This window comes from Dendropsophus ebraccatus, chromosome 1 (assembly GCF_027789765.1).
Source record: "Dendropsophus ebraccatus isolate aDenEbr1 chromosome 1, aDenEbr1.pat, whole genome shotgun sequence".
NCBI classification, from domain to species: Eukaryota; Metazoa; Chordata; class Amphibia; order Anura; family Hylidae; genus Dendropsophus; species Dendropsophus ebraccatus.
This window is the reverse complement of record NC_091454.1, coordinates 147,820,607-147,939,258: the sequence shown is the minus strand read 5'-3', so window position 1 is coordinate 147,939,258 and position 118,652 is coordinate 147,820,607. Positions and strand designations below refer to the sequence as shown.

General features: G+C 43.8%; 1 protein-coding gene across 4 annotated transcripts; it reads right to left on the bottom strand.

Annotated features, from left to right (window-relative positions):
- Positions 1-51,186: 51,186 nt before the first annotated feature.
- C1H15orf39 (chromosome 1 C15orf39 homolog) lies at positions 51,187-111,893 on the bottom strand. Of its 4 annotated transcripts, XM_069981762.1 has the most exons (4): positions 111,651-111,893; positions 74,634-78,474; positions 71,155-71,188; positions 53,760-53,842 (listed from the first exon to the last, which is right to left on the bottom strand). In XM_069981762.1, the coding sequence occupies exons 2-4, from the start codon at positions 78,415-78,417 to the stop codon at positions 53,839-53,841; spliced, it is 3,822 nt and encodes a 1,273-aa protein (XP_069837863.1). In that variant the 5' UTR covers positions 78,418-78,474; positions 111,651-111,893; the 3' UTR covers positions 53,760-53,838. The 4 variants fall into 4 exon arrangements, with proteins under 4 accessions (XP_069837838.1, XP_069837855.1, XP_069837849.1 ...); XM_069981737.1 differs by lacking the exon at positions 71,155-71,188 and having other exon boundaries at positions 51,187-53,842; XM_069981754.1 differs by lacking the exons at positions 71,155-71,188; positions 111,651-111,893 and adding an exon at positions 86,485-86,511 and having other exon boundaries at positions 51,187-53,842.
- Between the last annotated feature and the right edge of the window lie 6,759 nt (positions 111,894-118,652).

Genomic DNA, 118,652 nt, shown 5'->3' with positions numbered 1-118,652 from the left:
TAGGCAAAGAACAAACAATACATTTCATTTTTTTATTAAACTCCTCTTCAAATTTGATCAGTATTAGACATGACAAAAGTTGTACAAACATTCAACATAAATCAAAACTGCTTAAAAAAGGAAAAAAGTGAATACCTATGAACATTAGAAAGTTTCTCCCAGTGTGTTGGCTTAAGGAATGAATTTGTCAGTACCATAGCTCCAGAGGATAACTTTATTTTAGTCTTTGCCAGTTCAGAAGGGGGGGAAAAAAAAAAAAAAAAAAAAAAAAAAAAACACACACACAACACACTGAATAAAGGAATGTTCCCTCCTCTTAAAGGCCTCATCATCATGAGGAGGAGCCCAAGCAGAAAGTATCAGTTAAAATACACAAGTCCAGACACCACATTCACCATGTGTAAAGCAGATACAGAGCCAGCTGACACTGCCTGGTAAAAGCACAGCTCCATCTCACTACCACGTCCAGTGAGCATCATGGCTGCTTCTCTCTTTAGTTATCTGAGTGTCCCAGTCCAAAATCACTGGGCAAGTAGTCAACATTAAGACTATGAAGGAAGAGAAAATTATAATTAATGTACAGTATATAGCTTATACAAACTCATTCCCCAAGGCAAAGTAAGCATAAAAATGAGTATACACTACTCATGAAATTTATGGAAAACTGTAGAAAGGAAAGCAAGCAATGTTTTTCTCCTCTTAAAAGTGGTAGTCTCAAACCCTATTAAACTTATTAAAAGAGACTCTGTACCAACAATCTGACCCCCCAAAACTGCTTGCACTGCCAGATAGCCCCCAGGACAGATCCTTTATTAAAAGCAGCTATATGATTGTACCCACAGTCTGCCCCCCACCCCAAACAGCTTGTACTGAGTCGCTTTAAAGCCCTTACTATATGCTGTGCATGATAAAAATCATCAAAGTATACAGATATTTACGTTATGTTCACACATAGTAAGACACTGGCCGTTCCGTGACCCGTTCAGTGACAGCCGTGTCAAAGATGGTAGCGGCCGGATGATCTTCACTGCCGCTAAAATCGGATGTGGGCGCATTAGTGTGCACCTTCATTCGAATTCAGTGAATAGTGGCCACACAAAACTGACATTTTAGTTTTTTTGTAGCGCCGCTAGGGATCCCAGCCAGAGTGTATACTATGTGTATACACTATGGGCGGGATTCCCTCAGATACAGCACTGTGCAAGTACCATAGTAATCACGGCCGTTGTTGCAACTCTCCAACAGCCACGATTACTTCGTTACTAACAGTGTGAACATAGCCTTAGGTTGTGAAATCCACTTACTTGCTCAATGGAGGCTCTAAATGCTCTGTTATCCATCTCAAGATGATGACTCCGTTCATCAACATCATGCCTCCTCTGAATAGTGGCCTTTTTTCTACGGCCAAGCATTCTGGTTTTGTGACACTGGAAGAAAATCAGTTTGTTATGTACACAAACAGGACAAAACCAAAACTTGACCCATCCCATCAAGTATGATAAATATCCAGGTTATCGAGAGGAGTGGTAGAAGACGTACAACAACTTAATATATGAAGCCAGCTAAGTTAGTGTCAACAAAGGACTAGAGGGATCAAGAAAATACAATAGAGAAAAAAGACAAATTGGAGGATGTTAAGCCATTTCTATTTTTACAAGTATCAAAAAGAAAAAAAATATTCCATTGAGCTTTTAAAGGCTGTCTCCCTATTTTACCATCAGGTATATGTGGATCACAAAGTGCTGAAATATGGCCACAGTCTTGGCCATTTTAAAAACAGGGCTAGATAAAAGTAAATTTGGATGAGGTTGTGTGCTACATAGCTGTTAAAGTGGATTTCTATGTACCCATTTTGTTTCTGGCCATGGAGTGAAAGCTGGTCACTGAGCTTTAATAGCAATGCATGAAAGTCTTACATGCAGGCAAGAAAAAAAAATATATATATGACATACCACAAAGAAAATAATGGGGACTATCAGGATGCAGAGTCCACACATCACAATTATTGCTACACCAAATCCAGGGAAATCAATATACTCATAGGAAGGTCCAGGACTGGAATCTAATTGAAACAAGAAACAAAAAAAAAAAAAAAAAAAGAAAAGAAGAGGTTATGTAAAGTTACATATATGAGTGTGACACGCAAGTTATCAGTACATTCACAACAACTTATAAAAAGTCATTTCGCCCAGTGACCAGACGCTACACCAAGGCGGGAGTAGTTGCTGCTGGATTGGGAGATCTTACAGTTTATAGTAAATACTGCAAAAAAATAAAATAAAATTCTCAAATCACACAAGAGTCTAGTTTTGTGTCAAAGCCTAGCTCTATGTTCTTCATTATTGCTACGTTTACACGAAACGATAATTGGCCCGATCGTACGATTAATGATGTTGGAGTAACGATTTTTTTCATAACGATCAGCGTTTAGACGGTACGATATATCATACGGAAAAATTGCTTTGCGATGTTTTAAGATCGCGCACCCGCAGGCCGGCCCCCAAATCATCCGCAGCCACCTGCGCCGGCTCGATCGCCACCCCCGCCGCAAGCATACCTTACCCGCTCTGCGTAGCAGGTGTTCGAAATCCCCGGCTCCCCTCTTCAGTTCATTGATTGGCTGAAAAGGGGAGCTGGGAATTTTCAAACGGCTCCTCTTCAGCCCATCAGTGCTCCTCTTCAGCACTGATTGGCTGAAGAGGAGCAGTTTGAAATTCCCGGGGATTTTGAACACCTGCTACGCAGAGCAGGTAACGTATGCTCATAGCCGGGGAGGCGATTGAGCCGCCGCAGGGGCTGCGGATGAGCGGGGGGCCGGGCTGCCGGACTTTCGCGCGACAAGTGTTTACACGGAACGATCTGCGAATTTTTGACGCACGAGGATTTTAAGAAGTTAAAAAGATCAAAATGAACAATTTCTCGCTCGTTGTTCGATCGTTTGCTGCGTTTACACGTACGATTATCGTTAGAATTCAATCGCTATTGCACGATAATCGTTTCGTGTAAACGCAGCATAAGTTGACCATATTTAAATACATTTGTCTGATACCTCACATAAAAAAGAAAATACTACCAACACCACCAAGCTCTTTGTATCCATTAAGGCAGGGTTCACAGGCCTGTTTTGAAGGGCCTTTTGAGTCTCCCACAATATACATTGTCAATATACCCAAGTATTTTCTCACGTCCATAAATTCCTCCCGCTATCCAATTATGAATTTGGCATCTGTAAATGGAAATACGGCTGCACTACAAACACAACCTTTAAACATGTGACTAATGACATCCTTATTTTATGGAAATACGGATGCCTTTAAGGCTACAACCCGCAGAAAATAGCAGATCCCATAGAAATCAATGAAAGAATCCGCAAAACAATCTGGCTCCACACTAGGTCTTATTTCAGGATTGGTTTGTGTCCTTGTAACCCACTGAACGTGTTAATAGCCCAGTAGACATCAATGTGCACTAGAAGTATGGAAACACGGATCCGTAGATTACAGGATATGTGAATAAGGCATAACAGTTTCACAGTCTTACCTCCTATAGTTACAGATTTAAAATCCACTTTATATGTTGAAGATCCCAAAGTGCCATCAGATCCTAGAGTTTTAAGTAAGAGTCTGAGTACCTCCCCACTACCAGGTGCCGGAAGCTGATACACAAGGTCTCCTCTGCAGATTACAGAGCCACTCCTAAAAAAAAAAAAAGTTAACCTGCATGAAGCATTCCAGAGAAACATTGCAATATTCAGATATATAGGAGCATTAACAAGGAATTTGTCTTCAGAGAGAGGTTAATGAACCATGGGAGAAACTTAAGTAATGTATTTATTGGGTACACGGTTTCAAAGGATAACCCTATTCATTAGACGCAGGTTTGATCTTTGGACCTGACAAAGAGGGATATCCCTTGAAACGCATCGTCTACCCAATACATACATTGTGGTCCCATGGCTCATTGACCTCCCTGAAGCCAAAGTACATCTGATGCTGATCAGAATTCCCATTGCTGCTCAGCGCCTGTGTATCCACATTCCTTCTGGTATTCTACTTCTGTAAACCAATACCTATGATCCGATCCATGGAAGGGCACCAGATGGCAGTTTACCGTTTCATGCAACTGTCTGTGCAGCAGGTGAGCATCACTACACAAGTCATCCCATCTTGAACCCTTGCCTTCTGAATTACATTATATGTTTCATGATTTTTCTAACCTAACCTTATTGTTGAAAGTTTAGAAACTTACTTGAATTCACGCATCACCACCTGAAGAGGACTGCTGTCATATAACACAGCCTGGACCTAAAAACATAAGTTATCCTGTATTAGGATACGATATAGAAAAAAAATCTAGACATGTTTAGACACAGTGATGTGCCAAAATGGTTGGAAAAAGGAGGTGGGAGAAGACAACCAGCAATGTTCTATATCACATGTTCGGACTCACCACGCCTGAGAGGTCTTTACTAAGCAGCTGGGATTCAGACGATGACATATCCAATAGATTTAAAACAAACTGTTTATTAGTAACTCGAAAATTTATGGAATGAACTTTCACTTCATTGCCGACACCTATAAAAGCATAAGACACACAACTGGCCTTTTTTCTCTCCTTTTAAACAAAGCCATAATACACAGTTTAATTCACAATACTAACCATTCACTTGAATGGAGCTAAGGTCCACAGATCTGTTCACAAGGGGCAGTAGCAAGGTCATCAAAGACTGCTCATTTGTATGGACTGTAGACTTCAAATAAAGGTTACCTTTTACTTGTAGATCTCCAAAAATATCCCTGCAAAAAACACCACAAAAAAAACAAACAAAACTAGTAATAACTAGATTTCACTGAAGTAGTACACAAATTAAATCTGATTGGACACAGTCAGCTGCTATTTAGCAGTGTCATCAAAATTGTAGATTCTTGAGTTACTGATTTGAAGTGTATTGTAAAGCACAAAACAGTCAGCAATTTTGGGTGGGAGCGCGAGTGGAGGAGGGGCATGGTCTGCATAGTGTGGTCTACAGCACTGAACTCTGACCCAGGAAGTCTCCCTCACCTTCCAAATCATAGCAGATCCACTTCAGGCTGGGGCTTGCATCAGGTGACAGGACTGTGGAGGTAATCTCTATAGCTGTAACCCCTCTCTCCCCGGACAGTGAGTGCTGCATGTATGTGCCCACATATACCCTGCTCATTCCATCATGCTCCCTGCAGTCTTTCAGCCCTTGTGTTTCCCACCCTCTTCATTACTGTACAGAGTAAGTTATATCACATTCTGAATAACATGTAAAACAGACAAACATTCAGAAACAGCAGAATAATTTATTTTTGGGGTGTGGAACCAATTGTCTGCATTTCTATGCCTCCAGCACTTCACCCCAAGCCCAGCACCCGTGAATAGAACAGCGCCATACTAGGGAACCGGGCCACAATTCAAAAAACATCTTTGCTATTCACTACTGGGCAAAGTTTAGCCAACGAACACCTAATACATTTTTGATGTGCAGCACCCTACATGCGTTGATTTCTTATTCCTTGAGGCTTTGATCAGTAACAGCTTACCGAATGTGAAAAATGGAGACATTGGTGATTGGGAACGATATTTTAATTGCATTAAACACCTGTGGAGGGGGGAAAAAAAAAAAAAAAGAAAATCTGTTTCAGTTTCTCTGTTACTGTCTATTTAAACAGAATAAAAGACAGCGCTCCATAGCATAAAACTGATAGGTAACCTAGGTTCATCAGTATTGGAGGTTCTCACCTAGTAGAGTTGTGCCAACTTCAAGGCACAACTCTTGAGTAAACGTGCAATCAGAACCGCTGCCACTCCCATATAGTCCTCATAGGAACAAGCATACGCCAATTCTCCTCCTCTCAAGAGTATGGGTCAGCGGGGCGCAGGTCCAATGAATAAATGAAATTTTACCATAAGGTAAAATGTTAACCAGATAATGCGTTTCAAGACCGGTCTGGTCTCTTTATCATGTGTCACTTGATAGAGAGACCAGACCAGTCTCGAAACACGGTGTGTCTGGTTAATAAACGTAATTTTACCTTATGGCAAGATTTTTTTTTTATTAACTTATTGGACCTGCGCCCAGCTGACCCATACTCGGGAGAGGAGGAGAATTGGCGTATGACTCTCTTTGGTAGAATTCACGCCAAAGAGGAGACATGAAATATGTTAAAGGACTAAAGGTTCAGGAGGAAGTGTTTAGTAAAAAACTGAGCTCAAGAACAAGAGGAAACAGTGAGAGGTTAGTTGGAAAGATCAGAAGCAACGTAAGAAAATATTACTTTACTGAAAGTAGTAGATACTTGGAACAAACTTCCAGCAGATGTGGTTGGTAAATCTACAATAACTGAATGTAAACTTGTCTGGGATAAACATATCTATCCTAAGATAAGAATGGAAATACTAAAGGGCAGACTAGATGGACCCAGTGGTCTTTTTCTGTCGTCAATCTTCTATGTTTCTAGAAGTATATAGTTTTAACCAGGATTTTGAGTTTTTAGAAGATTATGTAAAATCTTGTAACCTAAAAAGGACCTTGATGCAAAGATCTTTCCTGTGCTGCCATAATTTAATACCACATTGAATATACAAGGTAACAGACCATGCCAATTTGTATGTGACATTCTGGAAGACCCAACCAAATATGGGCTCTTTACAGGTAAAAACACTTAATCAGTGTATGCACATCACTAGTACATCATGTAATGCCACTCAACAGGGTATGTTAACACTACGGAATGGTGACTCGCAGACTCCATCCGTGCCATAGACTATTCTATGGCCGGACAGATTTCCCCGTCCCGCCGAAAGACTTGACATGTCAGTTCTTTAGTCAGAAGGTGGAATCCGCCCGTGCATAGAATGGAGTCTATGGCACGGGCAGAAATGCATGCAGCTGCGAAATCTGCAAAGTGTTTTCCATCGCAATTCCGTAGTGTGCACTTACCCTTACCTAGCACAGGTAAACTACATTTTTAACCTACAGTTTTCATCTCAAATTGTAGCTTTAGGGACTACTATACAAAAACAAGCAGGCAGATTCATTATTATACATGTATTAACAAAAAAAAAAAAAATGCCATTTACAAAATGAGATTCCCACCCTACCCATTTCTGCAGATTGTCCAGGAAACTCTCCTTTTCCTGATTTTTTTGGCTTATTGCAATATACCCAGCACGCAGAACCAGAAGAGAGATTGGCAGAACCTCCAACTCCAAATTAGACTTTGTGTATCCTAAAGGGGGGGGGGGGGGTGGCAAAAACAGACAACTTTGTAATATTTCTAGTTAACCTCTAAGGCAACAGTGTGTGCTTAGTAGAGACCTTGTTCAGTTTTTTGTATGCATTATGGCACATATTAAAGGGAAACAAAAGGCTAGAAGATTCATCAGCTGTTAGGTTCCAATGGCGCATGGACCTGCTGAGAATGAAGGTAATTTTCTTACCCCAGTGTCTGGGACACTGGGGGTGGGGCTACCATCTTCTACGCACCGATCTATCCCACCCCCCATAAATACTAAAGTAGTGCTCTGCAGTGGTATCCGTCCAGGTCTCATCACCGTGCCAATGAATATTCATGATGGCTGGACCAGATCAGTGCACCAATTTGCCCATTAGACTGAAGATTTAGCAAAAACAGCATTGAAGATGAGAAAATTATCTTCATTCTCAGATTCCTGTGCACTTTGGGAACATAACGGGTTAGAATCTTCTAACATGTTTTTCATTTGCCTAATCACCAAAATAAATGCTAGAAAATGTCAATGGGAATACATCAATTGCAGCTTTTTGTGCATTTAAAAAGGGGAACTGCATATAGTACATAAAAGTGATGACAGTTATGAATTATTAAAGTGTCACATTAAATTTTTTTTTGAAGAGATCAATAGTCCAGGCGATTTTAAGAAACTTTGTAATTGGGTTTATTGGGCAAACATGCCATTATCTGCATTTAAGATTTTTCCCAGGTCCCCCCTTCCTCTCCTGTCATCCACTGCTCAGAATCAGGAAATCTACTGTTTTACATCAGTTGGATCCTGACTGAGCTATAGAGAGGGGAGAGGAGGAAGGAGGGAGATTAGTCATCAGCAATAGAGAGCAGAGAAAGGATTACAACACAGGGAGTCGCTGAAAGCTCCTATTTAGGAGGACAGTGCTGATGTCAGAGGAGAGAGCCTGGTCATGCAGCTGTAAATTAACTCTGTTGTACTGTTTTGGTTCCTCATCTCTCCTGTCTCCATAGAGAAAAATGAAGACGGGGGGGGGGGGGGGGGGGAGGTTCAAATTACAAATTTCATGATAAAAATGCATTTTGAGCTAATAAACCCAATTACAAAATTAAATTCTTAAAAATCGCCTGTACTATTGATTTTTGCAAAGACATTTTTTAAAGGACAGTGGCAATTTAAAGAACTGTTTGTACCTATATGTTGCTCTCCTAACACCAGAAGTGTCTGCACTGCTGGTGCCCACCCCACCCCTTTACAGAAAGACTGATGGCCAGCTCATCTTCCAATACATGGAAATCTGCACAGCCAAAGATGAACTGGCTATCAATTTAGTGAGACGGTGGGGCAGAATGGAGACCGAGTGGGCACCAGCAGTGTCAGACACAGCTCTGACAATGAGCCCCAAAAATAAAAAGTTTACAAAAAAAAAAAAAAAAAAAAAAAAAAAAAAAAACACGAAACTGGATCAATATAAAAAGTTAAACAAAAATGTTTATTTATACCCATCACTTATATGTACATATGTGCTGTCAATTTACCTTTAAATACACCAGACATCTTAATTATCCCAGAAATGAGCACTAGAGATGCAGGATAGTCCCATTAAAATAGGTCTATATTACATCTAAAAACTTAGTTCCAAATGTCAAGATACACTGCAGAAATCTGAGGCTATCCACAGTATTTTCCGCAGTATATTTTGCATTCTGCGTTGAGTATTTCCAAGAATGTAACTCAGACATCAGTTTAACAATATCATATGCCTAAAGGTCCCCCCCCCCCCCCATTTCTATTCCATCAAAGCACCAAAGTAACGGCTTTAAATTTGAACAGTGAATAAAACGAATTATAAGCACTGGACATTCAAATGACCCAGGTCAGCTTTGCTGAGAACAAACAGCCTGAAAGACTTTTCTTATTTAAAAAAAGACAACTCCAGGCATGGCAGTGTCTTGTAAAAGTGACGGGGAGGCCAGAAGAAATCACATGCACCCACCTTTGCAGCTTCAGTGCTGATGCCGCATATCGCCACTCTGGCCCCACCACGCGTGACGTCCCTTGACCCCCTGCCTAATCAGGGACCTGGGACATCATGCGTCAGGCGGCCGAGACAGGACCCTGTTAAGGCTGCTGATTGGCTAAGTGAGCCTAACACATCACATACCATGTCCTCTCTCTAACAAGGAAGTGACCAGAGCATCAGTAACAGCGTTGGAGCTGGGTCAGAGAGAACGTTATTTTAGCTTCCCCTGCACTTAATATATATATTAAATCACCCTGCTCAGAATTGTCCTTTAACAACTGCAGATAACAGGTAATTTAAAAATAGCTTCTAAACTAATCTGGCTACAGCAACACTTGACTGCTGAAGCCTTTACCCGGCTCTCCCCAGCAGCTCCATAAAGAACAATGTGCAGCACCAGTCTTTCTATTCAAAACGAGAGTTGGGGGGGGGGGGGGGGGGGGGGGGGACACATGAAGGTTGAACCCCCCTACAATCTTTCTTTTCCCCTATCCTGGGACAAATAGGTATAAATCTGAAAACCCCTTAAAATGCCACTAAAAAAAAAAAAAAAAAAACACAGGCAAAAGTTTTTAAAGAGACATTAGACAAAAAGGAACACATTCAAACAAGGAAGGGTGCGAGCAGCTAAAAACCTTGATGCAGGGTTCATCAATCGAAATACAACAGTCATGATGGCTTCTTACCATTACATTTTAAGTACAAAGCCCACATTTATGGCAAAAACAGTTTGTTAAAGCTAAATTAAATTACACAAACCATTTGATTCCACAGTTGAGCCATTAATAGACCACCCAAAAAAATTTGTTCTTGTTACATCACTCAAGACAGTCCGAACAACATCAGAGCTACTTGGCAAGTTGATTTTGTTCTGAAACACAATATTGCTCTGAACAACAACAGAGCCGTTCCTAAAAAGAGGAAATAGGTGTCAATACAGAATACAAAAGGAAGCCAAAAGGAATATAAAATATTTAAAGCCAAAAGGAATATAAAATATTTAAAGCCAGTCACAACCTTGGTGCCCTGATGAAGTCAAATTATGACGACCATCTGACATTGAGTGTGAGCAACTAATACTCAGACTGCTCAGCCAATCACCCATCCAAGAAGGGCATGTGCTGCCCAAACCTCTCGTCTTGGAAGCTGTGGAAAAAGACAGACCGTAGGGGACCAAAAGGAGCTGTGGGAGAATGAGCCAAAAATACTCCTTTGAAAACAGCAGTTATTTTGTGTGGGCTCCTTCTGCATTTTATGCAGATTGAGGAGTTTCCATAATAGTACATGCATTCCTGGTTGTATTTTTCTATGTGGAACCAGCAAAAACAAAAAACAAATTACATACAAATACAATTTTTTTTATAATCATGAGAGGAAAAAAAAAAAAAAAAAAAAAAAAAAAACACACATGCAGGTCTGTTAGGAAAAAATGGCACCTAATGGACATAACACACCCAAGGCATGCTGCACTTTTAAAACTGACACTGATCTTGCAATCAGTCTGCCTTAGCAATAATGTTTGCAGGAATGGCACACAACCATTGAGGGAAAATAGTCATCATGGCTCCCAGCCTAAAAGCAAACTGGGCAGCCTTCAGTGATACTTCGTTATAGGGAAAAGTGCTGTACTTTGTGCCACTATTAAAATTCACGGCTTTATTGTACATCCATAATGCAGGACGCCATAGCTGTGAAACACTGCAGAACCTGATAGCTATGGTGTCCATTATGAAATGATTTGCCACTTTACCCAGACAGCATAATAGGGGGAAAAAAAGCCACCAGCAGTTTCAGGTTTCATTAACTATAACGGAAAAAAAAAAAAAAAGATTCTCATTTTGGCACATTAACACATCAGCTGGTGAAACAGTGGATCACCACCATTTTTACACTTCCAATCCCCACCTGGCCTGGAGGCTGCTATGGCAGTAAAATAGGAACATATTATACAGTAAATACTAATACATTACTTACAAAAATGCTTTTATTTCGGTGTCAATATAATTAGGATATTTAGCAGAGAATGTTTTGCCCATCTGTAATAAAAAAAAAAAAAAAAAAAGTTAAAATTCACAATTGTTTTTACACGTCAGTGCTGTATTTTATTGCGCAATCCCTCTACAAGGTTATTCATAATTATATTTAACATGGCCTTATAGGACCCCTATGGTACCCCACAAGTAACTGACCCAATCTAAGCATGTTCTGTTACTAACCACACTTCGTTTCCCATCACTGAGCAAGTGGCTAATCCACGTAGTTTAGGCATTGTTGTATCAACCTTTTATATGATAGTATCATATGCGGTATCATATGCGGTGTTTTCTATAGTAAAGTCTACTGAGCAAGATGAGAAGAGACGCACTTCTAATAATCAATGGGGTCAGAACACTTAAACAGCTTTTAGTTACATCAGGTACAGGACAATGTAAGTCAGTGCTGACCAGTCATGTGGGTAGTGCCAATTCCCTTTGCACTGTAATATTGCGTCTCTGGGGAGGATTCCCAGCCCTGGAGGCTACTACAAAATAGGACACCCAGAAAGGTGCAATTACAGCACAGAGAGGGGCTATTACAGCCTGGGAATATGACTAGTTAGAAGAGATAAAGCACACTCTTAGTTAGCCCCGATTTGCATACAGCACATTAATATATAAAACTAAATTTTTGGAGGGATGGAGACAATATATGGTAGGAATCACTGCACCAGAACATTTTACACAATAAATTATGTTGGTTTCCCTTTAAAAGTAGGCGAACATTAAAAATCCAGGGCAGGCGGGAGGGGGTGGTAACATAATAAAGCAACTATACTTACCTGTCTTTGTGCCCCAGCAGTGCAATGACACCACTCACAGACCCCCACTGGCCTCCAGTAATTCCAGAGATCCTGCAACTGACAGTGACCCAGGCAGGACATTTTAGTAACCAAGAGGGGAGTTCCTGACAGGTTTTTGTGACACATGAAGCAAAGAGAAACTGAAGACCAGAGGGTGACAGCGAGTTGGTGACACTATACTACAGGAACAGGTAAGTATAACTTTTTTAATGTGGTATCACCACCCTATTCGCTGCAGGAGAGAGGGTCCAACTATTGTGAAGCCCCACCTAAGTGATACTGTCCACCAATGAAATGAAGCGTAAGGCAAGTGACAGAATCACTTTAATGTTCCTAGAACATTGACATGTGCATAGTCTTTGTGCATATATTATTTATTGCAGGGAAATGATAGAATCCAGGTATTTTATCAAATCCCAGGAAATTATGAAATGACCATGCCGATACATTATTTTTCATTATTTCACTGAAGAAAGACAGGGATTTGATCAAATCCCTTACCTCTTTCAAGGAAATGTTTGTCTGTAATGTAACAGCGTAGTCAGTTGATTAAAATCCTGATAATTTTGCAGGGACATGAAATTTTATAATAAAATGTACACATACCACATTTAATTTAATGAAGTTACTTTGTTATACAAGTTCAATGAAGTAAATAAATCTGAGTGGCAGAAGGGATGACATGGCAGGAGAGGGACCCAAAAATGATGGCTTCAGGGCTGCTAAGCCCTCCAGCTCTTGGACCCCTGACTGCAGATTGCATGAAATATATAATATGTGCCAGCACATTAAATGAAAACACTTACCACTAGCTTTACTTCCCTCTCCAGAGTTCTGTGTTGCATACTTGTACGGTTATTAAGCTGCTCATTAAACACAACACCATCAAGTTGAAAGTTTAAGGGCACGGTTGGCACAGGGACAACCCTGGTTGCTGTGAAAGGCTTGAGAGGCAGATCTGTTGGGGAAATCCATACTTTAGGGGCAGGTGCCACTTTAAAAGCTGAAGTGGTATTTGCCAAAGTAACTTTAATTGACTCTGTTGATGGGGCAGACCCAGACGTAATTACATGTTTCATGGACTTTGTGCTGGAAGCAGTCTGGGTCTTAAAGGGTGTACTAGAAAAGGGACCAATATTCAGTTTAGTATAAGTGTTGGTAACCATGCCTGTGGCAGTTCGTGACTGCTTGGAACTACTTATGACCTGTTGAGCACTCACAGGATCTCTAGTAGAGAGTATTTTGCTGACAAAAGGCTTCTCTGCTGATGGATGGAGAGTGAAGGCCTTTGCTGAAGTAGTTCTTCGTAACGCAGCAGGTATGGTTGTAGGATCATGGGACGACCCTGTGCTAACAGGCAGTGACACATTAAAGAGTTTTTGGAAAGTAGGAGCTTGACGTCCTGTACCATTAACACTTGGAGATACTTTGTTTGCTACTGTGCTTAAAAGGGTGGTTTTAGAGGTCTGAATATTTTGCACAGACTGAACTGTAGAATTGAACTGCTGGGAAGTATTGAATATCCGCAGAGAAGTGACAGGTGTTAAATGCTTATTGACCTGTGTAGAAGATATTGTAGAACGTTTTGTAGTTGTCAGGTTAGAGGTACTTTGGTTTACTTGACCATTTTCATTCATCATATCGTTAAATGCAAAAGGAGGAATTACAGTGCTCTGTAAGTCTAATTCAGCTGTAGATGTACTCTCACTAAGTGTGCTTCCACCATTGGGAGTCTCAGGTGTCAAAGGCTTAGTGACCTGTTTAAAAGACATTGTAGAACTCAACGTACTGGTCAGGTTAAAGGTACCTTGGTATAGGTTATCATTTTCAGTCATATTGGTAGATGAAGTGTTTCCAAAAGAAGGCTTTAAAGTGCTCTGTAAGTCTAATTTAGCAACAGATGTACTCTCAGCAAGCGTGCTTCCACCATTTGGAGACCAGGACGTCGAAGGCTTTTTGAACTGTTTAAAAGATATTGTAGAACTTAACGTACTGGTCAGGTTAAAGGCACTTTGGTTTATTTTATCATTTCCATTTATCATATTGGTAAATGCAAAAGGAGGCATTACAGTGCTCTGTAAGCCTAATTCAGCCATAGATGTACTCTCTGGAAGAGTGATCCCACTATTTGGAGCCCCAGTTGTATCACTTTCATAGCCAATTGTTTTGTATACAGTAGGCAATCTTGAGGTTTCTGATTTAGGGGTTTGAGTGTTTGCGGGGTCATCGATTTGCAGTACACATGCTGTATCTTTTACCTCGTAGGATGATGAAGTAACACTTGAAAGGGTATTAAAGTCTGTTTGACGAGTAGACTCCCGACTGACAGAAAGACTCGCCTCTGCAGTGCTCATGGTTTGAGGTGGCCAAGTGGAGGCAGAAAAGGTTCCCAGTGTATTTCCTTGCCACTTCAAACTCCTGTCATGTTCTGTTTGATTATTTTTTGAGGCAGGCAGAATAGTATTTACTAAAGGAGTGTCATCCACTACAGACGAACTCCACATTCTTTGTGTAGTCATATGGGATGTATTAACATTATCTGTGTTTAATGAAATGTTGGGTTCCAGATTTCTTTTGGTAGAAGAGGAGTCAACAATATCCCAGGTCTGTGGAGTAACGGATGCCAAATCCCAATCATCCTCTTGCTTTAGGAAAAAGGAGTTGAATTCATCTTGTGAATCATAGAATACAGCAGGTAATAAGGGCTCTGAATTTTGGGAATACAGTTGTGCGTTTACAAACTCTGCGGAACCAGTCAAAGCTGAATTTGTTGGGGATATTCTAGTCCCTGGCACAGCACCATGTTGCAGACCCATAATAGAGGTTTCAGGACTAGATATTAACAGGTCAATAAAGGTGGAAGTTTTAGGATTAGGCTGTTTAGTTGTATCTAACAAATTAACGTTTTCAGTGGTTGGCTCATGACTAGCACCATACTGGTTAACAGTTTTCAGATCAGAACTGGGACTTTCAAGTTCATTGTTTGCATAACCCAAACTGTTTAGGACAGATGTACTTGACTGGTAGGAACTGTTTTCATTTAGGACGTTTGTTCTCTCTGTGATTGGGAAAGGACTATCCGTAGAAGGTTCTCCAGTACTGTATGGAAAACCCTGAGTTGTGTGCAGTGTGCTTCCTGACTGAACTGAAATTTTACCATAAGAGGCGGCTGCTGGTTCTTGCTTATTTAATGAGCCAATGGAGGACATATCTTCAGGCTTGTCAAATGTGGTATCCCTTGGGGTTGACAGCATTTGGCCTTCTACTGCAGGAAATGTTTTGGTGTCCAAGGAAGGGTGCATATCTGACACAACATTGTCCAGCTTGACAGGTGGTGATGTCTGTGTCTCAGACAAAGGACCCCAATTAAGAGAGGACATGTGCGTTTTAGGAATAGGGCCCCACTTGGAGACTGATGTCTGTGTTTCAGCCAAAAGACCCCCTTCAGGTAATGTCTGCATCTCAGGCAGTGGACCCCAATTGGAGGGTGGCAGTGGCATCTCAGACAGAGGGCTCCATTTGGGTAGTAATGTTTGTGTCTCAAGCGGAGGGCTCCAATTGTAGAGAGGTGTCTGCATCTCAAGTAGAGGGCTAACATTGGACAGTGGCGTCTCAGTCTCAAGGAGAGAGCTCAACTCAGAGGGTTGTGTCTTTTTAAGCAAATGGCTCCACCTGGGCAATGGCGTCTGCGTCTCAAGAATAGGGCCCCACCCAATGGGTGGTGTCTGCGTCTCAAACACAGGCCCCCATTCGAAGGGTGGTGTCTGTGTCTCAAGCAAAGGGCTTACATTGGGTAGTAATGTTTGCGTCTCAAGCAGAGGGCTCACATTGGACAGTGGCGTCTCAGTCTCAAGGAGAGAGCTCCACTCAGAGGGTTGTGTCTGCTTCTCAAGCAAATGGCTCCACTTGGTCAATGGCGTCTGCGTCTCAAGAATAGGGCCCCATCCAATGGGTGGTGTCTGTGTCCCAAACACAGGGCCCCATTTAAAGGGTGGTGTCTGTGTCTCAAGTAGATCAGGATGCAAAATAGTCTTTGGGTTTGTTAGTAGATTTAAAGTGTCATTTAAAAGACCACTTTTTAAAAGCTCTTCTGGAAAACTTAAACTTCTTGTATTGCTGCTGGCATCAGATTTGGTTTGATGTAGTATTTGTCTAAGCATTTTTGTAACAGTGAGGGCAAATTCTGATAAATTGTCCAAGTCTCTCTTAAATAGCTTACCCTGCTTATAAGGTTTGGGGGACCTTAATGTAATGGTCCGCTCATCCATCATGGCATGTGCCTTTAAGGCCTTTAACACATTTCTCAATACTTCAAGTTTCCAAACAGGCATCTGAGAATGCTGTATTTGATGAGAATGAGATATTTTCTTTAGTACTGGAAAATTAGGTTTTGCACGTAACGATTCAACATGGGTCATGGAGTCAAATACTGGAGACTCTGTTGGCGCACAGGAGCAGTCAAGACAGAAAAGTAGCAAGCTTTGCACCCAAACACACTTTATTGTTGCCCAAGTCCAGGACACACTGCTCCATCCAAAAAGCTCATTTTGCCATTTGCCAGCTTTCTGCTTTGTCTGTCTATTGTAGAAACTCCACATTTCACTGAATTTGCAAAGACACTAAAATAAGAAAAAAAATAGATAGTTAATCCTCTTACACCAATAACAATTCTCTTTATATGCCATTTACTTTGCAGTATAACTGACATGTTATCTTTATTATGCAGGCGAGATCACAGGGATAACCATGCTTTACTGCTTTCAAAAAAAATGTAAGCCTTCTTAAAAATGCTTTCAATTGACATTTTGACCCCTACAACTTATTTATAGGGAATCTGTCAGCTGCTAGCCACATTCTAAACTGCGGATACGGTTAGTTTGCATTTTGGGCCAAGAGACACACAGTACCTTTCATAAATCAGTCTGTGCTTCCACAACATAGAAACATAATCATAGTACAAAGAGTCAAAGGCTTTCCAGAGCTCCTGAAATGCAACAAGCTGTAAGAGCTAATGCAAACTTCTGCAGAAAAGTGTCTGTGCACGTACGTGTTCTGTGGATAGGACCTTGGAGCTCCCAGTATTATGATTAATTATGATGTCGGTACCTCAGACACCGTTATCGTTTCTGAAAAGTAGTGTACTGAGTCGCGCGGCTGTGTCCGTACACTACTGTGAACTTTCAAACAGTATTTGAGCTCCCAAATTCAAAATTAATGATGCTTGGAGCTCTGAGATCCAGTCCACAAAACACGTCTGTGCATGGACAGGTTTCTATGTACATTAGCCCTTACTCCTCCTTAATCCCTCTCCTATACATGAGCCTGCTTGGGACCCAGTTTCCAGGTGTCAATCAAACAGGAAGGAGGAGAGGAGGTTTTCTAGCTTGCAGCAGATCAGGAGCTTGGGAAAGCCTGTGACTATTTATACCACAGAATAAAAGCATTTTCTGCATTCTGATAGCACAGCTGGATATATGAAAGATGTCATGTAGCTCCTTAATCAGTGTAAGCAGTTTGGAATGTGAGTTACAGCGGACCCTTTATGCACAGAGTTTTTCTGAAACGTGACAAAATTCTGGCTGTGTTTTTTATTTTGTTCACCATGCAGGATTAATGACATTTCTTCAAAAGCAAAGGGTATTTATTAAAGCAAAACACTTATTAGCACTCAGTTTGGACCCTTTTATATTGGCACTCCTGCTGCAGCTGTGAACCCAATTCTGCAATTGCCACTGTGCATTAGAGTAACTATCATTCTTTGGTGGCTTTACTGTCAAAATCCTGTATGTCAAAGACTGAACTTTTGATTTATTATGGAACTCTCATGATTATGATGCTGGTACCACCGAAAGTGTGTCCATACTACTGTGTTGACACAGCAGTGCCAGTTCAGGAGCAAAGTAGTTTAGCTGTTTTGGAGAGTTTCATAAGAGATCAAGAGTTCAGCCCCTGAAATATAGTCCGCTTTCAGACTGCGCATCACGGTCTGCAAATTACACTTTAAGGGTATGTTCACACTGAGTAATTGTGGCGGAATTCTGCAGCGTGCGAGCCCTCTCAGACAGGCTATGGCACACTGAGGCAGGCGGAATTCTGCCACATTTACTCAGTGTGAACATAACCCTTACGAGGCAACTAATACAATTGCTGCATTGCTCATGCAGCCCATTCAATGCATAACTGTTACCCACAAATCATCTGTTTACACCGGGCTGAGTGTAGCCAATGATGCTTTTAAAAGACTGAACAGAAAAAAAAAAAAATCCAAGAGGGTTTGCTCATTCAGAGCCAGATTGATCTTTTTACACAGGTACAGTGGTGTAGCTACCATAGAGGCAGGGTAGACAGATGCTATGGGGCCCATGTAGCGGGAGAATGTAAGAGCGTGTGTCCTGCTTAACCCCTTACGTACTGCAGTGTGTAAGTGAAGCAGTGTTTACTGCACTGATAACCCCCGACCTCTTTTCTCCACCTGCCGCGATCAAATAGGAAAGGAAAATGTGCAGAGCTCTGTGCAGAGGTCAGGGGTTCTCCGCGCACGAGCAGTAAAACATCTTGTCTTCTGAACATTGGGTCACTTACACACTGCAGTACATAAGGGGTTAAGCAGAAGGTAGTCTGCTCCTGCACCTATGTAATTATAAGCTCCTAATGGGCAGTTATAGGTAAAAACAGCAGTGGACTGTCATAGCAAGCAGCCATTGGCTCTCTGCTTTGCCAGTCACTTGTGGCTGCAGCCAGGATTCTGCCTCTGGCCACAAGAGATTTTTTTTTTTGGCCACATCACAGAGCATATACTGTATGTGTATATTATATATGCAGTGCTTTGTGTTGTGCGTAGGGGAGGAAGCCCCTTAAAAATTTTTGCCATGGGGCCCCTAGAATCCTAGCTACGCCCCTGCACAGGTAGATTGAGTGTCCTCAATGGTAGAGTTACTAGCAATGCTCAAAACTTTGTAAGAGAAGGGCCATAGTAAAGCCTGTCTGGCTGTAATAGATTTGTCATGGCAGCCTAAGGCTGCATTCCCATGTTCCGTGTTCCTGACGCAACATGGAGTCCCCCCACGCCTGGACAGCATCTGTAATTAGATGCTGGGAGCGGGGGAACTGTATTTATAAGCGCCGTAGTAACAGCACCTCGCGGTTGCTTTGTTACAGCGCGGCGCTTATGAATACTGTTCCCCCGCTCCCAGCATCTAGTTACAGATGCTGTCTGGGCACCGGGGGGGGGGGCGGACTTCGGTACTGGCATTCCACGTCCGTGTTCCATCAGGAACACAGAACGTGGGAATGCAGCCATAGAAACCTCAAATGGCTAGTTCAGCACACAAAAAAAAAAAAAATAAATAAATAATTTATGAACTGGTGTTAGAAAGGGCCAGAGATTTGTAATTTACTTCTGGTATTCTCTGGCACCAGTTGAATTTTTTTAGCTGAACTACCCCTTTAACGAGGTACAGTATTGTGCCCCACATAGACCACAAGGGGCGATTAACACAGTATGCATCACCACTCATCATGAGCACAAGCAAGATTTTTCGACAGTTTTAGGATTTAAAAAAGTAAATAAAAATCTGCATAAAGGACAACACATTACTGCAGTGACTAAACAATCATAATGTTACTAAATATCAATCTTACCACTATACAGGACAAGTAATTGTGCCACATCATAACCAGTACCATTACTACCACACCGTGACAGATGATCAACAAATACTGAATAAAACACAGACCAATAAGCTCCATGGAGTAGTGATCCCAGTCTCCAGACAGCACAAGTAATTACACTGCAGTTACATCAGGTGACCCACCGGGGGGAATCTTCTTGGAGTAAGTGTAATGTTGGCGCTCAATATTTGATATTTTTTAAGGTGATCATCACCATTAGACAAACTAAAATACATATTCACATTATATAAGGGACTAAAATGCATATAGAATAAATAAAAGGGGTTATCCAGGATAACAAGAACATGTCCACTTTCTTTCAGAAACCGAACAACATGTCTCCATATTTGGTATGGTTTGCAAATGAAAGGGGTTGTCCAAGACTTTTCAAAAAGAGGTCAGGCAATAATTTTCCATCACACTCAACCCATGCCGATGGGGGCCCGATAATACCTCTAAACAAGTGCCGATCTGCTAGATCGGGGCTTGTTTACTGGGCCTATTACACAGGCCGATAATCGTTTAACAAGGGCTGTAGGGACATAGTTACCAATGTCCTTGCACCCTTTGTTTTAACTGCATACATACCTATCCAGGTTGCAGGGCTCCTCTTCCTCTGTGCTTCTCCCTGGGTCCCGCGTGCTCCAGCTTCACAGCGGCTTGTCTTAGCTGACAGGCCGCTCAGCCAATCACTGGCCACGGCGGTCCCGGCCTGTGACTGGCTGAGCAGCCTGTCAGCTGAGACAGGTCGCTGTGAAGCCGGAGCGCGGGACCCGGGGAGAAGCTCAGAGAGGAGCCCTGCAACCTGGATAGGTATGTATTCATCTTTGCATATCGTCAGTCGTGCACTGCTATTACACGTAGCGGTGTGCGGTCGGCACCCAATGATTATAGGTCAGAACCTATATCAACGATCAGCTGACGACAACGATCATTGGCTGATTGCTGTCTTTATTACACGGAATAATCGGCCAGATAGGGCAGATTATCGTTCCGTATAGTAGTAACCATATTTTGACTGATCTGTCAGGAGAGCCCCAAACACCCGACTCCACCGTAAGCAACAGGTACGGACAACAAGAGTATAAGGTGTAATGACCTTTAGCCTTTTTTTTTTTTTTTTTTTTTAACACAAGATCCTGCCAGAAAGCACCCAGAGATGTTAAAATGACTTTTCTAGCCTCTGCAAGCTGAACGGGATATATGGGTACATTTTCCTGCATAAAGCAAGATGCCACTAACATGGTGTACTCTTAAACCAACAGCACTGTACATATGATAAGAGGTTAAAGTGACTGTACCACCAGGCCCAAGCTGAAGCACTGGAGGCGGGCCGACCCACCCTTAGTGGGAGGAAACCCTAGCCCCTCTATGATAGGGTTCGGGTTCCATTGATTCTAATGGAGTCACGTCATGGAGGGGCTGGAGTTCCTTCCCACTAAGGGTGAGTTGACCTCCAGTGCTACAGCCTAGGCCTGGTGGTACAGTCACTTTAATATACCTAAAAACATGCAAGCTACTAAAAGGTATACAAAAAAAAAAAAAAAAAAAAAAACTGCTGAGATTAGTGATCCTCCTTATGTATTACACACAGTCACAAGGTCACATGGTGACAACCTTTAAAAATTGTACAAGGAAAAAAAAAACAAAAAAAAAAAAAACGTGACAACTGCTAAGCCAATGTACTCTATAGTAGTCTTCAATCACTTTGCCTCAGACTCTCTGCACCACTAGCCCAGCAATCAGCTGATCACCATAGGACAGGGGAGTTTACCCCTACCCCCAAAAAGAATGTAAGGCTGAATTCTCACGTAATGCCTGTAACAGACTCCCCCCCCCCCCCCCCCCCCACCCAGGCAGCTTCTGTAGTTAGATGCTGGGAGCGGGGGAACTTTACAGATATGAGCCGCGCAGCTCTGTCATTACAGCGCGGTGCATATCTGAACAGTTCCACCGCTCTCAGCATATAATTACAGATGCTGCCACAGCAGGGGAGAGTCCGTTACAGACATTCCACGTCTGTGTTCTGTGAAAAACACGTAATGTGCAAATGCAGCCTAAGGGTAGCTTCGCACATACCGTATCGCTGCATTTTTAACTCTGCGTTTTTTTACATGCAAGTTTTGATTTTCACATGAAAATCATGTGAAAATCAAAACACGCATGTAAAAATCGCACCAAAAATGCAGTGATACGGTACGTGTGAAGGCACCCTAAGGCTGGGTTCACACACATTATATTTCAGGCAGTATTTGGTCCTCATAGCAACCAAAACCAGGAGTGGATTGAAAGCACAGAAAGGATCTGTTCACACAATGTTGTAATCAGGGGGGTAGCTAGGATTCATGGGACCCCATAGCAAAAAAAAAAAAAAAAAAAAAAAAAAAAAAAAAAAAACACTGTATGGGCGCATATATATATATATATATATATATATATATATATATATATATATACACACACATATATACATACACACACACACACACACACACACACTGATGTGGCCCAAAAAAATTTTTCTTGAGGCCTATGGTTATATACATAGGTGCAGGAGCAGACTACCTTTTGCTTAACCCTTTATTTACTGCAGTGTGTAAGTGACCCAGTGTTCTCTAACATGTTGTAACAGAAAAAAGGGTTAATACAGAAGACAATTAGCTCTGCTACTCCTGCACTGATAACCCCTGACCTCAGAGAACAGAGGTTATCAGAGTAGCCAGGCAGAGAGTTATTGTCTTCTGTATTAACCCTTTTTTGTTTTGCAGCATGTTAGAGAACACTGGGTCACTTATACAGTGCAGTAAATAAGGGGTTAAGCAAAAGGACACAGGAGGCTCTTATCTTCCCTGGGCCCCCTCCCTCCATGGGCCCCATAGCAACCGCCTTCCCTGCCTCTATGGTAGCTACGCCACTGGTTGTAATTGAGTGGATGGCCGCCATTTAATGGCAAATATTTGCTGTTATTTTAAAACGGCTGTTATATTGAAATAATGGCAGTTATTTACCGTTATATGGCGGCCATCCACTCAATTTCAACATTGTGTGAACATCGCCTTTGTGTTCTTAATCCACTCCTGGTTTTGGTTGCTGTGAGGACCAAATACTGCCAGAAATATACTCTGTGTGTGAACCCAGCCTAAGGATGAGCACACCAGAGAGCAAGAGGGAATCTGTAGGTGGTGCTTCACCCTGACAAAGTGGATGCAGAGCAAAGGTTCTCATCTCTTCTATGTCCAAACATCCTAATACAGCACATAAACATGGCAAACCTAGACAAGTCTAATATATCATTCCCAGTATACTAAAGTAGAACTAATTGTTAGGCAACTGAAATCCAGAATAATAATAAAAGAAAAAAACAAATCCTTCAAGCCAGAACAATAGGAGGCCAAAATAAATAACCTCTACTGCAAGCAGATAAGTATAGGACATTCATGTATAAATGTGGCAACAAGAAACCAGCATCATGTTCACATACCTTATACCAGTTACATCCAGATGATCTAAACCATTGGGTACTGCTGGCAACAGAGAATAAGAAAGCACCTGACCAGCAAACACTGGCTACCTGTGAAACTAGACTACTTTCTGAAGCAGGGTTTATCTCCACTGCCTGCAGGATGACTTGATAAGATTCAGGTGCAGCTCCACTCAGCTGCTTGATGAGGTGCTGTCGAGACTGCAGGAATTCATTAAAATTGGAAATTGTCTATATTTTTCCTTTTGCCTTAAGGGTACAAACACACACGGCATATACGCTGCGTATTTACTGCTGCGATACGCAGCAAATACGCAGCAGATACGCAGCAGATTAGATCTAAATAACTGAACACAGCATCAAATCTGCACCACCAAATCTGCTGCGTATCTCCTGCGTATCTGCTGTGTGTGTTTGTACCCTTAGAGCTGTTTTTTGCTGTGCCAAATTTATTAAAATGGCGCATGCACCATCATAAATTTGGCGTGGACAAGTAACTGCACCATTTCACATTGACATCATTTTAAGTCATAATTTGCACCATTTTCATTCACATGATACCATGTGAACTGCGCACTTCTAGGAACATTGGGATTCGGGTGCAGCACATTGTGTCTGGGTCACAGGTAGAAATTCTTCTTTTCATTTAGGGTATAAACCCACACACCGTATATGCAGCAGATATGCAACAAATACGCAGCAGATTTGTTGGTACAGATTTGATGCTGTGTTCAGTTATTTAGATCTAATCTGCTGCGATTTTGCTGCGATTTTGCTGCGAGTTTGCTGCGTATCGCAGCAGTAAATACGCTGCATATACGGTGTGTGGGTTTATACCCTTAGGGTACAAACACACACGGCATATACGCTGAGTATTTACTGCTGCGATACGCAGCAAATACACAGCAGATTAGATCTTAATAACTGAACACAGCATAAAATCTGCACCACCAAATCTGCTGCATATCTGCTGCGTGTGTTTGTACCCTCAGATCTTGTTTTTCTGTACCTGGCAGCTTTTCCAGGCACCTGAATGGCTATCCTCCCTAGTAGTGCATACATATAAATATGAAGACTAGCTGTTTAGAAATCTAGGAAGCCTGGGTGGTACTGTACAGCTACCTGCCTAGCAATGCAGTTATACATCATATATATATATATATATATATATATATATATATATATATATATATATCCACTCAGAACCACCCCCGCTACCAGCATGGTGATGTTAGAAATATTAATAACCCACATATATATCATACTAAAATATATCCATAGAATAGCTATGTGCCTATTAAACTTATATGATTGCGACCAACCTAATGGTTGAGAAGCTTATAAAGGCAAGACATGGAATAAATATAATAATTATAGCTATTGAGAAAGTATGTTATAGGTCAAAAGACTACATTTCTTATGGCTGTGTGGTTAAATTGTAAGGGGTAACGAGAGCAGAAATAAAGCCTAGTGCCCGCAAGAGATAAGACTATATAATGTGACAGAAACCTATGTTCTGCGCATTTCATTTTGTCAGAAACTTGAAGTGACTTTGTCGACAAATCAACCTTATCCTTGATTCAGATCATCCATGTCCCATAATTGCTAGATGAAAAAAATTCTGGTGACAGGTGATCTGTCGGGTATCTGCCTCAGCTGGAAAAGTTGGGTGATGTCTTCCCTTAGGGTATGTGCACACAGAGGAATAGGTGAGGAATTGAAGAGGAAAGTTTTCTGCTTGAAATTCTTCGCCTATTCAACTCTGGCACAATTTGAGCAGAATGCTAGTGGATTTTAGGTAGAATTGACTTCTACAGGATTCCTCTAGCAGAATCCGGTAAAAGAATTGACATTAAAAGGGTTATCCAGCACTACAAAAACATGTCCAATTTCCCCCTACTGTTGTCTCCAGTTTGGGTGGGGTTTTGAAACTCAGTTCCAATGAAGTAAATGGAGCTTAGTTGCAAACCACACCTGAACTGGAGACAACAGTAGGGGGGAAAGTGGCCATGTTATTGTAGCGCTGGATAACCCCTTTAAAGGGGTTGTCCAGCAAAAATCCTGTCTCGGCCAGAGATGTCAGCAGAGAGCACTGTGTCAGACTGAAAATAAAACAACATTTCCTGCATGACATACGGCAGCTGATAAGTATGGGAAATCAAATATGCAAAAGAACACTGCAGAGACACCATCACGTCTCGACGTCAGTGAACTAGCCAGACCTTCCCTCCGGGAAGGAACAACCAAGCCAAAGGCGTTCTCCAGTTAAGGAAACCACCTCAGCAAGGTATCCATTCACAGACAGCTGTTTCGGGGGGTTTGCCCCTCATCAGTGTGGAGTAGGTTTCTGGCTAGTGGGAGCAATGACTAGTAAGTGCATGCAAAAGGACGCTGGTTGACCTCAGGCAGACCAACCAAAACACCGCAGAGACACCATCACGTGTCTCAACGTCAGTGTATTCTAGAACATTGCCCCCTGGGAAATCAAATATGCAAAAGAACACAGCAGAGACACCATCACATGTCTCGACGTCAGTGAACTAGCCAGACCTTCCCTCCGGGAAGGAACAACCGAGCCAAAGGCGTTCTCCAGTCAAGGAAACCACCTCAGCAAGGTATCCATCCACAGACAGCTGTTTCGGGGGTTTTGCCCCTCATCAGTGTGAAGTAGGTTTCTGGCTAGTGGGAGCAATGACTAGTAAGTGCATGCAAAAGGACGCTGGTTGACCTAAAAAAAGGATAAAAAAAAACAGACTGCAAAAAATGCAGTGCAGATGTATCAAGGCTCTTGTGTCTAATGATGATTTTTGCGCAACAATCGTGAAATTTTGCGTAGCCCATAAAAACCTCCTCCTGCTCAAAAAAATAGTCCAGATAATGCACTGATGGGACAGCACTATCTACTCTCAGTTCAATGTAAGCTGTACTATATTTCCCAACAAGAGGAAGCAGCTGTGTATCCGAGTATTATTAAAAAAAAAGATCTGCACACTTTTCAACAAATTATAGGGATATAGTCTGGCCTTGACTGTCTTACACCCCCAAATATAGAGTTTATCCCCCTGGGGTATACTGTGGGCTGGGCTAGACTATACCCAGGTTTATTGTATGGCCTAAGCTATATTACACCCATGGATATGAAAATTTATGCCCTGGGGCATACTGTGGCCTTGGTAAGGGGTGAGAAAACCAGTGAGGTAATAATTTTATGGCCTGGAGGGATATAGCTTGGCCTAGGCTGTTTTACACCCCCAGGGATAGAGTTTATCCCCCAGGGTATCCTGTGGCCTGGTTTGACATGGATATATTCTGGCCTGGATGGCTATAGTTTGGCCTAGGCTATTTTCCCCCCTGGGTATATTCTGGCCTGGAGGGGTATAGTTTGGCCTAGGCTATTTTATACCCCAGGGTATACTCTGGCCTTGGTTATTTTATACCCTGAGGTCAGGGCGGGATTAAAGGGAGGGTACCAGGGGCACGTGCCCTAGGGCCTCCACCACTAGGGGGCCTCCACCAGCCCAAACACGGAAGTAGGGTTTTTGGGAAAAAAAAGCAAACAGTAGAGGATACACAACCTCACACAGAGTGTTGTGTATCCTCACTGTTTGCTGCTAACCATGGCTGCAGCAGCCTGTGTGTCCTGTGACTCCTGCTTCTCCCTGTGAGGACTTTAATATGGCTTGGAGACAGGAAACCAGGGCAGCTGCAGGATGGGATACTCTGCTCTGTGTGTGTGTGTGTGTGTGTGTATGTCTGTGTGTGTATGTGTGTGTATGTGTGCACACACCTGCCTGTTACACATACATATCTTTTATTAATGCTCACACACATACAGGTCTGCTACTCTATACATTGCCCCCTTAATGCCCCCCCCCCCAGCTTCCACAACAATGCCCACATTTTGTGGTGAGACCCAATACCCCTTCAGTGGCACAGTGCACAGTATTGCCGTACTGCTGGACAAATAGCCTCTGTCCCCATTACCACATGATGTCTGCCATGTTGCTGTTATATAGCTAGATTATATATCTAGATTAGCCAGGCTGAAGTTGGTTTCTAATTCAGCAGTTTCTTATTCAGAGGATTTTTATTTTTCCTGTTTTAGCCATTATTCTTACAGAAAATGTATACTATTCATTACCTGCTTGTAAGTGAGCTGCCCTGAGGGGATTGGTGATAAATATGGCCAAAAGGAGCCCACGGTTGGCATAAAAATGGGCATCAAAGTAAAAACACAAAATTATGATTTAAAAATAAAATTGACTTTGGACCACTGATCTCACACTGATAATAAACAGAGAGGGGCCCCGCATGAAATTAAATGAAAACTGACGGTTTTCAACATTGAATTAGAAAGAAATGAAACATCTACAAACATTTTCACTGCAATTCATGAAGAGCTCGGTGTCACAGCCGTGTATAATGTTTATGAACATTATAAATACCCCACAGTAAGGCAGCAAATTTGTATGGATGGCTGTATATATATTTTTTTTTTTTGGGGGGGGGGGGGGGGAATGAGAGGCCCCAAACAAAATTGTCGCCCAGGGCCTCCACCAACCTTAATCCGGCCCTGCCTGGGGTATACTCTGGACTAGCCCAAACTATACACGGGTATAATTTGGGTAGGGGTTAATCTGACCTGCTACACTGGTCTATATATTACCGGTCTGTGCTCTGGCTTGCTTCGGGGGCTCCCGGCATCTAGACGTCCTGCTCAGCCAGTGCATTGCCCTGGTATGTACGGGGCTGCAGGGGGTTAAGGGGGCTGCCTTTTACATACTTACAATGGGATGACAATTCCGCTGCAAGTATGTAATTGTATTGAAAGTGACAGTGAAGAGATCCACAGCAGATTTCCCTGCAAACTCGCAGCGTAAAAATCCGCTGCAGATCCATTACGTGAACCCCCGCTTACTGTGAATTGCCGGTTATTGGCTCCACAGTATTCAAATATATTTTTAAAAACATAAAATATTCAGCCAGTAACTACATGGCAACGTTTCAAGACTTTGGGAGGAATTTATCATTTGCACAAATTAAGATAAATGTCATCCTTTCTGTTAAATTGTGTGCATCTTTTTTTCCCATGTATTCCCATAAGGTAAAATCTGCAGCATTTTGTGCACTAACATTCACAGAGGAATATCCTCACATTTTTTTAAAATACTGCCACTGACCCAAAAACATCAAGAGACAGAAAATGCCACAAACAAAAAGCATTGTAGCTAACTGAAGATAACATTTTATATTTGGTCACTGCAAAAGTAACGTAGAAACCATTCTTGTAGTAATAGAAACTTTCCACTAGATGGCTGTTATGCACTTTCAATATATATCATAGCAGTAAATAGTGTGGTGCTGTGCTAGACAGAAAAATCCATGAGATGGCAAATATTCCTGATATACTGTATAACTTCATAATCACTGAGATTTTTTCATGTACATCTTCCAATGTGTTATACATGATATACATTAGCATAAAACAGTCATGTTTTGGCACCAAAATGAAGGACGTCCCACAATCAGCCATGCTGTTAGGGCTGTGATTTATATCTGTCCAGCTCTGCTGACGAACCCCAGACTGCCTGCTCTCTGCAGTTATCAGTGATTCAGCGTTGGACTGCAGACAGTGGCGGAACTACCGCCGTAGCAACAGTAGCCGTTGCTACGGGGCCCACCGCATTTGGGGGCCGGAGGACCGATCTTGTAATAGACTGGACCTGGGCCCCCTGACATCCCTTTCAGTACTCAGTGGCCGAGCAGGCCGCCCGGGTGCTGCTCCTTCACTGTGCGCGCTCCTGGTAAGCTCTTACAGCTGAGATCTACACAGCTCTGGTGGCTATGTAGCGCTGCCGCTGGACCGCAGCTGAAGAAGAGCCACCCTGGGGATCTGGCATTCAAATGCCAGATCCCTGGGCAAGCGTGACCTTTAGCTCTTTGTATGTCTTTAATACACACGCACAGCTAGAGGGAACGTTGCGCACCAGACGCCAGATCACTTCCAGGCGCTGGGAGAGGGCGCCACTGGAAGCTGCTGGGAGCCGGTGAGAGGTGAGTCATTTTTTCTTTAACTTTCACTATGGGGGACAGAGCCTGGACGAGGGAGGGGGGATTTATTACAAAGTGGAGGCTTAATTTCAAAAGGTGTGCTATACTACAGGGGGAGGCTTAATTTCAAAGGGGGGGGGGGTGCTTTACTACAGAGGGGGGGGCTTTATTTCAAAGGGGGTGTGCTATACTACAGGGGGGCTTTATTACAAAGGGGGCTATAGTACAAATGGAGCTCTACAGCACAGAGGGGCTATACTACACAGAGGTTGGACAAGGGGGGGGGCTACACTGCACAGAGGGGCCTACTATATTACAGAGGATGCCCAGAAGGGGGATAAACTACAGAAGCTTGACAGAGGACCTATAGATAGGCTGGTTTGAGTGGTATATAGTACGTTTAGGGACAGATGGGGCCAGCCTTACTATATGGTGACTGCACCCAGGGCCGGCCTTTGGAGTGAGCAACCTGTGCATCACTCCCAGCCAGCTGGGGGGAGCTCAGGCAGAGCGCTCCCCTGGCTGGCCGCCTGGCACCCTCCTCCTGTGGCTGTTCCTCCCGGGCTCCCCCCTGTCTCCTCTCCCCATATGTGCCGCTTACTGTCCTATCAATCTTGTGACCGCTGCTTGCGGTCACAAGATTGATAGGACAGAATGCCTACGGCTGATGCGCCCACCCTGGGGATTTTCCAGCAGAGCACGCATCAGTGACCTCAGCGTCAGCTGGCGGCCTTGTACTTCCGGCACAAGGACATACTGGTGCCGGAAGCCAGGGACAATCTATAAGGGGGGGACAACATAAGGGGGGGCAATCTGTAAGGGGGCAGACAACATAAGGGGGCAATCTATAAGGGGGCAGACAACATAAGGGGGCAATCTATAAGGGGCAGACAACATAAGGGGGGCAATCTATAAGGGGTCAGGCAACATAAGGGGGGCAGACAACATAAGGGGGCAATCTATAAGGGGGCAGACAACATAAGAAGGGCAGACAACATAAGGGGGCAGACAACATAAAGGGGTAGACAACATAAGGGGGCATACAACATAAGTGGGGCAATCTATTAGGGGGAAGACAACATAAGGGGGGCAATCTATAAGGGGGCAGACAACATAAGGGGGGCAATCTATAAGGGGGCAGACAACATAAGGGGGCAATCTATAAGGGGACAGACAACATAAGGGGGCAATCTCTAAGGGGACAGACAACATAAGGGGGAAATCTCTAAGGGGGGACAGCATAAGGGGGCTATCTATAAGGGGGACAATATAAGGGGGAAATCTATAAGGGGGACAACATAAGGGGTCAATCTATAGGGGGGACAACATAAGGGGGCTATCTATAAGAGGGGGCAATCTATAAGGGGGGACAACATAAGCGGGCTATCTATAAGGGGGAAAACATAAGGGGGCCATCCGTAAGGGTGACAATACGGGGGCCATCTATAGGGCAATGGACAACAAGGGGGCCATTTTTAAGGAGGGCAACCCAGGGGGGCCATTTGTAAGAGGGGCAGAGGGGACAACATAGGGAGGCATTTGTAAGAGGGACTACAAAGAGGGGACCATCTATAAGGGAGGGCTACAGAGAGGGGGGCCATATACTATAGGGGGACTACATAGAGGGGAGTTCTCAAAGAGATGCACATGGGGCCGTATATAGGGAAAACTGAACAAGGGGCCATCTATAAGGTGGCTACACAGAGGGGGGCATATACTATAAGGGGGTCACATAGAGTCAGCCTACTCACTAAATGAGGGTGTAAAGGGGCCTATACAGATGTGCAGTTAGTATAGAGATGAGGATGGTGCCGGATTTAGGAGTCTAATATGTTTGTCTGGCAGATTCTGTGGATGCGTGGCTCGAAGAAGTTCTCATAATGTCCCAGGACAGAAGGAATAAGGGAGGGCTACAGAGAGGGGGACTATATACTATAGGGGGACTTCATAGAGGGGAGTTCTCAAGGAGATGCACATGGGGCCATATATAGGGAAAACTGAACAACTCTGATCATAGAAGATGTCCCCTGTGAGTCACTTTATATAACTGCACTGTAATGTATATGGTGTACAGAACCTGTGTAAGGCTTACTCTACCTCTTTATGACTGAATGAGGTGATAGTGATCTCTGTACAGTGGATTTTATTCAGTAGCAGGGGTGGTGTTAGTATGTGGTGGTATTAGTCGGTAGCAGCGATGGTGTTAGTATGTGGTGGTATTAGTCAGTAGCAGCGGTGGTGTTAGTCAGTATATGGTGGTGTTATTTGTTACTTGTTATCTGGTACTGTGTTTTATTGGATTTAGTATACTGAATTTGCTCAGTAACAATATGGTGGTGATAGTAGTGGTTGTGGTGTGGCGGTAATATTTCCCCCTTGTATACTGGTATTATTGGTATATATTGGTCTCAGTATACAGGATTTGGTCAGTAACAGTATAGCGGTAATATGTATGGTGATAATATTTCCTTCTATATTGCGAAGAGGAGAAACAGCTGACCCGCACCACCAAACAATGCTCCAGTGTCTATGGACCCACGGACGTGAGTATGCAGGATACACCGCGATGTACACGGCTGGGCGCCGGGGGTGCAAGACGATGAAGGAGGAATACGCTGTGTGTAAAGTAGATGAAGACAGCACTCACCCGGTATCAGACAGCTCACTTTATTCCATAAATCGCTGGTGGCAGGGAGGGAGAGATGAGGACGCGCACTGGGACGGCCGTTTCGGGGACACGCCCCCTTTGTCGACCAGGTAATGACGCCATGTGGTGGGAGGTGTGCTATATACACAGGTAACGTGCACGTGATCAGGGAAAAAAATGTGTGTTAAACAATAAACAAAGACATTTACACAAATACACTGAAATCGTTCCGCTCGTTGAGACCGAGCGGGCCCGTAGCGTTGAGTCGGGAGATCCAGAGAGACTCTTTTCTCAAAAGTGTCTGATGCTTGTCAGCTCCCTCTGGTACGGAATTTACTCTCTCTAGTCCGAGAAACTTCAAGTTCCTAGTATCGCCTTGATGGGCAGTCCGTACATGTTCTATAAGGCGTGGAACGCCTTTACCTGACCTTACAGAGTAGGCATGTTCTTTAAACCTTACCCATAGGGGTCTTTTGGTTTTACCTATGTAGTATGCCCCACAGCTGCAGACTATTGCATATACTACAAAGGAGGATTTACAAGTGATAAAATCCCTGATCATACATTCATGACCTCCTAAACGAATGAAAGACACGTTTAACAATTGAGTACAATATTTGCATTGACCACATTTTCTGTTGCCTTGGGGCAGTGTTCTAGACAGCCAATCAGCATTTTTTGTATGTGAATTGGGGTTATTTAGGTAGTCAGCTATTGTTTTGTTTTTCCTATAGGAGACACATGGTTTCCTCTCCGCAGTTTCTCTGAGGTCGGGGTCTGACTCCAAAAGGTGCCAGTGTTTTTTAATGGCCTCCTGAATGGCTAAATTGTTAGGGGAATTCTGAAAAATAAAATTAAATCTCCTATCCAGGGATTTTTGTTTAGCTGTATGTGACAGAAGGTTGTCCCTACTCTGTATGCTGGCCCTGTGGCGTGCTTCTTTTACAAGAGTGTCAGGGTATCCTCTTTCAGCAAATCTCTCCATCTCGGCAGCCTGTATATGAAATGAATCATCTGTAGAGTTTACCCTGCGCAGGCGCAGCATCTGACCATAAGCAATTCCATATGGTCAGATGCTGCGCCTGCGCAGGGTAAACTCTACAGATGATTCATTTCATATACAGGCTGCCGAGATGGAGAGGAGATTTGCTGAAAGAGGATACCCTGACACTCTTGTAAAAGAAGCACGCCACAGGGCCAGCATACAGAGTAGGGACAACCTTCTGTCACATACAGCTAAACAAAAATCCCTGGATAGGAGATTTAATTTTATTTTTCAGAATTCCCCTAACAATTTAGCCATTCAGGAGGCCATTAAAAAACACTGGCACCTTTTGGAGTCAGACCCCGACCTCAGAGAAACTGCGGAGAGGAAACCATGTGTCTCCTATAGGAAAAACAAAACAATAGCTGACTACCTAAATAACCCCAATTCACATACAAAAAATGCTGATTGGCTGTCTAGAACACTGCCCCAAGGCAACAGAAAATGTGGTCAATGCAAATATTGTACTCAATTGTTAAACGTGTCTTTCATTCGTTTAGGAGGTCATGAATGTATGATCAGGGATTTTATCACTTGTAAATCCTCCTTTGTAGTATATGCAATAGTCTGCAGCTGTGGGGCATACTACATAGGTAAAACCAAAAGACCCCTATGGGTAAGGTTTAAAGAACATGCCTACTCTGTAAGGTCAGGTAAAGGCGTTCCACGCCTTATAGAACATGTACGGACTGCCCATCAAGGCGATACTAGGAACTTGAAGTTTCTCGGACTAGAGAGAGTAAATTCCGTACCAGAGGGAGCTGACAAGCATCAGACACTTTTGAGAAAAGAGTCTCTCTGGATCTCCCGACTCAACGCTACGGGCCCGCTCGGTCTCAACGAGCGGAACGATTTCAGTGTATTTGTGTAAATGTCTTTGTTTATTGTTTAACACACATTTTTTTCCCTGATCACGTGCACGTTACCTGTGTATATAGCACACCTCCCACCACATGGCGTCATTACCTGGTCGACAAAGGGGGCGTGTCCCCGAAACGGCCGTCCCAGTGCGCGTCCTCATCTCTCCCTCCCTGCCACCAGCGATTTATGGAATAAAGTGAGCTGTCTGATACCGGGTGAGTGCTGTCTTCATCTACTTTACACACAGCGTATTTCCTTCTATATACTGTTATTATTGGTAAAACTGGTCTATCTATCTATCTATATATATACCGCCCCTTCAATAGCATTGCTTGGTCGAGGAAGGGGCCCAGACATCAGCCGCTGTATTATCCACAACCAGCTGCCAGCTAGATGTATGTAAGTATATGTATATAAAATGTACAGTCAATGTGTAGGTGTGTATGTACTGGAGGTTTATATATGCATAATGTGTGTTTAAATATGTGTGACATTGTATTTGTGTGTACTACATAATGTGTATGGGGGGGGGTGCTGTTATATAATGTGTTTGTAGTGTGTGTTCTGTTATATAATGTATATTCAATGTGTAGGTGTGCATATGTGTGAACTGGATACTACTTCCCCCTCGAGCCATACACACAACTACTCCATGGCTGGGGGAGGTAGTAGTTGTGTGTATGGCTGGAGGGGGAAGTAGTAGTTGTTTGTATGGCTGGAGGGGGTAGTAGTATTTGTGTGTATGGCTGCTGGGTGAGTACTTGTGTGTATGGCTGGTGGGGGTAGTAGTTGTGTGTATGGCTGGGAGGGTCAGGTGATGGGTGTTGGATGTCGTCTGGAGGAGTGGAAGGCTGTAGGAGCTTTATGTCACCTTGAGGGTAGTCTTAGCGGAGGGGGCGCCGAAAAAAAGTTTTGCATAGGGCACCATCTACCTTAAGGCCAGCCCTGACTGCATCGAGGGGCCTCTTACTACATGGGAGCTGCACAGGGAGGCCTAACTACTATAGAGATGCCCAGAGAGGGGCTAGACTACTATATAGGGGCACAGAAGAGTCTAACTACTATATGGATGCGCAACTAACCACTATATGAAGGCACAGATGGGGCACTATAAATGTGAAGGATAATGATAGGGCATGCGTGAGGAGCCTAAAATGTTTGTCTGGCAGATCATACGGGGACAACTTGTGACTGAGAGAAGTCCTCATAATGGCCCAGGCCGGATGGAGAGGAAGAGTCAAAGAGAGCAGCTCTGATTGGAGAAGACCCTCCCTGTGAGTCATTGTAGAGCTGATATCTGCTGCTATATGGTCACTGTATGAGGTGATATTGGTCTTTGTACAGTGGATTATATTTAGTAGCAGTGGTGGTATTAGTCAGTATGTGGTGGTAATATTTACTTGTAAATTGGTATTGTTTGTATTATTTGTCTAGGAAGAAAACAGTATAGTACCGTTTTAGCCAGAAAAATCCATTAACATATAATTACTATACATATATATATATCACTTTCACACTGACCAAATCCTGTACACCGAGACCAATATTACTAATAATACCTGTATACAAGGGGAAACTATTACCACCATACTAATACTGACTAAATCCAGTATACTAAGATAAATAATACATATGGTGGTAAATACTTTTGATCAAACTTTTAGGAGTGATACCTTTACTGGCCTACAATTTTTTGGGGGGCCAGTAAAGGTATTACTCCAAAAATAGTTTGATCAAAAGCATTTACCACCATTTGTACAGTATTATTTCTCTCATCTCATCCATTATACTGGATTTGGTCAGTATTAGTATGGTGGTAATGGCAGCTGTCAGGGTGTGGCGGTGATAGTTGTCCCTTGTATACAGGTATTATTAGTAATATCGGTTTCGGTATACAGGATTTGGTCAGTGTGACAGTGATATGTATAGAAATGTTTGCTCCTTATATGTTGGTGCTATAATACTCCTCCTGTTTTTCATAACTATGTAACATAAGTTTAGGACTACACTTGGCGACGGGGGGGGGGGGGGGGGTGGGGGGCGGGTTGTGGGGTTTGGCTGGGCAATCAAAAGTTTGCTATGGGGCCCAGACACTTCTAGTTACGCCCCTGCCTGCAGAAATGCCTAGATGACTAGATGGAGTCTATTAACATAAAGCGCAGAAAGTGGGGTATACCTGACAGGCAGCCATGCTATAGATGTCTGTTTGGAAAGTGTGTTAGGGGTGTATTAGGATGGATTAAGAGCATTAGGGTATGTCCACACTACAGAATCCCAGCGGATCACCTGTCGTGCGCATCTTTGCTGGTCCCCTAGGCTTCATTCTATGGCTTGCCAAATTCTGCCATCTGCCTGAAGAATGAGTAGGTTTGCGGGTGGCGGGGGGTTGGGGGCAAACTGCGGAATGTGCGGCGGGTGATCCGCCGGGATTCCTTAGTGTGGACATACTGTACTCATATAACGTTTTTAGGTGATTTGTTCCCTTTAATTAAAGCATCTGTAGAATCCTAATATATTGTATTGTAAACTGTATTGGAGATTAGTTCTCATGCATAAAAAAAAACCTCTGTAGCAACAAGGTCCATATGAGATTCTTATGCACCCAAACCTATTATGTACAAACTGTACTGAAATAGTGCTAGCCACACAACCTGTGTGCGCCATGGAGGGATTCTACATCACCCTCATATACAGAGCTTCCTTCATTCCATTCTTTCTTCACATGCTTGAGATTTGCAATCCCTGTCTTCCTGAATTAAAGAGGCACTAAGGTGGGAAAAATAAATAAATAAAAAATATATATATAGTTGGGGGATGGCTACCTCCCCTCTCCAACCCACTTACCTACCAATTTTACTGTGCAAGACCCCAAAGCAGGCATTATTAACAATCTGAGGTGTTTTGTAAGGGGAAAGCTGGGAGATGAAAGATTGTTAAGCCTAAAATGTTTGGCTGACAGGTTTTGCAGAGTTAAGGGGTTATCCAGTGTGGTGGCACTTTTTGGGGGGGACCGGGGAGGAGGTGGCTGAAATAAAAGACGTCCACTCACCTCCCCGGTTCCAGCGGCGGGTCACTCATCGCGGTGCTCCGGTCCCCGGTTCCCGGCCGCTTCCTGATGTCTGACGCCGACCGAGACGCTACGTCTCAGGGCCGCTCAGCCACTCAGTGAATGAGGCGGGATCCGTTTTAAGTCCTCTCGGATCCCGCCTCCTTCACTAAATGGCTGAGCGGCCCTGAGACGTAGCGTCTCGGGCGGCGTCAGACACCAGGAAGCGGCCGGGAACCGGGGACCGGGGAGGTGAGTGGACGTCTTTTATTTCAGCCACCTCCTCCCCGGTCCCCCCCAGAAAGTGCCCCCATGCTGGAGCACCCCTTTAGGTTGTGGCTGGAAGAAACCATCTGGGCTGGATGAAGAAGAAAAGGGAAAGTAGGAAACTCTGATCAGAGAAGGTGCCCCCAGTGAGTCACTGGATGTAACTGCACTTTAATTTCTTATAGGGTCTATATGGTCTGTGGTCGTAACAATAGTGGTTGTGGTGTGGAGGTATTATTTAGGCACTATGCAGGGTGTCATTGGTAATATATTTCTGTGTATGGTGGTGATTAGAGATGAGCCCGAGTCCGCCTGAACCATGCAGCATTTCAATAGCGGTGACTAATGAAGTTGGATGCAGTCCAGCAACCTATGGCTGTATTCATGTTTTCTAGGCAGCCTTAGTGCTGCATCCAACTTTTGCAGCCACTGCTAATAAAACTCTGCACACTCAGGTTTGGGTGGGCCCAAGCATGCTCAGGTTACACTAATTTCTAGTGGTAATACTTCATCACTGCAAGTGCTGAAAAGTGTGCCGTTCCTTCTTCATTGTTTATGTAGGGTTTTACCCTGTTGTGTGCACAGGCTTTACTTTTCTCAGCAGCTGTGCTTAAATATTGCAGTTTTGTCCCACTGGGACACAGATAGAAAACCATCACTGACACAGAAAAAATTTAAATGTGTGTAAGTGTATATTATAATGAGTGTCAAGGGACCCAGTGTATATTATAATAAATGTTAGGGGACACAGTGTATATTATAATAAATGTTAGGGGACACAGTGTATATTATAATGAATTTCAGGGGGCACAGTAGGTATCATAATGAATTTCAATCGCTATGATATATAATGTAATGAATTTTAGGGTTTACCATGTGTATTATAATGAATTTCAGCTGGTACAGTGAGAAATATAATGAATGAATATTTAAACCTAAGGCCCCATGCATATCATGAAAATCTATTCAGATTGCCATAAAAATCAGGATAGATTTACAGACCCACATTTTTTTTTATTTTTTTTTTTGTCAAGCACAAATACCTTTTAAGATTTTTCCTGAAGGGTGTCCATGCCTGAAAATAGGTCAGAAAATCATAAGTCCTGTTCTTTTTTTGTCCTGAATTCCATCACAAATGCCCCATAGAACCTTATAGGAGCATCTGGATCTCTGAACTGCTCTGGATGCACATCCCAAATCTGGTTTGAATTCCGGATGCGCAACTAGCCAGCCTGGGCCAGTGTCAGCACTCGGGCAAGTGCCGGCTGGTGCTGCGTCTGGCCCTTTAACTTCATGGACTTCTAATCAGGAACAGCATACAGTTAAATGCTGTGCTTTGTTTGGCTTCCCACCCTGGCATTTACTCTTCTGCCTGTAAGCAGCATTATGCCTCTAGCAAGAAAAGTCGCTCGACCAGACACTGCAATACAGTGGTTCCTAGTTACGCGACCTGGAATCACCATGTAGCCCCAATCTAAGCGTCTGCTGATTATTTGTCAAAGTTTATGTGTAGCTCTGCCATTGTATGCCATTTCACCCACATGTGGACATTCAGGAGTTTAATCTCATTATCATCAATGCTAAAGAAGGAAAATGTGCTGTGCCGAGCTTGTTATTACTTCCAATAGTCTGTGTCCCAATGGGGGAGGGGGGCTCACAACCTAAATTTCAAATTGACCTATACGTGTTTTGTAGTGTAATGAGAAAGCGAAGTGCTCATGCAAAAATTCTTTCAAATTTTCGCTTGGCATGTAATTTATTTATATTGATTCTCTATATTCTGTTGAATTTGAAGTTCACACCATGTTTTTCATCCTGTTAATACGTCCTGTTTTCTGTTCATAAAGTAAAAAAAAAAACACAGACGTCAAACAGACAGAAACAGAATGCAACAGGAACCAGCTGCATCCACACGCCCCGTAAAATTGTCCACGAACACGGACAAGTTTAGAAACCATTCAAGTGAATGCAGCCATTCACACGATCTGTGCTGTGACCCCCACCTCAAAAAAATAAGACATGTCCTAGTGCGGATCGCAGCACCGATTTTGCACCATTACACATTACAGATCTTATGCCAGAAGTGGCATGGACTTCGCTGCCTTCTTCTCCTTGGGGCCAGCACGAACCATCGTAGTCCAAGCCACTTCTGGTGAGTGTGTGTAAGCCGGCCGGCACTGGGGGAGTAGGTGAGTAGTTATCAGATACAATGACAGGAGCGCACATTATGCCCACCTGTCATCTCTGCTGCCGGGTGGGAGCACGTCTATTAAGGGATCCCTGCCGCGATTCTCCTCTGGTCATGGCGGCACGGATTGTGAGAATGAGGTCTTACTAGAGACATACCTAGCCTGATAACAGGCTGTGTACAGAAGATTGCACAGAAGGAAGAGACATCTAGTGGCTAAGGATTGAGAGCTTTTTCTTTCTGGGGTAAGAGGTAATTTCTGGTAAATTTACAGATGTGTTTGCAATGACAGTGGCCATTTTAAAATGCTATTACCAGTGTCAGACCACGGCCGGATTAAAGGGGGGGCACAAGGGGCACGTACCCCTTGGCCTCCACCACTAGGGGGTCCCCACCAGCTGAAACCCGGAAGGGGAGTTCTGGAGCTTTTTTTTTTTTTTTTAAACCCCTCCGCCGCCCCGGGCGGTTTGGGGGGGCAGTGAGTCGGCCGGGGGATCAGGCAGGTACAGAGGCAGGCTGGAAAGGTCTCCCCCATGCAGGGCCGGCGTGAGCTTCCGGTACAGACAGGCCGGAAGCTCACAGTGCAGCCCCGCGATGCCGGAACCTCTCTCCTGTTTGGCAGCGGCGTGATGACGTCACACGCACGCTGCTGAGCAGGGAAGAAGTTCGGGCATCGCGGGGCTGCACTGTGAGCTTCCGGCCTGTCTGTACAGGAAGCTCACGCCGGCCCTGCATGGGGGAGACCTTTCCAGCCTGCCTCTGTACCTGCCGCCCTGCTGATCCCCCGGCTGGTCCCCCTGCCAGCCGGCTAATCCCCCGTACCCCCAGCTGGTCCCCCTTTCACCCAGCTGATCCCTCAGCCCCCCGACCGCTCCCTCTTCCCTCCCTGCCTGTCACCTCAGCTGCCCCCACCCATTCTCTCCCCCTGCCACCCCAGCTTACCCCGATCTTCTCTCCCAGCCCCCCGATCTTCTGCCCCTGCAACCCCAGCCGCCCTCCCATCTTCTCCCCCTGCAACCCCAGCCGCCCCCCCATCTTCTCCCCCTGCAACCCCAGCCGCCCTCCCATCTTCTCCCCCTGCAACCCCAGCCGCCCCCCATCTTCTCCCCCTGCAACCCCAGCCGCCCTCCCATCTTCTCCCCCTGCAACCCCAGCCGCCCCCCATCTTCTCCCCCTGCAACCCCAGCCGCCCCCATCTTCTCCCACTGCAACCCCAGCCGCCCTCCCATCTTCTCCCCCTGCAACCCCAGCTGCCCTACCATCTTCTCCCCCTGCAACCCCAGCCGCCCCCCATCTTCTCCCCCTGCAACCCCAGCCGCCCTCCCATCTTCTCCCCCTGCAACCCCAGCCGCCCCCCATATTCTCCCCCTGCAACCCCAGCCGCCCCCATCTTCTCCCCCTGCAACCCCAGCTGCCCTCCCATCTTCTCCCCCTGCAACCCCAGCTGCCCTCCCATCTTCTCACCCTGCAACCCCAGCCGCCCCCCATCTTCTCCCCCTGCAACCCCAGCCGCCCCCCATCTTCTCCTCCTGCAACCCCAGCTGCCCTCCCATCTTCTCCCCCTGCAACCCCAGCCGCCCTCCCATCTTCTCCCCCTGTCACCCCAGCTTCTCCCCCTCCCCCTGCAACCCCAGCTGCCCTCCCATCTTCTCCCCCTGTCACCCCAGCTGCTCCCCCTGTTCCCCAGGTTCTCCCCCTACCCTGGTTGCCCCAGCTGCTCCCCCTGTTCCCCAGGTTCTCCCCCTCCCCCGCTCGCCCCAGCTGCTCTCCCTGCCCCCCAGCTTCTTCCCCTCCCCCTGTTGCCCCAGCTGCTATCCCTGCCTCCCTTCCCCAGTCACCACCAGCTGCCTCCCTTCCCCAGTCACCCCCAGCTGCCTCCCTTCCCCAGTCACCCCCAGCTGCCCGCTGCAGATGAGTTGTGGTCGGAGAAGTCTTCATGATGGCTGCTCCAGATGGAGAAGAAAGCGAAGTGTGAGCGACGGCAATAGGAGAAGACGTCACCTGTGAGTCATTAGTAACTGCACTATAATCACTTCTATAGTGTGCAGAGCCTGTGTATCATTGGGGTCTTAATGGGTCAGTGTATCGTTTGCGGTAGTGTACTGACACAGCCCTGGGGTCACTACAGTACACTAGCGCAAATTTTTAAACTAGGACCCAACTACAAGAGCTGCAGGCACTACAACTCCCAGCGTATGCTGAGGGCTGCAGACTGTCAGTAAATGCTGGGAGTTGTAGTGCCTGCAGCTGTTGTAGTTGGGTCCTGGGTGCATTATACACTGGATGCTTTGTGGCATATAAGAATACATAGATCTGTGGGGGCTCAGTGCAGGAAAGTGACCCCAGAACATCACTAATAGGGGATAGGGGGAGATGTTTTTGTTCTATCCCCTATTAGTGATGTTCTGGGGTCACTTCCCTACACTGAGCCCCCACAGATCTATGTATTCTGATCTCCCACAACGCCTCCAGGACCCAACTACAACAGCTGCAGGCACTACAACTCCCAGAACAGTCTGCAGCCCTCAGGATATGCTGGGAGTTGTAGTGCCTGCAGCTGCTGTAGTTGGGTCCTAGGTGCATTATACACTGGATGCTTTGTGGCATATAAGTATACATAGATCTGTGGGGGCTCAGTGTAGGGAAGTGACCCTAGAACATCACTAGTAGGGGATAGGGGGAGATGTTTTTGTTCTGTCCCATATTAGTGCTGTTCTGGGGTCACTTCCCTACACTGAGCCCCCACAGATCTATGTATTCTGATCTGCCACAAAGCATCCAGTGTATAGGACCCAACTACAACAGCTGCAGGCACTACAACTCCCAGCATGTACTGACAGTCTGCAGCCCTCAGGATATGCTGGGAGTTGTAGTACAGCAGTACAATCCTCTCATAACTGTAGACAGATGTATTGCTGGAACTTCAGGGCTGATGGTAGTCACCCACAGACTGCAGCCACCAGGACACTCTGCACACAGTGATTTATTCAGAGACTACAACTCCCAGCATACCCTGAGTTTTAGTTCGACTGAAAATGTTATTTACAAGGGATTTGTCACAGATACAGATGAATCCAGGAAAGGAGCGGGTCAGCATGTCACGTTTCACTGGTTCTATACTGGTGGGCCCCAGGTGCCCCAGTCCGACACTGGACAGAAGCGGTCCCCAAATTAAGTCCCTGGCCTCCTTCCTTCCTCCATCACGTCTGTTTGATGAGAAGAGCGGGCATCAAGCAAAGCGGCACCCCAGTACCTAGTACTACTGCCAGGCGGGGGTGGCGCTCAGTAGTACTGGTTGCTGGAGTGCCGGCCTCCAGCACCCAGCACCCAGTATACACCATGCAGGTAACCTGTCAGTGCCGAGGGGAAGGGGGGGGGGCCTCAGCATGCAAAGTGCCTAGGGCAGCATGAACTCTAAATACAGGCCTGGGTGTAGGGTTAACTGTGTGTTGACACATCACCCGCCCGGCAGGCTCCTCAGACTTCCCCCTGATAGAGGCTTCCTGGAAGGTCCCGAACAACACTCTCCTGCTGCGACCCCCCACTCCCCTCTGACCTCACTGAGGAGAGGACAGCGTGCCGACGGGACCTCAAGTGGTAGGAAACCTGATTTCTCCAGCTGCAGCAGGGAGGTGACGTCACAGAGCCTGCTGGACGATCTGTCACAGCGGCTGCCAGGCTGAAGGAACCAGGAGAGAAGAGAGAAGACCCATCCCCCGCCCAGATCAGGTGAGTATGAGTGAATGGGGTATATTTACTATGGAGGACATTACAGCAGGGGTATATATACCATGGGGGACATTACAGCAGTGGTATATATACTATGGAGGACATTACAGCAGGGGTATATATACTATGGAGGACATTACAGCATGGGGTATATACTATGTATGGGGACACATATCAGAGCAGGGGGTATATACTATGTATGGGGACATTACAGCAGGGGGCATATACTGTACTATGTATGGGGTCACATATCAGAGCAGGAGGCATATACTATGGGGGCACATTCGAGAAGGTGGTATATACTATGGGGGCACATTAGAGCAGGGGGTATATACTATGTATGGGGACACATATCAGAGCAGGGGGCATATACTATGTAAGGGGACATTACAGCAGGGGGCATATACTATGGGGGCACATATCAGAGCAGGGGGTATATACTATGTATGGAGACACATATCAGAACAGGGGTATATACTATGTATGGGGACACATATCAGAGCATGGGCCATATACTATGGAGGCACATTAGAGCAGGGGGTATATACTATGGGGGCACATTACAGCAGGGGGCACAGCAGGACTGGACATTATTACTATATGATGGCACAGCAGGGGGCAATATTACTATAGGTGGGCACAACATGAGGACTTTATTACTATATGGAGGCACAACAGGAGATATTATTACTATATGTGGGCTCAGGGGACATTATTACTATACCTACATTCAGTGAGTCACTGAATTACATGTTTCTTTGTTTTTTTGTAGAAAACTATTTGTTAGGGAACCCTGAAGTGAAAAGGGAAATATTGCTCTTTGCCATAATACACACGCTGCTTTTTAATAGCAGCGTTTTACTGTATCAGCTGAAATTGTGGCAAAACTGCATGAAATAATAATTCTGTAGTCTGTGTGCAGCATATGGTATATACTGTATATAGTCTGTGTGCAGTGTATGGTATATACTGTATATAGTCTGTGTGCAGTGTATGGTATATACTGTATATAGTCTGTGTCCAGCATATAGTATATACTGTATATAGTCTGTGTGCAGCATATGGTATATACTGTATATAGTCTGTGTGCAGCATATGGTATATACTGTATACAGTCTGTGTGCAGCATGTGGTATATACTGTATATAGTCTGTGTGCAGCATGTGGTATGTACTGTATATAGTCTGTGTGCAGCATGTGGTATATACTGTATATAGCCTGTGTGCAGCATATGGTATATAGTGTATATAGTCTGTGTGCAGCATATGGTATGTACTGTATATAGCCTGTGTGCAGCATATGGTATATACTGTATATAGTCTGTGTGCAGCATGTGGTATATACTGTATATAGCCTGTGTGCAGCATGTGGTATATACTGTATATAGCCTGTGTGCAGCATATGGTATATACTGTATATAGCCTGTGTGCAGCATATAGTATATACTGTATATAGTCTGTGTGCAGCATATGGTATATACTGTATATAGTTTGTGTGCAGCATATGGTATGTACTGTATATAGTCTGTGTGCAGCATATGGTATATACTGTATATAGTCTGTGTGCAGCATATGGTATATACTGTATATAGTCTGTGTGCAGTGTATGATATATAGCCTGAGAGCAGTGGATGATATATAGTCTGTGTGCAGCATATGATATATAGCCTGAGAGCAGTGTATGAGATATAGCCTGTGTGCAGCATATGGTATATACTGTATATAGTCTGTGTGCAGCATATGACATATAGCCTGTGTGCAGCATATGGTATATACTGTATATAGTCTGTGTGCAGCATATGGTATATACTGTATATATTCTGTGTGCAGTATATGACATATAGCCTGTGTGCAGCACATGGTATATACTGTATATAGTCTGTGTGCAGCATATGATATACAGTATAGCCTGAGAGCAGTGGATAATATATAGCCTGTGTGCAGCATATGATATATAGCCTGAGAGCAGTGTATGGTATATAGCCTGTGTGCAGCATATGGTGTATATCCTATGTATGTCATATGCTGCACACAGGCTATATATGCCATATCATGGGCTGCACACAGCTGTGTATTTTAATCCTTATGGTACGTTCACATGTACCATATCCGCTATATATTCTACACAGCCTTTAAGTACTTTCTGGTTGCTCCTTACTGCTTCAGGTAGTGTACATGGTTGGGAACTGCAGATGGGACTTAGACTTGCAAGTCCAGGTTCCTTCAGCGATTCACATCTGCATATGCTGCTGTGGGGGCTAACACAGGGAGCAAGAGAGCACAGAAAATACTGAAGTGCTGTGTTCTCGCATTGCATTATTAACATAAACACAAAGTGGGAACACACCCCGAGTGGGAATACACCCCTCCCCATCCTGTCTCTAGGGCCTGGCATCTTCCTCTGGACTGCAGCCTGTAGTGACCATCACATGCAAAACAGAGGAGGATGCTGAGCCACACAGCCAGGAGTGAGGAGGGGTAGGTGCTAAGTCTGCTACAGTAAGTAGCCATTTGGAAAAAAAAAAAATGGGGGGGCTCCCAACAAAATTTTTGCCCAGGGCCTCCACCCACCTTAATCCGGCCCTGTGTCAGACTGTTGTTCTTTTTCAATTTTTCTACAACTAATTATTGGTGTACAAACTCTGACAAAACAATTCCTGTGTTTATTGCAGCTTAGGGCATGTAACATTTTTACACATTATGGGACAGTATTATGAGCCAACATGATGTAAAACAAACATCTTGTTTTCTCTCTAGTGTTGTCTTGTATTTTTAGCAACATGTTGTATTCTGTGTTCCTGCTGCCTTAAAAAGATGATTATAGCTGTCCCCCCCCCTTCCCTGTGTTATTGTTCCTCTTAGATAATAATTATACCCTTTAGATTATCTTTGTACTTTATACAATATTTTTAAATTGTACATAAAGTGCCATGGGAAATTGAGGTTGCATCATGAAAACATTTTGTTTGATCTGGCTCATAGACGGCACAGTTATACTTACCTAACAAATATATATTACCAAACCAAATTAAATGAATAGCATTTAATAGTATGGCATAGTGTTGAGCAGATTTGTCAAACTGTTGGGTTCAGCAACATTCTCCGAACCCGAACACTTAGCATTTGATTCCCTGAAGCTACAGGATATCACCCTAGGGAGTCCTGAAAAATATGGCTACAGCCACATATCCATGGTTTCCAGGACTCCCTTGGGCAACATATAACTTCTGCAGTCATGGGGAATCAAATGCCAAATGTTTGGGTTTTAAGAGCATTGCAGAATCCGAACAGTTTGACATGTCCGGGATTTGTGCAAAATTTATAATTTTCAACTTTTTAAAAAGTCGCACAAACTGGTGCAGGCTTACTTCTGGTCAGTACCAGGTAAATATGCCTGTGCAATTTTTTTTGTGAATATTCTATTCATAAATTTATGAGTTTGTTAAATTAGTCCTATTTGGCTGGGTAAAGAACAGATGAATACTCTAAATGTCCCCCAATGTCTAAAGAGTCACATATGGACAAAGAACTTGTGTGTTAAATAAGTAATGTAAAGCAGAACTATATATGAGGGTGAAGTAAACAATTGTAGCAGTAAATTGTTGGAGCAGTTCAAATATAAGTAGTATAAAAGTTTTATTGTCCTGTGATTTTAACAATCTTCTGATGTGTCATAGTGAGTGAGTGGTGTATAGATTTATAATAAAGGCTGTGGTTCTATAAATCCATGCTCATTTGCAGTTGGTGGGAGTCTTAGCACTACCATCAATCAAAACTTCGGACAAATTGGTGGAGGAAAGCTAATAGTACGGGAATATTTATCAAAGTTTGGATTAGACTTTTTAGTGAATGGTAAGGGGTAAGTTATCTACAGGAATACACAGTGCCTGGCAGTGGGGAACCTTTTTGAATCGCTGTGGCTCTGTCATTATAGTGTTGCTGTGATTCAGAGAGTTTCCCCGCTGCTGGCATGATGTTGATACATCATGCCATCTGGCTAAACATTCCAGGACTTGCATTCAATGTCCGTGTTTCACAGACAGAACACGAGACGTGTGAATGCAGCCTAAATGTCAGGACTGGATAAACCTTCATTCCTGTCCGTGTAAACCCTTGTGTCATGGTCAAATTGTAACAGCAGAGTTTCCAGTATTCATTTGGCGCCGATGTGGGTGCCAATGGGTTTCCATGGTAACCTGGGATCTTATGAAGGCCTTCAGATGTGCCAGTGGCTTGAGGAAAAAAAAAGGTCATCAAAAAAAAGTTATAACCAAAAACTGTACTAATAAAAACAAACTTTTCTACCACAAAATAAACCCCAAGCAACTGTATGGGTTTAGGAATGTAGTGAGAGCAATAGCTGATTGGAGTAGTACCAACACACTAGATGTAAACAATGTACAGAGCTGGCTGTATACATCCTTTACATGTAATTTACACACACATATGCGTTTCTTCATTGTCATATCATACCTGAAGTAGGACTCTTTGTACTTTGCAAGCTCGCAATGCCATTGTTTTAATTTTAACCATATCATTGTTTTAGTTTCGTTAGCTAATAAAAGGTATTATATATGCAAGATTGTTTTTTGTTTCTCTCACCGAAATGACCTAGGTTATTTAGGTTCGCAAAACTATTACTTAGGTCAAATAAACCATAATTCATCTGTAGTTCGGTAACTTCCAATTGCCATAGTTTATGTCCAAGTTATTGGTATGTAGCCAAAGTTTTGCATGTAAGAATTTAAATACACTCTAAGATGCCTTTGACACTTGCATTATACATAGCCTGTGATTTGTATCAATACATTGAAGCTGGGTTCACACTACGTATATTTCAGTCAGTATTGTGGTCCTCATATTGCAACCAAAACCAGGAGTGGATTAAAAACACAGAAAAGATCTGTTCACACAATGTTGTAATTGAGTGGATGGCCGTCATTTAATGGCAAATATTTGCTGTTATTTTAAAACAACTGCTGTTATTATATTTGAAATAATGGCCGTTATTTACTGTTATATGGCGGCCATCCACTCAATTTCAACATTGTGTGGACAGAGCCTTTCTGTGTTTTTAATCCACTCCCGGTTTTGGTTGCAATACGAGGACCACAATACTGACTGAAATATACGTAGTGTGAACCCAGCCTCAATCATTATCAATTATATACAAAAGCAACCAATATTTGGTATCAGATCCTCACAGAGCCCTCGTCCTCTTATCCCAGACTTGTTCTTAAGAGTTCCAGTTCATTTATACTTGGGCTCTACTCACGAGGGCCTCGATTCCTTGGCATTTAGCACCGTATTCACATTGCACCTGACAAGTGCTGAGAGGCTGAACCATCATTGCATCTTTGGGTCTCCCACTGAGATTCCATTGACTTCCCAAGGTATAATTATTTAAAAATTGGCACAAGGGGAATGAGGGCAAGACACAATAATGCTAAGCTGAACCAGCTCTGCATCTTTGTGTCTTCCACTGATATGACAAAGGGCTCCAGGGGCAATCCAGATCTGTGACACGAGAGGGAAAAACAGAAGCCGATTGAGTGTACCCACCAAACCAAAGTCTCTACCCCCAGTCCCGACCATTGAGTGATGTCACAGCCTGGCCACAACTCAAAGCAGAGAGCTGTGGTCGATAAAAGGAACCAATCAGCTCAATCGGACTGATATGGTTTCTCTAGAGCACCGTATAAAGCCGCATTCACACGTTCCGTGTTCTGCACTGAACACGGACGTGGAATGCATGTAATGGAGTCCTACCCCGCCCGGGCAGCATCTGTAATTAGATGCTGGGAGCGGGGGAACTGTATTCATATGCGCCGTACTGTAATGACAGACCCGCACGGCTGCTTCACTACAGCGCAGTGCATAGGCATACAGTTTCCCCGCTCCCAGCATCTGATTACAGATGCTGCCCGGGCAGGGGGAGAACTCTGTTACATGTTACGTGTGAATGCGGCCTAAAGCTCTAAAGCAGCTTGTGGCACGTACCGGCCATGGCTGCAGCAGAAGCTTTATACGGCAGAAAAAGAAGTTTTATTACCTGGGACAGAAGCAGGGAGAGGCGGGGAGGCAGTCATCTGGGCGGCTCCCCGCCCATGTGTAGTCATTGATCTCTTACTGTCAGCGTGCTCAGAGGGGACGATTGACAGGCAGAGAGGCCCGTTATTGGCTTCCTTCCATCAATCATCCGGCTGAGTGCGCTGACAGGCAGAGAGCTGTTCCCTTTAACACCTAAGTGATAATGGTGGGACAACACCTTTAAACTCTGAAATATTCTAAATGTTTGTTAAATTGTAAGGCAATGTTTTCACATAGCTTTTTGCCTGGTTTTTCGGGACATAAACACAGACTTTTAAAAAATAAATAAGAAACAAAAAAGGCAAACAGCCTTTTTAAAGGGGTATTCCCCCCAAGAGCTAAAAAAATGAAATGCTCCCAAACCTAGCTGGTCTTACTCACCAAGTCCCCCTGAGTATTTTGAGACGTCTCCCATCTTTCTAGCTGCTGCCGTTTCTGAGTTACAACTTTTTCTAAAACATGGTCTATATCCAAGATAGGAAACTACATTTCCCATCATGCAATGCTTATGCCTGATGATGGTGAAGTAGCAGAGCTGAAACAATGAAGGAGATGATGACAGTATAGCAGAGCTGAGATGGCTGTGTCGGTGTAGCAAAACTGAGTTGGAAGTGACGTCGTAGCAGAGCTGAGTTGGTGGGGACGCCGGTGTAGCAGAGCTGAGTTGGCGGGGATGCCGGTGTAGCAGAGCTGAGTTGGCGGGGACGCCGGTGTAGCAGAGCTGAATTGGCGGGGACGCCGGTGTAGTAGAGCTGAATTGGCGGGGACGCCGGTGTAGCAGAGCTGAGTTGGCGGGGACGCCGGTGTAGCAGAGCTGAGTTTGCGAGGACGCCGATGTAGCAGAGCTGAGTTGCGGATGCCGGTGTAGCAGAGCTGAGTTGGAGGGGACGCCGGTGTAGCAAAGCTGAGTTTGCGAGGACGCCGATGTAGCTCGTTGGCGGGGACGCCGGTGTAGCAGAGCTGAGTTGGCGGGGACGCCGGTGTAGCAGAGCTGAGTTGGCGGGGACGCCGGTGTAGCAGAGCTGAGTTGGCGGTGATGCGGGCGATTGCGAGGGGTGGAGCATGTCGCGGACGATCGCGGGGGCGGAGCTTGCCGCGGGCGATTGCGGGGGGCGGAGCTAGTCGCGGGCGATTGCGGGGGGCGGAGCTAGTCGCGGGCGATTGTCGGGGGCGGAGCTAGTCGCGGGCGATTGCGGGGGGCGGAGCTTGCCGTGGGCGATCGCGGGGGGCGGAGCTTGCCGCGGGTGAGTACGGAGGCTATGCTGCGGATGAGTGAGGGATGCCACGGGTGATGGGGGGGGGGCTGTGTGCTGCGGGTGAGTGCTGGACTGTGCGCCCGGGAGGCTCTGGACACAGGGGGTGAGCGGGTGGCTGCTGTTAGGGAGTGAGAGTAATCGCTGCGCTGATCACTGTCTCCCTCTGTAACAGCAGCCACCCCATCAGTGTTCTCAGTCACTTCACTGTGCTGGGACTGAGGACACGTGATGCCGACACGGAGGGTGGGGGCCAGGAGCAGGGAGCGTGTCGGTGTGGACTGAGGTCTGATGATTCTCTGCAATCCGTGGGGGTGAATGCAGCTGGATAACAGCAAAACTGTGCAGAATCCATAATAACTTTATATTGGAAAGTTACGGGTGGGCAGCGTATTAATGCAAAAAGTAATTTTGGGAGGGATACCCCTTTAAGTTTTATTAAATAAAACCACAAAACGACCCTTGGTTCACACATAATGGTACATTAACTTTACAGATGTAATTTTACAGCTGTAAAACAATGTGGCATGTGCTTGCTTTGTCACTTTACAAAACAAAAAACAGTTTTTGGTGGGTCAGTATTTCCAGCCTTTACTATAACATCTAGCTTTTTTTAAGATTTTTTTTTTTTAAAGGTTGAAAATACAGCCAGATAAATCCATGTGTAAACACTGTCTCAGAACCCCAAACCTTATGTATAGAAAAGAATAGGAAGCGCAAACTTAATAGTTATGTATTTCTCTTTTAATGTTTTTAACTATTTAAGTCACTTGTTGTTCCCTACAGTATGCATGTAAACCACAAAAACATAATTTACAACAGTTTCACATTACAGACAATACTTAAAAAAAATATCAGCTATCATTTCAAATAAATACAGACAAGGGTAGGTCCAATTTAACTCTTATTTTAATGCAATGTGCACTATTATTTGGCCCTGTGTATAAATACAACTGTATAAAAAAAATAATCCTTAAAACATAAAAACCATCAATGGCCCATAGGAGAATGCAATTATTATTTTTATATCTTATTCTGGTTTGGACACATAGTAATGTTCAGTGGAGAATCTGTGGCAAATTAGTTAGAATATGCATAACTGAGGTAGTGCTTATGGAGGGAAAACTAGTGCAAAGGACATTGGTTGTTCCTTGCAACCAGATAACAAATTCCATTTCTCAAGTACCAAAATGAAAGCCTACCCTGATGAGCCAAACTATCTGCTGACAGATGACCGACATCATACATAATGCTAGAACAATAACCAATAGCATATGCCCATTAAGTAAGCATATACCCATAAAGTTTTTTGTTTTTGTCTATTTTTTAGACTGCTGGCAACATTTACATTTTTGTAAACTGGCCTCTGAATTAACCCTTAAAAGGGGTGTCTGACCTATTTCACAATTTTCTTTTAGCTGGTCATTGTGCTAAAAAAAAAAAAAAATTACATCCCATCTGTTCCCCACCTGACCGCTCGGCTCATATACCTAGGTCACTGCTTAAAGTGGTTATCCAGGGTTATACAAAAACATGGCCACTTTTCCCTCTACTGTTGTCTCCAGTTCAGGAGTGGTTTGCAATTAAGCTCCATTTACTTCAATGGAACGGAGTTTCAAAACCTCACCCAAACTGGAGACAACAGTAGGGGGAAAGTGGCCATGTTTTTGTAGCGCTGAATAGCCCCTTAAATGCAATCACTGGCCCTGTAGAGTATACCGCAGAGGCCACAGATTGGCTGCAATGATGACATAGGTACACAGGCATAACATCACTGCAGTCATGTAAAGAAGGCTGCTAAGAAGGACCAGAGTGGTGGCACAGAAGGCGGCAAGGATTAAAGGGGCCAGTCAGTACAGGAGGTGCACCGCACCTCAGAATCTACACTAGACCCAAAGAGTGTATAAGTCTTAACTGGATGGACTGTTTTGTTAAATCCTCATAAGTAGTTTAGTATCTTTACAAATACTCATTTTGAGTCCTAAGAGGTTTTCTTATCTGAGCGTAACCATAGCTTAATTCAGTAGTCTGTTGGTATCTTCTTACGATAGTGAAATGCATAGTGGAAGCTCAAGTAACAGTGTAAGGGTTGCCAAAATGCAGCCAAACTGTTTTTTGTCCAAAAGATTTTCCACATGACCCCCACTAAAAAAAAAAAATGCACACTCAACTAAACGTTCATGTGTTCTCGGATCAGTGAAGAAATAAGCAGCTGCTGGACAATTCTGATGGCAGCTTATCTCTCTCATGAGATCCAAGGATTAGATTGGGTATGAGGAACATGCTTGATCCTTCTTTTACACGTCATGGAAGAGCGGGAGCACGTCCATACACAATGGATGGTTGATTAGTCCCTCTGAAATCGGCAGGTTGATCAGATGTAATCAAATATATGTAAATCTTCTTACTAGGGCAACCATCAGAATTTTATAAGCAGCTCTGGACATGAATGAAGTAAAACACAAGTAAAAAGCATATATCAAGAGTTACTCCACATTGTATGTACATTTCAATGTGTAATGCTGTTCAAAGGGTAAGCTTTAATACAACTGTATAAACCATTATATTATCTTCTGAAAACATAACCAATGACATACTATCATAATATACGCAGAAATACTAAACAAAAACAAAAAAAGGTGTGTTAAGGCACATGTATATTAAAGGGAAACTTCCTCTTAATACAAAATTTACTATCACAATACATTATAAATCCAGGATACCTGGTTAATAATTTACATAAAAAGTAACCCTTGATCCAGGAAAGGAGGTTACAGATGTAAAACAGGCACAATGGCTTTTTCAGACATTCCTTACAAAATAAGAAATTTCAAAATATTTTAAATAGAAATGTTTAACTATGCTCCAGGCCTGCCTGGGCTACGGTGTGACCACTGTTTTACATGAAGCAGCTCAACAATCCAGTTGCAGCCAGCCTTTCTCATAGTCCTGCAGTAGTTCTAAGAAGTAGCGAGTGCCTGGCTCATCATCATACCACACCTCAAACTGGGTGTCACGGAGGTTACGTGAACGCCGATGCACTCGTAGCACTTTACCAGGGAACCAGGCTTCTTGATCACCATCATCAAACAAGTGCAGGATACGTTTCCCTACTAGATTTGGGAAACGTTTATTTGTACACCGACGCCTTCTTTTTTTGTAGGAAAACACAGTGCGTGCTTTGTGTGGTTTCTTGCGACAAACTGGACTCTTCTGTAATTTGTCCTTCTTCTGAGGAGTCTTTGGATTCTGAGTCTTATAAACATGGATACCAGAGTGTTTGCGAACTCTCTGTAGCTTTAGAATTAATGAACTTTTGACTTTCCTTGGTGAGGCACTGTTTGGTTCCCTCTTCGAGAATTCATCAAGCTCTTCTTTTCTTAGATTTTGTGTACTTTCACCTGTAAAATTAGATATAAAATTAGATCAATGTGAAACATGGAAATGAAACCAAACTAAGAAAAAGAAGGTGTGTGTGTGTGTGTGTGTGTTGGGGGGGGGGGGGGGGGGGGGATCCTGGGGCAAAATTGGGTCTGTTGGGAGTAAAGACTATAATGTTTACAAGATAGGAAGGAAGAGGTTGGTATTAAAGGGGTTATCCAGCGCTACAAAAACATGGCCGCTTTCTTTCAGAGACCGCACCACTCTTCTCTCCAGTTTGAGTGCAGGTTTTGTAACTCGTTTTCATTCAAGTGACTGGAGCTTAATTACAAACCACACCTGAACTGGAGACAAGAATGGTGCTGCCCTGGAAGAAAATGGCCATGTTTTTGTAGCGCTGGATGATGCATATACAAAGACAAGCATAGTCATCTGTCTAGAGGCCCTTTTACTTAGCCAACGATCTGGCAAACAAATGTACCTATGAACCTACAACTTTGCATCATGTGGACGGTTGGAAAAAAATATTCTTTCTAATCCCTCCCAAAAATTAGCCAGTAAAAATAAAAGTTAATGAGCTCCAACAGATGCCATTAATAAGAAATTCATCTTCTAGTGTAAAAGAACCTTTAGAGCTATAATTCTGCCTGAAACCATCCTATCAGCATGCTTCATTGGGCCTGCTGCCCAGTGTGATCTGGTGACCAATGTTATCTCAAGACCTTACTGGGTGGAGGAATCAGATCCAGGACATCCGCAGTCATACACTACAGTATGGCACCCATCCTTAAAGGGGTAGTGCAGCACTAAGAAATTATTCACAAAATAACAAACATTACAAAGTTATACAACTTTGTAATGTATGTTATGTATGTGAATGGCCCCCTTCCCCGTGTTCCCCGACCCCCGCCCGTGGACCCGGAAGTGTAGTTCATTATACATACCTGATACGTGTCGACCCCCGTCCGCCATGTTCTGACAGTGATGTAATCTTCGAGAGGCGGGCCGACCCTCATGCCGGCCCCCCTCTGCCGCGTCATAACTGTGCTCAGCCGCAATTGGCTGAGCACAGTTATGCTCAACCAATCGCGGCTGAGCACAGTTATGACGCGGCAGAGAGGGGCTGGCATGAGGGACGGCAGGAGCGGGTCAGCCAGCCTCCCAAAGATTACATCACTGTCAAAAGACAGGTATGTATAATGCACTACACTTCCGGGTCAATGGGCGGGGGTCGGGAACACGGGGAAGGGGGCCATTCACATACATAACATACATTACAAAGTTGTATAACTTTGTAATGTGTGTTTTTTTGTGAATAATTTCTTAGCGACGCACTACCCCTTTAAAGCCCAAGTGGACGAGTTGTACATGTGTCTCAAAGGGGTTAAATCTATCTAAATGAAAAAATGTCCCTTATTTACTAGAACTTTGGTAAATCCTTTACGGGCACAAGACTGAATAGTAATGGAGGTGTTGTTTTCCACACTTTTGAGCCTTGGTAAAACAAATGTACATGGGGGCTATGACCTAAACAGAGTCACTAGCTTACTGTTTTGGCCACTACAGTAAACATGCACCTGGCTCTCCATGCAGGTATATCTAGGGAGCCAATTTTGCCAGGTTACCAATGTATAGCTGAGGGTCAAATTGCAACAAGAGATATTAAAATCAAGGTAAGGAAATTCTATATTTAAAGAGATAGCATGTCTTGAATAAATGTCTGAAGGTACATGTTTAATTATATCTAATGAACCTTTATAAAATATCCAGTCAGCATTATGGTCAGTATTTTGCATCAAATATTACTATCATTTCAAAGAACACAGACACATTTTGATTGGTGAGGGGCAGGGCGCTCAGACCCCTGCAGATGCCAAAAGGCAGAGACAGGAGTACTAAACTGAGCTCTGTGGTGTGAGCAGTGTATGGGCTCACAGAAAGTCCATGTATCTGTACAAACTTGTCTTTGATGGTGCGTTTACAGAGATTTATCTGACAGATTTTTTAAGCCAAAGCCAGGAGTGGATTTGAAAAGAGAAGAAATCTCAATCTTTCCTTTATGACCTGTTCTCTGTTTATAGTCTGTTCCTGGCTTTGGCTTCAAAAATCTGTGAGAAATCTCTCTGTATAAACGCACCATAAAAGAGATGAGCTGAGCTGATCAAGAAACTAAGGAGCATAGTGCTCAGCTGAGCGCTTTCACCTCACCCCTTGGTTCTGGCAATTTAAGTGCACCTCTGCACTCACACCTCCACTGATCAAAACTTCTAATATATTGTCATGAGAAGTTAAAGGGGTTGTTCTGGAACTGTTAAGTGAAAGGAACCACCAGTATATAGAAAACAATAGCTGAAGCTCTTAGCTTAGCCTCCCCCTCCCTGTAAAATGACCTCTACACATGTCACTGAGGGAAAAAGAATTATACGAAATTATAATCACACCAACTTCAAAATCAATATATCTAAGAGCAAGCTCTAAAGCTGAATGAAATTCACCGGATGAGAAATAATCACTTGTTCGTGTGGCATCCTAACACCTTTAAACACCTGTGGATTCTGGTCCCTGCTGATCCTCAAAATAAATAAATTTAGGGTAGCTTCACATGTATCAGATCCGCAGCGGATTTCACGCTGCGAGTTTGCAGCGAAATCCGCTGCAGATCCTGTAGTGTGAAGCTGAATGCTGCCGTGCACCAATTGGCTGGTTAGGAGTCAGGAGCGTACACAGCCGAGGCGCAGAGCAAGTAATGTATGCTCGGGGCCGAGGCTGCAGGCGTCCGGCGGTTAAAGGGGCCGGGTCCCATACAGGCAGCGGATCTGCTGCGTGTATGGGATCCATTAAGCTTCACACTACAGGATCCGCAGCGGATTTCACTGCAAACTCGCAGCGTGAAATCCGCTGCAGATCCAGTACGTGGGAAGCTACCCTTAATTTGAACTTTCTCCCTCTACTTCAGAGCCTATTTGTCTTGTTTAGACAGAAATGAAAAGGACTTCTTGTGGATAGGTAGAATAAAGTTTTTTTAAATTTTTTATTAAGATGGAAAAGATCTTGAGAACACTTGTGTGGGTGCAACGGCCCCAAGGCCTCGCCAAGTGAAGTCCTAATCAGACATAAGAAATATGGGGGCCTATCCCTCCCCAATTCGCACTATTCCCCAGCCTCCACTTTGACCAGAACCACTAATCTCTTATATCATAAGATAGCTATTAAGGGGGAAATCTGAAATTGCTATCTTGAGCGTTCAACCTCCATAAGTTCTCTGGCTCCATAAACAGGCTCTCCCGTATGTTACTCAAACCCTGACTAAGGTTGCCCTATGTTATCTGCCCAAATTCCACCCCCTTTCTCAGAATGGTCCTCTCACTCTTAGGCTATGTTCACACAACCTCAAAAATATTGAAAAGACGGACAATTTTCATAATTAAAATAACGTCCGTTTTGCCACAATTTAACTGACTGCAATGGCAATGCATTGAAGTCTATGGGAAGAGGGACGTCCAATGCACACAACACATTGAATAACGGACGTTTTTGCCGTGGACATCAAAATAATGAACATGATCATTGATTTCAGACGTCTTTTGCAAACAGCAGACGTTTTTTTATTAGTTCACACACAGTTTTTCTTTTGTCACCGTTCTTTCTCTGTTTTTACTATTAAATTCAATGGACTTTTCAATTAAGTCACACCCAAAGGCCAATTAGTAATCCCAAACTAAAATAATGTGCAAACACCAGTCATTGGGAAGGCCAGACAGCTGAATAACGTCCGTTATTTTAGCCTCAAAATAACGGACATAATTTTAAACAGAGCTGAAAAAACTTTGTGTGAACATTATTCCCCATGAACACCCACCAGATATCTAGAATAACTTCAACCTCAAACACCTCCTTGAACTCCCAAGGACAAGGACAGTCTCTAAATGCACTGCTCCCTACTGCCTTTTGGGACCCAGTGCACATCATCCTTGTCTATCCAGAGACATCCCGATCCTAAGGTCTCAGTGATCTATGTCGAGATGATGTAATCTCTGTCCGCCTGTCGTCCAGGCAAGTATGTTATGTTTACTGGAGAGAAATTCCACAGAATCCCTCTTCCGGCACAATATTTAAAAATGGCTTCAGGCTGGAACTAAAAAACAAAAAAAAACAAAAACCTGCCCAGATTCCTAATTATTTCAAACTATGCCCTCTCCCAACCACTCTTAGCTTCACTGCAGACATTTGGTAAGTTAATTTTTTTGCTCATTAATGTCCACTCTGCACCCCATCTTGACAGAAAAAAAAACAGAAATGTAAATACATTTAGCAAATTTATTAAACAAACAAGATAAACTGAAATATCACATGGTCATAAGTGTTCAGACCCTTTGCTCAGTATTGAGTAGAAGCATCCTTTCGAGCTAGTACAGCCACAGTCTTCTTGGGAATGATGCAACTAGTTTTTCACACCTGGATTTGGGGATCCTCTGCTATTCTTCCTTGCAGATTCTCTCCAGTTCCCTCATGTTGGATGGTGAACGTTGGTGGACGCCATTTTCAAGTCTCTTCAGAGTTGCTCAATTGGGTTTAGGTCAGGGCTCTGGCTGGGCCAGTCAAGAATGGTCTGAGTTGTTCTGAAGCCACTGCTTTGCTATTTTATCTGTGTGCTTAGGGTCATTGTTTTGTTGGAAGATGAACCTTCGGGACCAGTCCGATGTCCAGAGCACTCTGGAAGAGGTTTTTATCTAGGATCTCTCTGTACTCTGCCGCATTCATCTTCACCTTGAGCTTCAGAGATGCAGTAAAGAAATGGGAGAAAGTACCACAAAGTCACTGCAGCCCTCCACCAGTCAGGGCTTTATGGCAGAGTGTGCCGACAGAAGCTTTTCCTCAGTACAAGACACATGAAAGTCCGCATACAGTTTGCCAAAAACACAATAAGGACTCGCAGACTATGAAAAATAAGATTCCCTGGTCTAATGAGACAAAGATTGAACTTTTTGGTGTTAATTCTAAGGGGTATGTCTAGAGAAAACCAGGCACAGCTCATCACCTGCCAAATATGATCCCAACAGTGAAACATGGACGCGACAACATCCTATGGGGAAGGGGGGGGGGGGGGGGTGTTCGGATGCAGGGACAGGACAACTGGTTGCAATTGAAAAAAAGATGAATGCGGCCATGTACAGAGATATCCTGGATGGAAACCCAATTCCAGAGTGCTCTGGACAAAAGGTTCATCCTCCAACAAGACAATGACCCTAAACACACAGAGAAAATAAAGCAGTGGCTTCAGAACAACTCTTTGACCATTCTTGACTGGCCCAGCCAATTGAGCATCTCTGGAGAGACTTGAATATGTCGTCCACCAACGTTTACCATCCAACCTAAGGGAACTGGAGAGCATCTGCAAGGAAGAATGGCAGAGGATTCCCACATCCAGATGTGAAAAACTTTTTGCATCATTCATAAGATGACTTATGGCTGTACTAGCTCAAAGAAGGAGCTTGTACTCAATACTAAGCAAAGAGTTTGAACACTTATGACCATGCGATATTACAGTTTTTCTTGTTTAATAAATTTGCAAAAATATCTACATTTGTTTTTTTTCTGTCAAGATGGGGTCCAGAGTGTACATTAGTGAGGAAAAAATATCTTTTTTGAACTTACCAAATTGCTGCAATGACACAGAGTGAAAATTTAAAGGTGTCTGAATACTTTCTGTACCTACTGTGTGTGTGTGTGTGTGTGTGTGTTTGTATTTATGTATATATAAAATATATACACAAACACACACACACACACTCAAAACATCTACTTTAGTCTTAAAAAAATTGAATCACATAAAATACAGAACATGAAATTCACTAAATCTGTTACAAACACTAAGATAATTTGATTACTAAGATAAGCAAAACATAAATGAGTTGTATGGGCAAAATATGCTGGGCAGCAGATGGGTGCTGTAAACACAATAAAGCAGTGACAGTCACCTATTCCGGTCAAACAGAGCTGCCTGTGACATGACGTCACCACTATAGCTGCCTGGTCAGCCAGGTAAGAAGCCAGTGCGACCCTTAACTGGCTGAGCAGGCAGCTCCTGTAGTGTCGAGACATGGAGAGGCAGTGTGGCACCTGTTCTGGACCAGGGTGGGTGAGTGTCACTTGTTTAACAGCAGCACAACCCTCTGTCCTGGATATTTTATTTTTTTTTGCTCTCACAACCCCTTGAGGACCAGGCCCAAAATGACCCAGTGGACCGCGCAAATTTTCATTTTTGTGTTTTTGTTTTTTCCTCCTCCCCTTCTAAGAGCTCTAGCACTTTCAGTTTTCTATCTACAAGGCCATGTAAAGGCTTGTTTTTTACAGGAGTAGTTGTACTTTGTAATCGCATCTTTCATTCTACCATAACATGTATGATGGAACCCCAAAAATATTATTTATGAAGATATAACTGGTGAAATCGTAAAAAAGAATGCAATATGGTTTCTTTTGGGGGGGGGGGGTGTTCCTGTGTCTACGTAATACACTATATGGTAAAAGTGACATGATACCATTATTCTATAGGTCAGCCTGAACACAGCCATATGCAAGTTTACACATATTTTCTAATGTTATATATATATTTTTAATGATTTTTTTTTTTGTTGTAATTATTAATAAAAATGGGCCTATTGTGACGCTTATAACGGTTTTATTATTTCACCTACGGGGCTGTATGGGGTGTCATTTTTTTCCGCCATGATCTCTAGTTTTTATTAATACCATATGTGTAAAGATCGGACGTTTTGATCACTTTTTATAATAATTTTTTACATATAATATATAACAAAAAAAAAAATTATATAATATATATATATATATATATATATATATGTATGTAATCCTGGCACTTTTTCCCCTCTTTTCGTCTATGCCTTTCACTGTTAGTGATGACGCTTGTCATACTTTAATAGATCTGACAATTATGCATGCTACGGTATATTATATGTTTATTTTTATATGTTTTATTTATATAAAATGGGAAAGAGGGGTGATTTAAACTTTTATTGGGGGAGGGCCTTTGGGGTATTTATAAAGACATTTTTACTTTTTTTTTTTTTTTTTTTTTACACATTTTAACCCCTTAGGGACCAAGCCTATTTGAGCCTTAATAACCAGGCTCATTTTTCAAAATCTGAACTGTCTCACTTTATGCGCTTATAGCTCAGTGATGCTTTAACATATGCTAGCGATTCTGAGATTGTTTTTTTGTAACATATGGTACTTTATATTAGTGGTAAAATTTGGTCACTATCTTTTCTGTTTTTTGTGAAAAACATAAAAATATCATGAAAAATTTGAAAAATTTGCACTTTACAAACTTTGAAATTTTCTCCTTCTAAGAAAAGAAAAATGTATCACAAATTAATTACTAGGTCACATTACCAATATGTCCTCTTTATTCTGGCATAATTTCGTAAACATATTTTACTTTTCTTCGGTGTTACGGGGCTTAGAAATGTATCAGCAAATTACCAAAAAAATTTACAAATTTTTTTAGGGACCAGTTCTTTTTTTAAGTTGATTTAGGAGGCTTGTATACTTGAAACCCCCATAAATGACCCCATTTTGGAAACTAGACACCTTAAAGAATTAATCTAGGGGTATAATGAGCATTTTAACCCTACAGGGGCTGGAGGAAAGTATTCACAAATAGGCCGGAAAAAAATGGAAAATAGAAATTTTCAAATAATATGGTTCGTTCAGATTAAAGTATCTCATTTTCACAAGCAACAGGAGAGAAAAAGCACCCCAAAATTTGTAACGCAGGTTCTCCTGAGTACAATGGTACCCCATATGGGGGCGTAAACCACTGTATGGGCACACAGAAGGGCTCAGAAGGGAAGGAGCGCCAATTAGCATTTTCAGTGCAGATTTTGCTGTACAAGTTTTCAGACGCCAGGTGCGTTTGCAGTGCCCCTGTAGTGCCAGGGAAGTGAACCCCCCCCCAGAAGTAAGCCCATTTTGGAAAGATAACCCCTCAAAGAATACATCTTGGGGTGTGGTGAGCATTTTGACCCCACAGGTATTAGAGGAAAGTGTTTAAAATTAGACAGTAAAAATGAAAAACTAGAATTTTTCCATTAATATGTATGTTTAGTTTGAAATTTCTTAATTTCACAAGGAACAGGAGAGAAGAGGCACCCCAAAATCTGTAAAGCAGGTTCTTTCGAGTAGAAAGGTACCCCATATGTGGGCATAAACAACTGTATGGGCACACAGAGGGGCTCAGAAGGAAGGGAGCGCCAATTAGCATTTTCAGTGCAGATTTTGCTGTAGAAGTTTCCGAGCGCCAGGTGCGTTTGCAGTGCCCCTGTAGTGTCCGCAGAAGAGAAACCCCCCAAAAGTCACCCCATTTTGGAAAGGGCACCCCTCAAAGAAGTCATCTTGGGGTGCAGTGAGCATTTTGACCCCACAGGTATTAGAGGAAAATATTCAAAATTAAGACAGTAAAAAGGAAAAACTAGAATTTTTCCAATAATATGTTTGTTTAGTTTGAAATTTCTCAACTTCACAAGGAAAGGGAGAGAAAGCGCACCCCAAAATCTGTAAGACAGGTTCTCCTGAGTACAACGGTACCCCATATGTGAGCATAAACCACTGTATGGGCACACAGCGGGGCTAAGAACGGAAGGAGCGCCAATTAGCATTTGCAGTGCAGATTTTTCTGAAGAAGTTTCCGAGCACCAGGTGCGTTTGCTGAGCCCCTGTAGTGTCTGCAGAAGAGAAACCCCCCAAAAGTCACCCCATTTTGACAAGGGCACCCCTCAAAGAAGTCATCTTGGGGTGCAGTGAGCATTTTGACCCCACAGGTATTAGAGGAAAGGATTCAAAATTAGAAAGTAAAAATGAAAAAAATGAATTTTTTCAATAATATGTTTGTTTAGTTTGAAATTTCTCAATTTCACAAGAAAGAGGAGAGAAAATTCACTGCAAAATTTGTAACGCAGGTTCTCCTGAGTACAACGGTACCCCATATGTGGGCATAAACCGCTGTATGGGCACACAGCAGGGCTCAGAAGGAAAGGAGCATCATTTTGCTGGTGCAAAACCGCAGCTAGTATCAGTTATTAGAATAGCGCAGGTGCTAAAAAATTTTTTTTTAAATGAGATTGCAGGTAATCTGGGGTGGTGACGGGCAACCTGGGAGTGTTTACTTGCTATCTGGGGTGTTTATGGGCAATCTGGGGTGGTACGAGCAGTGTGTGGCAATCTGGGGTGTTTATGGGCAATCTGGGGGTGTTCTCCGGCTATCTGGGGTGGTGACGGGCAATCTGGGGGGGGGGGGGGGGTCACAGGCAATCTGGGGGAGGAGTGACGGGCAATCTGGGGGAGGAGTGACGGGCAATCTGGGGGAGGAGTGACGGGCAATCTGGGGGAGGAGTGACGGGCAATCTAGGGTGGTTACGGGCAATCTGTAGTGGTTATGGGTAGCCTGTGGCAATCTGAGCAGTTACAGGTAAACTGGAGTAGTTATGAATAATCTGGGGTGGTTACAGGTAATCTGGGGTGGTTACAGGTAATGCGGAGTGGTTACAGGTAATCTGGCATGGTTACAGGTAATGCGGAGTGGTTACAGGTAATCTGGGGTGGTTACAGGTAATGTGAGGTGGTTACAGGTAATCCGGGGCACTTGACTTTTTATCCCATCACCAATGATTTTTACCGGAAGCATTTGGAACAAGTGATCAGTGGTATATAGTATATACCGCTGATCACTTGTGCCAGGACCACATCGGCTAGTCCCTGATCATTGCCCCATGCTCTCCGCCACCTCTGGTGGTGGAGAGAATGAGAGTTTGATCTTTTTTTAAGGGTGCAAACACACTTGTATCCGCAGCGAGTTTCTGGCTGCGTATTCGCAGTGAGACTCGCTAAGGATCCCGGCCATGTGTACTCAATGGCAGACAAAGTCGCAGCAGGGATGTACATCCCTGCTGCGAGTTTGTCCGCAGCTCACCCCGCTAACTCCCCGGCCGCCGGAGACTATACGTCACCTGCCCGTTCAGCCAATCAGTGCTGCGGTGGGGCAGCGCACTGATTGGCTGAGCGGGACGTGCCTGGAATCAGCGAAGGACCAGGTGATGTATAGTCTCCGATGGCCGGGGGGTTAACGGGTCGGCCTTTGGACAAACTCGCAGCAGGGATGTACATCCCTGCTGCGACTTTGTCTGCCATCGAGTACACAGGGCCGTGATCCTCAGCGAGTCTCGCTGCGAATACGCAGCGAGAAACTCGTTGCCGATGCGGAAAATGTGTTTGTACCCTAAGGAATTAATCACTGTGAACACTAAGGTTATTCCGGGGGGGACAGGGGGGGGGACATGTATTCATCTCCGCTCACTGTGGATTAACGGTGAGAGGAGATGAAAGCATGCAGTGCCAGTTACCGGTGGCCATCATTATACTGGTAATAACGGCGATAGTCGGTGCGGGGACTGGCCGGGACTGAGCTTCTGCAGTACAGTGTATTGTATCATGTGACCATCCTGCTGACAGGCAGTAGCACAGCCACCCCTGTCAGCAGGATGGCTTATCCATGTTAAGCCCAGGGGCCTTCATTAGGCCCCTGGAGTTACCATGGAGACGTCAGGGGGGACCGGACGGCGCCACGGGACCTCCGATCACATAAGTGGACCTGCGACGACGTCCGGTACACACCGGAACCCGTTAGATGCCGCTGTCATGCTTTGACAGCGGCATTTAACGGGTTAAACTGCCCGGAGCGGAGAAACCTCTGCTCCGGGAAGTTACAGGAGGTGTCAGCGGTCACACTGACCGCTGATCCCCCGTCCTGCAGCCGCCGCCGGGCGGTTATTTATTCCGATGCGCCCGCCGTTAAAAGGAGTACGCATCGGAATAAAGCCCATTAGTGTCCGCCGTGAAAAGGAGCATGGCGGTAACTAAAGGGTTAAGTCCCCTTGGGGGACTTTTACATACAATTAGACTATACACACTGACCATTGCTATGCCATAGGCATAGCATTGATCAGTGTGTTGGGCGCTCTGATGATTAAGCCTGCCTGTGGCGAAAATTTTTATTAAAGTATTTTATTGCCCCCCCAAAAGTTATACAAATCACCAATATACACTTATTACGGGAAATGCTTATAAAGTGCTTTTTTTCCTGCACTTACTACTGCATCAGGGCTTCCTGGTTAACATGGTGATGTGACGACCCGACTCCCAGAGCTGTGCGGGCTGTGGCTGCTGGAGAGGATGATGGCAGGGGGACACTGAGGGACACAAGGCACTGGAGGGACACAAGGCACTGGAGGGACACTGAGCATCCCCCTGCCATCATCCTCTCCAGCAGCCACAACCCGCACAGCTCTGGGAGTCGGGTCGTGACATCACCATTTTATCCAGGAAGTGAAACCTTGATGCAGTAGTAAGTGCAGGGAAAAAAAACACTTTATAAGCATTTCCCGTAACAAGTGTATATTGCTGATTTATATAACAAATTATTGAAATTTTTCACATCTTATCAAGAAAGCCTTAAGAACAATGCTAAAAAAAAGCTAGAGCATCCTGTATTTTGAAGAAAAAAAATTTAGATAAAAAAGAGAATCAAACTTTGCTTGATACAGCTACAATTTCTTTGGCCAGCCATTTGACATCCTACTAATGATTTTTGTATGAACCCCTTTGTAAGGATTCATATTGATGTAATCTAATCTTATATGTATGATGTCATCTTTGTATTAACTAGAGTGTTCTGTAAATCTCCCTCAGGGACCAGAGGCCAAACAGGTAATCATTCTGCTTCTGACTGTTTAATGTACCTCTAGGCGGCAAAATTGTGAAGTGTCGCTGTGTATATAATCTAGTTAGAAGTATACTTCATATATTAACAGATTTACAGCTTCCATTAGGGAATGACTATGATGGAAAAGGGGTTCTCTGTTAATAGATCAAAGCTGTCATAATATTGGTTTCTTTGAGCAATCAAAATAAAACAATAATCCCCTAAACCAATTATTTGTGATGAGTGTTATTACAGGACAGTTGCAGTGTAAAATTACTCTTACTCTTTAATCAATGGCACAAAGACCACATACTGGTGCAAGAAAAAAAAAATTATCTATCTTTCCAGAATTTTTAAATAGGCTGAGTAACCAAAGATGGCACCAGACAGATGTAGTCTACAACAGTATCTTTATGGAATATGTCAGCAAACTGCCCCTTGAGGGTATGTTCACGCTATGGAATACGCAAGAAAATTTTAAGTGCAAGTCCGCCTGTTCCATTGAATTTTTCAAACATGCCAATTCTTTTGGGGGACAGGGATTGAGCTTGAGAAATTTGTTGAGTTAATGTGACAGGCTAAACTAAGTGGAGTGCGGCCTCCACTTGAAAATAGTATTAGTCTTAAGCCTCTATTCCACAGAACAATTATTGTCCGTATTCGGCCGATAATCGTCCTGTGTAATAGAAGGCAACGATCAGCCAACATCGTTCATGTTGGCTGATCGTTGCGTTGTTTGTCTTTCAAACATGGTGAAAGACAAACAACTCATACAGAAACGATCTGCTGCCGTCGCTCCAAGGAATAGGAGCAGCGGCAGCAGACCGCTGCTGTATGCTATGGGCTGCCCAGTCGATCTAGCAATCACCCTAGTAGCCCCCCTGCAGCTCTCTGCCCCCCCCCCCCCCCCCGGACTCACCAGCTCTCTGCTGCCGCACGTAATAGCGGCAGCAGCGAGCTAGGAACGAGGGGCAAACAAGCGCGGACAACGTTGGGCCGTGGAATAGGGGCTTTACCGGTAAGACGTTTTCTCCGAAACCTTCACGACGGCACCACAGGGGCAGGAAAAGCACAAACACAAGAGGTTTAAAGCCCCTCCCCTTCCCACTAGCACCAGTGCATTACAATAATTTCTAAGCACCACGTGAGTATTATATTCAGCAATACAATATAAGGAGGGATGTTGGTGCCGTCGTGAAGGTTTCGGAGAAAACGTCTTACCGGTAAGACTAATAATATTTTCTGCCCTCACCTTCACAACGGCACCACAGGAGATATACCAACCATTTGCCTCAGGGCGGGGCCACAGCCTGAAGACCTTTCTTACCAAAACCAAGTCTTCACTGAGCTGAAACTGCCAACTGTGTGCCAATAGTTGACCAGGTGATCTAAAGATGTGTAAGCAGCCCTGAATGAATGGGCCTTGATCAATAGAGGTAAAGGTAATTCCAATACCTATGCTTCCATACAGCATTCCTGATTCCACAAGCTAGAAACTGCTGGAACCTCTTCAGTATATTCTCTCTCTGGAATTGATTGAAGATCAACCTGATATTTTCCTCCAGGTGTTACAGGATTCCAGGAACTATATTACCGCTTCCCTACGGTTCAGGAATAAAATTTCCATCCTTAATCATCTTTGGAGTTGTTACAGAATGGTCATAAGACAACGAAAGAGAATACCACAGTGGAAACAAATCAGGATTGGTATGACACTATTCTGTCCCCCTGGAAAAGGCAGTAAGGGTCACGGATAGTCAGTGTGCGGGTCTCTGATTAATCTTATCTAAGATTATGGTCACAGGCTTTTTGTTCTGCAGAGAAATGTTGGTTCATCGCAGTATAAAACAATCAGGGTGCAAGCTCTTGTCATGGCGGGCTGTATTCCGGAGGACCATGCCGATGACATGAAAAAGATGTCCTTTCAGCGATGTGCTAGCACTGATAAGGTGGCCTTCTGTCTGTTCAAATCCTATGATGTGAGATACATAGCTTGTAGAACAGGAACTTGAGGCTGTACTCCAAAATAGGTTTTGAAGGAAGACGATTAAGGCCTTCAAGTACAATGTTAAAATCCCACAGGGAATGTCCATTTAAACTAGGATTCCTGTTTAAAAGCGCTCATTAGTTCTAAACACATCTATGATTCATGAAAAATATAATGATAAATAGCAGATGATATATGATATAATGATAAATAGCAGATGCAACATGCACCTTAAGAGTGGCCAACTTGAGACCTTCAGATATATCCTAGAAGAGAACGGCCTCCTATTCTTCTAGACTGTAGAAATCACAGCCTCAGAGAGGCCTCTGCTCCTTAACATTAGACCCAGGATTCAGGTTGACATCTTGAATCTTGACAGATCCAGACGGAACTGGTCCCTGATGAAGTAGAAGGCAAAGGCTAAAATCCAAAAGTGGAAAAACCCAGAGGGCCCCAGGACTCGACAGAAAAGCTAGAACCCAATTCCTGGCAACCACACGGACCATCACTGCTGAGGAATTAGCCAAGAAGGCAAAGGAATCGCTGAAAAGCAAAGACGATCAATAATGTGCTCCCGAGGGAACCTATATATTTATTAATTTATTTATTTTAACGGTCGCCTCTGATTGATTCCCATATGTACTGCACAAAAACACATGTAGCAGCATGATTACTCTCAAGAGCAAAGTAACAGTCTATAAGACTAGTACAAATCCTCATGGCATCAGTTGAAGAGCCTAGAAATGGCAAGGTGATTATAACCACCTGGGTGTTCAAATCCAATTCTTCCCAGGTTTTGTTAATCATCAGTGACGAGGGCCTGAGAAGTCTCCTAAATAGGGAAAACTAGCTTCCTCTTGCTAACGACCAGCAAATAACTCATCTCCAATAGATCGTACCTCTTGTGTAACCTCAATGCCCAGTGAAAGTCTGGCAGAGAGAAGGTAAGATCAAATGGTAAATATTCCCAAGACTCTGTGTATCAAATCTGACAGAGCAGATAAGCCTATAAATAAATTACTGGATTCAAATAGTTGAGTCAGATAATGTAGAAGGCTCAAACCTAGAAGCAGAGGACAGGCCCTGTGACTTCTAGATTTTCAAGAGGTACCTCCCGTACACTGGAAGCAGCTGAAGCCATAAGAAAGTATAGCCGCCCCCGCCACGTAAGGGATGGCGCGAGGAGAACCAGCGGGCCATCGCTTACCCCAGATCCGAAGATCAGCCAGCCGCCTCCCTGGGAAGGAAGGAGGTTAAACACCAGTCAATCCCTGCTAGTAAGGGGAAAATAAATCTTCAAAACAGGGGCATCTTCCCATCTTCACCAAGGATCCCCCACCTCTCGTGTCTGCTCTACAGGGACAGGAAAAGCACTGGTGCTTGTGGGAAGGGGAGGGGCTTTTAACATCTTGTGTTTGTGCTTTTCCTGTCCCTAGGGCATGAGTTAACTCTTGTGGTGCCGTCGTGAAGGTGCGGGGAGAAATTTCCTTGCGTATTACGTAGTGTTAAACAGTGTTAAACTTGTTAACTACACTGTATGGGCAACTCCCATTTAAGTCCCTGGGTGTTACACAGTGTAACTCACAAGCTTTGGTTGTTTTCGGTTTCTTGACCACCTATGGGAATCGCAAACAGGTCAGAGATCTTTTGATCTGAAGATATATGTGGGTTGCAGAGGTAGGATCCGCATCTGGGGGACACTTATGGCCTTTATGGCCTATCCTGTGGATCCCTAGCTGCGCATCGGCGGTAAAGATCATCCAGTCGGTACTGCAGCACCAGCCAAGATAATCTTTTCTGAGACCGGCCATTCCGTGACCCGGCCTTGTCACGGAACGGCTGGTCTCATACAAAGTGTCCCATCCCATTATTTAAAAAAATGGTTTGTGGTTGACCATGTTTTTCTGTACATTAAAAGTAATCAGCTAAACGGACTTCAAAAGTGCAGTGTGAACCCAGTCTTAGTCAGAAATATAGCATGAGCCTTATATTATTTCAACACTCATTTAACAACAGGCAGAATAATTATCTCACTCTGTATCCTCAATTGCAATTTCCAAGGTGGCCTGTACACTGTAAGGGCCCGTTCACAGTACGAAATCGGTGCGAGATTCCATGTAGAATCTCTCTGGCCGAGACAGGAACTGTCCAGAGCAGGAGAGGTTTTCTATAGGGATTCCCATAAAAAAAACTCTCCTTTTCTGGAGAGTTCCTGTCTCGGCCAGAGATGGCAGCAGAGAGCACTGTGTCAGACTGAAAATAAAACATTTCCTGCATGACATGAAAGCAGCTAATAAGTATGGGAAGACTTAAGATTTTTTTTATAGAAGTAAATTACAAATCTATATAACTTTCTGACATCAGTTGATTTAAAAAAAAAAAAAAAAAAAAAAAGATTTTCGCTGGACAACCCCTTTAGGTGGAGAGGCGTGGAGGCGCTCGGGCCCTCCCAATCAAACTGATAGAAGGCAGGATTACGTTGTGTAAACAGGCCCTAAGGCTAGATTAACACGTACCGTATCACAGTCGATTTTTTTCACTGTGAGTTTCTCACAGTGAAATCCACTACAATGCTGATTTCAATTGAAGTATATGGCCTTCCATTCCCGCAAGGGATTTAAATTCTGCTGCGAGAAAATCATGTTATAGGCTTGTAAAAATTAACTACTTAGCTCCCCACATCATGCTTAGCCGTCCGTGTTCCACCGGTGTGCTCCCACATGCTTCTTCAGTTCCCTGCTGGCTGACAGCCCGCTCAGCCAATCACTGCGTCGTCCCACCGCAGCCAGTAATTGGCTGAGTGGGCAGTCAGTCAGCAGGAACCTGGAGAAGCATGCGGGAGCACACTGGCTGAACATGGACGGGTAAGCATCATGTGGGGAGCTAAGTAGGATGTGGGAATATGGAATGCCATATACTTTAATAGAAATCAGTATCGCAGCAGATTTCACTGCGAAACTCGCAGTATGAAATACGCTCTAATGTGGTAAATGTTGATCTAGCCTAAAGGCCTTCTCCTACATAGCCTCCTGCTCTTCAGCTATTGGCTGATGCTACACCAACACAGGCATAGTAAGCAGAAGGTATATGTGAGGTGCTGCATTATACAATAGCTAAAGAGTGGAACGTAATGTCAGAAGGTAGTAGTGTCTTTTTTCGCCAACTTCTCACATAAAGCTCTGAAACATGTAAGCATTTTGTTTTTGCCAATGGTTTCCTATTGAGTACAGAGCACTTTGGAATTTACATTTGAGCAAACCAGAATTAATAAGTGAATGCCTTCGTATATATATGTCCATCTGACTAGTCATAAAGATGTGGCTGAGCTACAATACCGGGTAAAGCCTATCGATAAAGGGGGGGGGGGGGGGGGGGGCCTGAAAGGGAAAAAAAAAATACTATGTCAAGTCTGTCTCGTAGTATGAACCCATCTGATTTTCGAAAATGTAAGTCGGCACATAAGAGAAACATTCAAATAAACACACTAATGTGTGCCCATTGGCACTTACAAAAAAACACACACTTCTACAACCCCTAAGTATTGTTATTTTCAAAGATCGCATACGTACTTGAGTGTATGCAGCCCAGACTGTGTGCGGGAACCTGGAAGATATAAAGTTTAGGGACATGAGCCCAAAGAGAATAGGAAAGACAGGAAAACCCCTGCAGTCATTCACAGGGCACACAACTCCAGGCACTAGAGGTCTATTACTATTCTTATTTATTTAGCCCCCACAAAATGTGGTGTCACAGATCTCTGCACGTCTGTCTTGTCATTTTAGCTTTTCTGGTCTGTCATAGCAGCAGAAAAAATAAACATGACAGAATGCTGGATGCCTCCGCTGACATATAATGGAATCCAGTAGGTTCCGTCATGTTGTCCTTGGTTTTGACAAGAATGGCGATGAATGCCATGTTATTCTTCCTGTCAAAAAAAATCTGTGACAGATGCTCTTAACAGAGTTTTCAATACCGATGTGAATACAGCGACAGCCTAGTTAGTAATAAGAGATGGTAGAAAAGAATTCCTGGCCAAAGATAAAAAGCTGGAGTTGTACACCCAGGTCCACTAGCAAGCCTAGCAAAAGCTATAGCAGTGTCATGCAGCAGGCTACATGGGAGGAACACCACATGAAAAGGACCTTTATCCATGGATGTTACTGAAAGCGAGAGGCCGACATTAAACTAAATAATATGTAAGGTTGACTAATAATAGAGGTGTGTGTGTGTGTGTGTGTCAAAACTCATATGACCATTACATTTCTCTAAAGACATCAGAGGGTATTACAAAGAAAAAACTGGTTAAATATAAAAACCCATTCAATTTTGGGTGTGAATTATTAAATAAGGAAAATGTTCTGTAAAAAGAAACTTGTGAAAGTAGAATTACAGAAGCTGCTACAGTGGTGGGAGGTCTAGTTATATGCAAAAATTACACATACAGAATACAATGCAGTAGCAGAGACCCTCTCACATTTAGTATGAGATAATACTCAGGGACAGGCTCCCTCATTGTATCTAGCTATCATTTACTTGTCTTGTTGCATTTCATAGATACTCTCAGGTTCACAATTGCAAAGTTACATAACGCTGTACACATGGCTATACTTGCTACAGCGATATCAACAGTCACAGTTATTATATCCTATGTATTAGCATCCTATTGTACATTATAAAGGTGTTCTGGGGAGTCACAATGTTACTTTTTATCTGGGTTTTCTCATGGGGAAGAAAAATATTTTGAAAAGTTAAATTAAAATACAAGTAAAAAATAGTAAAGTTTATTAGAAACATAACTGACCTCAGCATTTCTAATACTGTTCTATGCTGCTGTGCTAGCCACAAATGTCCTGCAAGATATTTTCCCTGTAGACTATACTACTTTACAAGTAGTAGCAGACTGGCAGCACAGAAGCAGTGTGACAACAACAGTAAGGTAAGTATATTAAAGACTATTTTACTGTGTTTGGTCAATTTACTAAAGATATCTGAAATGTTCTGCAAAGTGGCATTTTTTATCGTAATCTAAAATCTTTCTATGCTACAGAGCTTCTATAAGAATTATAATATAAAGTGCTAATATATTCCCTAGTCTTGTACAATGAGAGATGAGTAGTAAATATGCAAAACAACAAATAAGGAGAGAAAAAAATGGTAATGTGAATGTGGCCTTAATCTGTAATTGTATTAAAGAACAACCACTTTAACCTAAAATAACTGCTGGGCACAATAGATTTCCCCCAACTGCTTTAATGGGTTATCCAGAAACAGCACTACCCCTGCTCTTCAGTTTGGGTGCTGTTTTGCAGCTCAGGTACAGGATCTGCAGCAGATTTGATGCTGCAGATATTAAATGTAACTAAATAACTAAACATAGCATCAAATCTGCTGCAGATCCTGTACGTGTGAATGATCCTTTTATCAGCCAAGAGCATCACTAGAAACGCTCCTGCAACTAATAAATCGGTCCTTGCAAATGGAGAAGCGTTGGGCTTTGGAGGAGGGAGTGTTTTCAGACCCTAAACAAGAGTTAAGCTTTTCGAGTTACTTACACTACAGAAAATTTTTGTATATGCACTAAATTGGAATATTGGAATTCCACAGACCATGGCAAAAGGTAATTTAGAAGATTTTAGGGCTACTAGTAAAAAAAAAAAAAAAAATGTTACACAAGAGATCCCCTTTCATGCATAGTCACATTCTGCAGTTAGCTCTTTGTGGTAAGCCATCTCTCTCCATGTTGCATAAAAATTTTAATTTACCCAATAGCTATTAAAATGATATGAACCCACTCGTAAAGAAATAATTCTGAATGCAATTTTGTGGCTGTACCAAGCAACTGCATTGTGTGAATGCAAACATTCAGTGGGAAATTTCATAAAAGCGGAAGTTAAAGGAAACCAATCATGAGGATTTAGGATTCAGTCTCCTCGAAAATGTTGTTTTATTACTGCCTATGCTGTAAGCAAATTAACACAAACTAGTCTTGTGGGCAGCCTCAACTAGTCACAGTTCCTGAGCTGTAATTACTGCCAACATGCAGTAATCCTGCCTCTGATTGATGTAGCAGCAGGGCCAGTTTTAGGCTAAGTGAGGCCCTGGGCAAAATTAAAAGTGGGGCCCCAATTAAATGGGGTCATTAATTTACACAGCATAGTTCATGAAATCTATAGCGTAAAATCTGCAGCAAAAATAGTACATGTAAATGTCCACTTAAGGATACGTTCACATGTAACAAGTTAGCAACGGATTTCATGCTGCAAGTTTCTCAGCAAATCTGCTGGGATACTTGGTATCATTATGGACTCTGGTCCTGCATTCTGAATATCTGCTGTGAGAATCTAGTGACCGCCATATTTAACTTATTAACTACAGGTAAAAATAATAAACAGCAACTCCCTACCTTCCCGCACTCCCTCGTCACGCTCCTCCAGGAGTCTTCAGGTCTCTGCACTCAGCCAGTGTGCTGTCCTGCTGCAGCCTGTGATTGGCTGAGCAGTCATCAGTTAGCAGGGACCCAGAGACTCAAGCAGAAGTGCGGGCAGGTAAGTATAGCCTCCAGCAGCAGCTCCTCAGCCTGTGTTCAGGATAAGTTACAGTAGATCTCCCTTTGCCATGGAACAAGCTGCTGCCGTGTGTTCCTGCATCTGACACACAGGAACCACGGCAGCTGTAGGGGGGGCCCCTGAGCAATTGCCCTACCTCCCCCCCCCCCCCAACGCCGACCCTGTGTGTGTGAACCACTCCCAGAGAGGCAGGATTACAGTGCGGAGGGGACTGATTACAGCCCAGGAACCATGAGTTGAGGGAGAGACAATGCCCACATGACTAGTTAGTGCGGGGGGAATAAAACTACATTTCCAAGGATACTGAGAAAATGCCAAACGAGCAATTCTTTATATCCTTAATGTACCTCGGAACCCCCAAATCCTCATGATTGGTTCCCTTTAAAAAAGAGTATTGCTACTAAACAAGCCAAGCTACAAAAAGCACTCTCTTACTGGTTGCTAATTCAACTGTAGACAAACACCAGAGAAATTATACTCACCAAGCTCCTGTTGTATGGTGTGTCTGCAAAAAAGACAAAGTAAGTCTGGATAAACATCAGGAAGCTGTTTAAGGGCCAGTAATTTTAACATGCGGGAAGGACAGTCTTTTAGCTCGGTCTCTCTGAGGAGTTTTTCTTCAGATAAAGTGGTGGGGCGAAGTTCTACTTTGTGCTTTTGCAAAATTTTATCGACAGCAGGGCCCAACAACTCTGGAAATAAAACTTCCTTTACTAGATAGATAGGGATAAAGATTGCTCCTGCTCGTATGACATGTGGAAATGGGCATCTCCGAGTAAACATGAATGTTTCCAACTGGGAAAGCAGCTTATGAAGTCTTAAAGGAACTCCATCAAAAGCAAGCCATATATCATGGCTTGGCAGGTCTGAGGACTGGTCATTTGACCTAAAACTGTTCTTAGTCTTTACAGGTATCTTGCTTGTCTCATCCTCCTTGGTTTTTGATAGCCAGTCCTCAAGTAAGTTGGAAGGAGATCTAGCAACAGCACTAGTGATTGCTGTGTACACTGAGCGGTGAAGATCACAGAACTGTTTACCAGAACTACTAAGAGAAGGTTCACCTACACTTGCCAATGACACATTAGCTTCCCCTAGTGCTGGAGAAGATTCAGGAGCACTAGGAGGCAGAGACTGCACTGTATCAGATGAAAACAGATTAGGCACATTTTGGGAAGTAGAGTCAATACCAACTCTGTGTGTCTCTTCTTCAGGCGAAGACATCTTTTTCATTTTGTACTTCCGGAACATGAATGATTTTGAACTTTGGAAGCCACTACTTTCATTTTCAGAACCCGACGGTGAAGACAAAGAGTGGCATGATTCAAGGGAATTTCTTGCAATCTGCACAGGTCTCTCTATAGATGGTGATTGTGAGGTGTGCAACCCTATTGTGTTAGTGTAGTAAACAGCAGGAGGAGAAGCAAGTAGAACAGGCAAAACAGTGGTTTGGGTTTTCATGGTATTCACAAAGACTGAAAGATCTGAGTGACTGTGATGTTGCACTGGAGTAGGTAAAGTCCTTAAGGTCTGGCTTGTAGTTCTGGAAGGTTCTTGTTGTGGTAAGCTTTCAGGTACCCGAGAAGAATTATCCTGAGCCTGATAAGACAGGTTTTTGTTATAATGTGATTTGTAATGGTCCTGAAAGTTATTAGATTTGCTTCTATAGTCTTGAGTTGGGCGATTCTTCTGAAGTTCTTTTGGTATGTGTTCAGTCATCTGAGGTAGGAAACTTTTTTGGCGCTGGCTGAGCAATCTCTCAGTATCTCGAGAATAGTCACTCTCCTGATGTCTATTAGAAAAGCTCTTGGTGGCATAGGACAAAGATCTTTCCTTTAAATTATTTTGAGTTTCTGCAACCAGAGACTGGCAAGTGTCCTGGTGCTTCCAGGCAAAGGCTTTGGGGGCATGAGAGAGAACATTGTTTTGCCTCTGTTTATGTGCATTTGCAGTTGACAGTCTATTCTCTGGGCCTGAGGAGGACAGTCTGTCTTGACTTGATTGAACCATTATGTTAGAGACTTGAGTAGAATGCCTTCCCTGACTCACGTGGACAATTCTGCTGTTGTCTGAAGACATGAAGCCATCTTTACCCTGAAATTGTTTTTTAACTTTACTAGGGCAACTTTCTGCAGCAATAATATGCAAGTTATCTTTGCCATAGCAAGGAAAATCCTGCTGGCCACCAGGATAGGGATTGGTCTGGGGTAACTTTTTCAAACTGAGATCTAGAACCACAGATTCCCCACTTGTATTTTGCAAAGAGACTTCTTGTTCTCCATTTTGCACACGATTTCCATTTTCAACTTTTGCATTATTTGCATTGTCAACATTCACTATACTAGAGTTTTTCATCCCATCGTCAGAAAGTGGAGGTTTTAATAAAGGAGAAGTAGATACTACGTTTTCCACTTCAGATTCTTGATTTAAAGGAAAAGGATGAGGGGCTTTTCCTTCTAAATAGGCACGATATGGGGCAAGGCTAAACACATCATTAATAACAGGCATTGGTGGGGATTTTGGATTATCATTATTAACATCCTCACTGACAGAAGTAGAAACTACCTGGGAACTACCTGGAAGGTCACAGTTTGGAGACACTAATGCAGCTGTATCATGTCCTGATTTCACATTGTTATAGTTCATTTGATACTGGCTTTCAACCCCAGAAACAGAGGAAGGAATAGGAGCAGTGGATTCTGCACGTTCTAGATTTAGGTGTGATCTACTGCTATGACTTGTGGTAGTGTTTTCTACTGTTCGAACACCTGTAAGTCTGTCTTCGAAAGAATGGATTGAGCTATGCAACGAGGATGCTTCTAAAGTAATTGAATGGCTGCTGGCATGTTGACCAGATAAAAGTTCATGACTGGAAACAATTGGAGTCATAACGGAACTGTTACATTTTTGAACAATAGACGTATGGGCACTCTGTCTTGCAAATGGATCTTGATAGGCTGTCCTTTCTTGCAAATTTCTATTTTTTGGGGTTGAGTCAAACATTTCTTTTTCCACTCTGCTAGGTGTCGCACAAATACCTCTATTCATCTGGCCAGATTGTGCCCACAAATTTTTATCACGCTGAGGTGAGCACACTGAAATCTCTGTAATGGTCTTGTGTGTACTTGGGTTCACTTGGAATGGTCCCTCACTTGCTTGTACAGGTCCATCAAGATGAGACATTTGCACTCTTAACTCTGCATTCACATATCCGGAATGTATGTGTTGCGATTGATTAGGATAAACTGAACTAGCCCTGACATTCTGGGGAGATCCTGTAAAGTCCATACTATTGCTAGAAAATGGTGAGGATCCTTGGTGGACACTGTTTGTTGCATTACTGTAATGATTTTTGGAATACAAATGTCCCATTCGACGATCTAGGCTACCCTGATAGTTACTTGGTTTATTGTTATGTTGTGGCGAGGGAGTGGTAAAGGCTGATGTTCTTTGCCTTCCAAAAGGTACATTGCCTTCAGCATAGAGAAGCTGAACATTTTGTTGTGCAACAGAGTGACAGGCATCTGTGAAAAGGTCTTTCTGGGGACTCGTTGAAGAAACACCTACTGCAAGACTCATATCAGCCCTGTGCCTATAAATGGGAGTTTGCTCCTGTAAGGCCTGGGACCGAGAGGATTGGCTCCCAGCTGCCTCAGGGTAAGTGCTAGGGGTAGAGAGGTGCTTTTTTGTTCCAGAGGCATACAAAGGAGAAGATGAATGGGCAAATCTTGCAGATGAACTCCATTCTACAGCTGATGGACATAGTGACTGAGATGCTACACAAACACCGAGAGATTGGAAACCTCTTGAACCATATGCTGCATCCATAATGTTGCTGGCACTCCTGTAAACAGGCCTGGGCATTGCAATTGGAGGGCAGGCACGTGGGTATGCCATATGGTAACTATGCACTGGAGCACTCTGGTGAACTGAAACCTGATTATTTGGATTATCTGGCAGTTGCAAACGGTTATGTTGTCGGTCAGCTTGTGGTCTTTGATAGTTCAGTGAAGCTTCCCTAGTTTGCAAATGTTCATTTAGGGCACTGCTTGCATACTGCAGATATGCTGCTGAAGAGCTCCAGGGACTAGATGATCCGTGCCCCTCAGAATCAGGTACAGGATAGCTCATGAAGTTCTGGCATGCCTGCACATCTTGCGGGGTTGCAATCCCAAAACAGGATGCAGAGCGCTGAGGTGTCAAATCCAACCGGGATAACTTATTGTGCATCGTATGATCCACATTGCTAAAGTGTCTTTTTTCAGCCATTACTAATACAAGTGGATAACGCTCTTAAAGTCCTTCTTGTGTGGCAATTGCCATTCCCTGTGAAAAAAGAAAACAAATTAATAAATAAAGAATTGCAAAAGTCATTCTCAAGTATTAGCAAGAACAGTATGGGTATACAATAACATATTTTAGATGAAATGGCTTTTTGTTATCACCATTGCTTTGTGAAATTTACCCAAACATAATATTGCCTGTAATCTATAAAATAGAAAAAGAAAAAGTACACAGGAAAAAAAAGAAGCTGTTTGGATAGTTACAAAACTATTTTTTTTCTCTGAATGATGTACACCTTCTCAAATCTGCTCCAACAGCAGAGCAATGTTATGCAAGACACTCATGAATGACCTTACTAGGACAGCAACAATGACATATAACACATAACAAAGATTAAGAGTGGGCAAAACAAGTCTACAAGACCAATATAAATAATTCTGGCTAGCTAATTAGAGAAAGTAAGAGCACATAGACATGTACATGAACTTGCACAGTGTCTGCTGGCACACATTAACAAGTCTGGAAAGATGTGATGCCCTCAGGACTTAGGTTGGATCCCATGACAGTTTGGAATCAAAACAAAAGTCTAATCTAGTCAAGGAATCGAGGAAGACAAACAGTGAATGCTAAATAAATACCACCACCTCTGTGTGTCTATGTGATCCAAAGGAATACGGTTATATTATAAAACAAATATATAAAACACCCCTACAACTTCAACGGTTTGCAAATTGTAACAGTATGACTGCCATACCACAAGTAGCAAAGTACACGGGAAGTGCAGGGTTTCTGGATTTTATTGTAAAAAAAATGTGGTCATGAAGCAAGGGCACAGTACTGGATTCAGTGTAGTGCTCTTGGCTCTGGCTGGGGAGCAATCTAAGAGTCCTATTAGACAGCCCAATCAATAATGTAAACAAGCGCCAATCTGCTAGATTGGCGCTAGTTTACTAAGCCCATTGCACATGTCGATAATCTTTTAACAAGGGCTGCACGGACATCAAACACTCTACTGATAATAATTACAAGGGGCGGGCCAGCCGGGCGTGGATCAGCGCTCTAGGGGCAGGGTTGTGCTCCAGACTGTCTTACCTGACAAAGCACTACATAAGAACTACACGGAAATGGCGCAGAGGATGAAGGGATATACCTTCATCCTCAGCAATCCGTATATAATTGCGCAATAGGGAGCTATCAGCAGGTTAGATTTGTCTAACATGCTGATAGTTCCCTAATAAACAGTAGGTAAGTGTGAGCTCACATGGTAGGTCAGTCATTTGTCAGCATGTGGAGGAAACCCTGAAAACATGTATTCGTTAAAAAGTACCTATGCTTCAACAAACTTCAAACTGTCATAGCGCAATATCAGAAATTGTCATTAAGGCTAAGGTGCTTTGTCTTTCAGCAATCACAAGAATAAGGGGCAGAAGCGCACAAATGCACATGCTGTGCTTCATTATCTCCACTCAGCTCAAAGAAACAGAGTACAGAATCACAATGCAAGTCTATATGACTTGCTCCTACTATCAGTAAAGTAGGAGCGTTGGCTGTAGCAACCTTCAGATTGTTGCTTGGTCTGTTAGGGTAGGTTCACAAGACGGAATCCGCACTGTTCCGTTGGATTCCGTAGATCGTACCTGTTCACGGTGGCACGCGTATCCGCCCGTGCCATAGACACCATTCTATGGCCATGCAGATTCCACCGAAAGAACCAACATATCTATTCTTTCGACGGAATGAAGAATCGGCCCAGCCATAGAATAGTGTCTATGGAGCCGGTGGATATGCGCGCCACCATGAATGGGTATGAGCCACGGAATCCACTAAAACCGATCTGTGCAGATACCATAGTGTGAACCTACCTCTAGAAGCCCAGAATAATGGAGTAGATGGCTGGTTCAGGAAGCTCTTAGAAAGAATCTGTTTTTTAACCAAGGCTATGGAGTCGGAGTCTTGGAATTGGAGCTAGTTTTGGCTGAAGTCGAAAAAAATATACCAACTCGGACTCCAGCTTTAAAAAAAAAAAAAAAATTATAATTGAGTTTTTAGATTATTATAAAAATTCCTCATCAATATCGCTTATGTTGTATCAATCTAAGCCCATTATTTAAAAAAAAAATAAATAAATAAAAAAAAAAAAACCTCTCACATACATTTAAAGCACTGTCCCTATTAGATAAGGGTGGTTGGGGAAAAGATAATGGTCACTTTTTGGCAGTTTATAAGTTAAAAGAGTGCATTGTGTGGAGATCTATGCTGTTCTCTTCCTGGATGCTGCATGATTGTATATGAGCAGCAGTGTAATGTGAAGATATCCTAAGTAGTGTAGCAGTAACCTCTGTCCTCAATTTTGTTTTTTCCCTTTGAGAGAAGATTGTGTGATTTTTTTTCAGTGTGCTATGGCTGCAGCAGGCTGTGTGTGTGCGCGCGCTATGGCTGCAGCAGGCTGTGTGTGTGAGCTATGGCTGCAGCAGGCTGTGTGTGTGTGTGTGTGTGTGTGTGTGAGCTACGGCTGCAGCAGGCTGTATGTGTGTTTGTGTATGCTATGGATGCAGCAGGCTGTGTGTGTTTGTATGTGCGCTATGGTTGCAGCAGGCTGTGTGTTTGTATGTGCGCTATGGTTGCAGCAGGCTGTGTGTGTTCGTGAGATGCAGAAATTAAAGTGGTATTCTGGGCAACAGCGGAAAAAAAAAAGAAGGGGGACAGGGAGTCATGGGATCATAAAAGTCCTATTTAGCCGTCCTTGTGCTCCTGCAGTGCAGTGCCTTAGCTCATTGTTCCCAGCTAGGCTCCCGATCCCGTGATGTCACCCCCCCACTCAGAAATGCCCACTCAGCCAATCAGTGAGTGAAGCGGGACACAGCTGCAGTCACTGACTGGCTGAGCAGGTAGTTCTTGTGTGGCTGTGATGATTAAAGAGCGTGGACGCTGACAGAGAGCTGATAGATCTGGGCCTGAGGCTGACCTCCCTATCATTATTGCTGACCCCTCTATATCACAGGGATCCGGAATTGTTAGCAGTGTTCTGTTGTGTGTGGTGAATATTTAGTTAGAAACATAGAAGACTGTCAGCAGGAAAAGACCACCTGCTCCATCTAGTATAGTAGTGAGTTGTTCAGGACATGGAGGCTGGAGACTGGCTGCCTCCACACAGAGGAAAATCTGCTTTATATCTTTGCCTTATTCACTCAGAAGTCACCTTAGGATCATGTAGGACATTAGGAAAAAGCTGCTGAGCCAGATCTACTTCACACCAGTTTGATAAATAACTCCCCTGGTGTCTGACTGGCCATTTATGGAAGAGAGTCAGGAGTCAAAGTCGGTCCCTGAAAAAATTCAAGAGTCGGAGTTGGAGCTGTGGCCTACCGACTCCACAGCCCTGGTTCTAATGAAGACTTGCAGAAATCATTCTCTGATGATCATACCCTTATCCTTTTCAAAGAATGAAAAATCGTTCGTTTAAAGATTTTTTTTCTGTTTTACTATTAATATTTTAAAACAGTCCTTAATTCTTTCAATTTTAATTCTGGGCATGGGCCTAAAAACTAAGCTGTTCTATTCTGTACAAATCATTTCCCAGCAGTGCCCTCCTTATCAACACAGACAGGAGTACAGTGAAAGGGGACACCAGTATATAGATAACAGAGGTACACACAACAGCTACTGCTCAAAACGCAGCACCCCCCCGTTAGGAGATATATACTTCCTGTTTTTAACTATTGGCTTTATGAATACATGTGTTTGTAAAATGAGAACATTTTATAAATAAAGAATGTTTAAAAAAAAACAAAAACGCAGCACCCTCCTCAATAGAGGTCACTAACCATGCCAAGAAGCCTGTCTTAGGGCCCTATTCCACCGGACAATTATCGTTCAGATTATCGTTAAATCGTTCGAATCTAAACGATAATCGTTCGGTTGAAATGCAGTTAACGATTAACGACCGAACGAGAAATCGTTGATCGCTTTATAAGACCTGGATCTATTTTTATTGTTGCTCGTTCGCAAAACCTTCGCAAATCGTTCGCATTGAATAAGACGTTGTTTGGTCGTTCGCAGTAGATACAAACGCAATAGCGAAGAAAAAACTAACGCAAATACGATCATAAATAACGTTTCATTAATCATTCCATTGAAATTAATGAACATTTACAGGTCTTTCGCAATAGCGGTCATTTGACCGATTATGCGAACGATAATCGCCCGGTGGAATAGGGCCCTTATTCATCTGAATGAATGTTGTGTTTGTTGTGTTAGGGGAGGCTGCTGTAAAGTGATCTGTACAGCATAGCAGCGACATGTGACACCAGTAGATAAAGGCGACAATAGCAGCTCCCTGAGGAATGACATCACAGGACACAAAGCGTGCTTAGTAATGTTTTACATTCATCTGAAGGAGACAATATATTGTTGTCTATGTCCATGAGTCTTGCTGTGAAGCATGTCAGTAAATGCAGTTAAAAACAGCTCAGGTAAGATGGCAGCCCCCATAACCATGTACGAAAAGTAAAAAAAAATGTAAGTCATAAATTAGAAACAGATTACAGTAAAACAACAAGTTTTGGGATCTGACTCTAATCAGTAAAAGAAAATTTAGGTGACACATTCCCTTTTAAGAGATACAGGTTCAGGTATGGGAGAGGAGTAAGGAGGTGTCAGAGCTTAAAGGGGTTGTCCGGCGATAAAAAATTATTCACAGAATAACACACATTACAAAGTTATACAACTTTGTAATGTATGTTATGTCTGTGAATGGCCCCCTTCCCATTGCACTAGTATTGTAACAATGTATTGCATCAGTGATCAAAGATCACTGTTAAGTATTACACTAGTGTACAGTAATGTACACTATTGTAAAAGTAAAAAAAAAGTTTGCACTAAAACACATAACAGCTTGCCCCAATAATAAAAATGCATTACATTCCCGATATACAATAAACTATTACATAAAAAGATCTCAACACAAAACCTATACATGTTTAGTATTGCCATGTCTATAACAACCCAAACTATATCAACTATACATTAACTAGAAAATGTACCCGGCGCTGCCCGGGTATAAAGTGTCAGTAAGTTAATTAGATTTGTTCTAAGGTGCCCAGGAGGCCAAGCTAAAGGTATTGTTTCATCTGAGTTAATCAGTGAAATTAGTGTATGCCTGTAGTGCATAGTTGGAGGGGTTCTGTATACCCACAATGTATAGTTTTTAGGGGTCTCGCATATCTGTAGTGCATAGTTGGGGGGGCTGTATACCTATAGTGTATAGTTGGGGGGTCCTGTATACCTGTAATGTGTAGTGGGGGGGCTGTATACCTGTAGTGTATAGTTGAGGGAGGTTTTGTATACATGCAGTGTACAGTTGGTGAAGGTCCTGTATACCTATACTGTATAGTTCGGGGGTCCTGTATACCTTTAGTATATAGTTGGTGCTGTATACCTGTAATGTATAGTTGGTGGAGGTCTTGTATACCTGTAGTTTATAGTTTGAGGGTCCTGAATACCTGTAGTGTATAATTGGTGGAGGTCTTGTATACCTGTAGTATATAGTTCGGGGGTCCGGTAAACCTGTAGTGCACAGTTTGAAGGTCCTGTATAACTATAGTATAGAGTTGGTGGAGGTCCTGTATACCTGAAGTGTATAGTTTGGGGTCCTATATACCTGTAGTATATAGTTGGTGGAGTTCCTGTATACCTGTAGTATATAGCTTTGGGGTCCTGTATACCTGTGGTATAGAGTTGGTGAAGGTGCTGTATACCTGTAGTATATAGTTGGTGGAGTTCCTGTATACATGTAGGGTATAGTTTTGGGGTCCTGTATACCTGTAGTATATAGTTGGTGGAGGTCCCGTGCACCTGAAGTGTATAGTGTGGGGTCCTATATACCTGTAGTATATAGTTGGTGGAGTTCCTGTATACCTGTAGTATATAGCTTTGGGGTCCTGTATACCTGTGGTATAGAGTTGGTGAAGGTGCTGTATACCTGTAGTATATAGTTGGTGGAGTTCCTGTATACATGTAGGGTATAGTTTTGGGGTCCTGTATACCTGTAGTATAGAGTTGGTGGAGGTCCTGTATACCTGTAGTGTATAGTTTGGGGTCCTGTATACCTGTAGTATATAGTTGGTGGAGGTCCTGTATACCTGAATTATATAGTTGGTGGAGGTCCTGTATACCTGATGTATATAGTTAGTGGAGGTCCTGTATACCTGTAATGTATAGTTTTGGGGTCCTGTATACCTGTAGTATATAGTTGGTGGAGGTCCCGTGCACCTGTAGTGTATAGTTTTGGGGTCCTGTATACCTGTAGTGTCCTGTATACCTGCAGGGTCGTATTTACCATTAGGCACCCATGGTCTGGTGCGTAGGGGCTTGCAGAGGGGCAGTACCCTCCCGTTCAGACTTGCCAGAAAATCTGGTGTCTTTTTGAGGGAGGTATGGCGGTATTGGTCAGGTCTGGTATAGCGGTGTTATCCAGTCACAGTATGGCGGTATTGGTCAGGTGTGGTATGACAGTGTTATCCAGTTACAGTATGGCGGTATTGGTCAGGTCTGGTATAGCAGTTTTTTCCAGTCATAGTATGGCAGTATTGGTCAGGTCTGGTATGGCAGTGTTATTTAGTCACAGTGTGTCGGGGTATTGGTCATGTCTGGTATGGCGGTTATACAGTCACAGTATGGCGGTATTGGTCAGGTGTGGTATGACAGTGTTATCCAGTTACAGTATGGCGGTATTGGTCAGGTCTGGTATAGCAGTTATTTCCAGTCATAGTATGGTGGTATTGGTCAGGTCTGGTATGACAATGTTACCCAGTCACAGTATGGTCGAATTGGTCAGGTCTGGTGTGGCGGTGTTATCCAGTCATGGTATGGTGGTATTGGTCAGGTGTGGTATGACAGTGTTATCCAGCACAGTATGGCTGTATTGGTCAGGTCTGGTATGGCAGTGTTATCCAGTCACATTGTGGTGGTATTGGTCAGGTCTCGTATGACAGTGTTATCCAGTCACAGTATGGCGGTATTGGTCAGGTCTGGTATGGCGGTGCTATCCAGCACAGTATGGCGGTATTGGTCAAGTCTGGTGTGGCAGTGTTACCCAGTCACAGTTTGGTATACCTGTTGTGCCCTGTATATACATGTACTGTATAGATGGAGTAGGGGGTCCTGTATACATGTACTGTATGGATATGGTAAGGGGTCCTGTATACATGTACTGTATAGATGGAGTAGGGGGCCCTGTATATACATGTAATGTATAGATGGAGTAGGGGGCCCTGTATATACATGTAATGTATAAATGGAGTAGGGGATCTACCAGTACTGTGGATGTTGTGAGGCAGCTGCCCTAGCAACCATTGCTCCCTGTGAAAAGGAAAGTAGTAATCCTATTGGTTGCTAAGGCTCCAACTGCCGTTTCCTCTGGGCAAAGCTGCAGCTAATTATATCACCTGTGTTTGCAGTGAGGAGATTTTCCAATTCATCTCTATGGGGCGCTCTTCCCCCTCCCCCTCCCCTCCTGTACATCTGGCGGGGACGGGACCTTCGCTAAAACCTTCCCGGGCACCCAATGTATCTGTGTGCCAAATTTGTGGTCAAACGGTTCAGGCGTTTGGAAGTCTATAGAGGACAGACAAACAGACAGACTTTGATTTTTATGATATAGATATATATATACTAGAAAATGTACCCGGCGCTGCCCGGGTATAAAGTGTCAGTGTGTTAATTAGATTTGTTCTAAGGTGCCCAGGAGGCCAAGCTAAAGGTATTGTTTCATCTGAGTTAATCAGTGGAATTAGTGTATACCTGTAGTGCATAGTTGGAGGGGTTCTGTATACCCACAATGTATAGTTTTTAGGGGTCTCGCATATCTGTAGTGCATAGTTGGGGGGGCTGTATACCTATAGTGTATAGTTGAGGGAGGTCCTGTATACCTGCAGTGTACAGTTGGTGAAGGTCCTGTATACCTATACTGTATAGTTCGGGGGTCCTGTATACCTGTAGTATATAGTTGGTGCTGTATACCTGTAATGTATAGTTGGTGGAGGTCTTGTATACCTGTAGTTTATAGTTTGAGGGTCCTGGATACCTGTAGTGTATAATTGGTGGAGGTCTTGTATACCTGTAGTATATAGTTCGGGGGTCCTGTATACCTGTAGTAAATAGTTTGAGGGTCCTGTATAACTATAGTATAGAGTTGGTGGAGGTCCTGTATACCTGTAGTGTATAGTTTGGGGTCCGATATACCTGTAGTATATAGCTGGTGGAGTTCCTGTATACCTATAGTATATTTGGGGTCCTGTATACTTGTAGTATAGAGTTGGTGAAGGTGCTGTATACCTGTAGTATAGAGTTGGTGTAGGTCCTGTATACCTGTAGTGTATGGTTTTGAGGTCCTGTATACCTGTAGTGTATAGTTTGGGGTCCTATATACCTGTAGTGTATAGTTTGGGGTCCTATATACCTGTAGTATATAGTTGGTGGAGTTCCTGTATACCTGTAGTGTATAGTTTTGGGGTCCTGTATACCTGTAGTGTATAGTTTGGGGTCCTGTATACCTGTAGTATATAGTTGGTGGAGGTCCTGTATACCTGAAGTATATAGTTGGTGAAGGTCCTGTATACCTGTAGTATATAGTTTTGGGGTCCTGTATACCTGTAGTGTAAAGTTTGGGGTCCTGTATACCTGTAGTATATAGTTTTGTGGAGGTCCCGTGCACTTGTAGTGTATAGTTTTGGGGTCCTGTATACCTGTAGTGTCCTGTATACCTGCAGGGTTGTATTTACCCGTATGGCAGTGTTATTCAGTCACAGAGTGTCGGTATTGGTCATGTCTGGTATGGGGGTGTTATCCAGTCACAGTATGGCGGTATTGGTCAGGTCTGGTGTGGCGGTGTTATCCAGTCACGGTATGGTGGTATTGGTCAGGTCTGGTATAGCAGTGTTATCCAGTCACAGTATGGCAGTATCGGTCAGGTCTGATATGATGGTGTTATCCAGTCACAGTATGGTGGTATTGGTCAGGACTGGTGTGGCGGTGTTACCCAGTCACAGTTTGCCGGTATTGGTCAGGTCAGGTATGGCAGTGTTATCCAGTCACAGTATGGCGGTATTGGTCAGGTCTGGTATGGCAGTGTTATCCAGTCACAGTATGGCGGTATTGGTCAGGTCTTATATGACAGTGTTATCCAGTCACAGTATGGCGGTATTGGTCAGGTCTGGTATGACAGTTGAGAGGAATGAGTTAATCCATCCAAAGAAATAAGAAGAAAAATAAATTCTTTTCTAAATGAACTTTCCTACATGACTGACCTTCAAGGACATACAGCTGTTTCACCATCTGTTTCCAGCAGATAATAAATGTTATTTTATTATTCACATTTTTGTAAGCAGATAACAAATGTTCATGTATCAACATCCTTATGTAAACAATTTTTAATTGAACATTTAATCTTATTGTATATCCATATCTGTCAAAACATATCTGTAGTTATTCGTTCTTTTGAAGTTGATGACTTGCATAGTGTATGACTTTGCATTTTACATTCATATCCATTGGTTTTTTCCTGTATAAATAAAGGTGGGTTCTCAGAGATAGCAGAACACACCAGACTTGTTTGCAAGATACGTAATCTGTGTCCTCATTCTAAGTGCATGGTGTGGGAGAGGGGATCCGGACCCATTCTCCAACTCAATTAGGAAACAGCCAACAACAGTAGGCCTTCTTTGGGAAGGCACCTCGACACAGTGTTATCCAGTCACAGTATGGCGGTATTGGTCAGGTCTGGTGTGGCAGTGTTATCCAGTCACAGTATGGCGGTATTGGTCAGGTCTGGTGTGGCAGTGTTATCCAGTCACAGTATGGCGGTATTGGTCAGGTCTGGTGTGGCGGTGTTATCCAGTCACGGTATGGTGGTATTGGTCAGGTCTGGTATAGCAGTGTTATCCAGTCACAGTATGGCAGTATCGGTCAGGTCTGATATGATGGTGTTATCCAGTCACAGTATGGTGGTATTGGTCAGGACTGGTGTGGCGGTGTTACCCAGTCACAGTTTGCCGGTATTGGTAAGGTCTGGCAGTGTTATCCAGTCACAGTATGGCGGTATTGGTCAGGTCTGGTATGACAGTGTTATCCAGTCACAGTATGGCGGTATTGGTCAGGTCTGGTGTGGCAGTGTTATCCAGTCACAGTATGGCGGTATTGGTCAGGTCTGGTGTGGCAGTGTTATCCAGTCACAGTATGGCGGTATTGGTCAGGTCTGGTGTGGCAGTGTTATCCAGTCACAGTATGGCGGTATTGGTCAGGACTGGTGTGGCGGTGTTATCCAGTCACAGTATGGCGGTATTGGTCAGGTCTGGCAGTGTTATCCAGTCACAGTATGGCGGTATTGGTCAGGTCTGGTATGACAGTGTTATCCAGCACAGTATGGCGGTATTGGTCAGATCTGGTGTAGCAGTGTTACCCAGTCACAGTTTGGTATATCTGTTGTGCCCTGTATATACATGTACTGTATAGATGGAGTAGGGGGTCCTGTATATACATGTACTGTATAGATGGAGTAGGGGGCCCTGTATATACATGTACTGTATAGATGGAGTAGGGGGTCCTGTATATACATGTACTGTATAGATGGAGTAGGGGGTCCTGTATATACATGTACTGTATAGATGGAGTAGGGGGTCCTGTATATACATGTACTGTATAGATGGAGTAGGGGGCCCTGTATATACATGTACTGTATAGATGGAGTAGGGGCCCTGTATATACATGTACTATATAGATGGAGTAGGGGGTCCTGTATATACATGTACTGTATAGATGGAGTAGGGGGCCCTGCATATACATGTACTGTATAGATGGAGTAGGGGGTCTACCAGTTATTACTGTGGATGTTGTGAGGCAGCTTCCCTAGCAACCATTGCTCCCTGTGAAAATAAAAGCAGTAATCCTATTGGTTGCTAAGGCTCCAACTGCCCTGTCTGCTGCAGTTAATTATATCACCTGTGTTTGCAGTGAGGAGATTTTCCCATTCATCTCTATGAGGCGCCTCTCTTTCCCCTCCCCCTCCCCTTCTGTACATCTGGCAGGGACGGGACCTTCGCAATAACCATCCCGGGCACCCAATGTATCTGTGTGCCAAATTTGGGGTCAAACGGTTCAGGCGTTTGGAAGTCTATAGAGGACAGACAGACAGACAGACAGAAGGACAGACAGACTTTGATTTTTATGATATAGATATATAAATAAAAATCACCAGAATTGCTGTACTTTATCAATCCGCTTCAGAAAAGATGTCATAAATGAGATCAAAAAGTTGTGAGTGTGTGTGTGTGTGTGTGTGTGTGTGTAAAATTTGGTATCAATAAAAACTACACATCTTTCCACAAAAAATGAGCCCAAAACTTGCTCTTTTGCCCAAAAGATAAAAATGCAATGTGGCAACAGTTTTTGTGGGGTTTTGTTAGGAAGATAGTTTCTATTGTGCCAAAGTGGTAAAAGTTAAAAAAAAGAAAAAAAAGAAACCTAAACAAATTTGGTATCACAGTAGCCGTAGTGACCCAGAGAACTGATTTATTATGCTATTTTTACTATACACTGGATAGCATAAGTTTTATATTAAAAATATACATAAACATAAATGACATTTTTTTCTACCCTCCAAAAAAGGGTTAATAAAAAGTAATCAATACATTTTATAAATCTGAAAATGGCAGCATTGAAAAGTATAAGTTGACCCTCAAAAAGACCTCATATGGCTACATGGGCAAAAATAAAACACTGCGACTCTTGGAAGGTGGCAATGAAAAAAGTATGAAAATGGCTTGGTCATTAAGGTCCGAAATAGGCTGGTCACTAAGGAGTTAAGCATGGTGTCCTGTCTTCCCCATTATAAGGTTAATACAGTTTTTCTCATATGTTCTGTTATATGTTCTGTCATGTTTGGGTGCTTGTCCTCAGTTTTTAACATTGGCAAGGATAGGGGATAGCTCTCTGAAATAACACCCCTTTAATGGAAGTTCTCCTAACCCCACATTACTGGAAACCCGGGGTATAAAGAGGCACTGTAGAGGGAATTTTACAATGCCATTTTCCATTTTTATGTTCCCTATGTCACTGAGAAATAGGCTTAGCAGGAAGGACGTGGCTTTCAGAAGCTTGGTAGATTTAACATACAACACAAACTGATGTAGGTTATACTGTATATCTATATAACTACTCTAGCGATTTCTATATATAGCGCACATGAGGTGTACCACTAGGGGTGTTGCATATATATACACCCTTCGCAAAAGTCTGTACTCATTGTGTTATTATGGTGATGAAAGTATTACTAAAGTTCGCTATTAGATGGCACTATATTATGTATGTGTATATGTAAACTGCACAACTGAAGGATTGCAAAGGGTTGTTGTTTTCTATGTGTCAACTGAATCTGTAGACCAGTAGGAGTCTAGCTTTCTTCTTTCCTATCATCTCCTCTCTTTCTTCTTATATTGCACTTTTTCACCCACTCACAGCGCACCTAACAGGCTGGGGAGGAAGTAAGTCACATGGGTGAAGGAGGAAATACGTTATATTTGTTCTGGACGTTGTAGAGGAAGGAGGTCCCTGTACCTCAAGTCAGTCTTAGCTAGTACCACGCATGGGAAGGACGCAAGACAGCACACTGCTACCAACTTCTTCACAAGTTACACTCCAAAGCACTATGCACTGTTAAACTCCTTTTAGGGGATGCCAGCCAGAGACAACCTCAAACAAGGAGAGGTCACAGAGCAGGACAGTATCCACTAAAGAGCTAAAGAGCTAGGAACTGATCTGGACAGAGCAAAGTTGCAGTAAGCCCAGGAACTCGCAGCACAGGTGTCAGCAGGGAGACCTCAGCATTTCACTCAACCCAGGTAAAAAGGTCTGGGGCCTGTGTCACCCATTAAGAAGGTTGAAGACTAAAGTCAAAAGGTCAATACACGGGCACAGGTGTTGTTTTTATTCTTCTGATTCTTCTTCTTCTACAGTATTCTACCTTATACTCCAACATCCCGGCAGAGCACAGTACCACATGGGTTGAGACTTTCATGGCATCCTCCTCTCTGCTACTCTATCTCTTGTATCAATCAATACAACTCAACCAACTATCTCCTACACTGCACTTCAACTACAGATCTGGTCGTTCTATTGTCAAGGGTTTATTGGAACTTTGTAAAGAGTGTTTCAGAAACTTTATCTAAAGGAACCTTATACTGTTGAACCTGTATTACCTGCTGCACATTTACAAATAGTAAACAGACTTAACTATAACCGGAGACTCTGATTATTCGTGGAAACTACTGACACAGCACAAAATCTCCCCTTTCTGTGGGTGGCAGGTCCTACTATCCGGGAGGGTCACTACACCACTCTGGCCATCCGTGAACACTCTAACCCAAGGGAACCAGTAGCAACCCGGCAGGACACTGACCACAAGGGAAAAGGGTACAACCGGCCTTGTCAAATAAAAGCAGGCGTGCCATCACACCTGTGTGCCCACCAGGCACTGGCGTCATGTGACAACATTCCAAGGTCCGGCTGTATCTCGGCCATCCACCACAGAATGGCCTTCACACCACAACGCCTAGCAAGTGACCGTCCGCTCCGCCTAAATAACATCACACCGGGGGTACACCACACAGACTGAGCAAGGGCAATAGGGTTTCAAAACAATGCAGGCTTATGTAAGTTTAGTGGGCCTATATCTTTAAAACAGGACATTATCAGATATGCTTGTACATCGGAAATGTTTTTAAATTTCACATAATACATCAGATTAAATCTAGTTTTACTAATGACACAACCCCTTTAAGGTCAAAACTCTTTACATATTAAAAGAGCTTTCAAAAATAAGAAAAAAAAATAAAGATTATTGAAGAATAAACAGAATCCATATACAAATAAAGCAAATCCAGACTGAAAAGTAAGAACAAGCTGCTAGAAGCTGTAAATCATTTTTAAGTACAGGACAGGATTTTCTTCAGGATCTTGTACTGTTCACACAGTGTGCCAGAGGAATAAAATGGACCTGCCCTCGTCAACTCTTGTATGGCCAGGGACATAAATTATTTTTTCAGCTTTTCCCTTACACAATCTAATAACACACAAGATCTATAACAATTATTGTGTCTATATGGGGTCCTTTACGGACATTCATTGTATTGTTTTGTTTGGTGGGAGTGGGGACAGCAAACCATTACATGGTGTTTGTCTGTATACCCAGTTGGAGGGTGAGATGAATCCTAATCAGTATTTTATCTTCTGTATTAAGTGTTGGTTCTATCTATTTTATATTCTTTACTGTGTGATGTGCACATCTTCTTGTCTATCTCAGGCTTTTTTCTTCTTTTCGTGGGCCGACCCACTGTTGACGACCAGAATATTGGTACATAGAGGCAAAAAATTTTAAGAAACCAGATAATCAATGGTTGCAGCCAGAGTCCCTGATGCAAAACCAACATCGAAGGAGAAAAGAATGCGGCTACTTAGTCCATATTGAACATCCTCATGGCTTTCACTAGACGTGAAGCTGCTGGGCATGATAGCAAACCAATTTTATACATCTGGTATGGAATTCTGGAAAGAAAAATTTGTTTTCTCATGGTGATCGTAGTTGAAAGGTTAATTTAGAAGTGAGGTTACAGTATAACAAAAGTAAAGAAAAAGAAACACAATGCCATGTGAGACCCTCAAAGAAGGGCAGCAGGATGAAGTCTGATTATAGAACCAGAATCATTGGCTTTTGAACAAAACTTCTGGCTAAATGCCATCAGGGAGTCTCTCGACAAATTACAGACCATCACTTAGGAATTCACACAAATAACACTATCAATTTATAAGGGTTATGTTGTCTAGAGCACCAACTCTAAGTAAATTTGACATTCTTATCTCTGGATGGCCTCGTCTCGATATCAACAGCCAGCCATTCTGTAGATTCTAAACAATCCGATGGAATGCATTTTAGCAAACCAAAGAAAGAAAAAGCCTGAAATATAAGCAAAAGGAGGAGAACAGCTGTGTACCATTAGTCGTCACCTATAACCCCCACATGAACATTCTAAAAAAAGATTACCTCTAAGGGTACAAACCCACTTGACGTATTTGCTGCGTGAATCAGTCTTAAAAATAAGCAGGCAAAACGCAGGTTGGCTTTATACAATTGTTCTGTGTTAAAATACGCAATTGCGTATTTTTGAAGCATGAAGCTACATGCGTTTTTCGCACAGGTTGTTAACAACTGATGCTTTGCTAACAAGCTTCACGCTTCAAAAATACGCAATTGCGTATTTTAACGCAGAACAATCGTATAAAGCCAACCTGCGTTTTGCCTGCTTATTTTTAAGACCGATTCACGCAGCAAATACGTCAAGTGGGTTTGTACCCTAAAGAAGAGTTACCTCTTCTTTCATACAAACAGAGCCCTTAAATTTAAGAAATCTTCTTGTAAAAAGTGCCCCGACATCAACAACAGAAAATGCATCACGTGTCCCCACATACTACAAACAAGCGCAATCTGCATCCCCAATACACAGCGGGGCTATACAATCACTGATGCTTTTTCTCAAGAGTATTTAACACAAAAGCAAACCAACGGCAACTCATGGATTACATATTGTATTTTTCTTTTAATTCCCACCACCAATCCTATTCATTAAAGAATGAGCAGCAAGGGGTGGGGGGTACAGAAAAAAGAAATTATACTTACCGGTCCTGTACCCCCAACTGGGATTCTCCATTTCTCATGCCCTGCTTCGCCACGACTCGGCTGACGGATGCCCTGCTCAGCTAGTCAGTGTCGGGGGTAGGACACTGCTGTAGTTACTGACTACACGACCAGTCGTGGATTACTAAGAAATGGGCAGAAGATGGCATCTGATGGGGTCCAAGAGCCCAGTTAGGTAGCGCTGTGAGGGTACAGGAACCAGTAAGTACAGGTTCTTTATTATGTTCCCCCTGCCTGTAGTGTACTTTTTAATTTGGTTTTAACCCTTTCATGATCAGGACTGTCTTGATCCTTCTCGGCCAGAGCAAAATTTTACCTTTTGCAATGCTGAATAATGTTTATCTGTTGTTTGTTAGTCTAACCCAATATTTTTTCTGTGACACATTGGATTTTATTATAAAATTAGAACAGAATTGGACCTCAATTAATTTTGTATAAACATAGAATATTGTCAGCAGAAAAAGACCAATTGATCCATCTAGTTTGCCCTATAAGTATTTCCTTTCTTATTATCTTAGGGCCCTATTCCACGGGCCGAGCAGGGCCCGATCAACAATGTAAACGATCGCAGATCTGCTAGATCGCCGCTCGTTTACTGGGCCTATTCCACAGCCCGATGATCGTTGAGCGAGGGCTGCAGGGACATCGTTACCGATGTCCTTGCAGCATACATTACCTATCAGGTCTTCTGCTCCACTCTGTCTTCCTCCCCGGGTCCTGCGCGCTCTAGTTTCAGCGTGGCCTGTCAGCTGACAGGCCACTCAGCCAATCACAGCCGCGGAGGTCCCAGCCTGTGATTGGCTGAGCGCTCCGTAAGCTGACAGGCCGGAGTGCGCGGGACAGAGCGGAGGAGAAGCCCGGACAGGTAATGTATGCTTCTCAAATCGTCGGTCGCCCGCCGCGCACCGCTATTCCACCCGAGCGATGCCCGGTGGGGGAACGATGATTTTAGGTCTGGCCCTAAATTCCAAGGAGCGATAATCGGCCGAATATCGTTCCTGTGGAATAGGGCCCTTAGGGTAGATATATGTTTATCCCAGGCATGTTTACATTCTGTAGTAGATTTATGTACCAAATCTGCTGGAAGTTTGTTCCAAGAACCTACTACTCTTTCTGTAAAGTAATATTTTTTTCATGTAGCTTCTGATCTTCTGACTAAGCTCAGAATGTGTCCCTTGTTCTTGAGTTCAGTTTTTTTAAAATGTGTCCTTTAGTATACCTAAAGGTTTCGATCATGCCCCCCCCCTTTATCTTCATTCCTACAGACTATACAGATTCAAATCCCTTAATCTTTCCTCATACGTTTTATGCTTGACACCCTCCACCATTTTTGTAGCATTTTGGACCCGTTCTATCTTATGAATATCTTTCTGTAGGTGAGGTCTCCAGAACTGGACACAGTATTCCAGATGTGGTCTCACTAGAACTCTATACAGCAGGATAACAATCTCTCTCTTCCTACAGGTTATACCTCCCGCTATACAGCTCAGCAAACAATTTGCTTTCCCTACCGCCTGGTTACACTGGTGACTCATTTTAAGGTTAGGAGCTCTCTGCATCATAGTTCAGTATGATAAAGTGAGTCTCATTCATAGGCACATGTCCAGTCTATGAAATGAAGCCAGCAAATGGAAGGAGAACAGTCTTGTTCATGAAGCTTTAGGGTGGGTTCAAACATAACGTATCAGCAGCGGATTTTGTGCTGTCACTTCAATGAGATTACATACTTGCAGCAGAATCGTGATCCCGCTGCAAGTATGTAAAACACAGCATGGTACATACATTACCAATCCGCGCTCCTGCTTGCTTTGGGGGTACCCATCATCTGGCAATCAGTGCATTGCCCTGCCGCAGCCACTGATTGGCTGAGTGGGACGTCCAGATGACGGGAACCCCAAAGCAAGCAGGAGCGCGGACTGGTAATGTATGTACCGGGCTGTTGGGGGGGGTTAGGGGATGGCCTTTTGCATACTCACAGCAAAAGCATGTGATCTCATTGAAATGACCTTGAAGGTATCCGCAGCGCATTTCACCGCAAACTTACAGATACGTTAAGTGTGAACCCACCCTTTAAGGGGTTGTCTACAATTAGAAAGACATTGCTGCTTCCTTCCTATAACATCTAGTAACATCCTGTGAATAGTATTATACCTCAGTCACATTCACTTGAGCTGTGCTGCAATACCAGGCATAAGCCAAGTGGCACTGGTTGGCGAAAGTGTTGGAAACCAGCAAATCCTAGAGGTCTTCTTATTGAAGAAACAGATATATATTAGTCAATTAGATGACCCCACAGAATACAGAGGACTACCATTGTTTACCTCAGCAATAAGGCTATGGCAGTTCTCACAGTTGCCCACTCACAGAAGGAAGCCCCAGGGAAACTCTGATGATGTACCTGACCATATATGGACAGTCTCATCATTAGAGCTTCCCCTGGGATGCTGTGGAGTGTGGCTCTGTAGATAGCTTTTCTCCTTACCTGGATGCTTGTGATGCCATACAGTAAAATCTGCTATGCAAAAGAACACTGCAGAGACACCATCACATGTCTCGACGTCAGTGAACTAGCCAGACCTTCCCTCCGGGAAGGAACAACCAGGCCAAAGGCGTTCTCCAGTCAAGGAAACCACCTCAGCAAAGTATCCATCCACAGACAGCTGTTTTGGGGTTTTGCCCCTCATCAGTGTGGAGTAGGTTTCTGGCTAGTGGGAGCAATGACTAGTAAGTGCATGCAAAAGGACGCTGGTTGACCTCAGGGAGATCAACCAAAACACCGCAGAGACACCATCACGTGTCTCAACGTCAGTGTATTCTAGAACATTGCCCCCTGGGAAATCAAATATGCAAAAGAACACTGCAGAGACACCATCACATGTCTCGACGTCAGTGAACTAGCCAGACCTTCCCTCCGGGAAGGAACAACCAAGCCAAAGGCGTTCTCCAGTCAAGGAAACCACCTCAGCAAGGTATCCATCCACAGACAGCTGTTTCGGGTGTTTTGCCCCTCATCAATGTGGAGTAGGTTTCTGGCTAGGGAGCAATGACTAGTAAGTGCATGCAAAAGGACGCTGGTTGACCTCAGGGGGCAATGTTCTAGAATACACTGACGTTGAGACACGTGATGGTGTCTCTGCAGTGTTTTGGTTGATCTCCTTTTGAATACAGTAAAATCTGTCAATCATAAATCTAAATAGTCTAGTATGGCTTTCTTTCAACAAATATACTATGCCATCACTTTGCACAATACTGACACATACCAGCCCAATGGAAACCACAGGTACAACATGTACAAAAACATTGGGAGCCCTATGCCAAGATGTGAACCCCAACTAAGATTTTTTTTTTTCTTTTACAGGTGCAGGGATCTCAGTGACGCGGTCCTTTTTCAGCATAGTTCATCATAACTAAACACACAAATCACACTCAGGGAATTACCATAGTAACATCAACTGCCTTCTTAGGCCCCGTTCCCTCAGAGCAAACGTAGCGAAATTCCGCAACGGAATTGTCCGCCGCGGAATGTCGTTAGCCTCCCGCTCATAATGGGAGTCTATGGGAGGCGCGCGCTCCTGCTCTGTACGCGCTGAAGAATGAACATGTTCATTCTTCAGCGCGTACAGAGCAGGAGCGCGCGCCTCCCATAGACTCCCATTATGAGCGGGAGGCTAACGGAATTCCGCTACCTTTGCTCAGTGGGAATGGGGCCTTAGTGTACTACACAAGCTAGGAGAAAGGTCCAGAAGGAGGGTGGAGCTATTCTAATGAGCTCCTCTCAAGAGGCAGTTTGTTTAGGAATTCCCTGGTTAGGGCCAGTTCACACAGAGTAAAAATGGTGGAATTCCATGGCGGAATTCTCCGTCGTGGAATCACGCCAGCCTCAGTGTCATAATAGCAGTCTGTGGGAGACTCACACGTCTCCTCTCTCCCCGCTGAAGAATGGACTAAATAACTCAAAGTGGTAATTCCACCTTATAAAGTGATGGAATTTTTCTAGTATATGCCATCACTTTGGATTGGTGGGGAACCCCACTGAGCATAATGAACGAAACGCCCGCACCACACATTTAAAACTGTAGCCATGAGGAATAAAGCCCCTATTACACAAAGTGATTGTCGGCCATATTCTGCTGATATTGGCTGATGATTGTCTTGTGTAATAGAAAACAACGATCATCTGAATTTGTTGTTAAAAAATAAACAAATCACGATAGCAGCGATATGCTGTGGTCACCCCTTGCAATAGGAGCGGCGGCAGCAGACCACCTCTATCTTCCATGGGCTGCCAGGAAAATTTAGCAATGACCCGGGAAGCACCACCAACTCTTACCCACTCACTGCCGACATGTGTAATAGCGCCGGCTTGAGTGGAGCAAGGGAGCACTGACCTGACAGGTCGGCGTTTGCTTGCTCCCTCTCTTCGCCCCGTGTAATAGGGGCTTAAGTCTGATATGGTGCAGCACCAAAGTCATGGGGACAGGAGTGAGAGGTTGGTATTATGAAAGTTGATAGCCAGGAGACAGCAAGCTAGCTTGAAGAGTCTTTACAAGACTCAATTGCGTGGCCATTTCAATTCATTTTTATCGGCCACACATCCAATGTTTAGACAGGGCCAAAGATTTTTTTAAAACAAAGTTTTATTAAGTATTTTCTTCTAATTCTCTTAGGGCCTGTTCACACAGAGCAAAAGTGTCGGAACTCTTCACCATTTTCATCAATCTTCGCTCAAAGAATTGACATGTGAATTTTTTGAATGGAGAGCAAGGGAAGCTGAGGTGTGCAATCCCTCCCATAGACACACTGTGCTAAACTGAGGCAGGCAGAGAGTTCCGCCATGGAATTCCCACTCTTTTGCTCAGTGTGAACTTGACCTAACAGGGGGTGGAGATGGCAACAAACTTTGTTACATACAACAAACTAGGGAACAGTCCATTAGGGGAAAAAGGGAGGGGGAGGGAGATGGTGAGGAAGGAAGAATTCAAATGAGGTTATTATGAAAGATCAGTGTCTCAGTATATGATAAAAATAAAATCCAACAATCATGCAGCGATTTACAGAAGATCGGACTCAAAGAAATAAATGTACAGTAGGGTGAAACATACGTACATTAAGTATAGCTTCATAAGGGTAAATCCCAGATCTCTGTTAGTGTTTTATCAGAGGGACATGACAGGGGGATGAAGGGAGGAAGTTGGAAGGGGGTGGAAGATGTGCAGATCAAACACCATCCACTTGTACTGAAGGAAATATGAGTAAGGATGATTGATTAGTACACTGGAGTGTATCTGGCAAGATTTTTTTCTAGGATCAATGTGGTGGAATTGAAGCATTCTTTGGGCCCTATCACACCAACAAATTATCTAACAGATTTTTGAGCCAAAGCCAGGAATGGACTATAAACAGAGAACAGGTCATAAAGGAAAGACTGAGATTTCTACTCTTTTCAAATCTATTCCTGGGGAAAAAAATAGTATAGTAAGGTGTTAGCCAGATAAATCAATGTGGTGGGAAATACTTTTGATCAAAGAATTTTAGTTTTGGTTTGGTTTTATATGTGAAGTGTGAATGTACCAAACACAAATGGATCTTAAAAACCGTCTGACGAAACTGCCTCAACTGAAAAACTGAAAAGTGACATCTTCCTATTCCAAAGCCAGGAGGATAATTTAACCCCCAAGGGTCTCATGGACAAGGACCCAACTCTGTGTGCCTACAATACTTTGCACAGAAACTGTGATGCAGAATATCTGAACGTCTGAGGAATCACCTCTTCAATTTTTTTTTTTTTTTTACAGCAAGAAGAGAACAATACCTACATTTTGCTCAACAATGGAAATACTTTGGAATTTCCACAACAAACTATAACATCAACTTATAATTAACAAGAATAAGAAACTCTACTAAGGGCCAGTTCACACTGAGCAAATTCAGCAGAATTCCGCTGTGGAGATCTCCAACGCGGAATTCCGCCTGCCTCAGTGTCCCATAGTGTCTGTATGGGTGGGCTCGCATGACATTGACAGAGAATGGAGGCGCGCAAGCCCTCCCATACAAACACTATGGGTCACTGACATTGTGATTAAAAGAGTTTTTTAATGACAGAATGGATCTTAACTCAAACTGACATGGAACAAGAACCTACAAAAAAGATTGTCAATCAAACTCTGGATTACTACATAGACTGCTTTAGAAAGAAAGTTAAACCTGGCATTTTGGATAAACCACACAACCAAACACATAACCTCAGTACAGAGTAAAGGAAAGCTATAAAATCTCTAAAACTTAACAGGAATATCACCATTAAAGGAGAAGTCTGGCGAAAAATTTTATTAAAGCCCCTCAAAACCTATACAAATCACCAATATACACTTATTATGGGAAATGCACATAAAGGGCTTTTTCCCTGCACTTACTACTTACATCAGGGCTTCACTTCCTGGATAACATTGTGATGTCACGACCCGATTCCCAGAGCTGTGCGGGCTGTGGCTGCTGGAGAGGATGATGGCAGGGGGACACTAAGGGACACAGGGCACTGGAGGGACACTGAGCATCCCTCTACCATCATCCACTCCAGCAGCCACAGCCCGAACAGCTCTGGGAGTGGGGTTGTGACATTACCAAAATGACACTCCCAAAATGGGGACTTACTACATTCTACCAAAAATACATAAAGAAGGTAATCCAGGGAGACCAATCATCTCTGGTATTGGGACAACAACAGAAACCTACAGGCCACCCGGCATACCTAAAACTGAACGGTTTTCTTCCACATCACACAAAGAAGTCCATCATTTATAGCCAAGCCGTGGAATACATATAGATTTGTTCCAATGATAAAGATAGAGAACAACACCTATTATGTTTAAAGGGAACCAATCACCTCAAAAATGCATATATAGCTTTTTAAATGTGCTGTTAGAGCCCACAGCACACTTTCCATACATGTTTCTATATACTCCCTGCCTCCCCCGTGTAATCCATAAAGTAACTTTATAAAACTGGCGCCCGGTATGCAAATTACATCAGGTAGTCACCTGGGCGGTGTTCGGCTAGATGGTAGTCACAGTCAGTCCGGGTCCCCTGGGCGTTCTTCGGCGGTAATCACGCCCCTCTGGGCTTGATTCAAATCACCCAGTAGCTCCGACGTCACTCGGGAGCGCGCCGTGCACGCCGCCGCACATGCGCAGTACAGCCGCTCCCATTCAGGCTGTACTGTGCCTGTGCAGAATAGCCTCGAACTCCGGCTCGCACTGAGTTCCAGGCTATTCTGCACAGGCGCAGTACAGCCTGAATGGGAGCGGCTGTACTGCGCATGCGCGGCGGCTTAAGAACATAGGTGCGCCGACGTTGTGCACGGCGCGCTGTCGAGTGACGTCGGAGCTACTGGGTGATTTGAATCACGCCCAGAGGGGCGTGATTACTGCCGAAGAGCGCCCAGGGGACCCAGACTGACTGTGACTACCATTTAGCCGAACACCGCCCAGGTGATGTAATTTACCTGATGTAATTTGGATACCGGGCGCCAGTTTTATAAAGTTACTTTATGGATTACACGGAGGAGGCAGGGAGTAAATAGAAACATGTATGGAAAGTGTGCTGTGGGCTCTAACAGCACATTTAAAAAGCTATATATGCGTTTTTGAGGTGATTGGTTCCCTTTAAGGGAGACATTCTTAAAACAAGGCTACCATCTATTGGTTATAGAATTCTAAGACAAAGCCTCCTGGAATATAAGCGAAAGGAGGAGAATAGCTGAGTACTGTTAATCGTCACCTATAACCCTCAATTAAACATTCTAAAAAAGATTGTTGCTCAACTACAGCCGATATTCCGGAGGGACAACAGACTGAAGGAGATTTTCCCAGAGTTACCTCAGTTTCCCTAAATTTAAGAAACCTACTTGTACAAAGTGCTCTAACAACAACAGAGACTGGCACCTCTCCTTGTAACAACATAAAATGCAGCACATGTCCCCACATACTACAAACAGCCACAATCCGCATCCCCAATACACATCAGTACTATACAATCACTGATGCTTTTTCATGTACATCCTCCAATGTGGTCTATATGATAAAATGTACACGATGCCCCACAGGGATTTACATTGGGGAAACAAAACAGAAATAGAAGACTAGAATAAATTTACAGAGACACATAATAAAAAGAAGTCTCAACATCCCTGTAGGCCTACATTTTTCAGGACCAGACCATAGAATGACAGATTTAAAGGTTGTGGCCCTTAAAGGTCATTTCCAGAATGACAGAGAGAGGAAAGTGTGGGAACGCAAATTGATAAAAATATTCCAGTCGTTAACACATGGACTAAACCTGGCACCTGGATTTATGACCCACTACATGGACACACTCCGCAGATAAGACTGAACTGACCAAGAATCTTGGATTTCTAAATAACCTCTCATTTACCACAAATCCTTTTTATTACACTGGTTTATCTATGTGATGTATCTACCCTCACACACCCCCCACCCAGGGCCGCTTTAACCATAGGGCCAATGGTGCACGTGCACGACCAATGCGGCCGCACAGGGCTCCGGCCGCCGGCCTGTCAGGGGGGAGCGCCATCCGCATGGGTATGTAATTAATCTACTTACCCATCCCGATGGCGCCCCCTGAGGCCCCCCATCGCTACTGCGCTCTGCACTGTAGCTATGAGCGCTCGTAAAACGAGCGCTCATAGATACCGTGCAGCAGCAGCACTGACAGGGAGAGAGCCATTGGCTCTCTCCCTGTCAGTCACTCTTGTGACCACTGCGTTCACTAGAGGCCGCACTCCCCTTCTAGCGTCGGCGCCGAGTGACGTCTTTACGTCGCCGCCAGGAGAAGGGGAGAGCGGCCTCTAGTGAACGCAGCGGTCCAGCCAGAAGATGCAAAGTGAAGAGGAACGCGGGGACCCAGGTGAGTATAAGTGATTTTTTTTTTTTATGTTATATACTATATGGGAGGGGGAGCACAGGGGGGCTATACATTATGGGGGGAGCATAGGGGGGGAGGAGCAAAAGGGGCCATATACCATGGGGGGGGGGACAGGGGGCTACATACTACTGGGGTGGAGCACTGGGGTATATACCACTGGGGGAGGAGAGGAGCACAGTGGGGGCTATATACCACTGGGGGGAGCACAGGAGGGCTATATACCACTGGGGAGCACAGGAGAGCTATATACCACTGTGGGGAGCACAGGGGGCTATATACCACTGTGGGGAGCACAGGGGGCTATATACTACTGGGGTGGAGCACTGGGGGCTATATGCCACTGGAGGAGGGGAGCACAGGGGGGCTATATGCCACTGGAGGAGGGGAGCACAGGGGGGCTATATGCCACTGGAGGAGGGGAGCACAGGGGGGCTATATGCCACTGGAGGAGGGGAGCACAGGGGGGCTATATGCCACTGGAGGAGGGGAGCACAGGGGGGCTATATGCCACTGGAGGAGGGGAGCACAGGGGGGCTATATGCCACTGGAGGAGGGGAGCACAGGGGGGCTATATACCACTGGGGTGGAGCACAGGGGGGCTATATACCACTGGGGTGGAGCACAGGGGGGCTATATACCACTGGGGTGGAGCACAGGGGGGCTATATACCACTGGGGTGGAGCACAGGGGGGCTATATACCACTGGGGTGGAGCACAGGGGGGCTATATACCACTGGGGTGGAGCACAGGGGGGCTATATACCACTGGGGTGGAGCACAGGGGGGCTATATACCACTGGGGTGGAGCACAGGGGGGCTATATACCACTGGGGTGGAGCACAGGGGGGCTATATACCACTGGGGTGGAGCACAGGGGGGCTATATACCACTGGGGTGGAGCACAGGGGGGCTATATACCACTGGGGTGGAGCACAGGGGGGCTATATACCACTGGGGTGGAGAACAGGGGGGCTATATACCACTGGGGTGGAGAACAGGGGGGCTATATACCACTGGGGTGGAGCACAGGGGGGCTATATACCACTGGGGTGGAGCACAGGGGGGCTATATACCACTGGGGTGGAGCACAGGGGGGCTATATACCACTGGGGTGGAGCACAGGGGGGCTATATACCACTGGGGTGGAGCACAGGGAGGCTATATACCACTGGGGGGAGGAGGGGAGCACAGGGGGGCTATATACCACTTGGGTGGAGCACAGGGGGGCTATATACCACTGGGGGCAGGAGGGGGACACAGGGGGGCTATATGCCACTGGGGGGAGGAGGGGAACACAGGGGGGGCTATATACCACTGGGGGGAGGAGGGGAGCACAGGGGGGGCTATATACCACTGGGGGAGCACAGGAGGGCTATATACCACTGGGGGGGGGAAGCACAGGGCGGCTGTATACCACTGTGGGGAGCACAGGGGGCTATATACTACTGGGGTGGAGCACTGGGGGCTATATACTATGAAGGGGGGGAGCTATATACCACTGGAGGAGGGGAGCACAGGGGGGCTATATACCACTGGCGTGGAGCACAGGGGGGCTATATACCACTGGGGGGAGGAGGGGAGCACAGGGGGGCTATATACCACTTGGGTGGAGCACAGGGGGGCTATATACCACTGGGGGGAGGAGGGGAGCACAGGGGGGGGGCTATATACCACTGGGGGGGGAGCACAGGGGGGCTATATACCACTTGGGTGGAGCACAGGGGGGCTATATACCACTGGGGGGAGGAGGGGAGCACAGGGGGGGGCTATATACCACTGGGGGGAAGCACAGGGTGGCTATATACCACTGTGGGGAGCACAGGGGGCTATATACTACTGGGGTGGAGCACTGGGGGCTATATACTACAGGGGGAGAGCACACAGGGAGACTAGATACTTTTTGGGGAAGTGCATAGGGGGCTATATACTACGGGGGGAAGCACAGGGGGAGATATATACTACTGAGGGCAGCACACAAGGGGTATATACTACTGAGGGCAGCACACAAGGGGTATATACTACTGAGGGCAGCACACAAGGGGTATATACTACTGAGGGCAGCACACAAGGGGTCTATACTACATTGGGGCTGCACAGAGTGTCCTATATTATATAGGGACCTTACTACTATACTGGGGCCCAGAGCATATCTACTTATTAAGGGACACATTAAAACTATAGGGGCACAGAAGGGTGTAACTACTATATAGGGGCACAGAAGGGTGTAACTACTATATAGGGGCACAAAAGGGTGTAACTACTATATAGGGGCACAAAAGGGTGTAACTACTATATAGGGGCACAGAAGGGTGTAACTACTATATAGGGGTACAGAAGGAGGTAACTACTATATAGGGGTACAGAGGGAGGTAACTACTATATAGGGGTACAGGGGACATAACTACTGTATGTATTGGAGCCTAAAATGTTTCTCTGGCAGATTCTGGAGAGAGGATTCACAGTCGGGAGAGACATCAAGGTGGCCCATGCTGGATGGAGAAAAAAAAGAAAAAGTGACAGATCGGAGAAGACGCCCCATGTGAGTCACTGGATGTAACTTCTTTCTGTTATAGGGTCTGTAGTGATAGTGGTCATGGTGTGGCAGTATTATGTAATGGTATCATTGGTGATATCTTTCAGTTCTGTTCAGTGCAGTTTTCATGTAATATGTAATCACTGTATGGTGGAAATAGTGTTATACCTTATGTATAATACAGAGTGGGGGCACATTCAGGGCATTATACTGTGTGTGGAGCACCGATTCTGATAACGTGCCGGGGGGGGGGGGGGCCCACTTTCGAGGTTTGTGCACCGGGCCCGCCAATGTATTAAAACGGCCCTGCCCCCACCACCACCACCACCATTCACAGATGTCTCTCTTTTCTTGCTTGAAACATCCCTAAAATGTTGTGCTGTTTCATTTGTAAAATTTGAAGTCATTCATTTGTAAACTTGTCTGCCGAAGGGATCTTTAGAATCCCGAAAGCTCACAATTATAACATTTTTGTGGGCCAATAAAGGTATCCCTCCTAAAATTTTTGATCAAAAGTATTTACCACAACATGAATTATAGGGGACCAAACTTATAAAAATTGTTTGGTGTGATGTGGTTGTTTTGGTAGTGACACCTCTACCCAATGCATGTGCAGTAGAAATTTAAAGTCTCACTGTCGTTATAACTTTCAAAATCTAAATGAACAGTAGATGTGGTATAAAGTATGTTTGCAATTTCCCATGAAAAAAAATAAATAAATAAACACGGGAATTGTGTTTAGACATGTTTTTCCTAAAGAGTCTAAACAAAGTTCCAGGTCATCTGCGGTCACTAAGGAGGCAGTCATGGGAGGAAGCCAATGTGATTGGTGGACACACTGAGCCGTGACTCTTTGTACTGGCTGGAACTTCATGTGTTTAGTCTCTTTTTTTTCAAACCAGCCAAGGCTAAAAAGCTGTATTCAGGAGACTGGACCTGAATACAAGTAAGTATAGCTTTGTTGTACAGCACGATAACCCCAATAGTAAGAAGAATACCAGGATGGCGCAGGCAGGCAGATCAATAGACTTCTGTAAAGTTTCTGTAGAGTCACAAGTGCAGAAAACAGACTATAAGGGGTCAAAAAGTTTTAATTAAGAGATGTAATGGAGATTAGAGATAGGCTGATACTTGGCTGCACAAGGAGAAATGGATTTATTTATATTTTGTATTAGAGAAGAGAAGTTTATGGTCTGAGTGCTTGGAAGGAGAAATCGTAGCGTTAGAAACTGGGCAGCGTCTATAGAAGACTATGTCCATGGATATTCCTATTCTTATGTATTAGAGAGTTAGTAAGCTGAGAGAGGCAGAGGGAGGAGGTTGGAGAAAGATATTAAGAGGCAGATGGGAAGTGTGAGATGATAAAATCTAATACAAGCTCTTTTCCTGTGAGTACTACATTGTAATTGTCTTGTGTGGACATATCCAATAGCTGCACAGTGCCCCCCACATCTCAGAAGGCTTACTTCTGACATGTGGAATCTCACAATGTGAGCGCCAGCAAGGTTTAGGAGGATCATCACAACAAACAATGGTAAGCACTGCCATTTTTATTATATGTAAAATGTCCTTTCCCAACAGTCCTAAGCCGGGAAGTAGTATGCATGTACAAGTATGTGTGCTCCTGATTCCTGACCGTCATAGGTAGTATCACAACCAGATCAGTGCAGCAGCTGATCTTAGGACAGAATTAAATCTATGTCAACTTCAAGCTGGCGTAGATTTCCACTATAATTTACACCAGTGTAATAGTAATTTTGATTGTCGGCCACACCCTTTATACTGCGCTCTGCCCCCCTTTTTTTAAAATTTATTTTTCTAGTTGTAAAAAGTTCTAAAAAAGTTTTGTACAATTTTATTAAAAGCTGTTTTTAATAGCATTTAGAGAAATGCTTTCAGCAGGCCCCTTAGACATATGTAGATCAGACTGAACCAGACCCTACGCAGTTTTCTAGGCATGTTATGTGACCTTTGCAGGGGTCATTCTACAGGGAGAGGGGAGGCCCTGTCCTCAGCATGAGTTACTGAAGATCTTTTCTTAGGGCAAGTTCACACGGAGTAAAAGCGGCAGAGGGCTTGACATGTTAACTCTTTGAGCGGAGGCGCGTGAGCCCTCCCATAGACAGACTGTATGACACTGAGGCAGGCAGCGTTCCGACGCTTTTACTCAGTGTGCTGCCCCGCCGCAGCCGGTTCACACGGATTGGCTAAGCAAGATGTCCAGCCGGGAGCCCCCAAAGCAAGGCGGAGTGCAAAGCAGGTAATGTATGTACAGGCCGGTGGGGGGATTAAAGGAGAAGTCCGGGAGTCGGGGCGTGACATCACCATTTTATCCAGTATTTCAATAAAAATTTTCGCTGGACTTCTCCTTTAGGGTACAAACACACACACCGTATACGCAGCAGATACACAGCAGATCTGCAGCAGATTTGATGGTGCAGATTTGATGCTGTGTTCAGTTATTTAGATCTAATCTGCTGCGTATTTGTTGCCTATTTGCTGCGTATCGCAGCAGTAAATACACTGCGTATACGGTGTGTGGGTTTATACCCCTAAGGGGGCTGTCACATATTCAAAAATCCGCTGTGGATCCGGTGTGTGTGTTTCTACCCTTAAGGGCCCTATTACACGGAGTGATAATCTGCCTAATCTGAAAGATTTTTTAAACCAAAGCCAGAAATGTAAAAAAGAAGAAATCTCAGTCTTCCCTTTATGACCTGTTATTGGTTTATAGTCTGTTCCTGGCTTTGGCTTCAAAAATCTGTCAGATAAATCTCTCTGTGTAAACGCACCATAAAAAAAAGACACCGATCAGCAAAGAAATTATCATCAGCTGATCGTTGTCTTTTACGTTGTCTTTAAGTGTATACTTACCGCTTACACCAGGACACGTCAATTCTTTTGGCAGACAGCAGAATCGGGCCGGCCATAGTATGGTGTCTATGGCAAAGGCGGAGATGCGCGCCGCCGCGAGCGGGTACCAGCAACAGAATCTGCTGGAACCTCTCTGCGCAGATTCCGTAGTGTGAACCCACCCTTACCATCAACTGCTTTCACCTTTCATTGTAATCCTGTCTGAGATGATAAAGAGGACACTGCTGGAAAGTGATCTGTACAAAACAGGAAGCTTGAGTGTCATTTAAGGTCATTTGTGTGAACGCTTCATATTGTGTAAAAGTATCATCTCTATACTGTATCCATCTACATGAACCAAGGACCAGAAGGAAATTATAAAGCCTGTTTCTGCAGTACAGTACAGAGAGGTCATGTGTCTCCTAGTTAGGAGTGTTTACACGAAACGATAATTCGCCCAATTGATCATTTAACGATTTTGAAGCAACAATTAGGTTTTTAGAACGATCAGTGTTTAGACGAATAAATCGTTCGAAAATTCGTAAGAATATTCGTTATTGTGATCGTTTTTAAGATCGCTTAAGCCCATCTTTCACATAGGGTGAATCTGTGAAAGACTGTTTACACAAAGCGATCTGCGAATTTTTAGCGAACAACGATTTTAGAGCATGTTGAAAGATGAAAATGAACGATTTCTCGCTCGTCACTTGATTGTTTGCTGTGTTTACACGGAAAGATTATCTCTCAAATTCAATTGTTATTGTGAAAATTCGATTGATAATCGTTCCGCGTAAACGCAGCATAAGACTGCCATATAGAAAGACCATTATCTGCATGAAAGGAATGCAATAACTTTTAAAGACATGAATACAGCGGCCCTTCATTTCATGTGCTAGGATTATATTCAGTCTTGATATTTCATATCTTTACAAATTGCATAAGCATCTAACATGGGACCTAGATGAAAGTGATCTTATACAACTCCCCGCTCAGATTCTGTTCAAGCTTATTATCAGATATCAAAACAATGTGGTGAATGGAGAAGGAAAGGAAAGCAGAGCAGGGTGATCTGCCACCTGAGCGTGCCTGCCAGCTGCCCCATACTTACACAGGTTACACAGATTCTGCAAAGCATCTTCAGAGAGGGCAAAATCTGCTATATTGAAAGCTGAAAGTTAGAAACCTGCATGTACTTTTATGCAACATATACATGAGGGTTTTGGTGACTCTTATTTACATGCTCTGTACTGTACTGAGCACAGTTATGCTCAGCCAATCGTGGCTGAGCAGCTGATGACGTGGCAGAGGGTGGCCGGCACAAGGGACGGTCGGAGCGGTTCGGCGGGCCGCCCGAAAATTACATCATTGGTGCAAGATGGCGGACGGGGGTCAACACGGATCAGGTGAGTATAGAGCACTACACTTCCGGGTCTAGTGTGGGTGGGGGGGAACATGGGAAAGTGGCCATTCACTAACATAACATACATTACAAAGTTGTATAACTTTGTAATGTGTGTTATTTAGTGAATAATTGTTTAGCGCTGCACTACCCCTTTAACTAAGGACGCCCTGACAATAAAAAAAAATAAAGAGGTGCAGGGCTTCTGTGCTCCCTTAGTTGTATACATATAGAGGTGCAGGGCTTCTGTGCTCCCTTAGTTGTATACATATAGGGGTGCGGGGCTTCTGTGCTCCCTTAGTTGTATACATATAGGGGTGCAGGGCTTCTGTGCTCCCTTAGTTGTATACATATAGAGGTGCAGGGCTTCTGTGCTCCCTTAGTTGTATACATATAGAGGTGCAGGGCTTCTGTGCTCCCTTAGTTGTATACATATAGAGGTGCAGGGCTTCTGTGCTCCCTTAGTTGTATACATATAGAGGTGCAGGGCTTCTGTGCTCCCTTAGTTGTATACATATAGAGGTGCAGGGCTTCTGTGCTCCCTTAGTTGTATACATATAGAGGTGCAGGGCTTCTGTGCTCCCTTAGTTGTATACATATAGGGGTGCAGGGCTTCTGTGCTCCCTTAGTTGTATACATATAGGGGTGCAGGGCTTCTGTGCTCCCTTAGTTGTATACATATAGGGGTGCAGGGCTAAGTTGTATACCATGCTTACTACCTGCACCTTATTCCTCATTCACTAAGTGCTGTCTTGGGGCATATGGCACTCCCTACACTGTAATTACATACATAACAGCCGCATGTTACAATAGACACATGTGAGTCTGAAACAATGGCCAGTGCCTGCAATACAGTCGCTGTACAGACAACAAAGTTCTAATGCTCCAATAAAAGCACAAGACCTCTACCAACAATCATAACGTGTACATCAATGTATATACCACCCCATTGGCAGTGTGTACACTGATGGAGAAAGCTGCATGACAGCATATATACTGATGCGTACACCTCTATCAGCGCATACACTGTAGCATGGCAGCATATACACTGATGAAGAGTCCCAAAGCAGTATATACAGTGATGCATACAGCGCTATATCAGCATATATACAGCCCTATATCCGCATATACACTAATGCATACAGCCCTATATCCGCATATATACAGCCCTATGTCAGAATATACACTAATGCATACAGCCCTATATCCGCATATACACTAATGCATACAGCCCTATATCCGCATATATACAGCCCTATGTCAGAATATACACTAATGCATACAGCCCTATATCCGCATATACACTAATGCATACAGCCCTATATCCGCATATACACTAATGCATACAGCCCTATATCCGCATATACACTAATGCATACAGCCCTATATCCGCATATACACTAATGCATACAGCCCTATATCCGCATATACACTAATGCATACAGCCCTATATCCGCATATACACTAATGCATACAGCCCTATATCCGCATATACACTAATGCATACAGCCCTATATCCGCATATACACTAATGCATACAGCCCTATATCCGCATATACACTAATGCATACAGCCCTATATCCGCATATACACTAATGCATACAGCCCTATATCCGCATATACACTGATGCACAAAGCTATGGGTGCCGGGCAGCCGGAGCCCTCTGTGGGGCCCCCACACAGAACTAGTTCCCACACGAGTCACCACCAGGCTGGGCATGTCTCCGGATATAACAGCACGGCAGCTCTTACCCACATGTGGAGTGAGGTCCTCAGCAGTGTTGCTCAGCTCCGGGCTGCCGGCTCGTCTTCTGCTTCTCTCGCATCTGTGTGGCCGGCGCTTGCGGTTGTAGCGCTCAGTGTGCACTGTGCCCCAAGCTGCAGGGCTGCACATGCAGGCTGTCCCGGGCAACAAGTGGCTGCAGCGCGGGGCTGTCCAGGCTGCTTATCGGGTAAAGTGTCCCAGTGCCAGAGCGCAGCGCTACATCGCGGGTACTCCCTGCACGTTGTCACTGAGAGGAGCGACTGAGCCCAGAGGGGCGGTCCCGGGCGGCTGGTGAGGAGAGGGAGGGGCGAGCGCCTGGGGATGGGAGATAAGCGGCGGGAGAGGAAGCAGCCGGGAGTGAGGAGCCGGGGAGGTCGGCGCTGTGCTCGGTGCTGTGTGCCGGGGCACTCTCAGGAATGGAGCCATAGACCGTCCTTGCCGGGGCGCTATGGTTTATAGTAAGGGCAGAGGACGCGTTTTGCTTGTGTATTTGCATGTATACAAATCCCCATAGGATTGACTGCTGGCTGCCGCCTCAGTCATGTGCCAAGAACTAAAAATACTCGTCCACACATGTGTATGGAAATGGTCACGCTGTGACATAAGCCTGCATGAGCTGCTGCCTGGTTTGTAGGCTTCTTTACCTGGGCATGTTAGTTTCTATTAGTTTTACTTTGTGCTAGTACTAGAGCATTGTGCTTGGTAAAGACTGTACACCCCCCTACTTTATGAGCTCTCTATACTTGTACACAGCTGTATGAGTCTCCCCTGCAGACTGTCCTACTACTTGTGTTCTCTTCCCAGTCTGTGTCATTTGACCCCTCTCCCCCTTGACCTTTCTTTGTGCTGTTGGGTAACCCCCCCACCTCCTTTTTATTAGGTGTCACCAGCAGCTGCTGACTGGCAGACCCCAAACACAAGAAGTCATTGATAATGGGATTCCCTTCCCGAAGAGAGGAAGGTACTTTTTTTTGCCGTGCCCGCTAATAAAGTAATCGGATGCAGCTGTCAAAGTTGACAGCTGCATCCGATCACTTGATGCAGTTGTTCCCTGGTGTCTAGTGGGGTGGATCGCTCCTCCAGGAGAGCGATCCACACATCCTCCTCCGTCCGGGCTCAGCGCCGTAATGGCGCTGATCCTGGATTGGCACTCGATTGCTTCCGGCTGCAGCAGCCGGAAGCAATCAATGTGCCTATCACATCGATCTATGCAGCATAGATCTGTATGAGAGATCAGAGTGCTTATACTAGAAGTCCCCCAGGGGGGCTTCTAGTATAAGTGTAAAAGTAAAAAAAAAAGTATTGTTATTAGTAAAAAGCCCCCTCCCCTAATAAAAGTCAGAATCACCCCCCTTTTCCCATGTTATAAATAAAAATAAATAAACAAGATTGTAACAAGGTTGTTTGTGCATAATCGCCCAAAATATTTATTTATCAAATTCCTGATCTCGCACGGTAAATGGCGTAAGCGTAAAAAAAAAACCAAAGTGCAAAATTGCGCATTTTTGGTCACATCAAATCCAGAAAAATTGTAATAAAAAGACATCAAAAAGTCGCACATGCGCAATCAAGGTACCGATAGAAAGAACAGATCATGGCGCAAAAAATGACACCTCACACAGCCCCATAGACCAAAGGATAAAAGCGCTATAAGCCTGGGAATGGAGCGGTTTTAAGGAACATATATTTGTTAACAATGGTTTGAATTTTTTACAGGCCATCAGATACAATGAAAGTTATACATGTTACATATCATTGTAATCGTAACGACTTGAGGAACATATATAACAAGTCAGTTTTACCCCAGGGCAAACGGCGTAAACACAAAAACCCCCCCAAATAAAAGAAATGCAGGGTTTTTTTTCAATTTCACCACACATTGAATTTTTTTCTGGTTTCGCAGTGTACTTTATGAAAAAATTCAGCCTGTCATTGCAAAGTACAATTAGTGGCGCAAAAAATAAGGGCTCATGTGGGATTCTAGGTGAAAAAATGCAAGTGCTATGGTCTTTTAAGCACAAGGAGAGAAAAAACGAAAACGCAAAAATTTAAATTGGCATGGTCCTCTAAGGGTTAAGGTACCCTCAAAGTTTTGCACTGGCAGTTCCTGTGGAGTCTGGATGGCACAGAACCTTGGAGAAGTGAAAACCAGTTGAGAACAGGGATGGGGACTGGAGGAGGTGACTATGGCATGTTTATGCAACCATAAGGGTCTATTCACACTTCAGTGTATTTTTCACTCCGCAAATTTCAGTCTGCTATTCTCCATTAGCAATCCGCAAATTTCCATCCATATTGCATCCTTTATTTTTTGCTGATCTGCAAAAATGAAAAAATGTGGTTAATAATAATCTAGTCACTTTTTGCGGATCGTATCCCATAGGGTCACATAGGGTTCTATTGGTGTGTCCGTGGAGGAATTTCAGTCCGTACTAGAGCCTGTCCTATTTTTGCGGTACGGAGCTATGTACACATCTACAGATGTGTGAATGGGGCCATTGAAATACATTGATCCTATTTTCTGTTCAGAATTGCGTATGTATGAGTAGGCCTAAACCCTAGGGAAAATATAGTTTTACCTAGTCAACCTAGTAAATTGGTTATTCTGTCCTCTCTGAAAATTAAAGTAAAGACTGCAGGGAACATAACACAAAAAAGTGTAGACTTATGGTACTTTTTACACGGAGCGATAATTTGCCCAATCGCACGATTACCGATTTCGATTAGATGGAACGATATATCGTACGGAAAAATTGTTTTGCGATCGCTTAAGCCTATCTCGCACATAGGTTAAATCGGTGAAAGACTGTTTACACGGAACGATCTGCGAATGTTTTGCGAACGACCAACGATGATTTGAGAACATGTTGAAAGATCAAAATGAACGATTTTTTGCTCATCAATTGATTGTTCACTGCATTTACAAGTACGATTATCGTTCGAATTCGATCGTTATCATGCAAATTCAAACAATAATCTTTCCGTGTAAAAGGAAGGACCATTACCCATCCCACTCCACCACTGTCTTCCAGGCCACCCAGTGTCAGGGTGGGTTCAGACTGAGGAATTCTCACGGAAAATGTCAGCGGAATTCCGTCAGCTGTCCGCCCGCACGGGTACACGTTTTTCCGACGGCTCCATAGACACCATTCTATGGGCCGGCGTATTCTGCGATCCGCTGAAAGAAGTGACATGACATACAGTGGGTCATACACCTCAGAAAAAATGTGCTACAGGCATGTTTGATAAATGTGCCCCACAGTGGTTAAAAACCAAGTTCACATGTTTATTTTAGAATTTAAAAAATCATTATTTTTGGGGTGTGGAACCATTTTTCTGCTTAGGTTTAAGAGCGGATCTGGATTACAAGCATGGTCCTGGAACTAATTATGCTCGTAATCTAAGGCACCGCTGTATGTGATAGCATTTATTTATTTTTAATGACTGTGACACTTTAAGGCACTTCTGTCATGTGATTTCTTTCCCCAATATTGCTTTGGAAAAACTGTCATGTTTTTATGATGTTAAAACCTTTGCTTTTAAGGGTAAATTCACACTGGCGGATCCGCCGAGAGTCTCACACACGAAATCTGCAGCTAATCCGCAATACACGTATTAATAATAATAAGAATAATACGTATATTGCGGATTAGCTGCGGATTTCGTGCGTGAGACTCCTGGCAGATACGCCCGTGTGAATTTACCCTAAACAACATTTTGATGAGCTATGTCCAGGATACACATATATCCTTACTAAATACTTAGCTCTTCCTCCTTTGTAACTTGAAACCTGCATACTGGACTGCATTTTCATTGAAACAGGTTCCCTTTAATAAAAGTTGTGCTTTCAGTTCTTCATTTGTAAACTTCTCACTTTAAGAAGTTTTTTTTTTTTTGTGACTGATCTTGTGATGTTTATTAATCCTTGTTTTCTAGAGGCTGAGCCAGGGGCAGGCATAGCTCAACTTTTTATTGACACAAAAGTATTAACTTTGGGCTTTTAAGGAGCGTAACACCTATATCACATACATACAGATTCCTGCAGATAATGAGAAATATTGCAGAAATGATACATAGTTGGGATGTATGCTGTTCTCTAACTCTTCACACCTAGTGGAATTAGATGGCAAAACTCCCAAGACGCCATGACATACAAGGTACATCATGGCGCCACTGCTGTCAAAACTGACAGCGACATTTAAATGATGTCAAAATGCCTTCATTGGTGGTTCATTGGTGGTCTACTGGGGTATCTGTTAGGCCTGGTTTTCTGCCGTGGATCAACATATGTTTATATGAAATGGGACTTTGGCTGCAAAGCCTCCATAACCCCTCCGCTCTGCTGTTGACATGGGTAGGAGCATGTGCCCGCACATTAGATTCCATGCTGCAGGCAAAGTTCTCACTGAAGTAATGTCCATGTGCCCATCTTTGCGTGAGCTCTAAAAGCAGAGGAGCTAGAGATTATCCTTACATTAAGCCTTTTGAAGCCTTTTGCCACAAGCAGAGAAAGGCTTTGTATAATGGACCTATTCCACGGGCCTACTGTGAGGAGCAAAGGAGTGCTGTCAGCGCTCGTTTGCTCCTCGTTCCCTGCTCGCTGCCACCGCCATTACACACGCTAATCGCTAGATTGTTTGGGCAGCCCATAGAGGATAGTGGCGGTCTGCTGCCGCCGCTCCTGTTCCGCGGAGCGACGACAGCAGATCGTTGCTATCACAGTCGGGTTTTTTTCAACATGTTTGAAACACAAACGACTGCAACAATCAGCCAACATGAACGATGTCGGCTGATCCTTGCCTTCTATTCCACAGGACGATTATCGTTCCGTGGAATAGGGCCTTAAGTGGTGGCTCAGTGCAGACATCTAGTCCTAGATGCAGGGGTTGTGTAGAGTTCCATCCGAAATATTAGAAGACTTTAACGGTTTTAGAAACACTTTCTCTCTTTCATTGTTTATCCATAACCATATTTCTCTTTCATCATAAAATAAAACAAAATGAGCTCCATAATGTTAAACAAATACTGACAAAATACTACAGGCCCTGATTTATTACACCGCCTGAAACTCACACTGCTTTTTCCCCACACACTGTGTCTAGGCACCCTTATCTGTGGGACAGAACACATATTGACAGGGCAGGATGACACATGGTATCCTCTCACCTCAATGTTAGCTGGTACCTTCTTATTGATTTGCGGTGACTGTTGACGGCACAGTCAAGCGCCTGGCAGGAAGCTCTTTCATCTGATTGGATAAAGGCGGCTTGTAGAGAAGAGGAGAAATCTTATAAAAGAAGTGGCGAGAGGGAGGATCAGCAGTCTAGTGGCGGTATTCAAGAGTTGTCCTCCATAAAATATTTTAAAGACTTGAGTTTTCAGCGATGTTTGTATGGAGGATGTTAGTTTATTCTGGTTTCTTGATAAATGTTAATTGTTTGAGTAAATGGGTATAAGAATAATAAATATTGTGGTCATTGTTATCTCACTACATGGTTGTCAGTCTATTATTTCTTATATTGGTTATGAATGGGGACTAGGATACCATGTTTTTTTTCCACAGCAGCCAATTACAGTTCAAGTTATTGTTTAACAAGAACTCAGAAGATATAAAACCTGAGCTGTGATTGCTTGCTTTGAGAAAAAGACAGTGTGAATTGCAGACAGCTTGATAAACCTGGGTCTATATGTGTACCTAGCCTTAGGGCCATATTAGATGGCCTGACCCTCAGGGTAAGTGAGCATGCTGAGCCTATTATACAGCTCGAGAATCATGGAGGCAGGGCTGCACAGACATAGTGCTGTCCCTGCAGCCCTTGCTTTAAAGGTAGTCCTCCAACATCAGTAAATAGAAAATAATAAAAATGTAATACTTACAGTTGTGCTCAAAAGTTTACATACCCCAGCAGAATTTTTGCTTTCTTGTCTTTTTTTCAGAGAATAACACAAAAACTTTTTTTTCTCACTCATGGTTAGTGGTTGGGTGAAGCCATTATTGTTAAACTACTGTGTTTTCTCTTTTTAAATCATCATAATGACATAATAACATGCACAAAAGTTGACACAAATGGGTTGGAATGGCTACTAAACATAACATACTCATCTGTGACCTGGTGGCTTGCATTCTGTGTGTGCATAAAAGCTGAGTGAGTTTGAACTGTATAAAACAGGAAAGGAATCCAAGGAATTGATAATGCCAGTCAGCAGTGTTCAAACTGTGATTAACAAAGGGAAAATCAGGGGCTCTGTACAAACCAAACCACAGTCAGGTAGACCAACAAACATTTCGGCCACAACTGCCAAGAAAATTGTTCAGGATACAAAGAAAAACCAACAAATACCATCAGCTGAAATACAGGACTCTCTGAAAACTAATGGCGTGGCTGCTTCAAGATGAACAATAAGGAGGAACTTAAAGGGAACCTGTCAGCCGTGATGCCGTGCGACCCGTCCGACCCCCCGGTGGGGCCCGGCATACTTAACCCTCACTAGAAGTCCCGCCCCTGGATCCGGTCCCTGGGTTGAGAAATCACGGCCCAAAGAGATGTGATTTCTCTGCCCAGGGACCGGATCCAGGAGCATTACTTCTAGGGAGGGTTACGTATGCCAGGCTCCGCCACGGCATCCCGGCTGACAGGTCCTCTTTAAAGAAAAATGGGCAAATCAGCAATAGTTTAACATTGTTTATTGAAAATATAATATTTCCCTAACCATACTGCCGCACTTCATTGATGATTTCAGAAATGGGTATCTTCAGGAAAATATCACCAAGCCTTAGTGACAGGTCACTTCAAGCAGCTTCAGGCTGCCCCAATCACTGCTGTCCAATGGTACACTAAGGCCAGGAAATATTAATGATCTTAATATACCCCATAAATATTAATCTCTTATATACCTCATATGTGCGTCATTAAAGTAAGCAGTTACAGATGTGCTTACACATCTGTAAGGAATTACTCAACCTACTGGAAAGTGCAAGGGCCAGTGCA

What these genes read in the sequence shown, in the direction of transcription:
- C1H15orf39 (XM_069981737.1), bottom strand. Translation starts at nt 78,417, where the DNA reads ATGGCTGAAAAAAGACACTTTAGCAATGTGGATCATACGATGCACAAT. An exon ending in CACCATACAACAGGAGCTTG is followed by an intron (nt 53,843 to 74,633) that starts GTGAGTATAATT and finishes CTAATTTTACAG; the next exon opens with GTGAAAGTACACAAAATCTA.